The sequence below is a fragment of the Pelodiscus sinensis genome, chromosome 18 (genome assembly GCF_052426305.1).
Source record: "Pelodiscus sinensis isolate ZL-2025 chromosome 18, ASM5242630v1, whole genome shotgun sequence".
Classification (NCBI taxonomy): Eukaryota; Metazoa; Chordata; order Testudines; family Trionychidae; genus Pelodiscus; species Pelodiscus sinensis.
The window spans coordinates 29,740,551-29,883,172 of record NC_143069.1 but is presented as its reverse complement, the minus strand read 5'-3'; the positions used below and the strand labels follow the sequence as shown (position 1 = coordinate 29,883,172).

The window sequence follows — 142,622 nt, the reverse complement described above, 5'->3', positions numbered from 1 at the left end:
GTTGGGGAGATGCCATAGGTCAGTGCAGCACAATAGCCCCCGGAGGTAACTGCCTTTGCCCAGGTAACTCCACCGGCCTCCTTTACTCCCCCCTCCCTGCCCGACAAGCGCTGCCAACGTCCCGTGGGCTGAAAACCAGACCCCAAAGCCCTGCCCCTCCTCTGCCATTGCCAGGCCCTGCCCCCCTTCTCTTCTCCTGCTTCCCTGCACCCACCATCCCTCCCTGCATCCCCACCCTGCTCATTGCTGGATCATCTCCTGCCCCCTGCCCTGCCGGGCTCCCTCTGCTCTGGGGCTGGGACAGGAGCTGCTGCAGCCAGATGCGGAGCCTGCCTGCAGGTAGGAGGCAGCCCCAGCTAAGCAGGGATTGGCTTGGACCGATGACCCGGCACCTCGCTCCTTCCCTCTTCCCTGGTAACTGCACCTTCTGGATCTGGCCAGTTCACCTGGCCCCTTTTCAAACATGATTTGTCCTTTTCATGTGTGTTCATTTTTTTTAAATTGTATCCTTTGGTATATATGGTTGTGACTATTTTCTTCCATTATTTGATCTGAGGAAGTGGGTCTGGCCCACGAAAGCTCATCATCTAATAAACCATCTTGTTAGTCTTTAAAGTGCTACATAGTCCTGTATTTTGTTCCTTTTCAAACAGACATTCCAGATGAAAACCAGGCACCCGGCATTGACACCCCCCAATCTGCAGCCTGCAGCCCTCGGCTCACTGCCAGGCAGGCCAGGGCCACGCCGAGCTCTGTCAGAGCTGAGCCCCGCCACGAACTGCCCCCGCCAGACAGCCCAGCCCAGCGCCTTCCTGCTGCGCTAACAATCCCTCCTGCCGTGGGCTGCATGTTTAGAGCAGGACGAGGCTCCTGGCTAAGGCCCTGCCGAAGGCCACACTTCTGAGAAACTGGGGTTCAATTCCCAGCTCTGCTGCAGAGTCCTTGGGCCTGTCACTTCCTCTTCCTGGGCCTCAGCTCCCATCTGTGAAATGGGACCAAACATTCTGCCTTGTCTCAGAGGTGAGTTGCCAAAGCCACAGAGAGATTGAGGAGCTCAAGGGTGGGACTGTGCTCTGTGCCCGCTGCCTGGTGCTCCTAAGTCCCTCAGGCGCTCTTGAAAGTTCTCCCTGTGTGAACTCTTCTGGCTGGGGACTGTCTCTCCCTGCCAGTTTGTCTGCACAAGGACACTGACCAGCGGAACGACACTCTAAATATTCACTGCAGTTATGGGGGGATAACTCCCCCTGGGGACACCCTCATTCCAGAACTGGAGAGTCTGGGTCAGGGTTCATTCACACCATTTTCACCAGGAGGTAAAAGTGCACAGAGCCCGTCATGCACTGGAGTGAGAGTGTCCCCACAGAGAGTTATCCTGGGGGAGGTTTGCTAGACCAGGAGAGTTCTGCTGGTTGGTTTCCCAGGCAGACACCCAGAGCATGGGGGGTGGATCTGGGCTGCTGTCCAATATATAATCACAGTGAATTGCAGGGGAGGGGGGGCTGGTGGACAGGAGCTAGGAACAGGGTCTCTGTTTCTCATTAACTATTCTGTACTGTGAATAAATTAGAATTCAGTCTCTACGGCGCCAGAGGACCCCTTGTTGTTTTTAAAGTTACAGACTAACACAAGCACCCTCTGAGATTTAGTATCAGGCAGGTTTATTGCTCTAAGCCAACAGTAGCACAGCCCAGGGGAAAGGTTCCACACGACACCTGTCCCCGGGCAGCCCCTCGTGCAGCCTTGTTACACTCCCCTGACACAAAAGCTGGCTCCTCAAGTTACACCTCCAACGCCATCTTTGTATGATGGTCGTCAGGCACAAGGTCGTCTGAGACTAGATTTCATCTCTCGGCTTTCCACCTTGGTTCTCTGCTACCATGGGGTGTCCCTTATCTCTCCATGGCACCAAGGGCTCTGACAATACCTCCTAGGTCTGTATCAGACTGGAACAATCAGAACAACAGTCCTGCCCTCTTCCTTTGTCATTCCCGAATTGACCACCCCCTAGCTGTTGCTGTGATAAAACACTCACCTGACCTGGTCCTGACAGTTTTTCTATTTCAAAGCCAGAGCCTGTTTCAGCAAATGTAAGATGCGCTGGGATACTTAGCACAAGGGAACAGGACTAGCACAAAGGTGGAGGCCAGCTTAGGCTACATAATTGCTGTATATTTCTGTTTAACGAGGCCTACCACACACACACACAAAGACACACACACACATACATACAGAGAGAGAAACAAGAGAATCTACGATAGATTGGAGAGCGTTTGTCCGTCTGTTCAAGAAGTCCTCCTACACGGTAAGAGCTGGAACTTGTTGAGTTCTCACAGGTCGAAGAAGGGCCTGAGGCCGCCTTTGGCTTTCGCAATTCGGAAAGACGGTGAATAAATCCCTCACCCCCTTACTCCTGGGGAGTTTCTCCTCTGTCCCTAGAGACAGGAGTGACTGCACCTCCTGGAGAATGAGTCATTCCTGGGAGGGTGGAAGGGTAGAGGGCACCGAACGGGATGGAATATCCCCTCCCCACTGGACTATCCACTCCCACGCTCTGAGGTGATACGGCACCGTGCCCAGCAGAGAGGGGGCAGTCGGGGCGAGAAGGTCAGGCAGGTGGAACCAGACTGCGGTGCGGTACATTGTCCTCAGCCACTCCTTCAACCGGCCAGTTTGACCCCCAAATGACTTAGGGCGACGCAGGCCCTGGCCGGACGGTTGCCACGCCCGCCTCCTCCCAGTCAGGACCAGGTCCACCTGGGGGACTCGTTTCTGCAGAGTGACTGGCAGAGTGTGGAGCTCTGGCAGCTCTGATCTTGGGGCTGTGTCCTGGGGTTGGCTTCCAAAGAACTTCCCCTTGGACCCCAGTTTACAGAGTGAAACGTGAGCCCCTCTCGGCTCCACCTTCACCAACCCTTATACCACGAATTTACCAACCAATTCTGACAAGATTCTCTAACGAACTCTGCCCCCCCTTCCTTAATTCACACCTAGCGACAGCGATTGCAGAACAGTCAGAACTAATCAAAGAGACAGACCCAAACCATAAAGACAAGTGGAGCCCGGGGATATGGGACAAAGGGGGGGGGAGGTGCTGCTCTTTCAATCAGGCTGCAGACGAAGGCCGTAGGCTTTAGGCCTTGCAATATGGCTACAGCCAACAGACATGGGCACAGTCGTACAGTTCCCAGGGTGCAAGGGGGCTGGGATCCTGTGGGATGAGGACCCAGCTGGGGGCTGGGAGATGGTCCCTGATGGTACTGGGGGATTTAACTACCTAGCCGCCGTTTGGGAAAATGCGAGGTAGGGTGACCTGCTTTGCCCCCCTCCCAGCCCCACTCCCTCTGTTCTGATTGGCTGGGCACTGCAGCCAATGGAAGCTCCTGTGGATGGGCATGTTACTTGGAGCCAAACCCCTCAGTCCATCTGGGGCAGACTAGCCCAACTGGGCCAGGGAGTAAGACACCAGCAACTTCCAGGGACTGATCGCGGGGGAACCCAATGCACCCAGCAGGGAGCAGGGCTTCAATCCTGGGGTGTGTCTGTGAGGTCGGCAGTGGCGGGGGTGGGGCTCTCCAAGGCAGGGGGCTTTGGGGGCAGAGGGGCTTTTTTCCAGCAGTGTCTTGTCCACTGGAGAGATTCTCTTCTCTGCACGGCTGGATCCAGGCTCCTGGGGCACAGAGGGATGGGGGGTTAGTGGGATCCATGTTACCCTGGGGGGCAGCAAGAGGCACAGAAGTGGGGGGGGGGCACCTCACCTACGGCACCCCCCCTTGGGTGGCTGTAATAGTCCTCAGCCAGGATCAGCCCCAGGACGAGCAGGACCACGACGGCCAGTTCCAGGCGGGCGATGTTCCCGTGGGTGAAATCCGGGCGCTCGGGGGCTGTTCCTGCTGGGGGAAGGGAAGAGTCACTTGGCGGCCGGCATGGGGACAGCAACAGCTGGCGCTGCCTTGGGAGCAGAGACAACAACCCCCGTCCGGCAGGTCCGGCCCAGACCCGCTCTGGAGTCTCCCAGGTGCCGCAGCTCTGGGGCTTCTCTGGGCCAGACCCACTGGGGAGAGCATCTCGCTGCCCTGGCTTGCTGGAGGGAGCCGACAGCGCCTTGAGCATCTGCAGAGGCCCCGCCCCCGCTCTGCAGAGGCCCCGCCCCCGCTCTGCAGCCCCGCCCCCGAGCCTCATTCTCGCTAGCGCCCCGCCCCCGGCTGCTGCTGGGCTGCGCATGGCGGTGCCACGGGGGCTGCAGGGAACGGGGGGCGGCGGGACAGGGCAGGAGGGGCTGGGGGAAGAGGGGGGCAGGGCAGGAGGGACTGGGGGAACAGGGGGGCTGGGGGAACAGGGGGACAGGGCAGGGTGGGCTGGGGGAACAGAGGGGCTGGGGGACAGGGAGGCTCGGGGACAGGGCAGGGGGGGCTGGGGAAACAGGGGGGCAGGGGGAAAAGGGGGGCAGGGCAGGAGGGACTGGGGGAACAGGAGGGCTGGGGGAACTGGGGGACAGGGCAGGGTGGGCTAGGGGAACAGAGGGGCTGGGGGACAGGGCAGGGGGGCTGGGGCAACAGGGCGGCTGGGGACAGGGCAGGAGGGGCTGGGGGAACAGAGGGACTGGGGGGCTGGGAGAATGGGGGCTGGGAAAATAGGGCAGGAGGGGCTGAGGGAACAGGGGGGCTGGGGAAGACGGCAGGCAGGGCTGGGGGTATGGCAGCTGGGGGAAAGGGTGGGGAGGCTGGGGGCAGGCAGGTGGGGGATAGGGCAGGAGGCGCTGGGGAAACGGGGGTTGGGGAACAGGTTGGGGGGCTGGGGGAACAGTGGGACTGGGGGATAGGGCAGGAGGGGCTGGAGGAATGGGGGTTGGGGAAACAGGGTAGGGGGAGCGGAGGGAACGGGGGCTGGGGGACAGGGCAGGAGGGTCTGGGGCAACGGCGGCTGGGGGACAGGGCAGTGGAGGCTGGGGGAACGGGCGCTGGGGGACAGGGCAGGAGGGGCTGGGGGAATGGGGGCTGGAGGAACGGGGGTTGGGGGAACTGGGGGACAGGGCAGGAGGAGCCAGGGGAATGGGGGCTGGGGGATAGGGCAGGAGGGTCTGGGGGAACTGGGGGACAGGGCAGGGGGGCTGGGGAAACAGTGGGACTGGGGGACAGGGCCGGGGAGGCTGGGGGAACGAGGGCAGGGGGACAGGGACGCTGGGGGACAGGGCAGGAGGGGCTGGGGGACAGGGCAGGGGGGCTGGGGGAACGGGAGCTGAGGGACAGGGCAGAGGGGCTGGGGGAACGGGGGCTGGGTATCTGGGGGATAGGACAGGGTGGGCTGGGGCATCGTGGCCTGGGGTACAGGGCAGGGGAGCTGGGGGGCTGTGCGCTGGGAAGGGGGGTGAACGGGGGAGCCGGCGGGCTGTTCGCTGGGAAGGGAGGTGAACGGGGGAGCCGGTGGGCTGTGCGCTGGGAAGGGAGGTGCACGGGGGAGGCGGGGGGAGTTGCACTGGGAAGTGGATGCATGGGGGATCTGGGGGGCTGCGCGCTGGGAAGTGGGGTGAACGGGGGAGCCGGTGGGCTGTTCGCTGGGAAGGGAGGTGAACGGGGGAGCCGGCGGGCTGTGCGCTGTGAAGGGGGGGGTGTAGTGGGGAGCTGGTGGGCTGTGCGCTGGGAAGGGGGGTGTAGTGGGGAGCCGGTGGGCTGTGCGCTGGGAAGGGAGGTGCACGGGGGAGGCGGGGGGCTGTGCACTGGGAAGTGGATGCATGGGGGATCTGGGGGGCTGCGCGCTGGGAAGTGGGGTGCATGGGGGAGCCAGGGGACTGTGCACTGGGAAGGCGGGGTGCACGGGGGAGCCAGGAGACTGTGCGCTGGGAAGGCGGGGTGCATGGGGGAGCCGGGGGGCTGTGCGCTGGGAAGGCGGGGTGCATGGGGGAGCCAGTGGGCTGTGCGCTGGGAAGGGCAGTGCACGGGGGAACCGGGGGGCTGTGCGCTGGGAAGGGGGGATGCATTGGTATGGTCTCTTCAAGCGGCCGTCAGCTCCCTGCTCCCAGGGTTCTGCCGGGGCGGGGGTAGCGGCCGGCGAGGGGCAAGCCTCCAACATCCACGACGTCCGCACTAGGCACAGAAAAGTGGCCGTGTTGGGCAGGATAGCTGACAGCCTGGCCACCCAGGAGCAGGTTTGCATGAAAATCAAGGTGGTCGAGTGAGACCCTGACTCTGAGCCCTGATCTTAGAACATAAAAACATAAGAATGGCCATACTGGGTCAGAACAAAGGTCCATCCAGCCCAGTAGCCTGTCTGCCGACAGCAGCCGACACTAGGTACCCTGGAGGGGATGGACCGAAGACAATGACCAAGCCATTTGTCTCGTGCCATCCATCTCCAGCCTTCCACAAACAGAGACCAGGGACACCATTTCTACCCCCTTGCTAATACCACTCCATGGACCCAACCTCCATGACTTTATCTCACTTCTCTTTAAACTCTGTTCTAGTTCTAGCCTTCACAGCCTCCTGCAGCAAGGAGTTCCACAAGTTGACTATTTGCTTTGTGAAGAAGAACTTTCTGTTGTTAGTTTGAAGCCTGCTACCCATTCATTTCATTTGGTGTCCTCTAGTCCTTCTATTATGGGAGCTAATGAAGAACTTTTCTTTATGCACCCTCTCCACCCCACTCATGCTTTTATAGACCTCTATCCTATCCCCCCTCAGTCTCCTCTTTTCTAAGCTGAAAAGTCCCAGTCTCTTTAGCCTCTCTTCATATGGAACCTGTTCCAAACCCCTGATCATTGTAGTTGCCCTCCCCTCTCCCACCCTCTCTCTTCCCCTCTCCCATCTCCTTTTCCCAGTCTGCCCGAGTTTTGTTCAATAAAGAGAGTTTCTATTTTTGAACACACGTGTTCTTTATTTTGTACATCAGGAAGGGGGGCTAGGGAAGGGTAAGTGGAAGGAGGTGACGGAGGAATGGGGTACGAGCCCCCGATGGGGAGGACTGGGCTGGCTCTGCGGGCTCCTCTGGGTGGAAGCTCTCCTGCAGCCCCCCAATTGACGTCCCCCCCGGATGGCAGCCTGCAGCAAGTGCAGCCGGGCTGATGGCCGAGTGCTGTGATGTGCCGAGTGTGGGCACTCAGGGCACTCCAAGCCAGGACTGCTTTGCAAGCGGGGAACCCCTGAGAACTGTCTGTCCAGGGTGGGGGTCGGGTCCCTTTAAGCACAGCCCTCGGCTAGCCTGAGACAGCAGCTCCACGCTCTAAGTCCTCATCTGATGCCCTGCCGGCACTGCTTCCAGCCATCCTTAACCTCGGTTCAGGGTCCACTCAATGTGGACATGCTAGTTCGAATTAGCAAAACGCTAATTTGAACTAGTTTTTTAGTCTGGATGCGTTAGTTCGAACTAGCTTAGTTCGAATTAGCGCTGTAGTGTAGACATACCCTGAGTCTCTCTGTGCTTCATCTGAGAAATAAGCAGGAGCTGCCCTGCCTCTCTGGAGTGTATGAGGAGAAAGCCCACTGATGGCACTGAGGGGCTCAAATACCCCAGTGACAGGGGACGTACCAGGACTGGCAGAGCATTGTTAGGAAGAGCTGTGAATCCTAGAGTCTCACTATACACGGGGAAATTTACCAGGATAATTCAATGGCTCTACACACGAATGCTCCAATGTTCAAGTCAGGGGCTTTGGTAGCTTCATTCATAGACTCAAAGGCCAGAAGGCCTCACTGGGATCATTTAGTCTGACTCCTCCCCCACGGTATAACACAGGCCAGAGAACTGCCCCAGAACTCTTCCGAACTGCCCCAGAAAAGCATCACTGTGACAAAAACATCCACCCTTGATTTTAAAATTGACTAACAGAGAGTCCACCACAGCCCTTGGTAATTTTTCTCATGGTTAATTTAATTCACTTTTAAATGTTTATGCCGCACAGTTTGTGTTGCTTCTAAAACACTATAAGAGAAAGCAGAAAAAGGCACTTACACCAGAGCCAGGTGAGCACAGGGACTGACACTGGTGTAACTGGAGCAGGATAAATTCATCCCCTCGTGATACCAGACAACTTCCCATGAAGCACTATACCGGCAGGGGCTGTGTGGTTCCTGGGGGCAGCTGCCTCTATTGCCACAGCAGGAAATGATCCATGTTCCCCCTACCAGGAAGGCCGGGGAAGCTGAGAACTGTCCTGGCCACTCAGCATCCATGCAGGCTGGCTGTGCAAGAGAAGCTTTCTCACAACATCCCTTCACAGCTGGCTCTGAGCACCCTGGGTTGCGTCTCACCCGAGGGCCAAGGGCAGACTGGTCTCTACAGCTGGTCTCACACTGATTCAACATGTACATCATTGGCACAAGCAATTCTTGCCAAACCTTCCACAATGGCCACGGATTTATAGAGCCCAACATGAGCCATATTAAGGGGTGACAGACAGACAGACTGAGCTGAGCCCCCCCCTGCTGGAAATCAGCCCCTTTCAGGCAGTTTAAATGGAGCCCCATAATCGCTCATCAGCACTGAAAGACTTATGTTCATACATTCTTATGGGTTTCCTCTTCCTCCGTTTTTACCATGCTGGCACCAGGAATGAGAGGGAAATGTGGGGGAGGGGAATGTAAATAAAATATTCCCCACAAATGAATGATGATTTTTTTAAAAACGACAGGGCATATTTCCCCTTTTCCACCCTGTCAGCATCTAGGCTCTGCTTTTAACCAGCAGTGTGAAACTGATCTGCTTACCCTCCTTTGAACTGCACTGGGCATCCCTCCAGCATCTGAACACTCCCGAGCACCCCCCGTCCAGCTGCCTCCACCGGGGGTGAAATGTGCCCAGCCTCCATCCCAGGACAATCCACTTCTGTGCCAGTTGCTCTGCAAAACTGCTCTGCCCTGTGCTCCTGACACATTTGTCTTGAGGCCCTCAGCTGTCTGGCTTCCTGCAGAGGTGCTAACGTCTATTCCCAAGATACCTTTCTTTGGCCTTTTGCTCTGGTTCCCCCACTGACTTAGCAACACCGATTCCAGCTCCCACCTGCTCAGAGGTCACTTCTAGATGCTCTTTCTCAGCTGCCTTGTGTCCTTCCCCGTCTGGCCATGCCTTGGTGCCCATCTCTCTACATCAACAACAGACTCCAAAGGAGCCAGGAATGGGGAGCGGGGCAGTCAAGGCAGAAGTGGCTGGAGCTGGCATTCGAGGATGGGATGGAGAAGACTAAGCAAGCGGGGAAGCCCGTGCAGCCCTGTGGTAACTGGGAGTTTCATTCACCCCTGTGCAGAGGGTCCCACATGAGACCCAGGTCCCATTTATGTGCCCTTAAGCCCAGACAGTGAATTTTCCTCTGGGTGAGCTGGGTCACCAGGGACTGGAGACCAGGGTGGAGGCAAAAGGTTCAGGCTCCTCCAACATCCGAGCCCCACCCCAGTCACCCTTCACCCTGACCCAGCTGTGCCGTAAACCAGGAGCTGTCTCAGACACGGAGATGGGATGGGAGCCATTTCTTCAGTGATATGTTTAGCTGTAAGCATGCAAACCAGGCCTCTTCAGTTCTCAATCCGGCAGCCCTAAATAGAGACGCTGTGGCCAGTGCGGGGAAGGGGGGTGACGTAGGACAGGAAGCGGAGCGGAGCTGAGCGGTGATGAATATCAGACCTGAGAAGGGGACAGAGCAGGTGTCTCTGCTGCCTGAGCCCTACTGACCCAAGGAGGCCTGGGAGCTGAGAGAAAAGCTGGTTGAATATCCAACCTGAAGGAGTGGGGGAGACATGGGCAGACTGGAGCAGAGACCGACACTGGAAGTTCTCTTCTCCTGAAGTCAGACGGGACAGAGGGGGAAGGTGGGATCTGGGTGAAACTGTTAATTGTGCCCTGCTGCTGACACCCATTGGAAGAGACGCTGCTGGGCTGTTTCCATCCCGATTGGTTCTCTCCGCTGACCCGATGCTGCTGTCTCTGTGCCTCTTGCTGCACAGTGAGTACATGGGAATCCGGGGCTAATTCAGAGCAGGGTGGGAGGAAACAGAACCGAGAGCAGTAGCTGGTCCAGACTGTCAGCAACTTCTCTTCAGTGCGAGAAATGGGAACCAGTAGAACTGAGTGTGAGAGCTGCTAGGCCACATCCCCAACTCATATGAACTGGTGTTGCTTCACTGGAGTCAATGCTGATTTGCACCAGAGGATCTGGCCCTCTAGAGAGCTGAAGGGAAAGGCGATCCCAGCTCAGCCGAGGTCTGTGCGCACGAGGGATCTGCCCTGCCCAGATCTAACATCCTGCCTGGTTCGCTTCTTCAGCCACACACAGATCAGGGATTTATTTCTCAATTACAGGCAGGTTTTGTCCCTGAAGAGGGACCTCAGAGAAATGGGGGGGATTTAATCTCCAGCACTAACCACATGGCATTTTCTGTTCCTAGTGCTGAGTCCCAGCAGCCAGGAGATCTGCTCAGCTCCTGGTGAGTCCCTCTGTCTGTCTGTCCTCAGACACACTTACACCAGAGGGGGGGTCTCCACTGATAGAAAGAGGTTCTGGTCCAGGCCCCCAAAGAGCTGACAGTACCCCCCATTACCCAGTTGTGCGGAAATAACAGCCTGCTCCAGACCCCACAGCCCTGGGGGAGTGAGAGCTCCTCCTGCCTTGCCTCACAGAGGGATGTCCGTGCTATGTGCCTGTTTCCCAGCCATCACCCACACAGGGCTGTACATCCCACACTTGTTCACCCCGGCTCAGCACATGCCCTGGTATCCCCCCTCTTGCAGTATTAGCACTTGTCTATCCCTGAGTTCCCTAGCACTGCTCCAGGGGATGGTGGATCATTGCACAGTGATATGAGACAGCAGGCAGATTTGAACCTCAGCTCTCTAGACCTTAGTGGAGGATCCTCTCAGCTTGAGCTATAAAGCCAGCTGCCTCTGTATTTAGGCTGTAGAGCTCCCTGGTCCTCATGTCTCACTGTATGTGATATAAGTGCCACTCCATGGGACAGTGAACCACACTAGGCGTGTGGGTTACAATTGCAGGCACCCAGGAGGATTGTGGGAAAAAAGGCTAAATTCTCCAGACTGTCACAGTCCTCACATGGAACTTCCCAGGCTCCCTGGGGTCTAGCCCATAAACAACATTCCCACTAATCTTGTCCATCCATGTGTGGAATAAATGTCATGTGCACCATGGCATGTGTGAATGTGCACCTCCAGTGGAAACCAAAAACCTAGCTGGGGGCACTCTGCTCATCAGCTGGGCGGCATTTGACTCTCTCCTGAGCAGTCGCTCAAGTGCCCAGGGTAGAGAGCACACTGCCCAGAACTCCTCCATGGCCTAGGAACCACCTAGAAGCTGCAAGCTGCTTCCAGAGCAACCAGCTTTCTTTGGCAAACAGCTGGGCTCCCCCTGAAATAGGCATTGCCGATGGCCCCATGAATGGCTTTGGTTTATTCCCCTTCCCAGGAACTCTTCCTTCGCCTACCATCTACCTTAACCAAACATTGGCCCAGCCAGGGGACTCCGTGCTGCTCCAATGCTCCGTGTTCTCCCAGCTCCTCACCACCCGCATCGTCTTCTGTCGCGATGGGGAGGAGGTTTCATCTCAGAAGGGCTTGGAGGAGAAGATCACCTACGACTATAACCATGTGGTATCCAGGGGCAGCTCCGGGAATTACTCCTGTGGGTACGAGATCAAGGACAGCGACAACCGGGTGAATGGATCCCAGCTCAGCCCTGCCCAGCACCTCAGAGTCACCGGTAAGGGGACTGGAATATGTACAATTGTCCATCCTATAGCAGAGAGAGAATCCAGATGCAGATGGCTGAGAGACAGGGTAAAACCCAACAATTGGTCTGGTAGCACTTTATAGACTAACAAAACACGCAGATGGTATCATGAGCTTTCATGGGCACAGCCCACTTCTTCAGATGACCGGAGTTTTGAGTTTAGGATGACAGGGTGTCAGGCAGAAGAAGCTGGCTCTTGTATTCCATGTAGACCAGACCCTATTTGGAAACATGACACCTGCTTTGTCAGTGGCTCACACACACCACTGATAGTGAAACAACAGAGGGGTGCTGACTTTGAGGACTCCTGGCTTCAATTCCTGGCTCAGGGAACAGATTTTGGTTAGTGTTAGAGACAGCAGAGCCAAGCCCATAAATGCGGCACCTCCCCTCGGAAAGGCAGTGAGGCAAAGTGCATGAGCGAGAGCAGCCTGCTGTACTAGAGCCCTCAGCTCTGTTCCCGGCTGTGCCCCAGGAGACCTGGTGCAACTTTCCACTATCTGTACAAGGGGCCTAGGAGTAGTTTGACTTCTGTCTTTGGGTGGGACATGCCAGCTAGTCCAACAGGTGACTCATGCCCTGAGGGGACACATTCTGTGCCCTCCTGAGGCTTCAAAAGGACACCCATACCAAGGGAAGAATGACAACTGTAACCTAGCTATACCGTCGGCCCATGAGATCTTGTGTGCTAGTGACTGCAGTGCACTGATGCTCAGTGAAGAGCTGGGTATAGAGTGTAGGGTCTCCAGGATCATAGCTGAGCGCTACCCCCAGGCTCCAGAACAGCATGTGGGGGAGTCCAGGGAAGCATGTAATTGGCAGGTCTGAGGAAACCAGAGTGAACCCCTTTGGGGAGGTTCCACCCAGGGCACAGCCCTGACCCATGGGACTGGTGCAGGGCTGGGCTCAGCCATTGCAGCCACGTCTCTCACACACTGAGTATCACCTGGCGGCGCCGATGGGCCCAGATTCCCCTTGCCCCCCTGGCACAGGCAGGCGAGCAGCAGAGCCGAGGAGTCAGACCCCCCCAACTCTGACGGCTCCTGGGACAGACCCTGGGATCCGAGCCTGGCTCTGCTCTTCCTCCAGCTCTCCCCTCGCTGCATAGTGACTCTAGGCCAAATGTGCCCCTGGGGTAACTCCTCTGCCTGCAGCACTGACACCAGGGCAGCCCCATCTCTCTGCGGGGAACGCATCCTGTGCAGAGGGGCAGCCCCAGGGCCAGGTAGCACGTAATTCCCCTGAGCCCTCAGCGCTGGGCGTGAGCAGGGCCTAGGCTTGGTGCTGCCCCAGGCCTAGGGCAGCTGGGGAATGTTGCTCGTGCACACAGACCCATCCCTTAGCCTGAGCCCCAGTCTGTCTCCCCACATTCAGCTCCCTGAGGGGGGTCCACAGACAAGCGCAGCTGAGTGTGGGGGGCAGGGAAATCCTGGCTCAGGGCTGCCTGGGGCATTTACACCTAGTTGAAGCCTTGACCCCAGTGCCAGGTGGCAGGATGAGTGAGATGCCGGGTTGCTCAATGGACAGTGATGTCCTGCCTGGGTCGGCCGTGGGGAAACTGTGTGTGAGACTCAGAGCGAGAGAGTCCAGAGATCAGCTGCTCCACTGGTGTGAAGTAGCAGAGCCCTGTGTACTCCAATGGAGGGAGGCCAATTTATACCCGCTGAGGATGTGGCCCACTGACGCCAATAGTGATGCTGATTTATACCTGTGGATCTAGCCTAGGGCCGGCAGCACCACTCTGTCTGTCGCTGGGAGGCGCGTCCCTGCGGGGGCTGCAGGCGTCTCTCCCACACGGTGCGAATCTCTTTGCCCTTGTCACACAGGCAGCGGTGGGAGCAACAGTGGAGGAGGAGAGGAGCCGACCCACCCAGGTAACAGGCCATTGCTGTCACACCCTGGTTAGCAGAACCCGGCTCTGTGCCCCCAGCCCCAACCCCAGGGCACAAAGTCTGGGCCAAACTCACCCCGGGCAGGTACCTCCTCAGCCTGCTGCTCAGTGACCCCATCTGTGCTGTGCTGTGCTGTTTCTGTTCCCCCATAGCAGACGGCATCACGGCCCCTGGCATCACTAATGTCCCACATCCACCCTCTCCTGAGCACACAGCCGGTGCCAAGGCCACGTGCTGCCCTGTGCCCGGGTAGGGATCACCCTTCAGTGAGCTGCAGCCACTCTGGGGAGGGACAATCGGGTCTAGTTGCCGGGTCTGTCGCTGGCTCCTCTGAGGCCATTACACAGAATCCCGGTGCAACCCGAGCGAACTGGGGGGCGCGTCCCTGCGGGGGCTGCAGGCGTCTCTTCCACACAGTTTGAATCTCTTTGCCCTTGTCACACAGGTGGTGGGAGCAGCAGTGAAGGAGCAGAGGAGCCGACCCGCCCAGGTAACGGGTTATTGCTCAGTCGCACCCTGGTTAGCAGAGCCCGGCTCTGTGCCCCCAGCCCTAGCCCCAGGGCACAAAGTCTGGGCCAAACTCACCCCAAGGCACCTCCTTAGCCTGCAGTACAGTGACGCCAGCTGGGCTGGGCTCTGCCAGTGCTGTTCCCCCCGGGCAGAGGGCAGCATGGCCCCTGGCATTGCTTACATCTCACATCCACCCTCTCCCGAGCACACAGCTGGTGAGATGGCCTCACACTGCCCTCTGCCCAGTGCAGGTTGCCCCCGCGGTGAGCTCTCAGTCACACTGGGGAGGGCAATAGGGACTGGGCTGCTCTGTCACCGGATCATGTGAGGCCTTTGCACAGTCTCAGGAGCAGCCTCAGCAAATTGGGGCAAGAGTGACTCTTCTGGGCAAAGGCAGGAGCCTCCCCAATGGCATCCATCACTTAGGCCTCCCATCAGGGGAACTTTCCCCCACAGAGCCAGGCTTCTGGGAGCTCCCAGAGGGTCCCTGTTACTCAGCAGCTGCTCTATGCCTAGTGCTGTACCACATGCTGCTTTGCACACAGCCATCATCATATCCCTTTATGTTCTGCAGGACCAGCCGTGTCTCTCACTGTCTGGGCTGCCCGCTGCACCCTGGTCCTGCTGCTCCTGGTGTCTGCGCCCATCTTCACCTTCGTGCTGGAGAAACGGGGCCTGCCCCAACCTGCGGGGCTAGAAAAGACGTGTGGGGGGACTGTCAGTGTTTCTGGCAAGGGAGCAAAGGGGGAATCCCCACTGACCAACTGTAAACTGGGGGAACGGGTACGGGCAGGGGAGATACCAGAGCCCAGCTCTGAGCAGGGTGTTGGGGAGATGCCATTGGTCAGTGCTGCACAATAGCCCCCTGTGGCAACTGTCTTTGTCCAGGTAATTCCATCAGCCTCCCTCCCTTCCCCCTCCCTTCCCAGTAGGGGATGCTGTCCTCACTGACTGGGGTTGGCAACTTTCTACTTGTCCCACTCCTTCCCCAGGCTCCGCCTTTTCTCTCCTTCTTCCCCAAAACCCCTCCAGCTAACTGCCTCCTCTCCTGTCTCCCCCACTTTGCTCACTGCTCTTCCCTCCGTCTTCATGGCTGTTGAAAATCCTGCCCAAAACTGTGAACACTTTCAGGCAGGGGCTGTCTCTCAGTGAGGTTTGTCTGTGTGGGCACTTCACCCGCAAAACTTTTATCGTGCAAAAATGACAAAAGTTTTACCGACAAAAAACACCCCTGTGAACAGCACTCCCCTGCCGATGAAGCTGCTGCCATTTGTAGGGGATGGAACTCTCCTGCCAACAAACAGCAGCGAAGAAATTGTCTGCACAAGGAGATCTACTAGTAGAATGGCACTGGTGTAAATAATCCCTGCAGTTGTCTCCGAGTGACTCCCTGTGGCCACATCGTCATTCCAGTATGAGAGAGCCTCCATTTTTACCATGAAGTAAGCATGGCCCCATGGGGAGTTAGCCTGGGACAGCTGTAGTGGATCCAGCTAGACCAGTAGAGTTCTGCTGGTAGGTTTCCCATCCCGACCAGATGTTTCTGCATCACACCCAACACAAAGGGGCCCGACCTTGGCTGGGGTCTCCTGGAGTTGCTTTAACTTATGTCATCATAGTCAGGGGCTCAGTGGGCAGGAGCTAAGGAACCAAGTTTCTGTTTTGATTTGCTGTTCTGCGCTGTGAATAAACTGTAAAGTCAGTGGCTTGATAGCACCCTGGTTCGTTATTAAATGTATTCAAGAGCCCAAATAGCCAATAGCAGTTTAATTGCTCTAAGTCAGCAATAGTTCACTGTATGGAAAAGGTTGCAGACGATACCAGGCTCTGGGAAGCCCTTCCCTGCAGTGTTCTTACATTCCCCTGACAGAAAAGGTGGCTCCCAAGTGACAGCACTGAAGTCATCCTTTATAACCTGCCTGTTGGTAGGTCCAAGGCGCTGTGTACAGCACTTCATCTGAGACTAGATTTAACCAGCCCGCTTCCTACCTTTATGGAACCATGCTGTGCCCCTTATGTCTTTGTGCTGTACACGTGGTACAAAAGGGCATGACAGCACTGCCTACGTCTCTACTAGGGATGCAAACATACAGAACAGTAACTGTAGAAGTGATCCAATTTCCATTGGTGACTCAGTTCGACATTTTACCAGGGACTAGGGGTAGGAAGGGAAGGGCGCTGGAGGAATCGCCCCCAACCCAGGCTCCTGCTTGCTGGCCCTGTGCTGTGGGCTCTTGGCTGCCAACTCTGCACCACAGACTCTGCCCATCTCCTGGCGTGCTGGCAACTGGCCCCATGCCAGAGGCTCTGCCTCCAGTGGGGTCCCCACAGCTGGCCCTCTCCCAAGGTCCTGGGGGGAAGGAGGGTGAGAGGGAGGCTGGACTGGGCTGGGCAGGGCCCCAGAACAAGGATGGCAGGAGGCCTGGCCATGGAGACGTGAGAGGGAGGGGAGCCTGGGGAGCAGCCAGCAGGCAGGAGCCCAGAATGGGGCTGAAAGACCTTGGAGAGTCAGAGAGTGTCCCCCAGTCTGGCGCAGATAACTCAGGGAGCAGAGATGGGGGTAAAGTGGGGGGCCTCCGACCCAGGCAGCTCCTCCCCCATGTCCTCTGTTAGTTCTTGGCACCAGGCTGTGTGGGGCTGTAGGTGTGCAGTGGTGGGATTCTCCCTCCCTCCCCGGGACTCTGGGGCCAAACGTTTGCCTGGGCTGGATCGAGGCGCGTCCCGTCCCACCACTGATTTGGGGAAGCTAGCTAAAGGATTACACAGCCTCCATCGCCATAGCAACTGATCCCCCCATCAGTTAATATCTTTAACCCCTGATGCCCTCTCCCATGAGGCCCAACACCTTCATTGCACTGATGGGAAAGTGAGGCACAGACAGGCTCAATGACTTGCCCAGAGTCGCACAGGGCACCTGCGGAGAAGCAGGGAAGTGAATCCAGGTCTCTGCCTGGTATCCTAACCTGCCTCCTACATCTCCCATAGACATCAGAGAAAAAGCCCCGTGCTGGAAACGGAGCTGGAGTTTCCATTGCTGACGAGTGATTCTGTCAGCTTTGGCATCAGAGCTCGCAATATTGGAAAGAAATGGGTTAAATACACATTTGATTGATATGGCTGCCATTTTGGTTGAATCTCCATCTTGAATTGGCAAAAGGACAACCTGGCCTCCATCTTGGGGCCCCTTCTTCTCCAGACTTTTGGTGCCAAAACAGAGGAAAGGGAGGGAACATGGAGAGTCATGTGACTCTACCCAGCAAGTGGAAAACAGCTAGGGGAGTGTCTGTCACTCTGGCAGGGCTCTGTGTCTCTGGGTGCTCTGTGCTGAGTGAGCAGGCACAGAGACCTCTCACAGGGAGCCAGCCCTGCTAGGAGCCAGGGGAGAGAATGTCTAGAAGGGACCCTTTAACATACATCCCTGCACTAACCCAGACAGGGAGGGTCCGCATGCCACACACAGGGCGGGGTGGGACAGAGGATTGAGGGAAGCCCAACTACCTGTTCCAGAGGTTGCTGGAATCCAGGTCCTGAAATTTCCATAGGATAGTCCTTCCCTATTGTCTTGTTCCACTATTGTAAGCATCTGGGCTTTGGAGTTCATCCCCTAAGATAACATCTGTGCCAAAGTCTGAGCCATTATTGCTCTGTTGCAGGGAGTCCTGGTTTGTTTATTTGTATGATCTAATAAAAATCTTGTTATTTTATCAGACCTGCTGGTGTCTCAGTGGCACTAAACATTGATGACAGATGTAGAGGGTTAGGATGCTGCATACAGCCCGTCTTTTGATCAATAAAATCATAGATCTAAGGCTACGTCTACACTGGCCCTAAATTCTGGAAAAGGGATGCTAAGCAGGTATGTCAGAATAGGGAAATCCTACTTTCAGGTAGGAATAAGAGATCCTCCAGAAAAGGGCTTTATTCCGGAGGATCGTGCCAGTCTAGACGCTTTTTTCCGGCTTTTCCCCTGGGGAGCAGCCCTTTGAAGTGATTTCTGGCCCCACGGCCACTGCCCCCGCTTCTTAGGTGCTGATCATCATAGTATCTGGCCCCCTCCCGAGAGGAGGCAGCCAGGCCCAGCAGCCAGCGAGAAACCGTGTTCTCCCCACAGCACAAGAGACTGTGACCTTCAGTGTGGGCCTTGTGGATCAGGGGCATTAACAGTCCCACCTGGAAGAAGATGCTGCCGTTTCGGCGAGGTGCCAGGAGAGACCCCAGCCCTTCTGCCCACAGCTCACTCCGAGAGGCACAGGCAGGGAGGGGGACTTTCTGGCCCAGGCCAGACCCAGGGCCAATCCCTGCCAGCCCCAGCTGCGCAGTGCGCAAAAGGAGTGCACAGCTCTCAAGGCACACATGCCAACATCTGCCTCCCAGCAGGCACGTTCTGAGCCCTGAGCCCTGCGGCCATCTGGGGACTGAACTTGCCCGCCTCTCTCCAGCCTTGGGGGAGCCGCTGGCTCGGCCAGTGCGGGTGGGAAGCCCCCAGCTTCGGCCTGCGCAAGGGGAACGTGGTCAGTGCAGGTCAGCCATGGCAGCCAGTGCTAACAGCGTGCCTGGGTGGGCGGGGGTCCGCAGCACTTGCCAGAGGGAGGTGGGGCTGAGAGGAGCCCTGGCTTGCCTTCCACTCACCGCTCTCGGATCTGCACTTGCTCAGTGCAGCTGCCGTTCCCAAGGGACGCCTGTGCCCCTGCGCTAGACGGCAGCGCCCGGGACGGCCATGCTGCTGTGTTTCTTTGGGAGCTCTCCATTCCAGAGGCCTGCTGCCCTCAGGGTTTCCCACGCCAGCACCTTCTGCCAGCACAGGACGCCCTCCGCACACCTGGCCCTGGCCCAGGACAGGGCAGGCAGGCCGGCAGCGAGGAGGGGAAGGAGGGGTCCCACTTGGAATTCCACACTGGGGGAGACTGAACGGCCTGAGATTCCCCCAGAGAGCCCACTGGCTTTCAGGCCCCAAAAGTCAGCGCTGTCTGCTGCTTTTCGACAGGCTGAGGCCTGGGCACTGCTCCCCAAGGGCGTCTGCTCTGCAGATGAACAAGGAAGGGGAAAGACAGGCTCCCCCTTGCATTGAGGGCAGAAGCCGCCCACTGCAGGCTCAGATGTGCAGAACCCCACTGGCATGATTCCTGCCTGGCAACTGTCAGTCAAGCGGGCCATGGTCAGTTGCACACTCGCCCCCTGCACCCCGCAGTGTGCGCGCAAACAACCCACCTGCCGGGGGCTGCTTAAAATAGAGCAGGCTGCAGTCCTCACCTTCAGGCTGGCGGTGGCAGCTGGAGCCTTGCAACGGCTGTCCAGCCTGAGTGGATGCAGGCCCCGCACCCTGGCTGCCCAGAGAAGGTTCACACGGTTCCTTTCAGCCCCTTCCCAGGCACTTCGCTTCCCCGCGTCAGGCGCTGACCCAGGACGGCCCCAGGCTTTGTGGGCAATACAGCTGTGCGCTGGTCTCTGGCGTACTCCCTAAGGCAGCCAAGGGACCGGGGCCCCTATAAGGGCCAGGAACGGAGCTTGGCTTGGAACCCTGCAAGCCCCTACTTGCTGCACCACAGCGTGACCTCTCAGGGGCACCCCACAGACACTGAGCAGGGGCATGGATCCCCGCCAGTACCGGCCCAAGCCAGGCAAGCGAACGGCCAGCGGAGGCGTGTGGCGCACACTAAGAAATGGGACAAGGGGGCTGGAGAGAACCTCGCGGAGGCAGGTCCTGTACCAAGACCAGCCAGGAGAGGGGGCTGTCCGACTGCTCTTCTAACCTCCAGGGCTGGGGATCCCAGACCCGCCCTGCTCTGGCGCTTAGCTCCCCTTGTCCTTACAAAGCTTTTCCTAGGAGCTAACCTGGCTGCAGATTAAGCCCATCGCTGATTCTCCTGTCTCCACTGAACAAGGGGAGCAAGTGGGCACCAGCCCCACTCTAACAGCCCTTGGCTGAACCGGAGCCGGATCAGACACAGGCCCCCAGCAGTGCTCCCTGTAACCTGGGCACGTGTGTGGCTGCTCAGCAGAGAGCCCAAGCCACGCAGCTGATCGGCGGGGTGCCCACAGCTCCTTCTGTGTTGCTACTGGCGGTGCACATCCGCACATGCCTCAGGGTAGCAACAATTTATTCCGCACATGGATGGAAAAATTAGAGGGAACATTGCCGCCCAGCCTCCTTTTCTCAAGACTAAAGCGGCAATTTTTTGACCTTTTCCCACAGGTCTGTTTTTCTAACCCTTTCATCGCTGTATTGCTGTGCTGCAGAGCAGAGTCACTTTCCTACCGTGGGGTGCCCAGGACTGGACACAGCACTCCAGCTGAGGCCTCCCCCGTGCTGGGCAGAGACAGTGAACTAACATGAGCTATCTGCTGCAGACAGTTCCCTCCTGGGTCTTACTGTCACACCCCCAGGGACCCAAACAAGAGCTGCTTCCTGACACTTAGCACTCCACCTGCTCAGTCTCTGTAGCCAGAGCACCTGCAAAGTCTCCCTTCCTGCCAGCCTAGACAAACCCCCTGTCTCATCCAGCATGTGGCGGAGTGGCTGTGGGACCCCAGGCCTGCATGCCGAAGCACCGACAGTGTCTGCCTCGGAGTTGTGGTACACGAACAGCAGCCTGCGGGCTTGGGGTATGGGGCAGCCACGATCATCACGGACTCAGCATGCGCATGGCGTCCACAGAAAGCAAATCCGAGCGAGCCATGCGCTGGCCTGGGGGAAGGCCCTGGGCAGCTGCCACCCAGACTTAGCTGGCTCCTCCCTGGTCCTGGGAGGCCGAGGTGACACCTGAGGAGCACGAGGGAACAGGCTGCAGAGAACGGTGTGGAGGAAACTCACCTGTGTTTTCGCTTTTTCTTTCTCGGGGTGGTCTCTGCCTCGCCGTCTTCTGTCACTTGCTCATCCAGATTGATCAGAGACAGCCGGCAGGAGATCACGTTTCCCTCTCGAGCCGCACTGGCTCTTCTGCCCTAGGCACGGCTCCTCTGCCTCGAAAGCTCCCTCCAGGGGCTGGGCAGCCTGCCGCGCCGCCTGACCTCCCCCACCCAGGCTCTTACTGTGTTCATTGGCAGACTCTTCTTCCTCCTCTTCCTCAGTCTCATTCTCCAATTCGCTGCTCCTGGCATGCCTCGCGCGGGGGGGGGGGTCGGGGGTCGTAGCTCCCGTCAGGCCCTGTGCTGAGGGGACAATGCTCCCGGCATGCCCTGTGCGGGAGGGGGGGGGTCGGGGGTCGTAGCTCCTGTCAGGCCCTGTGCTGAGGGGACAATGCTCCCGGCATGCCCTGTGCGGGAGGGGGGGCGGATCAGGCCCTGCGCTGAGGGGACGATGCTCCCGGCATGCCCCGTGCGGGAGGAGGGGCAGATCAGGCCCTGCGCTGAGGGGACGATGCTCTGTCCACCTGCTGACTATATGACCTATTGCAGTGGTCCCCAACTCGGTGCCCACGGGCGCCATGGCGCCTGCCAGGGCATTTGTGTACACCTGCCGACAGCCTGGGCTGGCCCAGCCCCCTGCGCACGGTGCACAGGAGGCGCCGGCCCCAGGTGCGCGACTGACCCGCCCGCTCGGCCACCCGGCTCCAGTCAGCAGCAAACCCGCCTGCTCAGCAGCCCGGCTCTGGTCAGCATCAAACCCGCTCGCCCGTCTCCGGTCAGCAGCAAACCCGCTCTCCCGTCTCTGGTCAGCAGCAAACCCACTCGCCCGTCTCCGGTCAGCAGCAAACCCGCTCGCCCGTCTCCGGTCAGCAGCAAACCCGCTCGCCCGTCTCCGGTCAGCAGCAAACCCACTCGCCCGTCTCTGGTCAGCAGCAAACCCACTCGCCCGTCTCTGGTCAGCAGCAAACCCACTCGCCCGTCTCCGGTCAGCAGCAAACCCACTCGCCCGTCTCTGGTCAGCAGCAAACCCACTCGCCCGTCTCCGGTCAGCAGCAAACCCGCTCGCCCGTCTCCGGTCAGCAGCAAACCCACTCGCCCGTCTCTGGTCAGCAGCAAACCCACTCGCCCGTCTCCGGTCAGCAGCAAACCCGCCTGCTCAGCAGCCCGGCTCTGGTCAGCATCAAACCCGCTCGCCCGTCTCTGGTCAGCAGCAAACCCGCTTGCCCGTCTCCGGTCAGCAGCAAACCCGCCTGCTCAGCAGCCCGGCTCTGGTCAGCATCAAACCCGCTCGCCCGTCTCTGGTCAGCAGCAAACCCGCTCGCCCGTCTCCGGTCAGCAGCAAACCCACTCGCCCGTCTCCGGTCAGCAGCAAACCCGCTCGCCCGTCTCCGGTCAGCAGCAAACCCGCTCGCCCGTCTCCGGTCAGCAGCAAACCCGCTCGCCCGTCTCCGGTCAGCAGCAAACCCGCTCGCCCGTCTCCGGTCAGCAGCAAACCCGCTCGCCCGTCTCCGGTCAGCAGCAAACCCACTCGCCCGTCTCTGGTCAGCAGCAAACCCACTCGCCCGTCTCCGGTCAGCAGCAAACCCGCTCGCCCGTCTCCGGTCAGCAGCAAACCCGCTCGCCCGTCTCTGGTCAGCAGCAAACCCACTCGCCCGTCTCCGGTCAGCAGCAAACCCGCTCGCCCGTCTCCGGTCAGCAGCAAACCCACTCGCCCGTCTCTGGTCAGCAGCAAACCCACTCGCCCGTCTCCGGTCAGCAGCAAACCCGCTCGCCCGTCTCCGGTCAGCAGCAAACCCACTCGCCCGTCTCTGGTCAGCAGCAAACCCACTCGCCCGTCTCTGGTCAGCAGCAAACCCACTCGCCCGTCTCCGGTCAGCAGCAAACCCGCCTGCTCAGCAGCCCGGCTCTGGTCAGCATCAAACCCGCTCGCCCGTCTCTGGTCAGCAGCAAACCCGCTTGCCCGTCTCCGGTCAGCAGCAAACCCGCCTGCTCAGCAGCCCGGCTCTGGTCAGCATCAAACCCGCTCGCCCGTCTCTGGTCAGCAGCAAACCCGCTCGCCCGTCTCCGGTCAGCAGCAAACCCACTCGCCCGTCTCCGGTCAGCAGCAAACCCGCTCGCCCGTCTCCGGTCAGCAGCAAACCCGCTCGCCCGTCTCCGGTCAGCAGCAAACCCGCTCGCCCGTCTCCGGTCAGCAGCAAACCCGCTCGCCCGTCTCCGGTCAGCAGCAAACCCGCTCGCCCGTCTCCGGTCAGCAGCAAACCCGCTCGCCCGTCTCCGGTCAGCAGCAAACCCACTCGCCCGTCTCTGGTCAGCAGCAAACCCACTCGCCCGTCTCCGGTCAGCAGCAAACCCGCTCGCCCGTCTCTGGTCAGCAGCAAACCCGCTCGCCCGTCTCTGGTCAGCAGCAAACCCACTCGCCCGTCTCCGGTCAGCAGCAAACCCGCTCGCCCGTCTCCGGTCAGCAGCAAACCCGCTCGCCCGTCTCCAGTCAGCAGCAAACCCACTCGCCCGTCTCTGGTCAGCAGCAAACCCGCTCGCCCGTCTCCGGTCAGCAGCAAACCCGCTCGCCCGTCTCCAGTCAGCAGCAAACCCACTCGCCCGTCTCTGGTCAGCAGCAAACCCGCTCGCCCGTCTCCGGTCAGCAGCAAACCCGCTCGCCCGTCTCCGGTCAGCAGCAAACCCGCTCGCCCGTCTCCGGTCAGCTGCAAACCCGCTCGCCCGTCTCCGGTCAGCAGCAAACCCGCTCGCCCGTCTCCGGTCAGCAGCAAACACACTCACCCGTCTCTGGTCAGCAGCAAAGCTGCTCGCCCATCTCCGGTCAGCAGCAAACCTGCTCGCCCATCTCTGGTCAGCAGCAAACCCGCTCGCCCATCTCTGGTCAGCAGCAAACCCAGCACCTCAGGGTGTACGGCTGGGAAACAGCCCCATGGGACTAAGCACCCTGACAGGGAGTAAAGGGACTGGGGGAGGAGCAGCCAGAGCAGGAGAGGGAATGAGACCTGAGCTCCCCGGGGTCTGCAGCCCACCCTAGTCCGACTGACGCTACACAGTTACTTGGAAACATCCCTTCTTTACCAGGTTGCTGCTGCTGGGCTCGATGTACCTCGTGGTGGCAAAGCGGGCCAGCCCTTTCTCGTAGACAAAAATCTTCAGGGGGTCACAGGACGTGACCAGGACATAGATGCGCATGTCAAATTTGAAGCCATCAATAAGGAAGACAAGGGCGGCGTGGCTGTGAGCTGCAGACATGTGGCTGGTCGGGGCAGCTTTCGCAGCAGCTCATGGGAGGGAAGAAGGCACGGCAGCCTGGCCCCGCCGCTGGCTGAGCGGTTGCAGAGGGAGCTGGCAGCAGGAGCGCAGGGCACGGCTGGCCAGATGCTCACGCCTTGCCCGGCCCTTGGGTGCCCCATTACCTTGGAGATGTACTGCTGGCAGGTCAGGTGCTCCCCGTGTTTAATCTCCTTGGGGTTGCGGGTGATGAAGATGCCCCTCCCTTGACAGCCGCTGTCCGGCTTGCAGATGTATCTCCTGTTCTTCCGCATGCGCCCGTAGGCCTGGAAGCCCCCATAGCTATGTGACAAGAAATGCTGGTTTCCCGATTTCCGTATTGGAATGGACAGGAGCAAGCACTTGAAGAAGAATGGAAAATTCTGGTGAGTAATCCAGAATTTCCCCAGACCTTCTCGGGCTTATCTGTCACTAAGTTCTTTCATTTCATTTTCAGCACTTGCCACAAAAATGTTCCTTGTCTCGATTTACACGAGACTGTAAAGAGCTCTAACTAGAAAAAGATACATGAGAAAGTCACCAAACCTTGTCTTGTCTTTGCTGCTTTTTAGGTTTTCACATAATAGATTTTCTTTTGAATGTCAAAAAGTAAGAAAGACTCCTTTACGAGTACCCCAGTGATGCACTACCATCATTAGCATGCTGGTTTTCAGGTTAAGTTCTGTGTCATTCCCAGTGCTACTATGAAGCTATTTATAATTATAGCAGTCTGAAAAATGGTAAGTCTGTTTCGCAAAACAGGTGGAATTTTTTGTTTGTTTGTTTTCTTGATTTTCAATGCCACAAACAAAAAGTGAAAAACTAAAACCATTTTTCAGTTCTTTGTTTTCTCCTTTTCTTACCCCTCATCACCATCCCTTTTTTCCCTCTTCCATTTTCTGATTGAAAAGAGGATAAAAAAAGAAATAAACAGGAAAACAACTGAAACCCCCCCCCCCCACCCGTTTAAAAAAAACGAAATATTTTCTGTTTGGGTTGGGGTTGTTTTGTTTTTGGTCGAAAGATAACACAAAATAAAAAGTTTCCATGAAAATGTTTTTGAAAAAAACCCCATATTTCATCAAACAAACATTGCAAATAAAATGATTTGTCCCACTCTGCTAATAATGAATAATTTATAATTAATTCTTTCCCAGCTGATACATTTGGGCTCAGGGATGTATACTAATACATCTGAAAGTCATCCTGTACCTGAAGCAGCATGTGCTCCCACTGTTCGTGGTTCAGAGAATTCTCTGTGCTTCCTATAAAGCAGGAGGCAAAACAACAGTGTAATTTACAACAGCAAGAATAGCTGTCCCCAATATACCCTCTGCAGTCAATCTTCTTAAAACTATCTGAGTTTTCAATCATAAAAGGGACCTATGCCAATGTAACATACCTGGGATTTCAGTGATAAAAGGGACCTATGCCAATGTAACATACCTGGGATTTCAATGATAAAAGGGACCTATGCCAATGTAACATACCTGGGATTTCAATGATAAAAGGGACCTATGCCAATGTAACATACCTGGGATTTCAATGATAAAAGGGACTGATGCCAATGTAACATACCTGGGATTTCAATGATAAAAGGGACCTATGCCAATGTAACATACCTGGGATTTCAATGATAAAAGGGACTGATGCCAATGTAACATACCTGGGATTTCAGTGATAAAAGGGACCTATGCCAATGTAACATACCTGGGATTTCAATGATAAAAGGGACCTATGCCAATGTAACATACCTGGGATTTCAATGATAAAAAGGGACTGATGCCAATGTAACATACCTGGGATTTCAATGATAAAAGGGACCTATGCCAATGTAACATACCTGGGATTTCAATGATAAAAAGGGACTGATGCCAATGTAACATACCTGGGATTTCAATGATAAAAGGGACCTATGCCAATGTAACATACCTGGGATTTCAATGATAAAAGGGACCGATGCCAATGTAACATACCTGGGATTTCAATGATAAAAGGGACCGATGCCAATGTAACATACCTGGGATTTCAATGATAAAAGGGACTGATGCCAATGTAACATACCTGGGATTTCAATGATAAAAGGGACTGATGCCAATGTAACATACCTGGGATTTCAATGATAAAAGGGACTGATGCCAATGTAACATACCTGGGATTTCAATGATAAAAGGAACCTATGCCAATGTAACATACCTGGGATTTCAGTGATAAAAGGGACCTATGCCAATGTAACATACCTGGGATTTCAATGATAAAAGGGACCTATGCCAATGTAACATGCCTGGGATTTCAATGATAAAAGGGACCGATGCCAATGTAACATACCTGGGATTTCAATGATAAAAGGAACCTATGCCAATGTAACATACCTGGGATTTCAGTGATAAAAGGGACCGATGCCAATGTAACATACCTGGGATTTCAATGATAAAAGGGACCGATGCCAATGTAACATACCTGGGATTTCAATGATAAAAGGGACTGATGCCAATGTAACATACCTGGGATTTCAATGATAAAAGGGACTGATGCCAATGTAACATACCTGGGATTTCAATGATAAAAGGGACCGATGCCAATGTAACATACCTGGGATTTCAATCATAAAAGGGACCTATGCCAATGTAACATGCCTGGGATTTCAATGATAAAAGGGACCGATGCCAATGTAACATACCTGGGATTTCAATGATAAAAGGAACCTATGCCAATGTAACATACCTGGGATTTCAGTGATAAAAGGGACCGATGCCAATGTAACATACCTGGGATTTCAATGATAAAAGGGACCGATGCCAATGTAACATACCTGGGATTTCAATGATAAAAGGGACCTATGCCAATGTAACATACCTGGGATTTCAGTGATAAAAGGGACTGATGCCAATGTAACATACCTGGGATTTCAATGATAAAAGGGACCGATGCCAATGTAACATACCTGGGATTTCAGTGATAAAAGGGACCGATGCCAAAGTTCTCTACTGGGCTAAGAAAAAGTATCACGTTATACATTTTTATTCAGAGTCAGTCAACCCACGAGGAGCGAGATGCTGGACACTCCACAGGATACTTTGGGGTTGCCACCCCAGCTCCTACTTTGGGAGAGCCCATGGTGGGCCACCTCAGTTGTCCTATGGATGGGTCCAAGAGAGACCCAGCAGCCTGCACTGCCCTGCCTCACCCTGCCACTCTGCCCTCTCCCAGCCCGCTGTGTGCATTGTATCTGTGGCAGCAGGAAGCAAAGTGCCCTGGTTCCAAGGCAATGAGCTTCCCATGGCCACGGCGATGCTGGGAGAGGGCTGTGGGGCAAGGCGCAGAAAAGCGGGCTGCCGAGCCATTGTCACTCCTGTTGCTTTGGTGATTGCGAAGGCAGGAGCCCATCCTACTGCCATCCTGCACCAGGACCCCCCAGTAATCCCTCAGCTCAGAAGAGGGGGCTTCAGCAGCAGGGCAGAGCAGGGGCAGGAAGGGATAGGGTAGGGCAAAACAGGGGCAGAGTTTGGAGAAAAGGTGAAGCAGAGGCAAGGTGGAGCCTGGGGCTGGTGGGCTGCCCTAAGCCTCGCCCCTGGGGAGTGCCCCAAGCCCCACAACCCCTGACAGCCCTGCTCCTAATTACTTTTGACTTTAATGGGAGCTGAGGGCACTTGGCGTCTCATCAAACTATTTAGCACTAGGGACATTAAATATAGTTTAATCAACTAATCGACTAGTTGATGAATTTTCCATCGACTAGTTGATTAGTCAATAAGCAGGGGAGCCGCAGCAGGGTTAGCTCTCAGTCCTGGCAGCTAACCCTGCTGCAGCTCTACCTTTAAAGTGTATTAAGAGCTGACAGGCTCTTAATACATATAAAAGGCTGAAGCGCGAGCCGGGATACCTGACTGCTGGCTCACGCTAGCTCTCCCCTGCTGAGCTTCTGATTTTTTAATGTATTAAGAGATGGCAGGCTCTTAATACATTTAAAAAGCAGAGTCGCAGCATCTGGGATGGAGCACAAGTCAGGAATAAGCTGATTTCCGGCTCGCATCCAGTACCCGCTACTACCCTGTCTCCTGCGGAGATGGTGCTTGGGGGAAACCAGCTTTTAAGCCGGCTCTCCCCAGCACTGGCTCCTGCTCCCCCCACTTGCTGTCGCTGCTTGAGGCAGCAAGAGGGGGGGAAGCAACTGGTCAAGGAACTAGTCATCTATCCGATAAGCTTTTGCTTATCAGATAGTCAACTAGTTACTTACATTCCTATTTAGAACATCAGAAAACTGGACTTAAATATGCATGCACATTTTTCCTGCATAATACAAGATTCTGACTTGATCCTAAACTGGTGTAGCTTTACTGAAGTCAGTGGAATTATACTGATTTACATCGACTAAGAATCTGGCCCTGTTTCTGAACAGCCAGCTCTAACTTACCCTTCTTTAATGTCTGCAGAACATAGTGCTGTGGACTCTGTACAGAAACAGCAGCAAGGGAAGATACAGCTCTTTTTTTTTTAATAGCAAGCCCACTTGAAAATTGTAGGGTCCAATATATATCAGAAACACATTGGGATTGTGCGTCACTTAGGGTATACCTACACTAACCACTGGATCAACAGGCAGCGATTGATCCAGAAAGGGTCAATTTATTGCCTCTAGTATATATACGATAAATTGACCACCAAGTACTCTCCTGTCAATTCCAGAATTCCACCAGAATGAGGACAGTAGGTAGAGTTGACAGGAAAGCATCTGGTAAGTAGATCTAAGTGTATCGATTTCAGATACATTATTCACATAACTGAAGTTGTGCAACTTAGCTTGCTGGCTCACAGTTACATAGTACAGAGACTATATTGTCCTAGCTTTGTCACTATAACCATATTGACATAACCCTGTAGTATAGACACAACCAACGCTAAGTTTTTTCCCACTGATGTCAATAGTTTCATACGACTGTAAAATTGGTGAAAGACATCAGGCCTACAATACCTAAATTACACATTATACGTAGGGCACCCACTTGGTCAACATAGCTTTGTTGTGACAGGCATGGAGTCTATCGATAATATATGGATTAAGTTTCCTTACAGAAAGAAAAATTATGGGTTTTTAAATTGAACTAATCTTGACAATAAACATAGGCTGCGTCTAGACTGGCAAGTTTTTCTGCAAAATCATCTGCTCTTGCGGAAAAACTTGCCAGCTGTCTACACTGGCCGCTTGAATTTCCGCAAGAACACTGATGATCTCATGTAAGATTGTCAGTGTTCTTGTGGAAATGCTATGCTGCTCCCGTTCAGGCAAAAGCCCTCTTGCGCAAATGCTTTTGCGCAAGAGGGCCAATGTAGACAATGCGGTATTGTTTTGTGCAAAGAAGCCCCGATCACGAAAATGGCGATTGGGGCTTTCATGCGCAAAACCCCATCTGGATTGGCACGAACGCTTTTCTGCAAAAAGTGCTTTTGCGGAAAAGCATCCGTGCCAATCTAGACGCTCTTTTCCGCAAATGCTTTTAATGGAAAAACGTTTCCATTAAAAGCATTTGCGGAAAATCATGCCAGTCTAGACATAGCCCTAGGGTTTAATTTTTCAGAAAAATTCAGTTTGCAAAAATCAGACTGTACTCGTGACCACAAAAACAGTGCATAAGAGTTTCACAAACCTCCAGTTTCATGTGTATTGACCTTCCTAAATAACCACCTAGCTAAGATCAGGAAGATACTGCTGTAAAATGGTCATTCAACTGAAACCTTCCTGGCCTGATTCCATCCTAAGTGGTTGGCCCCCGGTTTGACACTGGAGTTAGCTCTCTGGTTCACAATTGTAGAAAAAGTGAGGTGTCTAGAACCCCAGTTTCAATTCCACACTATTCCCACGTACTGCAACATGGATGGCACCACACATGTCAATAGGAATCTGCATTTTCTGCTTTTTCTTTTATCCTCCATGGACCACGTCACTCCCAACTAGCACTTTACCTTCAAGGTACTGCAGCAGAGCTGGAATCTTTACTCCCCACATCTCACCCACTGCTGCATGGATATTTTGGGGCAAGGCTTTTAGCAGCTGCAAGACAGAATATCCGTGTCCTTCTCTTTCATAAGGAGATGAGGCTACAACCTGTCAACGAGGGAGAAAGCTAAGTTCTGCAGCAAGATACCAGCTTGTTCCTGAAGGAGGAAATATTTCAGATTCTCTCACTGTGGAGACTACACACTGTAGAGCTGCTGCTTCTACTGCAGTGACTTCCTAAAGAAGAAATTATTCTAACTAGCATGAGGGTGTAGAACAGTGTGTCTCTGTCTGATCAGGGGAGGGTGGAGAGAGACCCAATCATACACATTCTTCAGCCTAAAGCATTTAGCTGGAAAACTGATTTTTATACTTAACTGTTCCACTTCACATTTCTCAGAAAACCTGTTCTCCATGGTCTACTTACCAGGAGTCGTGCCAGCAATCCCTGAGGTGTAGGGAGTTTCCCTGGGAAAAGAAATAGAAGATCATTAATTATGCCAGACTTTGGAGAATCCTGCTGATGTTGGTCACCTAGCCATTTCCAATGTGCCCACCAATGTTGCATGCAGCTGATAATATTTGCATTTCCATAGTGTTTTCAGGCAGAGCATCTCAAAAGTGTTTTACAAACATGAGTTAATTCCTCCTCATAGCACCTCTAAGAAACTGGCATTAATTAGTCCTCAATTTCACAAGTGGGAAAGCTGAGAGAGAGCAAGTGATTTCCCCAATGTTACATCAGAATTTTGGTAGTGATCTGGAACCAGAACCCCCAATTTCTAGCTCCCTCCCATTGCCATGTTTTAATCCCAAGACCATCCTGCATTCCTTTTAGTCTCTTGACTGAAGATGAGAGAATTGGAACAGGCTGAATCTGGTCATTTTATAGTGGCTGGTGAGAATAAATGAAAGAGTTTCTGTTATAAACCTTGTCCACTGTAGTCCAGGCAAGCAGCTTCTCCTCCTTCTTGCATCTTTTTCTCAGCCATTTCCTGGAGGCATCTGCAGAGAGGCTTCAAAGTGCCAGTGTACTGAGTTGGCACCACATACGTTAGAAGCCTTGGCCATAACACCTGCACAGAAGAGCAAGACAGTTCAACACTTGGCTATTTTCATTCCCCCACCTCCTACTGGCTGAATCCTTCTGTCATGCACCTTCTCCTTTTAGTCATCACTGACCCTTCCCTATCTCGTTACCTTATCTCTATCTCACTTTCTCCTCCCCTCCGCCATCATCTCACTCTACCTGTCCCAGTGATCCCTCTCTCTACATTTTAAGTACACTGCCTTGTTTGGTGAGCATTAGCAATCTGGTTCTCATCCGGAGATGAATCATCTTTCCCTGCATTATAAAGCTACTTAGACAGCACCATAAATTCATCCTGCACTTTTCAGACATACAGAAGGCACAATCACGACCCCAATAACTGTTTAAATACAGGATCACCAAGTCTACATTTCCAAGGTATTCATGGGGAATCTAAGGAGACGTGCACTCAGGCAATGGTGGTAATTAACAGAAGAACACTGCATTATGGTTCCTTCCAATGAAGTTCCTTTTTATCTTGTCTGTACTGTGAATAGCTTCCTCCATGATACAGAGGTCCCATCATCTCTGACATGAACTTGACATGCTGTACCTCCATTATCCTGACTGGCAAGAAGCTTCCTTATGGAGAGGTACAGTAGATATACGGAAGAATGTCTTTATTTCACGAAGCAGTAGCAACATGTCACTTACTTGGGTCATTCCAGTGACTGATATGTCCAGGCCTTGCAGGATGTGAATGCACATAGTTTGGATAGTGCTTTCTACCTGAACATCCTGGGAGGGAAGTTTTGTCCCCTGCTATGAGATAGATACATAGAATTTACTAGCAAGTGGGAAAACACTGGCTGTAGAATCAGTGTCTATTTCTTACAAAGCCTTTCTGAATATTGACCTATGAGAGCTTTTCCATTGCATTAGGAGTGCACAAATCATAAAATCATGGATTAAGGATGGAAGGGACCTCAGGAGGTCATATAGTCCAACCCCCTGCTCAAAGCAGGGCCAGCCCCAACTAAATTATTCCAGCCATGGCTTTGCCAAGCCTGGCATTAAAAACCTCGAATGATGGAGATTCTTAAGGGAAGAGAATAACAGAAACACCTAACTGGTGGGTCAGAACCCAGGCTTAGGAAAACCCCAGCACAAGGGGACACAAAGAAGATGGAGAGAGGCTGTTCTCAGTAGTGACAGATGACAGAACAAGAAGCAATGTTCTCAAGTTGTGTGTGGGGGGGTGGATCTTAGGAAAAACGATTTCACGAGGAGGGTGGTGAAGCACTGGAATGGGTTACTGAGGGAGGTGGTGAGATCTCCATCCCTAGAGGTTTTTCAGTCCCAGCTTGACAAAGCCCTGGCTGAGATGATTTAGTTGGAATTGGTTCTGCTTTTAGCAGGGGGTTGGACTCGATGACTTCCTGAATTCTCTTCAAGCCCTATCATTCTATGATTCTATAAAAGAGGTCCCTGAACAGTATTCATTTCTTCTTTTGATCTCTGAGGAGAGCCACTCAGACTCTGCCCAGTGGAAATAAATATGCAGAACCTAGAGGGAGCCATTCTGTTTGTTCTGATGCCCCAAGCAGCTTGATCATTCTGTGCATAGTGAATGTGAGTCTATCTATAGGCTAAATTCTGTTCTTCCTTACACCAGACTAAATATTGATCAGCTCTACTGATTTCAGTTTAAATAAGAGCAAATGTGGCCTGATGAGAAAGAGTTGCCTCCTACTTTCTTTGAGATGGGTAGGATGAAAAAGAGGCAGTTGGTGAGTACTGCTATAAGCGCCCACTTCGTAGCTAAAGGGCCAGGCAGAGCTAAGATCCTCAACAGCTTACTGTAAAGTTAATGTATATCATGGATCCCATTATGGAACTCTGTGTCTGGAGTCCATGACTCTGCGCATAGCTGGAAATACCCATTGAAAAGATTTTGAACTAGTACACATAGAACAGAGTATGAAGTGTGCAACAAACTTTTCCAGGTTCTAGACATCTTGATGTAGGCTGCATAACTTCAGTGTTTTGCTAATAGTTTATGTATGCTTCAGCAGCCACAGGATTGGGCACCATTGTGTTCTTTGGAGAGTCTATTTATAAAAAAGATGTGCTTCCTTATACAAGAGCATTTCACTGAAAGATTGTGTTGTCAGAATTTTCACTGACTTGCCCGAGGTCTAAGTAATGTAGGTCGCACTGTCAGATGTAAATATCCAGAATCAGATTCTGGTCTCTGTTACATGTGTGTAAATCCAAAATAATGCCACTGAAGTCAGGGGCATTACCCTGGCTTTACACGAATATCACTTATCAGATTCTAGCTCTAATCCTTCAGTCCAGCTGCATCCTTGAGCATCCAAAGCTCCCACTGAAGTCAAGGGGAACAATCAGCATGCCAGAATGGCAGAACTGAGTCCTAAGTGTTAAGAACTCTCCTTACCAGATTTCTGGTGGACACATTGAACTCGCTGAAAACATATGCGACCATATCCCATGCTGCACAATTCTCCACACTTCCTGAACTGAGCAGCTTCCTGACAAAATGGAGAGCTGCCATCCTCACCTGCAAGGGTAGAGATTATGCACGAGTTATTATTATCCCTTCTGCATGCAATATGAGACAGGATATGAGAGTCCTTTTGCTCATGCGCGGGGCTTTTTGAAGTGTGGGACCCGGGGCGGCCACCCCGCTCGCCCCGCCCTATATCCGCCCCTGTGTTACAGATCCTCTGTGCCCCATTTGCAGAGATGATGAGTATGTTATAGCCCTACCATGCCTGCAAAGCCTTGGTTCTTTAGATCAACCTATAGCAGCTCATGCTTTTAGCTCTGGATGTCCCCAACTCAACCCCCAGCACAATGGCGATGATCGCAGCAGTCACAGTTACTCCTGTGTTACTTACAGTCAGCACCAATAATAGCTGTGAGCAGATTCAGGGATGCCACACGAACAGTCTCATTCTCAATCTTCAGCTGCGAGTGCAGAAATGCTATGAGGTCATCAGGAGAAGAACGGGCTGCAAAGGAAGAAATCACATCCTCACTAACAACTGAAAGCTCATTCTTACCACACCTACAAAAGAAGGAAGTTACAAGGAAACTACTGTGTAATTTGGAGTCTCTTCCCCTACCTAGCAGTAGGATACAATAGAACAGCTCCATATGATTTTCCATGATGAGCTGCTGAGTTTGAGAACAGATCTGTGGGAAGAAGAGAAGTGATCAAAGGAAAACTAATCAGAACAAGCAACTGAAAAGAAGATGCTCAATTAATTTCTAAGCACTCGCTTCCTACCTTTCCAAATAGAGCTCTGAACCCAAAATAAATGGTACTGACTGCACAACAAGAATCAGAAACAATGACCGATACATTGGATAACAGAAGTTCCTGCTTTCAAAGTGTTTTTAGCAGCAGAGCTAATTGAATCAAGACTTGACCCTTGGTAACTGGTTCAAATGGTTAATTATTCCACCATAAAAATGTAGGCCTTATTTCCAGTCTGAATTTGTCCAGCTTCATTTTCTAGTTATTGGCTCACGTTATGCCTTTCTCTGCTAGATTATTACATATGTTTCCCCACATAGATATTATAGACTGCAATTAAGTCACCCTGTCACAGGATAGGTCCTCCCCATTAGGATGGTATCAGTTTTTACTATATAACTCTAACTCCCTCTAATAACTGGCTTATGCTAAAATTGCTTTACAAACTGAGCTGGATTTTAGTTAATAAAATGAGACCACTATCTGCTTATTCTTAAGCCAGCAGAAACCAATAAGGCATAAGAAGGTCTCCGGGCTCTTCACTAGCATTCAAAAGATGTTTATTGTTAATATGCTTCAGATCTGCTGTGCTTAAGCTCAAGTGATACAAGAACAAGTTCCCCTCACCCGGTCGTGCAGAGCACTGCAGATGGCTTGAAATTTCCCTTTAGGTAGAAGGATCTTATATTCACCAGAGACTTCCAAGAGCTGCCTTAGACTCTACAACAGAGGGTGAAAGTTAGAAGGTGGGCGTACAAAGGAGCAATATGCAATGACTGAAGCAGGTTCATGGAATTCATAGATTCCAAGGCCAAAAGGGATGATTGTCATCAACTAGTCAGGCCTTCTGTATGACACAGGCCTTAGAAATTGCCAAAATAATTCCTAAAGCAGAACTTTCAGAAAAAAATCTTGATTTTAAAATGATCCCCTTGACTCTTGGTAAATGGTTTGAATGGCTAATATCCCACCACTGAAAAGGTAGACCTTATTTCCCATCTCAATGTCTCCTGTTTCAGTTTGTAGCCACTGGATCATGTCATGCCTTTCTCTGCTAGGTCATTACATATATTTCCCCATGCAGATATTATAGACTGTAAGTAAGTCACCTGTCACAGGGTAGGTCCACCCTGTTTGGATGGTATCAGGTTGTGGAGGAGTTAAAGAACTAAGGCAGCCCAAGTGGCCTAGTCTCCCCAACCACCATAGCAGGCCTGGTTCTTAGAGCAGCATTGCCTAATAGTCAGGGTCAGTGCAGCAGCCCTTTAATGAGGCTCTTCAGCTCAATGACCCAAGCCCTTCTAGGTATGACCGTGCAACCTAGTGCTCAACCACCCTTTGGGGCAAACCAGTGTTGCCTAGTGGCCAGCCCTTCTCCACCAGGCTCTACCTACTCCACAGGGTCCCAGCCCAGGGCCTTGTCTTGCAGCTCAATGGGGTTTCTTCCAAAACATGCAGAGTCAAAGTCTAATACCTCAACTCAATAATGCTTAGTTCACATAGATTACTTCCCACCATTCTTCTGCAGCAGGTCATCTCAGTAACTCCGTGGTCTCTCCTCCATCTGTGGCATTGGATGATTGTGGGGGGGTCAACTGGAACCACAGGCTGGCTGGTTTCTGCATCCTAGGGCACTGGCAGTCCCTCCACAAAAGCCTGCAAAGCACCTCTGCTCCCTTCAGCTGTCGGCCTAGACAGAACTGAGCTGCTCCCTTTTATATCCTGGTTCCAGTTGGAGCATTCCCAGCAAGTATGAAGGGGCATAGCCCACAGATCATGATTAGCCCCCGCTGAACCATGCATGGTGGGTATCCTCTGTCACAAAAGAGGGTGTCCATTGGTGGACCTTCCTCTTCATCGTCTCCTTCCACTTGGGAGAAGTCTGTGTTTGCATGAGCCTTCCCTGGCCCAGTGTAACATACAGAAGTTATAGGATTGGAGCGGGAAGTACTACCTCATGATTCAGGCACTGGTGTCCTTCATGTTATTAATCCATCTGAGGGCTGCATGGTTGGTGACCAGTTGAAAGGGCTTCCCCAGTACATAATATCCCAGGGTATGTCTACACTACAGCGCTAATTTGAACTAACTTAGTTTGAATTAGTTAATTCGAACTAAGCTAATTCGAACTAACGCATCCAGACTAAAAAACTAGTTCGAATTAGCGTTTTGCTAATTCGAACTAGGATGTCCACATTAAGCTCCATGCGGATGTTAGTCGGCGAGAGCAGGCTGATGCAACCATTTTGTGGTGGTAAGTGCCAGCACTTATTGTAGATGTCCAAAATGGATATCTATCATCTAACAAGTCACTATGTAGACCAGGAAATGCCACTGGTAGCAGCTAGTGCAGTTCACCTATGCGCACACATTGATAGTTATTTTAATAAGTATCTCACCTTGGTGACATGAAAAACATTAACATCCTCTTTATATTGCTCAAGGAGCCATGGGATCTGTTTGAACACCTGATCTTGATGCTCTTCTTTATGCAGGAGGAGGCTCATCATGGGACCAAGGGCTTTGATGATGGCCTGCTTGAGCTACATAGAGACACAGAATTTATGTTCCTACAAAGTCATTCAATTTCATGCAATGGGCCCATCTTTTCTACTTCTGATGAGTGCAATTTCCCTTTTTCCACTGTTGAAACAGCCCTATCTCAATATTTCCTGGTAAAGAATCAAGACTCATGGGCTACATCTACACTGGCATGATTTTCCGAAAATGCTTTTAACGGAAAAGCACTTTTTGCGGAAAAGCGTCCGTGGCCAATCTAGACGCGCTTTTCCGCAAAAAAGCCCCAATCGCCATTTTCGCGATCGGGGCTTTTTTGCTGAAAACACTACTGTGCTGTCTACACTGGCCTTTTTGCGCAAAAGTCTTTTGGAAAAGGACTTTTGCCTGAACGGGAGCAGCATAGTATTTCCGGAAAAGCACTGACGATCTTACATGAGATTGTCAGTGCTTTTCCGGAAATTCAAGCAGCCAGTGTAGACAGCTGGCAAGTTTTTCCAGTCTAGACACAGCTGTGGTGTTGGTTTCTGAATTATATTCTACTGCACCTCACAATTTTCCCAAGTGGGATATTTCCCCAGATTAGTATGCACACTAAACCAACTCATTCCTGCTGTAACTCTACTGGAACTGAATAGACATCTGCCAGGAATGAATTTAGCCCATTCTCCTATATTCATCTGCATGTCAGGTGACAAAACTGGAATCTATGTACACTATGTACAGACAGAATTTCCATGAGATTGTGACATTATAATCTTTTTTAAATGTTTTACATCATACTCCGTTCTATCCCAAAGAACCTGCCATTGAACTCCATCATCACAAAGAGTGCCATACACAGAGAATGTAACAATACAATTTCTCATAAAGGTTTAGAAAGCCTACAATTCTCACCTCCAAATCTTTACATGTGGTCCATTTGCTTGTCACATGACGATAGAGGGGAAGAATTTTATCACAGAATTGAGATTTACCCATTCTGGGAAGTGGGCACTTTTCCCAGTTACTAAAATATACATTTACTGCCCTTGACCATTTTTCCAGAACTGCATGGAAGGAAAAAAGACAGGCAATATGAAAAGGATGCAATAGTAATAAGGATACGTTGCTTTATCAGTGAAGATACCCAGGCTTGTAGTTTATTACAATTCCATGCCCAATTCAGAAACAGCTGATGAAATCCAATAACAGTTTTGAATTATTTCTCTTCCCTCCTTTCCGTTTCTTGTTTCTCAAAAGGCTTTCTTCTCTTTTGTCTCTCTCCATCTCTTTTTAATTCCCATCATTTGAAAACATATTTTTTCTCCCTTGTTACCTCTTAATTAGAGCTGATTGAAAAGGTAGTTTAAATTAAATTAAAAATGTTTACTCTTGTTTTTTTCAAAATTTCAAATTACAAAGATCATTCACATGTTTCAAAAATCAACAAATTTCAGCCACCTTTTTAGCTGCACAAAAACACTGAACACATCCTGATTAAAACTGTCATTGACATTTTTTCAGTTTAATATTCCATCAAATTGGAAAAAAATATGAAAAATGTAATAAAAAAACAAAATATTTTGACCAGCTGTTTTCTGAATGATTCATGTCCTCTGCAGTTATTGCTTATTTAGCCCTAAAACTGTATGATTTCCTATTGGGTTACAGTTTGTCTGAAAGATGTTTAGTGCCCTTAACTCTTATTAGCTATACTGAGATTTGACAGCATTTTGCCCTAAAATTAGATGCACCCGCTGCCCTTGAAAGGAAAATTAAGGCTCAATCCCATGTTCTATGAAGCTGATGGCAAAATTCCCATTTATCTCAAAGGTGCAGGCCTGATCTACACTAAAGGGAAAAGTTGACTTAAGGTACGCAACTCCAGCTATGTTAATTATGTAGCTGGAGTTGACGTATCTTAAATCGTGTTTTCAGACTGTCCACACAGTGGAAGGTTGACAGGAGTGTTATTCCTCATGAGAAGCAGGACTACCGGTGCCAACAGGAGCACCCACTCAGTTCGAATTAGTGGGTCTTCACTAGACCTGCTAATTTGGACCCTGGTGATCAACTGCAGCAGCGTTGATATTCTGCATAGTGTAGACGTGGCCTTACTTGAGCATCACCAAAAAGCAAAGGAAGAGAGAAGTGGAGAAGACCAGAGGACAGAGAAAGAGGGTGAAAGGAGATGATAATTAAGAAACTAAAGAGGAGGAATGGGTGGAGGGGTGGAAAACGGGAAATTTTTAAATGTAATTCAATCTGTTGCCTGCACATTCTCCCCCAGGAGTTTCCTGTACCAAGGCCCCTAAATATCCATTTTGGACATCTACAATAAGTGTTGGCACTTACCACCACAAAATGTTTGCCTCAGCCTGCTCTCGTCGTCTAACATCCGCATGGAGCTCATGCCGTACAGGGTCATTCCCACAAAAGGAATGCACTTGAGTGCTGAAAAGAAGGACCAGAAGAAAAGGAAGACAGACAATTGACTGTTATCTGCCTTCTTACTATCGCATTTAGAAACACCGCTGGGTCGGATGCTATGGGCTCCTAGGTCATTTTGTGCTGCGTACACAAATGATAAGGCAGAAGTAAAACATCAGTGGGGGATTTACCCTGAGGAGGAGCATTCTCCACCAATGTGCAGCTGTGCCAGATGCCCAATCCTCTCCCAGAGTAGGAGAGAGAGCATTGGGGAGGGATGAGAAATGGAATGGAGAAGAGCTCCACTAGACCTGATTTTCCTCAATCCTGTCCTTTAAGAACTTCAAATGGGGCATAAGAGCTTGCTCCTTGGTGTGGATAGCTCATGGTCTAGCAACTAGAACCAGCCACAGCAGTTCATCTCATGCCCCCCAAATAGCACTCTGTGTAGCTGTACAGAGCGTGAACCTCTGTCCTTAAATGGAAGACAATAACTTTGAAACAAAAGATGGAAGTTGACATACGATAGGCTGATGATAGGTTGCCCAGTGTAATCAAAGTGAACTCCTCAGGCAGCTCCAGTGGTTTCAGATGACATTGAAGCTCATACATCACCTCACTGAAATAGCAGCGTGCCAGAGCCACAAATGTGTTGCTCGCTGCCACTTTTAGTTCATTTGTTGCTTCCTTAAAAAATACAAAAAGAGAGAGACTGAAGTGATTAAAGCCAACTACACCAGCCAATGCTGCTCAAATGAATCAAGTTCTTATTTCTGTTTTCCACCCAACTTTCTGTGAACAGACTCATTAGTCATAAATAATCATTGAATCGTTTGGCTAAACACTTGTCAGCCTTTCAGTTGTTTGCAAGCTGCTTAGACTATTCGCTATTAGCTATTTGTGGTGGATGATTGGCTATCATAGTGACATGATATTTTTCCCTCAGAGGAGGTGGGCAGCTTCAAGATATTCAGAGAATTTTCCTGAATAAACTATACCCTAAATCCAAATACTGCTTCTTTTGGAAATAGCTCAGATTCTGTTTTAAGTTTTCATCCTGCTGCTTAACACCATAGTATCAGAGCACCTTCCACACAAAATCAGTATCAATAATGAAATCCCTAGTAGACTTCACAAAAAACTTGCTTGTTAAGAAACGGTAGGCCTCTCTGCATCTGATATATGTCACAATATCCTGACCTTACAAAGCACTTAAGCACATGTGTAACTTGAACAAGATGAAACTAGTCACATGCTGCTTAGGACCTGGGATTTCTGGAGGACGGTGTGGGGATCTGTGGGCCCCTAGCAGTCATTAATCCTGGAGAATACATTTTAGTTTCAGTATATAGTTTACAAAAAATGTTTTAATTAGTTTAAGCTTTCATTCCTGTCATTAGCATATAGGGAAAACTAACTTACCTGAGTATCAGAGGGGTAGCCGTGTTAGTCTGAATCTGCAAAAGCAGTGAAGTGGGTCTTTGACCACGAAAGCTTATGCTCCAACACTTCTGCTAGTCTAACTTACCTGAGTCTCTCTCATGTGGTTTGAGGCAAGTGTTATTATTTTGCTCAGTAGCCTTCTCTCTAGGACCTGGGCATCCTGCTGTAATACTTTCTCCAGGATACAGTATTGTCTACTCTGTTTTTCTGGGGACAAAACATAAAAGAACAATTGGGGAAAATGTTTCCTTGATGACAATATAGTAATGCTATAAGCTAATATAGTAACACAATATAGTAACACTTACGCTAATAAGCTTCTGCCCGAAAGAGTTTACAATCTAAACATGAAACAACTAGCCCAGGCTAAAAGAGCAGATCAATAGCCAGGAAAATAATTCAGGTCTTCTGATTCACTATCTGGAGTCCTCTCCACTAGACCACACTGATTCCACAGCCTGCATACTCACTCAAGTAACCCCTTGTCTTCATTTGTGTAAAACTTGCTATGCCCTCCACAATCACCCCAGCTAGCAGCACTTCAGAAGAAGATGAGCAATTTACAATTTTTTTAATCAGAATAAGGGCCCTGCACTGCCCCCTTATCTAATTTCGTTTATTATTATTATTGTTATTATTGTTGTTGTTATTATTATTAGCATCTTGCCCTTTTTTATCCATTCCAGACAGAATTTGTAAATACAATTATAAAATACCCAACTCCTGCAGTAAATCTTCTGCAGCTTTTAGGGAAAATTAGCTCAGGAGTTACCTCTACATTGACAGTAGCACACTTGAAGGTCTCTTTTATGGGGTCCATCAAAGTTGAAATTCACAGATGATACTAAATATGGAGGAGTTGTAGGTATGAGTTGTGACAGAGAAATAATAAAGAGGGGCACAGAGAAATTAGAAACCTGAGCAGAACAAGACTGATTTCAGAGAACTGCAAACTAGCGCACCTAGAGAGGGGGTCAATATAACTGACATAATGAGAGGGAGAAAAGTGGGAAACAATAAGTGACCTGGAGTGACAGTGAAAAAAAAAGTCAGCCATCTGGGTTGGGTTTGTAACATACAGGAATCTTGCCATAAAGCAGGAAGACAACAGTTTCTCATTGTTCATCTGAGGTGTGACTGCTTCTGGCTTATTTCACTTTTTTGGCACCACATTCCCCAGAAAAGATCAACAGCTTGGAAGTAATTCATGAGAAAATTTTAAAAAGTGCAGGGAGGCCAGCAGAACTGACTTTTAAATAGAGACCTGCAACCTCTATGGGATCTGACCTCATGCATCAGGGTGAGGTTGGGTGGGTGTAGGGGAGCCTGCCTTGACAATAAATGGCCACGTCTCCCTTTAACACGTGCGGATCTCTAACAAGCAAAAGCCAGGCCTGTCTCAAGTCTGGTGCACATAAGCATGCAGGCAAGGTCATGGGAGAAGCTGTGAGAGGAAGGAATGTTTTGCATAACAATGCAGATGAAGCATGGTACCTGAGACCATGTCAAGAACACATGGCAAGCAATCTTGTACAGGTACTTCTGTTTCTGATAACCACAAATTACAGATGCAGCCATACAACTGTCAACTATGCACATAGCAGCAACATCCTGAGTGACAGGATGTACTCCAGATAGGGTATTGGGCATGTTCCATATCCTACACAATACGTAATCAATTGGTAAATATTATTAGAACAACCGAGTCTCGCTTTGCTATAAAATGGGCTTAGTAAGAACAATCAGTGGGAGGGAATGAGCAGGATTGACCCACAGGTCCTGCTCGATGTAACTAGAAGTAAATAGGCCCTTCACACCGGTGATCCAGTGCACGGTGTTCCAATGCATGGGAAGAAAAGGAACCCTGACCTCCTTCCTGCTACTGTAGGTAGCATACGGGTGAAGTGTAAGTGAACTAGTCTTTATTATTGTATTATAGTAGCTCTTTTATTAATTGCTTTTGCATTGCTTTGCACTATATTATTGCTTTAGAATGTATGGCATTTAAGGTTTAAATCGTGTAGTAATTGTTTTTAAGGCTTGTAAAACTTAAACAACTGTCATAACTGCTTAAAGCTTGCAATAAATAAGAAAGTGGTTAAGTATCCCTGGAGTGTCCCGGTTTCTCTTGGATCTAAAATAAATCGAATCACATCACAGTGGGAAAACAACTGGACTCCCCTGGGCTCAGGTCAGGTCAGCTGTCCTCCACAGAGTCAGCACAACCGTGACTGCCTACTCCAGCCAGCCACCACCTCCTTGCTGCATAGCATGCACTGTGGAGTGAGGATGCTTAGGAGTCAGTTTTGATTTTGATCTGAGGAAGTGGGTCTGGCCCACGAAAGCTCATCATCTAATAAACCATCTTGTTAGTCTTTAAAGTGCTACATTGTCCTGCATTTTGCTTCAACTACCCCAGACTAACACGGCTACATTTCTATCACTATTCTAGGAGTCAGTGTTTCTTACCTTCAGCACGTACATTGCACAGCAGGGGGCAGTATCAGAGACCTAAAATTTAGACTTTAACATCAGGAAAAATGCCCCAGCTATAAGACAGCTATCAGGTTATTACATAGTCTTCATTGGAAAGTGGTGGAAACCCAGTCACTGGGAGCTTTTAAAATTGGTTTGGCCCAAAAAAATGAAAAAGGCACTGCTGGGAAATTGGATGATCCAACTAGCCTTTCACATCTGTCTCCTGTGAGTCTATAACTCTGAATTCAGGCAGCTGAAGGTGTGAACTGCCTGCTAAGGTCATAAAGCACTTTGGAATGTTCAAAGCCAATGGTTGGCTACACATTCCAGTGGTTGTGCTTTTAAAGGATGCTGCTGCAAACTGCTATTATTACTGCTCTAGTGGGGAGAGGCTCTGCCTCTTTCCATTCATTTTTAAATGTAAGGAGGATTTTTAATTGAAAATCATAATTGATAACTTATGAATACATGAGCCCCACACTATTCAAGTGAGCCAGAAATGAACTGCTTGTCTTGGCTTCTTGGTACTTGAAACTAAAATGCCTTCTGTGTTGACCCTTAATAGAGAAATGGACTTTGCTGGATGCGAGTATTAATAAAGGAAAAAGGGGTTTGGATTATTTAAGAACCCTTCAAAGCTATATCCCAATCATATGTCATTATAATTAAGAAGTGTTGTCTTGGGTTTAGAACAGAGAGTCAGTTCACATGGGTTTTATTCACCATTCTTCTACTAACTCACTATGTGGTGTTGAGCAAGTTATTTAATTCCCCATGACACAGCCCATCAGTAAATGGGGATGTTTATCACTCTCCCAAAGGTGCTGTAAAACCTAATTCATGAGTAAGTAGGTAAGTGCTTTGAGGTTTTTGGATGAAGATGCTAAAGGAGGACAAAATACAGCTATAACAGATTATAGATACCCCTACAGTGCACTTTTATAATATACAGCCCATGTACTCCAGTATGTACAAAAGGACAGTGCTCCTCTGAGTGTCTCTTTATTATATCATCCTGATCTGTAACAGAATTTTGCATTATGAGTTTTGCATGAAGACAGAAGGGTAAATACTGATTACACTGAAGGTGGGCTGAGCCAAGTTCTGTATTGAATTGCAGGCAGTCCCCGAGTTACGCGGATCTGACTTACGTCGGATCCGCAGTTACGAACGGGGTTCCTCTCCCTGGTCTCCAGCAGACCAGGGAGAGGAAGCAAAGCGGCGGAACACGTGGGCATCGGACAGGGCTGTCCGCTGCCCACGCACTCCGAGGCTTGGCTCTGCTTTGCCCCCCCCCCGTCCCCCTGGTCTGCAGACCAGGGGGACGGGGGGGGGGGGGCAAAGCAGAGCCAAGCCCCGGAGCGCCCGGCCAGCTGACAGCCCAGACGCGTCTGGGCTGTCAGCTGATCGCGCGCTCCGTGGCTTGGCTCTGCTTGGCTCTGCTTTGCCCCCCCCCCGTCCTCCTGGTCAGCAGACCAGGAGGACGGGGGGGGGGGGGGGGAAAGCAGAGCAAAGCCACGGAGCATGCGGGCAGCGGACAGGCTGTCCCGCTGCCCCCGTGCTCCGTGGCTTTGCTCCAGACACCTGTGGTACAGCAGCTGGGGCGCTGCCAGTTGGTCCCGTAGCGCCGCTCTGGGCGCTACTGGACCAACCGGGCAGCACCCCAGCTGTTCTGCCCCAGGCGTCCTGATTCAGCCACTGCTGGTCAGATTCAGCAGCGGCTGAATCAGGATGCCTGGGGCAGAGCAGCTTGGGAGCTGCTGGGTTGGTCCAGTAGCGCCGAGGAGCGGCGGCGCTACTGGACCAACCCAGCAGCACCCCAGCTGCTCTGCCCCAGGCGTCCCCAAGTCAGCCGCTGCTGAAACTGACCAGTGGCTGACTACAGGAAGCCTCTGCCCCGGGCTTCCCGGAATCAGCCGCTGATCAGTTTCAGCAGCAGCTGACTTGGGGATGCCTGGGGTTCTTAAGTTGAATCTGTATGTAAGTCAGAACTGGCGTCCAGATTCAGCCGCTGTTGAAACTGATCAGTTTCAGCAGCGGCTGAATCTGGACGCCAGTTCCGACTTACATACAGATTCAACTTAAGAACAAACCTACAGTCCCTATCTTGTACGTAACCCGGGGACTGCCTGTACTTCCATGAAGTCAAACAGAATTTGGAGTGGAAACATGGAAAACAGATGTGATTTGATGAAACTGCCCTACCTCATCCTGCTGAAGTTTTTCTAGCAGAACAGTCACAACGAAGCCAGTTTGGTCTCAGCTATCTTGACAATCTGAAGGGCAATAGTGGCCTTATCTTGATCGTCCATGTGGTCCAGGAGGAAAACAACCTCGCTGTAAACAGCTGAAATTAAAGGAAAGGATTCTGCTGGTTATCATTGATATTGGGATTCGGTGCTTGTGTCTTTAATTCACTATCTAGTAAAGACTCTGTAGGAGACCAGACATGGTGATAAGTGGACCTGGGAATCATGCAAATCCTTTTCTTCCCTCATGGTGACCATGTCTGTTTGCAGAACTATTGTGGGGGGACGGATTATAATAAGGAAAAGCTGCTCCTTTTAAATAAGATCCCCACATAAAATAATATTTTCCACCTTTACTATTAATTTAGGCATTTTGATAGCACACAGAATAATTTATAGCCAAGATTTTTAAAACTGGGTGCCTAAACTAAAACTCCTAAATCCATATTAACACGCCTACATCCTGATTCAGCAACTTAATCACATGCCTAACTCTATGCCAACAAATAAATCTAAAGTTAAACACATGCTGAAGTGTTTTGCTTAGTCAGGGTGTCATTTCCAAAAGTGCTGAGCACCCAGAATTACCTATGGATAGTGCAAAGAACTTCTAGGGGTTCAGTATCTCTTGAAAATCAAGCCACTTTTTAAAGACCCCACTGTATGAATTTAGAAGTCAAACTTTATGCACTCTGTTTTGAAAAAAGGCTTCAGTTTTATTTTATGGTAATTTAAATACTTGCAGAGAAGACACATGGAATAGGTATTTGTCCAGTTGCCTCTAGAGACCCTAAAAGATTTTCCCCCAGTGCACAACATAAGAACATAAGAACGGCCGTACTGGGTCAGACCAAAGGTCCATCTAGCTCAGCACCCTGTCTGCCGACAGTGGCCAGCACCAGGTGCCCCAGAGAGGGTGGACCGAAGACAATGATCAAGCGATTTATCTCCTGCCATCCCTCTCCAGCCTCTGACAAACAGAGGCCAAGGACACCATTTTATCCCCTGGCTAATAGCCTTTTATGGACCTAACCTCCATGAAATTATCTAGCTAGGTGTTTTCCATGGGTAGGGTGATTGCCCCATACCTTTATGTGAAGCCTCAGAGATTAAGTCTTGGTAAGTCTTGCTCACATAGTCAGGATCAGTGTTACCTGTAAACTGAGCACTTGGGTGGCAGACGTGTGTTTCTAATGGTTGTACACATCCGTACATGCCTCAATGCACATAAAATGTATTCTACACGTAGAATTGGAGAGAACATTGGTCAGGATGCAATTGATCTCCAGATTTGAGGGTGGGGAGGAATTTTCCCTGGGTCAGACTAGCAGGGATTATTGTTTGGGAGGTTGGGAATTTGTCTTCTTCGGGAGTATGGGGCACTGATCAACCACCAGGATCATCAGGGCATTTCTGACCTAATCATTTCTCTACCATTGCAAAGGCCTCAGGCATTGGTAGCATTTCAGTTTCTCCTATCCTCTGTATGCAGCACATAGCATCTTAGTCTCCTAGGCCTTGGGCACATCTACACAGCAGGGCTAAAGCAGAAATAAGCTACACAATTTGAGCTTTCAATTGTGCAGCTTAAGTTGAAATAGTTTATTTCGGCTTTTGGCACTGTCTACACAGCAGGAAGTCGGGGAAAGAGCACTCTTCCTCCTACTTCCCTTACTCCCCATAAAATGCGGGTTATAGGAGTTGGAGAAAGAAGTCCTCCAGCTTGACATTATTTGACATTATGTTGAAATAATGGCTTGCTGTGTAGATGCGGACTATGTTATTTTGCAATAACATCAGTTATTCCAAATTAACACTGCTGTGTTGACATACCCTTCAAGAGTGACAATTTTTAGTCCAAGACAAGTTTTGGTTTCAGCATAGGGTTGCTAGGTGAAACGTAATGGTTTGTGACATACACAAGATTAAAGTACATGATCTAATGACCTACCAGCCTTAAACTCTATGAAACTGTGAAATAGTTGATGTATTAATAAAATCAGGATTTTATCTCCCATGTGTCTCTCAGCAGAAATTCTCCTGGAGACTTAATATTTAACAAGAAATCTGAAATGCCATATTTATCTGTCTCCATCGTAACAGCATTCCAAGGCATGGAGGAGGAATTGATCAGAATTTACCCTTCCCATGAAAGATTGCTCAGGATTAGGCGATTACCCATCCTTACCCTTCGATTCCAACACCCAGATGCAGATGGAATCAGAACTGTAACTTACATTGCCCATACAGTTGCAATAGTAATGGTGTAGGATTAAGAGCACTAGTGTTGCTAAGAAACGCTTTGTTATCCTCCATTTAATATGCTAGCTATCCACTTAATATCTTAAGTAGACAGCAGGTACATCTAGACTGCAGAGTTTTTCCAGGATACTAGAGATATCCCAGAAAAGCTCTGCCACGTCCAAGGAATGCGTCTGCTTTTCCAAAAAAATATTGGAAAAGCAGACATATTTTTTCAGCATCTCTGTAAACCTCCTTCTACGAGGAAGAAGGGATGTTCTGAAAGAGGCTTTTTTTCTGACATTTGGCCCAGTGTAGACGGGCCAACTGTCAGAAAAGCCTTTTTCAGAAGAAAAGTGATAGAACTTTGTAGTCTAGACACAGTCAGCTAGAAGAGAAGTCCTTCTGTGTTTTCTGTTCTAATTTCTCCCATCTCTGATGGCTTGCACCACTAGATTTTGGCTCCAAGGATGCAGAAATCATAAAATAAGGACCCATATTAAACATAAAACAACTGGAGAAAGGAAAGAAGACCTTCCCCATAACATCCAATAGTGACACAGGTTGTCAGGAAAGTTTCCAGGTTCAGAGGCTATAGGCCAGTCCTTCAACTCAAGTCAATTAAAAGGGAAGTCAGTAGAGGCTCACTGGATTTACAGCAGCTAATGATCTGGTCATATAAATGGAGAATATTACACGTTTCGATGCACCCATGCTCTTGAATGTGTATGTGTGGATACAGGTTGGATATAAAAAAATACAATAGTGACCCTTACCTCTATCAATTACCTCCTGTTCACTCACAAATTTATTCATGGTTTAGTCTTTCCTCAACACCTTCTCTCAATCCTTTCTCCAACTAGCTCCAGTACTGAGAGATAGATGGCCTCTCAGTCTGTCAACCAGAACTTCCAGTTAAAATTACACAAGCACTATTGTGACATCCTTGTGACCTAAGCAAATTCCATAAACTGTTGATGACCAGGTAGGCACACAGGGACTCTGTCACTTTGCTGGAGAGAACTATGGTTAAGATGACCTGTCACCTGTCCATGACTTTTACTAAAAATGGCCCTAAATAAATTTTAGGTGCTGGGGAAAGGCAGCGCTCCAGCAGACTCCACCGCTCTGAGAGCAGGCTAGGGTGCCACTACTACTTCCACTCCTGGTGGGGGAACTGCCCAGGGTACCCTGACTGCTCTCCAACCAATGCTCCAGCACAGCATCTGGCCCCAGGGATGCCCTGAGATGTACCACGCCAACTACTGTGGAAGTCACAAAGGTCCCAGAAAGTCACAGAATCCATGATTTCTGTGATAGAAATGTAGCCGTGTTAGTCTCATGTAGCTGAAACAAAAAACAGGACTATGCAGAACTTTAAAGACTAACAAGATGGTTTATTAGGTGATGAGCTTTCGTGGGCCAGACCCACTTCCTCAGATCAAATAGTGGAAGAAAATTGGCACAACCATATATACCAAAGGATACAATCAAAAAAATGAACACATTTTTTTGATTGTATCCTTTGGTATATATGGTTGTGTCAATTTTCTTCCACTATTTGATCTGAGGAAGTGGGTCTGGCCCACGAAAGCTCATCACCTAATAAACCATCTTGTTAGACTTTAAAGTGCTACATAGTCCTGTTTTTTGTTTCATGATTTCTGTGACCTCCATGAATGATTCACAGCCTTATTCATAATCACTTTCACCCAAATAGGCCTCTACCTATAGGTTCACAACCATCTCCTCCCTGTTGGTCAGAATCAATTCTTAAATGCCTATGCCCTGGGTTACTTCCTTCAGTTTCTGAAACGAAGCATTGTCCCCATGACATTCCAAGAACTCATTGGATATTTTGTGTTTTACCATATTACTTTTCCCACTGATGTCTAGGTAGGTAAAGTCCCTCATTACTATAAGGGCCTGTGTTCTGGATATTTGTTTTATTTGTTCTAGAAATGCCTCATCTCCCTCCTCCTCCTGGTTTGGATGTGTTTTCCCCACTTCGTCTTTACCCAGAGACTTTCATCTGGTCTGCCTCTTGCCTCCTTCTGGAACTCAGAACAAGTGTACAATACAACACCACCTCCCTTTTATTCCTACATACTCTTCCTGAACAAGATGTACCCCTCTATGCCAATACTGCAGTTATGAGATTTATCCCATCAAGTATCTGAGATGCCACTTAAGCTCAGTTATGACTTGTCTGTTAGTACTCCCAATTCTGACTGCTTAGTCCTGTTATTCCTTGAATTTGTGAGTAGACGTCTAAAGCAGTGATACTCAAAATGGTCCATGAAACCACTTTGAGAAAACTGCTAACTGGCTACACTGGTGTGTTTATTTACTGGTGCCGCAGCCACAAAGCCTCGTGGCTCCCATTGGATCCGATTTGCTGTTTGCAGCCAAAGGGAGCCATGGGAAGCAGCAGCCACAGCTCCTTTTGCTATGACTGGCTAACCAGAGCCAAAGGGACCTGCAAGGCTCCGTGGCCTCACTGCTGGTAAATAAACACACCGGCGCGGCCAGTTAGCAACTTTCTCAAAGTGGTTTCACGGATCACTTTGAGAAACACTGATCTAAGGTATTGATCAGATTCCCCCCAGGGATTTCCCTCTTGTTGCTCCTGTAATTCTACTCTAATTTTCCATATCTGATTCTCCCCAAAGAACTAGTCCTCTATTAAAGACACCTTTTGAACCTAGTTGCCTTTTGTCACCTGCCCCTACTCAACTTAGTTTAAAGCCCTTCTAATAAGATTGGTGAGTCACTGCATTAAAATGTCCTTCCCTTTTGTGGTCAGATCGACCCCATCTCTTCCCAGCAAACCTCCTTCCTGCAACAGTATGCCATGACTGAGGAAGTCAAAACCTCCCATCCATCCATCTTCATAACACTATTATGTGGACATGCTTACCATTTAGTGTAAAGAGCAGAAAAACCGCTCAGTGCAGGAAACAAGGGGACTCAAACTGAAGCTGTCAAGTTCACATGCTTCCATTTTCAGTAACTGATACATCTGGATCTCTCAAGCTAGTCTGTCCAAGGCAGAAAAATATTTCTGTAGATCAGCATGTGATTATTTGTATTGTGGTACTACCTCATAGTCCCAGTCATAGGCCAGAATCTCATTGCCTTAGGACCTGTACAAACTCAGAATAAGATGGTCCTTAACTGTCATTAAGTAATATTTATTCACAGCACAACAGAGAAGATAATTAAGCAAGAAGATAAGCCTACTTTGACCAGGTACCAACATGAAACTAGTGTAATAATACTACATATTTAGGAAACTTTCTCCCTGATTCAGGGTCTGTTGTGGCTAAGCCCCAGTTCCATACCATTGTGCAAACTGGGGTCTTATACAACTGCGCTAGATAGAAAGTTTACAGCAGTACAGTTCAAGAGTACTCCATATTTAATACATGCACAGGAGGCCACTTCCACAAGAAGCTAAGGGCATGGTCAGCACAGAGAGACTTCCTGTCTCTGCTAGTTTTACGCATCCCTCACTGTCTACACCTGCTCCATAAGTTCAGGCCTTTCAAAAACACAGCATCATGTACAGGTAACTGTAACAATGCTTGTTCGTTGTATCTGTTCACATGAGGGCAAGGCATCCAATATCAGTCCACTATGGGTGGATAAGCAATAGGAATAATGTTTGTGCATGTGACAAATAACCCCAGGACCACAGAACAGATTAAGGACACCAATGTGTGTGGCAAAGTCATCACAAACACTGTGCAGACGTCAGGGAACTCATAAGTTAGCATATAACCTTCATTCCGATCTTGGTGCAATAGTATATCCTCAAAAGGAAACTTTACTTATCAGTTGGTTGTATTTTACTTATCAGTTGGTTGTATTTTACAAGATAAAAAGCTGAATCGTTGAATGTTAGTTTATTTGCCCCAGGGCCAGATTTTTACAAAAACAAGTCATGTGCACATACACAACTAAGAATTCTGCAGCAACGCACACTGTCCTGCAGCAATTAGTAGTGGGATCCTGCCCTTAGCAAGTCCTGGGCTTACAATTCACATGCTTATCTCACTAATGAGTATCAATTGATCAGCCTGTACTGAATATGGCTTGACAATTTGCCATCACTCAAAACACATTACAGTCAGAGAGGATGATAAATATACCATTTATTCACCATTATGTACAAAGTCCAACATGTCTAAGGAGGCAAGAAAACAAAACTGGTGAATACAGAAAAAACATTACAGCCTCTCTCCGAGTTACAGACCAAACACTTGGCTGTAACTCGATCAGTTCGTAACTTGGACCCCATTGAGTTACACGTGACCACGCTGTTTGTAAGCGCGGGTCACATTCGTAACACGGGGACCGCCTTTACGACTGCTCCATGGGAGCTTTGGTCGTAAGTGCGAACGGTCGTAACTCGACCATTCGCAACTCGGGGAGCAGCTGTACTGCAAAAAATAGACTGATAGCAAGAAGCTTTTGTACAATGTGCAGTAAGATGCACACCTTAATCCCGCTCAGTGTTTGACTGACTCTAATTCAACCTAAGTTTTGTCAGAGTAGGGTATGAGGCCCAGATCCTCAAAGGTATTTAGACTAATTTCCATTGAAACCAATGGGAGCCAGGAATCTCAATACCTGGGAGGATCTGAGCAAGGACGGCAGAATTTGATGCAACAACAATATGCATTTCTAGAGAGATTTTCTTTTTTAAATAATTTTACTAACTCTCTGATTCAAATATAAGCCATTATTAGCAAATAATTATCTTTTTTCTATCCCTATTAGAGCACAGACAAATAGGAGAGTGGAAATAACATTATTTATTTAAAAGATTTTAACCAGGTTCTTTCATGGAAAAAAATTAAAGATCAAGCATTGTACAGATCACTCTGCTGAGATGTGAGCCAAATGACTTAAAGCAGAATTCCAATATTGCTTCTCTTTTTTGAAAGTTTTCTCACAAACTCCTCAAAATATCTGCCTCCACCTAGTGGTGTAGGTTTGCATAACTTTTGTTATTTATATTCCCTGTTGTAGAAATACATCAAATTATACTCCGCATGATTCTATGATTCTATCTGTAGGGACAGGGACAGGGACAGGGATAATCCTGGGAAGAGGCTCTTTTTTCCTTCACTACTCTATAGCGGTTCTTATACTGCTTGTTGTCAGCAAGACATGAGAAGTCATTCTTCCGCTCTACTCTGTGTTGGAGTATTGTGTCCAGTTCTGGGCACCGCATTTCAAGAAAGATGTGGAGAAACTGGAGAGGGTCCAGAGAAGAGCAACAAGAATGATTAAAGGTCTAGAGAACATGACCTGTGAAGGAAGGCTGACGGAATTGGGTTTGTTTAGTTTAGAAAAGAGAAGACTGAGGGGGAACATGATAGCAGTTTTCAGGTATCTAAAAGGGTGTCATAAGGAGGAGGGAGAAAACTTGTTCATCTTGGCCTCTGAGGATAGAACAAGAAGCAATGGGCTTAAACTGCAGCAAGGGAGATTTAGGTTGGACATTAGGAAAAAGTTCCTAACTATCAGGGTAGTCAAACACTAGGGCTGTGTCTAGAATGCATCCTTTTTCCGTAAAAGGGATGCAAATTAGACACATCACAATTGCAAATGAAGTGGGGATTTAAATCCCCCCTGCTTCATTTGCATAAACATGGCTGCCGCTTTTTTCCGGCTCGGAGCTTTGCCGGAAGAAAGCGCCAGTCTAGACGCGGATCTTTTGGAAAATAAAGCCTTTTCCAAAAGATCCCTTATACCTCTTAAAAAAAGAAATAAGGGATCTTTTGGAAAAGGCTTTATTTTCCGAAAGATCCCCGTCTAGACTGGCGCTTTTTCCGGCAAAGCTCCGAGCCAGAAAAAAGCGGCAGCCATGTTTATGCAAATGAAGCGGGGGGGATTTAAATCCCTGCTTCATTTGCAATTGCGATGTGTCTAATTTGCATCCCTTTTACGGAAAAAGGATGCAGTCTAGACACAGTCTGGAAGAAATTGCCCAGGGAGGTTGTGGAATCCCCATCTCTGGAGATATTTAAGAGTAGGTTAAATGAATGTCTATCAGGGATGGTCTAGACAGTATTTGGTCTTTCCATGAGGGTAGGGGCCTGGATTCGATGACCTCTCGAGGTCCCTTCCAGTCCTAGTATTCTACGATTCTATGATTCTTTTCATCCATAAACATTTTTACAGACAAAGGGAACATGATGCAATTGACCTGGCCTTGGGATCCCCTCGTGGAGGCCCTATGGTCCGACCATACCCTGCCTAGAGAGACAATAGAAAAGTCCTCCAGGCAGACTGGAGTGGCTGTGGGAGAAGCAACCAATCAGGGCCAGGAAAGTCCTATAAAAGCAGCCGAAAGACCAGATATCAGTCAGTGTCTCTGGAGGCCACAAGGTATGCAGAACCAGGAGACAGGCTGCCTGAGAGAGTGGCAGCACTGCAGACAGCTCCTTGTGAAGAGCTATTGGCCAGTGCTGGACTGTGATGGGACTTTGAAATAAAGCCCTGAGGTAAGGGCAAAAATGCTGTATTTTGGTGGGGTAGCTCTGGGGACCCCACTCTCTTTGAGTGGGGAACAAACTTGAAAGGACATAAGAGAGCTAACCAAGATAGGCTCCGATTAGATGTGTACCCTGGAAGGGGTTTTGATGAGCACACACAATGAGTGAGACTCGGCCAGAGACTGTGTCACCGAAGTCAGACAAGAGAGTGCAGGCACATGTGCTTAGCCAGAAGGGGTACTCAAGAGAGGTGAATGCTGCTCTGTTACAGAGAGCAGTCCAATATCGTCATTAATTCCTGTTCATGGCTTGTTCCTTCATTAAAACCAGTTGTGTCTCTGCATATGATGTCCTTTGTGGACCCCGGGTGAGGGGAAGGGACATGGCTTCGCGCATAAGGGGTGTGGCACTCCCTCCCTCCGAGCTACCCAAAGTGTGTGGTGCTCCAGCAGCAATTTATAGGGTCTTGGGCTCTGGCTGCTGCTGCATTAGCAGCAGCCCTTATTGGAAAACTTGAGAGCCCCAAGCCCTCTCTATCCCTTCCCCCAAATCCCACTCCTGCTTCACCCCACTGGGTACTGAGACTAGGGCCAGGACACTCTGCTTCCCGGCCACCACCATAGTGAAGTAGAACAACCCAGCTGGGAGATGGTGGAGCACAGTAGGCTGTTGGCTGTTCCAGTTCCCACCACTGTGGTGTGTGCTTGGGGGCATGACCCCCTCTGACCGCCCTGTGCTAGATTTCCCCAGATAATTCCCTGGGCACTATGGGTCCCATCCATCAGATGGCTGAGGCATCCACTGTGGGGCCTGGACAGCTCGGAGAGGCCTATATAACCGTGTCTCGCATGGGCCAATACAAACTGCCTCCTGTGTTGCATCATTTAATGAAGCGTCTCTTGTAAACAGGCAAGACTAGGAAGAGCTGACAATTAGGCTTACCATTTTTCCCAACTGGATGGACTGGACGCCATTTACAGCAATGGTGTCCCATCCCTCTGGTCAGGAAAGATGATAACCCTAAGCTGACTCAATGCAATGGTAGCCACGTCAGGTGACAGAACAGTAGCACAAAAGAGTGGCAGGGGAAACTCAAAACAATATTTTTTTTTTAAAAAAGAGAAAATTGAAAGTTTCAGCAACAAGACAAAAAACAGGAGAAAATGACTCAAGTGGAGAATTAGGTGGGAGTGAGGGAGTGTCATGTCTTTCTTAGTATACCTGCGGGGCAGGAAACCCTATTCAGACCTAAAGCGCAGACACCAAGTCGAAGGGCCTTATGCCCAGAACCTCAGAGGTATTTCGGCTCTTAGGGTATGTCTACACTGCAGTGTTTTTCCAGAATAACTGCCGTTAGTCCAGAAAAAAATACGTGCGTCCATACTGCTATTGCATTCTTTTGACAAAAAGTTGAAAGAACCAAGGGGTTCTTTCACGAGGAAGACGTCTTTGTCTGAAAGAGCAGAAGAGGGAGTTCTTTTGAAAGAAGAGGCCTCCAGGAAATAGCACAGGTGCCCTGGTGGCCACTCCGTCCAAACTAATCAGAACTCTATAGTCCCTGTCTCCGGCCAGCTCTTAAAGCTGCAGGCACCTGGGACAACACTTGTGGCAGGGGGCTGGCCCAGAGAGCTGCACCTCACTGCGTGGCTGTGACTGCCACACTAATTGGGACCCATGGCCCAGCCACAAGCCTCCTGAGACCTCTCTGGCCCTCACAGGGAGCATGACCAGGGCTCCCAGGACTTAGCCAGAGGCCCGAAGAGGTTTGTGCCATCGTGGTCCGGGGCAGAGATCCTGGCCTTCCTGTAGGTGTGGGGTGAGCAGGAGACCCTGCAGGATCTCGGCTCCCAGTGGCACAACGCCGACATATACGGTCGGATGGCCGAGGCTCTGGCCACAAGAGGCCACCACTTCCAGAACCTCATACAAGTATGGAGCAAAGTGAAGGAGCTCTGCCAGGGCCATGCGAGGGCAAGGGAGCACAGCTCTCTCTCTGGGGCAGGACCCCACTCCTAGCCCTACTACGCTGAGCTCCACCACATCCTGGGGGGTGGTTCAGCCCCTTCCTCACCCCTGGTGGTGGACTTGGGGCTGGAGACGCTCATCTTTGCCAACCCAGGGCACCCAGGCCAGGAGGAGGAGGAATCCGACTACGAGCTGGAGGAGGAGGAGGAGACGGCCAGCATAGTCACCCTCCCCCTCAAGCCCGTACCCCAGGGCCTGGATGTCTTACACGCATTCTCCCAGGGTGCTCGGCGCATGCGCGAGCTGGTCACGGCCACTGGCGCGCAGCACATGCGCTGCCCAGCCTGGCCCGGCCAGCGCTGCTGGCACGCACGCTGGGCCGTGCAGGGCCCCGCAGCCATGGGTGGAAGGGTGCTGTTGGCCAGCGCCGCGGGGCCGGCACTATGGGATCTGGGCACATGGCTCCTGATGGCAGCTGTAAGGGACGCCATGCACCCCTTACAGCTGCCATCAGGCGCCCCTCATCAGTTGGAGCCTTGGGCAGCTGCCCGGCTCACCCATGCCTCCATCCGGCCCTGTCCCCAGGGTCCTGTTCACGGGCTCTGGGGAGGCCACACACACATCTGACCCCTGGGGGAGATGCCCTCCCACCACTAACCACTGCTGGAAGCAGGCTGGGGACAAGGGCACACACATGGCTGCACACAGACTTAGGAGTGCCGCACACGACACACGGGAATGCCTGCACACTTGAGGCACCACCCACTTCCACGGACAGCGCTCCAGGCCCCTCTCCTGCCCATGGCATCCCACTGTGGCCGACCACTTCCCTTGCCCTGCCTGTCTGTGGGATGAGGATGGGGGGGAGCAAGAAGCATGGTCCCCTGGGCACCTCAGGGCCTCTGTGAGGCAGGGCCGATGTCCAGGCCACACATAGCCTTGCTCCTGGAACATCCCTGCCCTCTAGCCTGAGGACTCATGTTCTCAGCTCACAGAGGAGGGCACGGACTCAGGGACAGTGTCTGCATGGATGACTGACCGCCTCTTCCTCTTTATTCTCCACAGCCGGACTAGCATCACTAATGGGCGATCACCGCCAGCTGAGGCAGCCGCCTGACCCTGGGGGAGCCACAAGTGCAGGAGGGTCCAGGGGGACCTGATGAGACAGCACGTGGTCATCCTCCAAGGCATGCAACGGATCCTGGCCCAGAAGGACCAGGAGGACGCTCAGGGGCTGTCTCTACATTTGCAAGATTTTGCGCAAAAACTTGCCGCCTGTCTACACTGGCCGCGAGTTCTTGCGCAAGAACTATGATGCGCCCGCTCAGGAATAAGCCCTCTTGAAGAAGTGTTCTTGCGCAAGAGGCCAGTGTAGACAGGCAACATGAATTTCTTGTGCAAGAAAGCTCGATGGCTAAAATGGCCATCGGAGCTTTCTTGCGCAAGAGAGCGTCTACACCGGCATGGATGCTTTTGCGCAAAAGCACATCTCTTGCACAAAAGTACATGCCAGTGTAGACGCTCTCTTGCACAAATACATTAACGCAAAAACTCTTGCGTTAAAAGTATTTGTGCAAAATCTTGCCAATGTAGATGTAGCCAGGGTGTGTCTAGACTACAGGGTTTTTTCAAAAAAAGTGGCCTTTTTTTGAATAAACTTCCCCTGCATCTAAACTGCTGCCATGTTCTTTTGAAAGTAAATCGAAAGACCATGGCTGGTTTTTTAACTATGGAAAACCTCGTTTTACGAGGAATAACGCCTTTTTTCAAAAGTGCTCTTTCAAAAAAAGGCACTATGTATTGCACACTGTGCTTTTTCGAAAGAGAGCTTCCAGACTGTCTCGGTGCTCTCTTTTGAAAAAGTGGCTTGCATTTTCCAAAGTACCGGTTGTAGTCTAGATGCTCTTTCGAAAGAGGCTTGCAGTCTAGATGGGACCCAAATATGGGCTCAGATGGTGCAGCAGAGCCAAAATATGTGTGCTACCATATACGAAATGATGGCACACCCTGCTCCTGTCCCTGTCCCTGACCCCGCTGCCCCCACTGCCCTCCCTGCTCCTGCTTCTCCTGTAGTCCCAGGCCCCACCCACCCCCCGAGGTTGCCGAGGTCCTGAGACCTGAGGTGGCACTTCCAGCTGCACCACGCACCACTCCCAGCCCTGAGTCCCCCTCCTCCTTGGCCCTATCCAGGGAAGAAAAGGAGGAGTTGCACTATATGTAAGAGAGCACTATGACTGCTCTGAACTCCAGTATAAAGAGGGAGAAAAACCTGTTGAGAGTCTATGGGTTAAGTTTAAAGGAGCAAACAACAGCAGTGATGTTGTGGTTGGTGTCTGCTACAAGCCTCCGAATCAGGTGGATGAGGTAGATGAGGCTTTCTTCGGACACCTAAGAGAAGCTTCCAGATCGCAGGCCCTGGTTCTTGTGGGGGACTTTAATCACCCTGACATCTGCTGGGAAACCAATATGGCAGTACACAGGCAATCCAGGACATTTTTGGAGAATATTGGGGATAGCTTCTTGACACAAGTGCTGAAGGATCCAACCAGGGGCCATGCGCAGCTTGACCGTCTGCTCACAAACAGGGAGGAACTAATAGGGGAAGTGGAGGTGGGTGACAACCTTGGAGGCAGTGATCATGAGATGGTAGATTTCAGGATCCTGACCAAAGGAAGAAAAGAGAGTAGTAAAATACACACCTTGGACTTCAAAAAAGCAGAGTTCGACTCCCTCAGAGACCTGATGGGCAGAATCCCCTGGGATGTTAACATGAAGGGGAAAGGAGTCCAGGACAGCTGGCAGTATTTTAAAGAAGCCTTATTGAAGGCACAGAAAGTAACCATCCCGACACGTAGCAAGAGAGGCAAACATGGTAGGAGACCGGATTGGCTTACAGGGGAAATCCTTGGTAAACTTAAGCACAAAAAGGAAGCTTACAAAAAGTGGAAACTTGGACAAATGACCAGAGAGAGCTATAAATGTATAGCTCAAGAATGCCGGGGGGTTATCAGGAAGGCGAAAGCGCAAATGGAATTGCGATTGGCTAAGGATGTGAAGGATAACAAGAAAGGTTTCTACAGGCATGTTAATAATAAGAAAGTGATCAGACAGGGTGTGCGGCCCCTACTGGATGAAGGAGGTAACCTAGTGACATGATGTGGGGAAAGCTGAAGTACTCAATGCTTTCTTTGCCTCTGTATTCACGGACAAGGTGGGCTCCCGGACTAATGCGCTAAATGACACAAGATGGGATGAAGATGGACAGCCCTTGGTGGGTAAAGAACAGGTTAGGAACTATTTAGAAAAGCTAAACGTACACAAATCCATGGGTCCAGACTTAATGCATCCGAGGGTACCGAAGGAGTTGGCAAATGTCATTGAGGAGCCTTTGGCCATTATCTTTGAAAAGTCGTGGAGGTCGGGAGAAATCCCGGATGATTGGAAAAAGGCAAATATAGTGCCCATCTTCAAAAAAGGGAAGAAGGACGATCCAGGGAACTATAGGCCGGTCAGTCTTACCTCGGTTCCTGGAAAAATCATGGAAGGGATCCTTAAGGAATCCATTTTGAGATACTTGGAAGAGAGGAAACTGATTAGGAATAGTCAGCATGGATTCACAAAGGGCAAGTCATGCCTGACCAATCTGATTAGCTTCTATGATGAGGTAACTGACTCTGTGGACGTGGGAAAGTCAGTGGATGTGATATACTTGACTTTAGCAAGGCTTTTGATACTGTCTCCGACAATATTCTTGCCAGCAAGTTAAGGGAATGTGGATTGGATAAATGGATGGTAAGATGGATAGAAAGCTGGCTAGAAGGCCGGGCCCAGCGGGTAGAGATCAATGGCTCGATGTCAGGATGGTGGTTGGTTTCTAGCGGAGTGCCCCAAGGTTTGGTTCTAGGACCGGTTTTGTTCAATATCCTTATTAATGACCTGGATGAGGGGATGGATTGCACCCTCAGCAAGTTTGCAGATGATACTAAGCTAGGGGGAGAAGTAGATACGCTTGAGGGCAGAGATAGGGTCCAGAGTGACTTAGACAAATTGGAGGATTGGGCCACAAGAAATCTGATGAGGTTCAACAAGACGGAAGAATCCCAAGCATAGTTACAAGCTGGGGACCAACCAGTTAAGTAGTAGTTCTGCAGAAAAGGACCTGGGGGTTACAGTGGATAAGAAGCTGGATATGAGTCAACAGTGTTCCCTTGTAGCCAAGAAGGCTAACGGCATATTAGGATGCATTAAGAGGAGCATTGCCAGCAGATCCAGAGATGTCATTATTCCCCTTTATTCGGCTTTGGTGAGGCCACATCTGGAGTACTGTGTCCAATTCTGGGCACCCCACTACAAAAAGGATGTGGACGCATTGGAGAGAGTCCAGCAGAGGGCAACCAAAATGATTAGGGGGCTGGAGCATATGACTTATGAGGAGAGGCTGAGGGAGTTGGGTCTGTTTAGTCTGCAGAAGAGAGGAGTGAAGGGGGATTTGATAGCAGCCTTCAACTTCCTGAAGGGAGGTTCCAGAGAAGATGGAGACAGGCTGTTCTCAGTAGTAACAGATGGCAGAACAAGGAGCAATGGTCTCAAGTTGTGGTGGGAGAGGTCCAGGTTGGATATTAGGAAAAACTATTTCACTAGGAGGGCAGTGAAGCACTGGAATGGGTTATCTAGGGAAGTAGTGGAGTCTCCATCCCTAGAGGTGTTTAAGTCTCGGCTTGACAAAGCCCTGGCCGGGTCGATTTAGTTGGGATTGGTCCTGCCTAGAGCAGGGGGCTGGACTTGATGACCTCCTGAGGTCTTTTCCAGCTCTATGGTTCTGATTCTATGATTCTAGGTTCTGAATCCTGCTCCTCCCTAGTTACTTTTATTATGGACAAAATACAAAGTTCTTGGTTTTCAACACAAAGCTGGTATCTGTATTGATACCAAGGAAGGGGGGAAGGGAAAGATTGTTGTGGGAAAGGCAGAGAGGGGCAAGGCACAGGCCTCTAGTGGGGGGGTCGTGGGGAGAGTTGGTGGGGTCTTTCAAAGAAACTCTCCCTCAGAGCTTCCCAGGTGTGCACCCTCATTTGATGGGCCTGGTGGATGGCAGCTGTGCACGGCGCATTCCACATGGATACAGGCCCTGTTTAGGTGGGTACTAAATTGGTTCCTGCTGAGGTCCAGGTGGCAGGTGTATAGCTTCATCAGCCATGGCATGAGGAGTAGGCCACATCCCCCATGATGCACAGTGGCATCTGCACATCCCCAACCTGACAGTCACGCTGGGGGAAGAATGTGCCAACCTCCAGCTAGTGGTAGAGGCTGGAATTCCTGAAAATGTGTGCATCGTGAGCTCTGCCCAACCACCCAACAAAAATGTCCATGAACTGTCCATGGTGGTAGACCAGGGCCTGCAGCACCATGCAGAAATAGCTCTTGCAGTTGATGTATTGGGCGGCTCGATGCTGTGGTGCATGCATGGGAATATGGGTTCCATCTATGGCCCCACCGCAGGTGGGGAAGCCCAGGGTGGCAAATCTGGCCATGATGGGGTCAAGGTCTCCCAAGTAGATGACCCTGTATAGCAGGATGGAGTTAGGCCTTCACCACCTGCAGAAGGAGACAAAGAAATACAGAAAACAGAGAATGAGAGGGGGTGCCTGAGCCCTTGGGAGGTTCCGGAGTCCCTCTTCCTCCTTTCCCCCTCAAACACCACAGGAGCCACCCCCTATGAGTCGTCCCCCACCCTCTGCAGGGCTGTGTGAGGGCGGGATGGCACATCCCCCCCAGGGATGGGACTTTCCCTCCACTCCCAGCCCACCCCCCCAGCCTCGCACCCCTTTCCCTAGGGTCCCCTTTTCCAAGACTTCCCCTCCCCCTCCAGAGATTCTGAGAACACCTTACTTCCATGAGGAGGGCCTGGACAGTGGACTTTCCCATGCCAAACTACTTGCCCATAGACCACTAACTGTCTGGGGTGGCGAGCTTCCAGACAGCGATGGTGACCCACTTGTCCAGGGGGATGGCGGGTCGTATCTGGGTATCCCGTCAATGGAGGGCAGGGGCAAGCCAGGCACACAGCTCCATGAAGGTGGCCTTCCTCATACGAAAGTTATGGAGCCATTGCTGGTTGTCCCACCACTCCATGACCAGCTGGTCGCCCCAGTCGGAACTGGTGTCCAGCCTCCAAAACCGTCTCTTCACTGTGGGATGCAGTTGCCAGGGCCTTGCTCCGCACACAGGGAGAGGGTCTCAATGATGAGCTCGGTGTCGAGCTCATGCAGGGCCAGGAAGCAGCCTGCACAAACAGAAGCTGCAGCAGTGTGGGGCCATCGCATGCCCACAGGCAGCTTCGGCTCCATGGCAAAGAGTATGCTGTGGTGTCCAAAAGCTGGGCAAGCAGAGCACACGCTGCAAAAGCTTTGCTGTCCCTCGGAGAGGTAGGCAAGCAAGCAGCGGGGTCCCTTTAAGCACATGTCTCAGCTAGCCTTAGGCAACAGCACCCAGAAGCAACTACTGGTAAACCTCATTGCAGGAGGAATAACAGCTAATTCAATTTAGGGCTTTAATTTGGAATCCCGTTTCACTGCTGCGTGTAGACGCGGGCAGTTACTTCGGCCTAGTCAATTTCTAAAATGGCGACTGGCCGGGAACATGCTAATGAAACGCGGGATATTTAAATCCTGCGCTTCATTTGCAATTTCGGTCACCCTCATTAGCCTCCCTAGATCGAACTAGGGGGCTAGTGTAGACATACCCTTCCAGAAAAGCTTATTCCAAAAGAAGCTTGCAGTCTAGACGTAGCCCTAAAGTCCATTGCTTTCAATGGATGTTAGAAGGCTAAATACCTTTATGGATCTGGGCCCTACTCCTACAAAATGATCCACACAGATAGATCTGTGTGTCTGCATTCATGTCAATGGTACTCTACACAGACACAATGAAAGATTAAGGAGTAAAGGATATTTATTTGTGATATATCTCTTCAGACACGCACATACATGCCTGCATACACAGTAGCCCAACAGTTAGTTTGTTCTTTTAAAGAAATGATGTGACACACATAAGGCTGACTCAAAGGCAGGGACTCATAAAAACGTGTAGTGATATATGCCTGTCAACTTGTACAACTATAATCATTAGGAAATACAACTTAAACCCGTTTTATTTCCTAACATGCAGAGCACATGTAGGCAGGGAATAGCAAGCACTTTGAAATGTATCCACACAGTTGCTGAGCTGTATATGGAGAGCGACAGTCTACATCCATAAACTCCAAGGCTGGCATGTCGGATCCAAAGCAATGAGCAAAAGTCTTAGTGTCATCAACTTCCACAGATGTCAGTGGGAGCTGCAGATACTGAGAGCTTCTCAGCACAGTATGATTATCTATGTGTGTGGCCAACTTTAGCAGGATTTTGTTTTGTTTAGTTTTGTTTTTCCTCCAAGCCCTAGCTCTTGGAGTCATGATTATGTACAACTCAGTTTTTGCCTTCAAAAAGTAAGTTTCTATCCGTCATGATTACAGAGAAGTTTAAAATATGACATGAGTTCACCCAAATGACTCAGAATCCAGAAAACAGTCCAAAAATAATATTTTTTTTTAAAACCTCATGATTTTTAAGCCAAATGAATGACTTTTTTCAGGCCTGACCTGAGATATTTGTTATGCTTGGGTTTAGAAATATTAATAACATGTTAGAAGTAATTTATATGCTGGGCTCTTGCAGTGCATTAGAAAGCCTGATGAGTGCTAGCCCACGAGAAGTACTGTTTTCCAACTGAACAGGGGAGAGGATCTGTGGGATCACGTGAGGATTACTTGTATTCCCTCCCTCTGGGGTATCTGGTGTTGGCCACTGTTGGCAGACAAGATACTGGGTTAGATGCACCTTTGGCCATTCTTATGTTCGTATCAAGCACCCATGCTGAGTGAGAATGTGAATGGAGCAGACAGGGTATGTCTACTAGGGATGTTAAAAGTTGATTAAATAGGTAACTATGTGACCACTGAAAATCTCATGGGCAACATGCTGCATGCTCTTAAATAAGCATTATATTGCTGAGCCCACAGGGATGCCTCCCTGAGAGCAGGCCTGTCAGCCCCTGCTGGCCTGGCTCCCAGGGAAGTGGTTTCCCTGCCACAGTGAAGCTACATCCCTGGGAACTGCCTAAGTTTAACCGACAAGCATCAACTTATCCGTTAAACGGTTAGCTGGTTACACTCTAACATCTCTAATGTCTTCACCAGTGGCCTCCAACCTTTTTATGTACAAGAACATTTTTTAAGTATTAGGGCAACTCCCACCCTACCCCTGAGGCTCCACAGACTTCATTCCCCGCTCTCTCCATCACTTGCTCTCCCCACACACACACTTTCATTAGGCTGGGACAGGGGGTGCAGGCTCCAGGCTGGTACCAAGAGTTCTGGGAGCAGGAGGGGGAAAGAGATGCAAGCTCTGGGAGGGAAACTGGGTGCAGGAAAGGGGCTCTAGGCTGGAGCACAGTGTTAGGGTGCAGGTGAGGTATAGGGTACTGAGCAAACACCCAGGCCAAGGAGAAAGTCTCTGAATGCTTATGGGAAGCAAGGCTTTGCATTTCCCCCCTCAGTGACCCCTAGCATGCAGGACAGCTGCCTCCCAGGCTGGAGGCCCAAGGAAAAAGCCTGTGTGGGTGGGCGCACAACAGGGCTTGGTGCAGTAATTTGCTTGACCACAAGCCCTCTAATGGGGTGGTCTCGGCTACTGCCTAACTCCATCTGCACTGCTAGCCAAGGCAGCACCTTCTCCTCAGTGCTCACAGGCTCCAGCCTCAACTCCCCTGGGCAGCTGGATAGCCAATCTGTTATAATCTCCACTCCCTCCCCATCCTATCATTCCAGACTCCCTGCTGAATGCACAGGGGCAATCCCATCCCCTGAGTCTGTGGCGGCCGTTCTCAGACAAACACCTTCCTGCTGGCCAGATCCACCATATGCCACAGCAGCTGGATCAGCTCTTATCAGATCCCAATCTAGACCCCCCAGCATCAGCAGTCTTCCTGGACAAGATCACAGAGTAGTTAGGAGGGGAGGAGGGAGAAGCCTGTGGTAATAGCAGCAGCAGAAGGCAGCAAATTGACGGTGGAGACAGCTAAAAGTGGGAGAAAGCACCAGCAAATGGGTGAAAGGGCAGGAGCAGAGGTGGCAGCAGCAGGAAGGATGAAAATTAGATGGGTCCCAAGAGAAGGGGGAGGAAAGAAATAGCAAAAGAGAGGGATAAATGGATGAGAGGCAGCAGGAGACAGAGGAGCCAATAGCATGGGGAAGGGCCAGCAGTACTGTGTAGGAGAAGGCACTTCTAGCAAATGGCAAAGTCAGAAGCCTAATCCGAACTATCTAGTCCGTGCCGCGTGTAGCCGCGCGGCACGGGGTGCGCACTAGCCGGCTTTTAAAAATGGCAGCGCCGGCTTTATGCTAATGAAGCCCGGGAAATTCAAATCCCGGGCTTCATTAGCAAGTTCGGTATGCATACATTACCCCCCTAGTTCGAACTAGGGGGGTAGTGTAGACATACCCTAAGTGAATAGCAGCACTTGGCTGACAATGGACCACAGAAGAAGCTGGAGTGTCTAACGGGATTTGCTTGTGTGACTCCTTGTTGGCCAGGGTGGCAAACAGAAGTGCTCTGTGTGACTGGTTTGGTGCCTTACAGGGGAGGACCCCCCGCTTGGACTGTAAGTAGCCCTGTCTCTAGGCAATTTGCCCTGATTTGACCCGCTCAGTGGTTCCCCAGAACCTGTCATGTTACAGTGGCGTGGTCGGCAGGATCCACAGAACCAGGTCGGTGAAGCTTTGGATCAGAACCTCACGCTATTCTAAATTTAAATCTTGGAACTGAGGGTTAGGCTGGTTAAAGAGCAGTTGCAATGAGTGAGCTACAGTGTGAGGGTGTTTGCAAAAAAGACCTGGAAGATTTGTGCTCAGAAAAAGGGCTCATTTTTAGAAACAAAGCCACAAACCGAGAACTGAGATCTCTGCTAATGAGCAGTGACCAGCAGGCAGGAGTACAGCCCCCACCTAAAGCCACAGATGCTGCAGCAGCCAATAGAGCGTAGGAGGCATTGAAGAAAGTGGAGCTTGAACATGAACAAAAACAACAAATAGTCTAGCAGCACCTTAAAGACAAACAAAAGATGTAGATAATATCATGAGCTTTCGTGGGTACACCCCAATTCTGGTTAGCACACTGCCTTTTAGGATGTTTAAGTTATGGAAGGTAGTGTGCTAGCCAGAAGTGGGTTGTACCCACAAATGCTCATGATCCCATCTACATGTTTTGTTTGTCTTTAAGGGTGTGTCTAGACTACAGGGTTTTTCTTTTAAATAGCCTTTTTTCAAAAAAACTTCATTTGCGTCTAGACTGTAGCCACATTCTTTTGAAAGTAAATCAAAAGAACCCAGCAGTTTTTTCGATCGCAGTGAACCTCATTTTACAAGGAATAATGCTATTGAATGCAAACTGTACTTTTTTGAAAGAGAGTGTCTAGACTCTCTTTTGAAAAAGTGGCTCACTTTAAAAAAAAATCTGCTTTTAGTCTAGATGCTCTCTTTCGAAAGAGGCTTGTAGTCTAGATGTAGCCTAAGATGTTACTAGACTATTTGTTGTTTTTTAAGTTTTTCCAGTTATAGACTAACTTGGCCACCCCTCTGAAGTTTATGAACAAAAACGTGCAGAGATGCGTTGAAAGGAGAAGCAGCCAATGGATGAACTGGCGAGAGAAGGGGCTGAAAGAGAGAACGAAGTCCAGGGAAGGTGAGGGGAGCGACTGGCAGCAGAAGAGCGACTCAGACAAGCTGAGGAGAGAGTTGCCAGACTTAAACTCCAGATCGAGGTCGATTATGGTGTGGCCAATGTGTTTAATCTGGTTAATGTCATAACCCAGCCCCAGAGCAAGTATGAAGGCGCTTCCCAAAATGGAGCTTGTCACATGAGCAAGTTACTTGTCCATGTCCATGTCTTTTTTAGGCAAGTGGCCATGGCCTACTTGCTGGTTCACTGGGAAATTCCTTGGATGTGGATTGGCACCACTTAGGGTCCATTATCAGTCAAGTGCTGCCATTCACTAGAGCAGTGGTTTCCAACCTTTTAAACCACAAGATCACTTTTTCAATTTATGTACCCAGCCAGCAGACCCTGCACCTGGCATGGCTCGAGCCAGCCACCCGCTGCCACCCAGCCCTCCGCCTCTTTCCGGGACCAGGCTGGCGGCTCCCGGGAGCCTGCCTGGGTCCACAAGAGGTGGGCGCCTGCCTGGTCTAGTGCGGACGTCGTGGACCTCATCCACGACCTCCGCACTAGGCACAGGAAAGTGGCCGTCTAGGGCAGGATAGCTGCCAGTCTGACCACCCAGGAGCAAGTGTGCATGAAAATCAGGGTGGTCCAGTGAGACCCCCGACCCTGAGTCCTGAGCTTAGAATGGCCGTACTGGGTCAGACCAAAGGTCCATCTCTCCCAATAGCCTGTCTGCCGACAGTGGCCAATACTAGGGACCCTGGAGGGGATGGACCGAAACAATGACCAAGCCATTTGTCTCGTGCCATCCATCTCCAGCCTTCCACAAACAGAGGCCAGGGACACCATTTCTACCCCGTGGCTAATAGCACTCCATGGACCCAGCCTCCATGACTTTATCTCTTTTCTCTTTAAACTCTGTTCTAGTTCTAGCCTTCATAGCCTCCTGCAGCAAGGAGTTCCACAGGTTGACTATTTGCTTTGTGAAGAACAACTTTCTGTTATTAGTTTGAAGCCTGCTACCCATTCATTTCATTTGGTGTCCTCTAGTCCTTCTATTATGGGAACTAATGAAGAACTTTTCTTTATGCACGCTCTCTAAACCACTCATGCTTTTATAGACCTCTATCATATCCCCCCTCAGTCTCCTCTTTTCTAAGCTGAAAAGTCCCAGTCTCTTTAGCCTCTCTTCATATGGGACCTGTTCCAAACCCCTGATCATTTTATTTGCCCTCCCCTCTCCCACCCTCTCTCTTCCCCCTCCCACCTCCTTTTCCCAGTCTCCCCCAGTTTTGTTCAATAAAGAGAGTTTCTATTTTTGAACTCACGTGTCCTTTATTTTGTACATCAGGAAGGGGGGCTAGGGAGGGGTAAGTGGAAGGTGGTGAGGGAGGAATGGGGCACGAGCCCCCGATGGGGAGGACTGGGGTGGCTCTGTGGGCTCCTCGGGGTGGAAGCTCTCCTGCAGCCCCCCGATTACCTCCCCCTGGATGGCAGCCTGCGGCAAGTGCATCCGGGCTGATGGCCAAGTGCTGTGATGTGCCGAGTATGGGCACTCAGGGCACTCCAACCTAGGACTGCTTTGCAAGCGGGGAACCCCTGAGAACTGTCTGTCCGGGGTGGGAGTCAGGTCCCTTTAAACACAGCCCTCGGCTAGCCTAGCTCCATGCTCTAAGTCCTACTCTGATGCCCTGCCGGCACTGCTTCCAGCCATCCTTAACCTCGGTTCAGGGTGCACTCAGTGTGGACATGCTAGTCTGAATTAGCAAAACGCTAATGCGAACTAGTTTTTAAGTCTAGATGCGCTAATTTGAATTAGCTTAGTTCGAATTAGCGCTGTAGTGTAGACATACCCTTTGGCTCTTCAGGCTGCTTTGCCTGCAGGATTAAATGCTGCCTTCTATCAGGGAAGTCTTCATCTTCTCTGATAGCACGTAGGGTCAATACTTGGGCCTCAAGTCCTGTAATTTTTTCTTTCACAATGGCGACCAGCTTGCACTTAGTGCAAATGAAATCCCTTCTTTCTGCTGGGAGAAAGACAAACACAGCACATGCTGAGCAAGTAACAACAGCAGACCTATCACCATCCATACCTGCCTTCCTTCTGCGAGATTCCTCAGTTGTTATTAAATGCGTTCTTGAAGGGCAGAAGTGAAAAGATTTTAAAGCATAGCGAGTGTATCTCACCTCCTTCCCAACTCCCTCTCCAAACTCCCTGTTAACAGCCCCTGTTTGCAAGCTCCTTGGTCGCTGGCTCACTCCTTTATAAAGCGCTGGACTGCCTTATAGCCCCTCCCCCTGATAAAGGCTCAACCAATGAGTAGAGGCTTCTAGATTTCAAACCCTGATTAGAAGCTCACAGCTTCCACCTGCCAGCCACAGTACTCACTCCGTGGGGGAGGGGAGTGGTGGGAGGGCATGAGGATGGAGAGAGGGTACGTCTACATTTACTCCCTAGTTCGGAATAGGGATGAAAATATAGTGTACTGAAATAGCTAATGAAATGGGGATTTAAATATCCCACGCTTCATTAGCAAGATCTCGTCAAAACATGAGGAGTTACGTTAGTTTGAACCAAGGGCTTTGGTTCAAACTACCGCGTCCTGGCGTGCACTTCCTGGTTCGAATCAGCTGTGATACGAACTAACGCGCCAGGCGAGTTCTTGCTAGCGAAGCATGGGATATTTAAATCCCCACTTCATTAGCTATTTCGGTTCACTACATTTGCATCCCTAGTCCGAACTCAGGAGCAAATGTAGACTTACCCAGAAGGGGAAGGGGTGATGAAGCCCTTGTGCTATTTTGTTCCCTTAGCTCCTCTCCTGTTCTGCCCCATCCCATCCCATGTCCCCTCACATCCCAGCCCCTCCCCCTTCCTCTCCCATCGTGTGTTCCCTCACATCGCTGCCCCTTCCCCAGGGATCTTTGTTTGTCAGCCTCTCACTCCAGCTGAGCTGGAGCGACCCCCGCCCACCCCCTCTTTAATTGATTTAACACTACATTTAACCAGTTAACTAATTAAACGGGATTTTTACATCCCTAATGAAAATTCTGTGTGGCTGTGCCAACCTGCCTTCCAGCGTAAGGCACAGGCTTAGCCTGGCAGATACAGCCCAAATCAGACAGCCTAGCAGTGTGAGCATGTCTCAGGGTGCTGATGAATCTCACGCCTCCCCATGGAGACATTTCCAGCTGCTGGCAGAGAAGGGTTTAACGATCTGACCCAGTAACACGGGAAGGAAATGACCGTCTGTCATTGCTCTGGGGCTGGGCATGAGGAGTTTGGGATGCAGGCTGGGCTGGGAAGAGAGGACTAACCCAGCCCATTCCCACTACAGCAGCTTAGGTGAGAAGCGCCTCTCCGTGGCTGCTGCAGCTTCAATGGGCACATCGGGGGGAGGGGGATATCCCCTGGTTGGGGCAGGTCCAGGTTCATCTGCCCCCTGTGCTCCCCAGCCAGTGTGAGGGATGCAGCAAACTGAGCACTTTCCCCTGGCTCCCTGAAAAAGGGGAGCAGCCAGCAATGGCCCTATATGAATGGGGAGGAACTTCAGACCCTGCACTGCTCTCCGTACAGGGTGTTTGGGGGTGGGAGGCTTGAGGCTAGTGCAGTCCTACATGGGAAGGGGCAGCCAGCCCTTTCCATCTGCCTGGTGATTTTGTCTTTTTTCTGTATAGTTTGATGGGATCTCATTCCAGGCACGTCCCATTGTCCAGACACAACCGACTCCTGACTTGCTTTAAGTTATGATCAGAGGAAGCTGCCTCCTGAACTTGGTGGTCCTAGCTCTTACTGTTTGGGAGGAGTCCTGGAACAAATGGACAGACAGACTCACAGACAGACAAACTCTCCTCCCAAGTCTACAACAGGAAACTGCTTCTTCAAATGAAAAGTTTTGGAGGGCTTACAGTTAAATTCCATTTGTAAACCCAGAGGGGACCTTGAGGGTACGTCTAGACTACAGGCTTTTCTCGACAGAGGCTTTGTTGACAGATAGGGTGTGTCTAGACTACATGCCTCTGTCGAGGGAGCCATGTAGATTAGACAGATCGGCAAAGGGAAATGAAGCTGCTATTTAAATAATAGCGGCTTCATTTAAATTTAAATGGCTGCCCCGCTCTGCCGATCAGCTGTTTGTCGGCAGATTGGGGCAGTCTGGATGCGCCGCGATTGACAAGGAAGTCTTTGTCGATCGGCGCAGGTATGCCTCGTGAAACCAGGTTTACCTGCGCCAGTCGACAAAGGCTTCCTTGTCGACCGCGGCGCGTCCAGACTGCCCCGATCTGCTGACAAACAGCTGATCAGCTGTTTGTCGGCTCAGCGTGGCAGCCATTTAAATTTAAATGAAGCGGCGATTATTTAAATCGCCACTTCATTTCCCTTTTTCGAATAAACTTATCTACATGCCTCCGTCGACGGAGGCATGTAGTTTAGACGTACCCTTACTGTCGACAAAGCTTCTGTCAACAAAGATCATCTAGACTACAGCCTGTTCTGTCACAAAGCAATAGTGTGGGGGTATGTCTATACTACCCCGCTAGTTCGAACTAGCGGGGTAATGTAGGCATACCGCACTTGCAAATGAAGCCCGGGATTTGAATTTCCCGGGCTTCATTTGCATAAGCGGGGAGCTGCCATTTTTAAAACCCCGCTGGTTCGAACCCCGTGCAGCGCGGCTACACGGGGCTCGAACTAGGTAGTTCGAACTAGGATTCCTATTCCGAACTACCGGTTCGAACCAGCGGGGTTTTAAAAATGGCGGCTCCCCGCTTATGCAAATGAAGCCCGGGAAATTCAAATCCCGGGCTTCATTTGCAAGTGCGGTATGCCTACATTACCCTCCTAGTTCGAACTAGGAGGGTAGTGTAGACATACCCTGGGATAGTGTAGATGCAATAACGCCTTCTGTTGACAGAACTCAATCGACAAAAGGCGTTATTCCTTGTAGAATGAGGTTTACCACCGTCGACAAAACTGCCAAGTTCTGTCGATGTTATGTCAACAGAACTCAGCGGTAGTGTAGATGCAGGTATAGTTTTGTTCACAAAAGTCCACTTTTGTCGACAAAACCCTTTAGTCTAGACATACCCTGAGTTCTGAGCTCTGTTTTACTTCTCCAGCAAAACACAGCAATGAGCGGAATTCAAAGCATGAGTCTACTGAATACTTTTATTCCTCCCCAACCTTCTGTCCTCCAAACTCAATCCTGATATTTACCCAGAAAATTAATTATTTTTCCCACCGAAAAAATAAATTAAAACAAAACAAAAGGTCCTGAACCTTTTGTTAGGGTTAGATGGAGGGAATGAGGTGTAACAGTTAATCCGACCTAAGGACTTAGTTCAGATTAATTTTAAACTGTCGCCTGTAGCCACGGGCAGTTTGTTCGGTCTATGGGGGATTTAAAAATGGTGGCCGGATGAGAACATGCAAATAAAGCCCGGGATATTTAAATCCCGGGCTTCATTTGCATCTCTGGTAGCCTGATTTGCTTACCTAGCTCGAATTAATGAGCTAGTGTAGACATACCCCATGAATGTATCTAGTTCTCTTTTAAATGCTGTTATAGTCCTAGCTTTCACAACCTCCTCAGGCAAGGAGTTCCAAAGCTTGACTATGAGCTGTGTGAACAAGAACTTTCTTTTATTTGTTTTAAACCTGTTGCCCATTAGTTTCATTTGGTGGCCCCTAGTTCTTATATTATGGTGTGACGGAGCAGGTCGGCCCCCCCCCCCCGGGAGGCGAGCCCGCCCCGTACTAAACCTGCGGTCGCCCTGACCGTCCTCGGGGTGACTCAAACCCCGGGGGGAACGTGCGCCGTGTGCTCAGCCACCGCCGCTCAGCTGAGCGGTGGCACCAGGGATTCCCCGTTGGCCACAAGCTGGGGAAAGGGGAAGGAGGAGGAGCCCGGGTACGTGGCGTGCGATGTCACCATGCCCACGCGCCGGAGGCGGGCCCTTCAAAATGCCAGCTGTCGCCGGCAAAGGGAAGGAGAGGCAGCGGGCAGAGCAGGGCATAGGGGAGCAGAGCGGAGCAGGAGAGCAGGGGAGAACGGGGCGTAGCAGGGCAGGCGCTGGGAGGCCCGGACACCCCCAGATGAACCGGAGACTGGGAGCGTGGGAGCAGGGGGCGCCGAGGGTTAGGCAGGGAGACCCGCAGGAGAGAGATAGGAAGTAGCACAGGGAAGGGCAAGGAGCCGGCGTGCTGGTGAGTTGCGGGCCAGCACCCCCCCCAGCAGGGCAGGATTAATTGATCCTGACCCTAGGGCCCTGGGCTGGGGTCCAGGAGAGAGGGAGGGCCCGCACCCCCCTATCTCCCCGGTCAGTACGGTAGATTGGAACCGCAGCTACCCCCGTGCAGCAGCGACAGCGGGGAACTTTAAGAGCTGAACGGAGGTGGCGGGGCACCACTCCGTCACATATGGGAACAAGTAAATAACTTTTCCTTATTCACTTTCTCCACACCACTCATGATTTTATAGACCTCTATCATATCCCCCCTTAGTTTCCTCTTTTTTAAACTGAAAAGTCCCAGTCTCTTTAATCTTTCCTTATATAGTACCCATTCTAAACCCCTAATCATTTTAGTTGCCCTTCTCTGAATCTTTTCTAATGTTAGTGTATCTTTTTTGAGATGAGAAGACCGCATCTGTACACAGATTTCAAGATGTGGGTGTACCATGGATTTATATGAAGACAATAAGGGTATGTCTACACTACAGCATTAATGCGAACTAACTTAATTCGAATTAGTTAATTCGAACTAAGCTAATTCGAACGAGTGCATCTAGACCTAAAAACTAGTTCGAATTAGCGTTTTGCTAATTCAAACTAGCATGTCCACATTGAGTGGACCCTGAACCGAGGATAAGGATGGCTGGAAGCAGTGCCGGCAGGGCATTATGTTAGGACTTAGAGCATGGAGCTGCTGTCTCAGGCTAGCCGAGGGCTGTGCTTAAAGAGACCCGACCCCCACCCCCACCCCGGACAGACAGTTCTCAGGGGTTCCCCGCTGGCAAAGCAGTCCTGGCTTGGAGTGCCCTAAGTGCCCACGCTCGGCACATCACAGCACACGGCCATCAGCCCAGCTGCACTTGCCGCAGGCCGCCATCCGGGGGCGGGGTAATCGGGGGGCTGCAGGAGAGCTTCCACCCCCAGAAGCCCGCAGAGCCAGCCCAGTCCTCCCCATCGGGGGCTCGTACCCCATTCCTCCCTCACCTCCTTCCACTTATCCCTCCCTAGAATAATAGAATCATAGAGCTACAATAGACCACAGAAGGTCATCAAAATTCCTAACTGTCAGAAAAAATTCCTAACTGTCAGGGTGGTCAAATATTGGAATAAATTGCCAAGGGAGGTGGTGGAATCTCCCTCTCTGGAGATATTTAAGAACAGGTTAGATAGACATCTGTCAGGGATGGTGTAGACGGAGCTTGGTCCTGCCTTGAGGGCGGGGGGCTGGACTCGATGACCTCTTGAGGTCCCTTCCAGTCCTATTATTCTATGATTCTATGATCAAATCCAGCCTCCTGCCCAAGGCAGGGCCAATCCCAACTAAATCAACCCAGCCAGGGCTTTGTCCAGACTAGACTTAAAAACCTCTAGGGATGAACATAAGAACGGCCATACTGGGTCAGACCAAAGGTCCATCCAGCTCAGTACCCTGTCTTCTGACAGTGGCCAATGCCAGGTGTCCCAGAGGGAGTGAATCGAACAGGTAATGATCAAGCGATCTCTCTCCCGCCATCCATCTCCACCCTCTGACAAGGGGAGGCTAGGGACACCATTCCTTACCCATGCTGGCTAATAGCCATAAATGGATTTAACCTCTGTGAATTTATCTAGCTCTCTTTTAAACCCTGTTACAGTCCTAGCCTTCACAACCTCCTCAGGCAAGGAGTTCCAAGGAGTAAATAACTTTTCCTTATTCACTTTCTCCACATCACTCATGTTTTTATAGACCTCTATCATATCCTCCCTTAGGCTCCTCTTTTCCAAGCTGAAAAGTCCCTGTTTCTTTAATCTCTCCTCGTATGGGACTTGTTCCAAACCCCTAATCATTTTAGTTGCCCTTCTCTGAACCTTTTCTAATGCCAGTATATCTTTTTTGAGATGAGGAGACCACATCTGTATGCAGTATTCAAGATGTGGGCGTGTCATGGGTTTATATATAGGCAATAAGATATTCTCTGTCTCATTCTCTATCCCTTTTTAAATCTCTTTTAGGCTGTAGCACTTCCCCTGCAATCAGCATCAAAGGGTATGTCTACACTACAGCACTAATTTGAACTAACTTAGTTAATTCGAACTAAGCTAATTCGAATTAAGCTAATTCGAATTAGAGTATCTAGACTTAAAAACTAGTTCGAATAAGCGTTTTGCTAATTCGAACTAGCATGTCCACACTGAGTGGACCCTGAACCGAGGTGAAGGATGGCCGGAAGCAGTGCCGGCAGGGCATCAGATTAGGACTTAGAGTGTAGAGCTGCTGTCTCAGGCTAGCCGAGGTCTGTGCTTAAAGGGACCCGACCTAAACCCCGGACAGACAGTTCTCAGGGGTTCCCCGCTTGCAAAGCAGTCCTGTCTTGGAGTGCCCTGAGTGCCCACACTCGGCACATCACAGCACTCGGCCATCAGCCCTGCTGCACTTGCCGCAGGCTGCCATCCGGAGGGGGGCTCAATCGAGGGGCTTCAGGAGAGCTTCCACCCCGAAGAGCCTGCAGAGCCACCCCAGTCCTCCCCATCGGGGGCTCGTACCCCATTCCTCCCTCACCTCCTTCCACTTACCCCTCCCTAGCCCCCCTTCCTGATATACAAAATAAAGGACACATGTGGTCAAAAATAGAAACTCTCTTTATTGAACAAAACTCGGGGAGACTAGGAAAAGGAGGTGGGAGAGGGGAAGAGAGAGGGTGGGAGAGGGGAGGGCAACTAAAATGATCAGGGGTTTGGAACAGGTCCCATATGAAGAGAGGCTAAAGAGACTGGGACTTTTCAGCTTAGAAAAGAGGAGACTGAGGGGGGATATGATAGAGGTCTATAAAAGCATGAGTGGGGTGGAGAGGGTGCATAAAGAAAAGTTCTTCATTAGTTTCCGTAATAGAAGGACTAGAGGACACCAAATGAAATGAATGGGTAGCAGGCTTAAAACTAATAACAGACAGTTCTTCTTCACAAAGCAAATAGTCAACCTGTGGAACGTCTTGCTGCAGGAGGCTGTGAAGGCTAGAACTAGAACAGAGTTTAAAGAGAAGTGAGATCAAGTCATGGAGGTTTGGTCCATGGAGTGGTATTAGCCAGGGGGTAGAAATGGTGTCCCTGGCCTCTGTTTGTGGAAGGCTGGAGATGGATGGCACGAGACAAATGGCTTGGTCATTGTCTTCGGTCCATCCCCTCCAGGGTACCTAGTGTTGGCCGCTGTCGACAGACAGGCTACTGGGCTAGATGGACCTTTGGTCTGACCCAGTACGGCCATTCTAAGCTCAGGACTCAGGGTCGGGGGTCTCAGTGGACCACCTTCATTTTCATGCCAATCTGCTCCTGGGTGGCCAGGCTGGCAGCTATCCTTCCCTAGATGGCCACTTTTCTGTGCCTAGTGCGGAAGTCGTGGGTGAGGTCCACGATGTCTGCACTAGACCAGGCGGGCGCCCGCCTCTTGAAGACCTGGGCAGGCTCCCGGGAGCTGCCAGCCTGGTCCCGGGAAGAGGCGGAGGGCTGGGTGGCAGCGGGTGGCCGGCTCGAGCTGTGCCAGGTGTAGGGTCTGCTGGCTGGGTGCTGGCAGGCTTGCATCTGGCATGGGCACCGTAGCCAGACCATGCCCCTTTAAGGGCTCCGTTGCCGGGAGGGGGTCAGAAGAGTTTCCCAGATTTACTAAACACTGTGGAAGGGATATTCAGCTTCAGGGTTTTCCAACAGCGTCTTCCAGGGGAAATATTTGGGAGTATGGCTCTTGGCTGTGGAGGTCAGACTGGTCGACCACCTTGGTTCCATCTGGCTGAGGTGGATGTGAAATTAGTCATCTCTCTAAATGCCATTCTTTGGGTATGTCTACACTACAAAGTTAATTCGAACTAACAGACGTTAGTTCGAATTAACTTTGATAGGCGCTACACATGCAAACCGCTAGTTCAAACTTAATTCGAACTAGCGGTGCGCTTAATTCCAACTAGGTAAACCTCATTCTACGAGGACTAACGCCTAGTTCGAATTAAGTAGTTCGAATTAAGGGCTGTGTAGCCACTTTATTCGAACTAGTGGGAGGCTAGCCCTCCCCAGCTTTCCCTGGTGGCCACTCTGGGCACAACCAGGGAAACTCTTCTGCCCCCCTCCCGGCCCTGGAGCCCTTAAAGGGGCATGGTCTGGCTACGGTGCCTGTGCTAGGTGCAAGCCTGCTGGCACCCAGCCAGCAGACCCTGCACCTGGCACTGCACGAGCCAGCCACCCGCTGCCACCCAGCCCTCCGCCTCTTCCCGAGACCAGGCTGGCGGCTCCCAGGAGCCTGCCCAGGTCTGCCAGAGGCGGGCGCCCGCCTGGTCTAGTGCGGACATCGTGGACCTCATTGAGGTTTGGGGGGAAGCCTCCAACGTCCACGACCTCCGCACTAGGCACAGGAAAGTGTCTGTCTAGGGCAGGATAGCTGCCAGCCTGGCCACCCAGGAGCAGGTTTGCATGAAAATCAGGGTGGTCCAGTGAGACCCCCGACCCTGAGCCCTGAGCTTAGAAGATAAGAACATAAGAATGGCAGTACTGGGTTAGACCAAAGGTCCATCTAGCCCAGTAGCCTGTCTGCCGACAGCGACCAACAGTAGGTACCCTGGAGGGGATGGACCGAAGACAATGACCAAGCCATTTGTCTTGTGCCATCCCATCTGCAGCCTTCCACAAACAGAGGCCAGGGACACCATTTCTACCCCCTGGCTAATAGCACTCCATGGACCCAACCTCCATGAATTTATCTAACTTCTCTTTAAACTCTGTTCTAGTTCTAGCCTTCACAGCCTCCTGCAGCTGGGCTCCCTCTGCCTTTATACCTGGCCTCTGCTGGGAGCATGCCCAGCAGGGCCGGAAGGGCGGGGCCCTCTCAGCCAGCTGGGCCTGGGCTACTCCCAGCCCTGCAGTGCGGGGCCTGTTCGCCCCGTCACAGCCCCGATGGCGAAAATGGCGATCGGGGCTTTCTTGCGGAAAAGAGCATCTAGATTGGCATGGACGCTTTTCCGCAAAAAGTGCTTTTGTGCAAAAGCGTCCGTGCCAATCTAGACGCTCTTTTCCGCAAATGCTTTTAACGGAAAAACTTTTCCGTTAAAAGCATTTGCGGAAAATCATGCCAGTCTAGACGTAGCCAATGTGTGTGACATTAACTCAGGGGCAGAGAGGCTGGGGGAAGTGTTCCCTCTAAGAGTTTCCTCCCATGAGCAGAATGAATTTTGTGTTGTACTGAGTTCATGTGGCTTGTTTGGCTGTGCCACTGTCATTAATAAATATCTTATAAACCGCTACCTTTTCCTTCTGCTGCCAAATCTCCCCTTGCTCCATCAGCTCCCCTCGTGCCTGCTGCCCCCCTACCTCTCACCCTCCTCTGCTGTCCTGACTACTTCCCTTCTCACTGTTCTCAGCCTTCCTGAGACCTGCCCTCCTCCACCAGCCTTTCTCTCTCCCCTGTGCCCACTCCTTCAGTAGCCCCACTCTGATCACGTGAGCTACCCCTTCTCATCCCCTTTCCTAACACCCCCTCTACACACCTGCCCTGCCTCTCTCCTCTGGTGCTGGTCCCTCCCCTGCAGGTGTCTGCCCTTCTGCTTCACCCCCAGAATCCCCTGGCACCTGCAACTTCCCTTAACCCTGCACCCTCCTGGTGCTCCCCCTTCCCTCACTGCCTCTTCCCCCTTTGCCCTCTTTTTCCCTGATGCCCATCCCCTCACCACCCCCGGCCCCTGTTCCCCTCATGCCCCTGTGCCCTCACACGTCTTGCTCCATCCCTGCCTTCCTCATGCCCACCCCTTCTTTCAAGCCTTCTCCCAGCACCTCCCCCTCAAATCCCCAATGCCCTTCCCCTCTCCTCTCCTCTCCCAGCATCACACTGTCCCCCCTCCCACTGACACCTCCCCTCCTGCTCTTTTCCTCATTGTCTCCACTTGGCCCCCTGGCATTTGTCTCTCCTCCATCCTGTTCCTTGGTGCTTTCCCCTTTCTTCTCCTGACCTGCCCCCCTCCCCTCAGCACAGACCTCTTCCTCTCCCACCCCTGCCTATTTCCCCCTCTCCCTTTCCCTTACTTTAGGCTAAGCCGGATTCTGCCTTCCAGCTTGCCGGGCTGGAGTTAGAGCCAGCCCAAGCTACAGGCCGTCCGGGCCCTAGCCTGGGGTGCCTCACTTTAAGGGGCACCACGTGGGGTTGCTGGGCTGGGCGGGGCCAAGGACGAGGCCCCGGGTGCAGAATGGGTGCCGCGCAGTGCTGCTGGGATTGGCGGGGCCAGGGCTGGGGCCGTGGCCCCAGGGGCAGAAAGAGCACCGCGCATTGCTGCCGGGCTGGGGCCGCAGCCAAAGCTGAGGATGGGGCCAGGGCTGGGGTTGGGGCTGCAGCCTCAGGGCCAGAAGGGACACCGTGTGGTGCTGCTGGGCCAGAGCCGAGGCTGGAGCTGGAACCCCGGTCCCGGATGCAGAAGGGGTGCTGTGTAGTGCCTCCGGGCTGGGCGGGGGCGCCCTCAGCTGCAGAAAGGGTGCCACGCAGTGCTGCAGGGCAGGACTCGGGGTGTAAAAATGGCTCGGGCTGACATCTTTGGTCCGGCCCCAGCTGTTTCCGCCATGCATACACGCTCTCTTCCTCAAAGTGCCCCGTAGATGGCCACGGGGAAAGTGACGGGCTGTGTTACCTCGTCTCAAATCTCCCTCCTCCTCCAGCAGCTGCTAGCCAGCCCAAGACATTAGGGTGTGCCTGGGCACACCCGGCACACCCTGTGCACATGCCTATGTCCATCAATGGCTATTAGGCAGGATGGGTCGGAATGGTGTCCCTAGCATCTGTTTCTCTGGAAGTGGGTGACAGGGGAGGGATCACTTGAGGATTACCTTTTGTGTCCCCTCCCTCTGGGGCATCTGGCATTGGCCACTATCAGCAGACAAGATACTGGGCTGGATGGACCGTTGGTCTGACCCAGCATGGCTGTTCTTATGTTCTTATGCATCGACTATTCGATGAGTCAATTACTTGCAATTTAACATCCCTAGTCTGGGCTGACGTAATTATCTCTGGCAGTAGTCTCCAACCTTTTAAAGCATGAGATCCCCTTTATGAATTGAAGTGCAATCCAGGATCTATGTCAAACCCAAACCCAGTTGCCCCACCTCTTTCCCGCCCCTTCTCCGAGGCCTCGCCTCTGTTCACTCCATCCTCCCACATTCTCACTCAGTTTTATCAGTCTGGGGGCAAAGGGTTGGAGTGTGGGGGAGGGGATGCAGGCTCTGGTCTTGGGCTAAAGGATTTGGAGTGTGGGAGGGGCTCTGAGCTGAGCCTGGGGCGGGGAGTTGAGGTGCAGGACAGGGTTCAGGGTGTAGGCTGTGGGAGGGAGTTTGGGTGCAGAGGTACTCAGGGCAGAGGTTTGGGGGGCAGGAGGGGTTCAGAACTGGACCTGGAGTTCAGAATATAGGTGGCTGAGCACTGCTTACCACAGGTGGCTACTGGGTGGTGGTGCAGGGGGCTAAGGCTGGCTGGCTCACCCCTCCCCTGGCCCTGCACCACTCCCAAAAGCAGCCAGCAAACTCTTGGCATCCCTGCCACTCTGTGTAGATGGGGTACAGGATGGGGGGAAAGGCACCCTGACAACAGCACCCCCTCCTTTTCTTCCCGTGCCCTGCACATCAGGCAGGAGTCTCCTGGGGGAGGAAGGGCAGATCCAAGGCAGAGGGCGGGAGCAGCATGGCAGTGCTGAGAGGAGCAGATGAAGTACCGGCACTTGATAACATACCAAACCTGTCAGGATCAGCTGTCATAGGTTCCATGATCTACCAGTAGATCCTGATCTACTGCTTGGTGACCACTGATCTATGGGACCTTCCTTTCTCTTGTGGAAGCTGAGGGCTTCCTGTGCTAGGTTCCAGGTGACTACTAAACCCGAATGAGTTGTCTGTGTCTCATTCTGTCCCACTTGAACATGATGGGCAGAGCCCAAAGCAGGAAGCTAGAGGGCTGGAGACCAGAGGTTCACTCCTGAGAGGTGGTGAGGCTCTGGAGCCTGCCCTGAAGGACAACCAAGCCCCCCTCCTGGTGGGAAGCTCACACCTTGTCAAGACACATCAGTACGGTGAGCCACCCAGACAGGTTATACTTGGGCACGTATAATAGGCTAACAGGGACAGTTGGATTTCTGGGCTTGAAAGAGAAATGAGTCACTGTGGCATTGCACTGTTCAGATTCCTTCAGATTGGTCAATGGGAAACCATTGCAGGCCAGTGACTATATGTTCTGGCTGGGCCCAGAAGAACCCGGATCCGGGTGTTTGACCTTCAGGGGAAGAGGCAACTTGGCTTTCTTAGCTAGGGCAGTAACTATTGCAAAGGCCATCCTGGTGAACCGGAATCCTCCTTATGTCTTGCAACCATTCTTTCTTGGTGCTTGTGAAAAACCCCTCAGTTCTTCCTTATATGAGCCATCTGTACTCTTGTTAGGAGGGCTCATGGATGGGGTTCAAGAATGTGTGGAGGGGGAGTTAAGTGAAATGGGTAAACTGAGGCGCACTGCCCCTTTTGGGAGGGGAAGATGTGGAATGCCTGTGAATTGCCAGAGTATGGGGATTGGACAGCACAGGGGAGAGATTTAGGGGACTTGGCGACTGGCTGCTTATGATGGTCCACGAGGAGACATGATGACAGCAATCCATGGATCTCAGAGATCCCCTGCGCCCAGAGCCATGGGACGGCTCAGTTGAGCGCTAATGAATGTTTTCTTAGTCAAAGTCCCCCAGGGGTTAATTAAGGCCGGCTCTGCTGCCTCTGGGGACTGGTTTCTGTGGTTCATCTTCACACAGGGGTAGCTATTCCTCTGCAGATGCTGAGGGCAGGAAGGAGCCAAGCGTGCTTGTCCAAGGTGAGGCTTGGTATCAGGGAGTGTGTTGGGGGTACCGCAGGGGAGAGGCTGGGATGGCAATGCCGTCTGGATGGGGCCATGTAGGGGCAGGGCCCAGCACAGCTGGGGAAGCAGGACAGCAGGCAAAAACCCCACATCTCCTGTGCTCCTCTGTCCCTCTGGTATCTGGCTCTGAACAGAAAGTCGCTCCCCACCCACGATCACCTCAGACAGTCCCTCACCCAGCCTGTCTCCACCATCTGCAGCCTCATGTGTTGCTTGTCTAGCCAGGTGCTTTGACAGTGCCTGGAGAAGGGCCCCAGGCACCAGTGGGTCCCCACTCAGACTAAATTCTGTCTCCACTCTTCATCCTTTGTGGGAATGGGGATCTCCGGACTATCAGCGTCTGTCTCCCTTCCACAGGAGCTTCAATTTCCAGTGGAGACCAGTTCTCCACAGTGTCAGGGGCTCTAACCGAGAGCTCGCAGTGCGGACGTGTGTTGTGCCCAGCCCCCTGAAAAAGACCCTACAAAATGGAGCATTTTTCTCCAACATTTCCCGGATTTGTCATGGAGAGAAGGGGCCATTTCCTGCTATATCCTCTGGCAACTGTATTGAATTCTGGTGAATTCTCTTTGGGGTCCTTCGCATTCACTGCAAAGGTTCCGGATTACTGGGGTCTGGGATGACATGGAAGGTTTCCAAGGGGGCCAGTGGGATGGATTGCATTATAGCCAGATGTTGAAGACAGACAAAATTGGCATGGAAACAAAGGCATAAATTTATAACCAGGGACCTAATTAGTGACAGTCACAATCTACCAATGGGTGTGGTAGATTCACCACCCCTGACTTTTCTCAGCCAAGACGGTGTGTTTGCTTAAAAGAGCTGTTCCAGAAATGAAATGAGGGAAGAGCTCTAGTTTTGGCTCCCAGCCTTTCCGGATTACTGGACCCCTTTCAGGAGTCTGATTTGTTTTGCCTCCTTGTGTAAGTTTCCCCTCACTTCCCAATGACTTGCTTAGGAAATCCCAAGGAATGATACGAAGATGTCTCCTTTGTACCAAATAACTATAAAATGAACCATTTGAAATGTGACTGTCACACTAACACATCAGGGCATGGCAAGTAAAGCCACAAGCCCCATGTCAGTATGAAATGTCAGTCTGGACTGACTTTCCTAGTGCATTGTATGGAGCGTATGGTATGAGGCTTTAAATATCTCACCTGGTGGGGAACTTCTGACTTGTACAGGTAGAAATTTGTTTGAAGGAAAGATGGAGTTGGAGGAGGAAAATCTCGGCCCAGTGTTGGTCATCAAAGATGTCTCATGAACTATGTGTGAGTGTTTGAGTGTGAGTTGAAAGGAGGGTCTCTGGTGTAGAAATGGCCAGACTGGGTCAAAACAACTCTCCCCCCCAATTCAGAATCCATTTCTGAGCTGAGCAAATGCCACAATGTTTAAGAACCTGCAGAAGCAGGTGGGGATCTGCCCTCTCCCCATTGCAATTTCTTACTGACCATTAGTGATTCATAACAGCCCGTATCATGAGGTTTAATATCCTTCCCCCAACCATTTCTTTGTTTGAGTGATATTCCTCATATCTTTGGAAATGTCCATTCCCTCATTTAATATTGATAAGTTTTAGCCTGGACATCTTCCTGAGGCAAAGAGTTCCCCAGTTCCTGAATGTGTGACTATGTCTTTGGTTCATTTTTGAATGTAATGTCATGGGCTGTTCGCTTGTTGCTATGCCAGGTGACAGGGAGGACAGAATCCCCCAAGCTTTTTTCTCTGTCCCATTTTCATCACATCATACTCCGTCTTACACTTTATAGACCACTCAGCTCTCTATCCTCTCTGCACAGGAGACTTTTCTGGAGGACAACATGTTCCCGAGCCCCTGCTCAGGCCACATTTCCCATGAGGCGTTGTGGAGGGGCAGGGCTGCAGGCAGGACCCAGATGCTGACGAAGGGCTGTGAGTGTGTTTCCAAACTGGTACCAAGTCCCCTCTTAGCTGGCTGTTCAATGAACTGAGCAAACCAAGCTCCTCTGGTCTCTCAGGTAGGTTTTTCAGACGTCCTGCATCTCTGCTGTCACAGCCACTGTGTCTAGCTGCCGTTTCCAGCCACTGCCTCAGGTCAGACCATTCTCTGCTAGACCCAAGAGTCACTGTGTAATTTTGTTCCCCATGTTGGTACCTCTAGCCTGGGATCGAGTCGCCCTTTCACTTTCTCTTTGTCCCACTAATTAGCTTGAGTGCCTGGCATTTCTCATGATCAGACAGGTTTTCTGATCCTTCAGGCATTGCTGGGGCTCTGGTATGAATCCTCTCCACTTGACCAACCCCTCACTGCCCACTCCTTTCTCTTCCCCACTCAGGAGCTGCCACGGCCCCTTGCCATGGATGAGGGCAACTGGACATCCATCTCTGAGTTTGTACTCCTGGGTCTGTCCGAAGAGCAGGACCTGCTGATCATCGTGGTGCTCCTGGTCACATATCTGGTGAGCCTGGCCGGCAACTCCCTGCTGCTGGGGCTGGTGGTGACTGACCCCCAGCTCTGCAGCCCCATGTATTTTCTCCTCGGCCACCTGGCTGTGGTGGACATGAGCTTCACTTCCATCTCCCTGCCTCAGGCCCTGGTGCACGCTCTGACCCAGCACCGGGCCATCTCCTTCACCAGCTGCATGGCCCAGCTCTTCATGTACTTCTCTGTGGGCAACATGGAGAACTACCTGCTGGCTGCCATGGCCTATGACCGCTACGTGGCCGTCTGCGACCCGCTGCGCTACGCCGCTGTGGTGACGCGGTCCTTGTGCCTCAAGATTGTGGCTGCTTCATGGGCCGTGGTGATTCCACATGCCCTGCTGCACACTGTCATGGCTGCCAATCTGCGCTACTGCAGCAACCGCCTGCAGCATTTCTTCTGTGACCTGCCACCCCTCCTGCTCCTCTCCTGCACCCGGCCCCTCACCATTGAGCTGGTGATCTCCACTGAGGGTGTCTTGGTGGCACTGGGCCCTTTTGCCTTCATCCTGGCCTCCTATGTCCGCATTGGGGTTGCTGTGGCCCGCCTGCGCTCTGCCCAAGGCCTGCGCAAGGCCCTCTCCACCTGCGGCTCCCACCTGACCATGGTATTGCTCACGTTCAGCATCATAATCTGGCTCTATTTCCGCCCAGACTCCAGTGACACTGAGGGGCATGACCAGCAAGTGACCTTCTTGGACACTGCGTTGGTGCCCACCCTGAACCCCATCGTCTACAGTCTTAGAAACAGGGATGTGGCCGCAGCCCTGAGAAGGGCAGGGAGGAAGGTTCTGGCTTGGGGCATATGAGTCCAGCCATGGCTCCATCGCTTTACTGGGCATGGACTTTCTACCCAAGATGTGTCTGAAGAACCTTTCTCCTTAGCTTCTCCTGGACACCTGGGTTCTTTTCCCCTCAGACAGGAGGCTGATGAAACTAACACGTCGGTAGGGTCACGCCCACGTACACACACACACAAGTACACACAGCTGAAGTCTTTCCATGGAAAAAGAGATACATTCAGACATGTTCTCAAGGGCATGGCCATGTGGGATCAGCCCCAAGGCCTGTTGTATAATTGTTCTTAGTACACATTGGCCTGAACACTCAACGATCTGAAATAAGAGCGGTTAGACTGGGTCAGTCCAATGGACCCCCTCCCAGGATCCTGTCCACTGAAGCTGGCCAATACCAGGTGCCCCCTAGGGAATGAACAGAATAGGGAATCATCAAGTGATCCATCCTTTATTGCCTGTTCCCAACTTCCGGCAAATAGACGCTAGTGACACCATCCCTGCCCATCCTGGCTAAGGACCATTGATGGACCTGTCCTCCATGAACATATCTAGTTTGTTTTTGAACCCTGTAATGATCTTGACTTTCAGAACGTCCTCTAACAAGGAATTCCACAAGCTGACTCTGTGTTGGGTGTCCAGGACAGACAGGATCACTTACTGGAGGAAGGTTCAGTAAGGCAAGGCAAAGCATGTCAGAAAGCCCGTAGAGAGCAATTCCACTTTTGCCACCACATTCCTAGGTATCATCTGGAAGCAATGGGCAGTGTGTAACCACATTTTATTAAGTTTACTAATTCTGGGACCATGTTGTGTATTTTCTAACTATATATTTTAGATACGTGCACCTGTCTGTCTATAGTGCTGTATTTTGTGACTCTGACAATTTGTGCTTTAATGGCTATTAGGCTATAGCCTTTTGAATCAAAATGTCGAGTGTCGTTAAGAAACAACTGTCTGACTCTTCCATAATTTCTTGCAACTGTGAAAGTGTAAATAAATGAAATAATTAAAAAATGTGCAAACCCCCACATTTTTGCAAGTGAGTGAAAATTCAACAGGGCTTAGAACCTTTTAAAATGATTCCCACTGATTTTGTATGTTTGGTAATGTAACTGGAGAGAGGTTAACTCTGGGGGCCAGAGAATGAGATGGGGCCTCTCCCTTCTGGGGGAAATTGGCTCTAATTTGGCCCCAGAGCATGGACTTGCTGACTCAGGAAGGCGAGACATGGGCCACAGCTTGGAGAGGTCATTGGGTGAATGTCTGGTTAATTACCCCAAACTTCCACTCCAACCCATCAACCAGTTAGAGGAGGGATCTGGGGGCAAAATTGGCAGGGGGCAGGCTTCCGTTCAGGGCTGAGAGGCAGACCCAATTATCCAGCAGGGGTATGGGCCACTGCAGGGACAATGGGAGCCCCCCATGGAATATAGATCCACTTCCTTATGAAGAGGGGTTGAGTGAACCCATGAGTCCTGGCTCCCAGCCCTTCTCTGCTCTAACTCACTATTCCCCTCTTTCCTCTCAGTTCTGTGAATAGAATCAGAAGTCCTGCCTCCCAGCCCGTTAACTCACTAGCTCCCACAGACCCAGCTAGATCCCAGAAGTCTCACTCCCCCACCACAAGTCTCCTGCTCAGCCACTGGGTATTAACCCTACCCCTAGGCAATGAGGCTCTATCTAGCTGTTTTCAGGGTCCCTCTAAGACCAGAGAAATCATCCTGGGTATGTCTACACTACCCCGCTAGTTCGAACTAGCGGGGTAATGTAGGCATACTGCACTTGCAAATGAAGCCCGGGATTTGAATTTCCCAGGCTTCATTTGCATAAACCGGGCGCCGCCATTTTTAAATCCCGGCTAGTTCGAACCCTGTGCCGCGTGGCTACACGCAGCACGGAGTAGCTAGTTCGGATTAGGCTTCCTAATTCCACGAGGAGTACAGCTAGTTCGGATTAGAAGCCTAATCCGAACTAGTTACTCCGTGCCGCGTGTAGCCGTGCAGCACAGGGTTCAAACTAGCCGGGATTTAAAAATGGCGGTGCCCGGCTTATGCAAATGAAGCCCGGGAAATTCAAATCCTGGGCTTCATTTGCAAGTGCGGTATGCCTACATTACCCTCCTAGTTCGAATTAGGAGGGTAGTGTAGACATACCCCCTCTAACCTACTTGAAAACCAGGCTTGCAGAGGGGAGTGGAGAATGAGGGGTCAACGTTGGAGTGGAGGAGCTGGGAGCGAGGACTCCTGGGTTCTTTCCCCAGTCCTCTGAGGGGTGTGGGGTCCCAAGAAGCACAGGTGCCCAGCTTCAGAAGCCCCAGGGGTGGTGTCACCCTCACACAGTGCTAGGTGGAAATGGCCGACACCCCCAGTGCCACCTTGAGGCCAAGCACTTGGCAACGGGGCAGAGTGAGAGGGTATGAGAAAGGTCTAGAGTCTTGGTCCTAGGTCTATTGGTATGAGCGAGGTTCATTTCTCCTTCCTTTCCTTAGGTTTAGTTTAGCTTAGTTTAGTAGCTAGATAGATTAGTGTTTTGTTGTCGTGTCTGTTCGTCAGGCTCACGTCAGTCTATGCATGTCGACCGTCGTCGAGACTGTTCGTCGGGCGCGTCGCGAATTAGTTAAGGTTTTTATTTTAGGTTAAGCTTAGAATAGGATTAGAATAGACAGTCTAGCTTCCATCGCCGTCCAGATTCTCCGAAGCGCAGGAAGAAGGACAAGGACCGTGCGGAAGGCCAGTCGTCGCACCCTATTCCGTCTTCATCCAGGGATGCCTGGTTGTTCCTCTCCAAAGGTCTGGAAGGACCTGAGGATCGAGGTCGCCAGCATCGGCTCCGTCAACCAAGGGACTCCTGGCAGGTCCTCTCCTGAGGCTTTAAATTAGCCAGAGCAGTGGTCCCCAACCATTTGAAGTTGCTGGGCGCCAGGGGGCGTGGCTGTTCACCCGCCTGGTGCCAGAGGGTGGGGACACTTGCGTGCCCGGGGGCGGGGCCCCCCATAGCCGCGTGCCCGGGGGTAGGGCCCCCCCCACAGCCACGTGCCCGGGGGCGGGGCCCCCTCCTGCGCCGCGCGCTCGGGGCGGTGCCACTTCCAGGGTCCGCACTCCTGGAGCTGGTGCTCCCCCCCCAAGCACGGCATGCTTGGGGCCAGCGCCCCTCCCAAGCGCCGCGCTCCCGGGGCCGGCACTCCCCCCATGCGCTGCGCGCCCAGAGCGTGGGCGGCCAATCCGCAGCGCTCCCGTGGCCGGCACTCACCGTGCACTATGCGCCCGGGGCCGGCTCCGGCACCACGCATGCGCCACATGCTCGGGGCCAGGCCAGCCCCGAACACTTGGCAGGTGCACACAAATGCCCGCGGGCACCGTGTTGGGAATGAGGAGTAACGGTAGTTCGGACTAGGATGCCTAGTCCGAACTACCTAGTCCGTGCCGCGTGTAGCCGCGCGGCACGGAGTCTGCACTAGCGGACATTTAAAAATGGCGGCGCCCGGCTTATGCAAATGAAGCCCGGGAAATTCAAATCCCGGGCTTCATTTGCAAGTGCAGTATGCCTACATTACCACCCTAGTTCGAACTAGGGTGGTAGTGTAGACATACCCTCAGTGATTTGGGGTACAGAAGTAACATACAAGTCAGTCAAACAACAAAGAAAATTGTGTTACAGAAATTCATCGTGTGGGCTTAAAACCAAGACCCAGCTGGGTAAATCCTGGCCACATCGGATAAGTCAAGGTAAGGAGAGAAAGGATCCAAAGATCTGATGGTGACTGCTGCTTGAAAGGTGCTCAGGACCTGCAACCTGTGGGCCCCACAGCGCCTTTGGGGAGGACAGCTGAGGAGTCCTTCTATGTTATTCAGGGAGAGAAGAGAGCTGCAGATAGTTCAGGGAGCTAGATGAGCTGATGGGGAAGGGTGGGGTGTCTGTTCCTTTACCCTCACAGGTGCTGTTGGGGAGGAGTTTCAGAGGAGACCCGCACTCTTGCTGCCTCTGGGGCTGACAGCCAAGTCTGGCGTCGCTCACGGGCTTATATGGGCTTTTTGGCGGGAAACCTGAGGGGAGTGGAACTCTCGCCAAGGGGGGAAAATCTGGTTGGAACCGGTTCCCCAACAGCCTTGGAATGTTCCAGAGCGAGAGGGCAAAGCCCAAGATAGAACCCAGGGTGTCAAAAGGGACCAACTCCATTTCCTTTTACATAAAAATCACTGTTTTAATATTAAGATAGTTAACATATAGTCATAAGCACTCAACACGATTTTATATATATATTCTAAATTAGCATTCCAAATTAACTAACAGAGGGAGGCAGGTTAAGGTCACTGGGAAGGTCCAGGTGTTGTGCAAATTGCTCCTCCCCATTCCCTAGGGCTAGGACCTGGTGCTGAGGGGGAATATCTGACTCAGGGAGAACAGAACTTGCGAACAGGCTTGGTGCCCCCAAGACAATGTGTGTCCTGCAGGTCACAAGCTTGTCACTGTCTCTCCAGCTTGGGACCATTTTCCATGTTGGACTGGTCCCATCCTCTCAGAGCCCCTGATCTAGGCAAAGCTCAGCAGGAAGGGCAGAGACCCCGCACCCTCTCTCGAACGTCTTTGGTGGGAAGCAGGAGGTGACTGCAAGGACCGCCACCCCAAGTATCTCAGTGCCCATAGCAAGGGCCGAGTCGTTGGTCAGCCTCCTGTTTCTCTAGGAAGGGGCCAGAGACTCATCTCTGCTATGTTTACACTACAGAGTTTTTTCAGAAAAACTTATACTTTTTTTTAAAGAATAGCGTACTGTATAAAAAAGGTTGAAAAACACTGGTCTACAGCATTAACCTACAAGCTTTTGCTTATTAGTTAACCGGTTAATCGACTGCACTACTACATCCCTCGTCCAGGGGGCAGAGTGTGGATTTGAGGTCTGTAGGATTTCGTTGCTCTGCGCTCTGGCCCCTAACGACCTGTCTCCTCTCCAGGCTGTCGGGTAGCCGGGTGGATCAGGGTGCCGGGATGTGAGTATCTGTGAAGAACGGGGCAGCTGGGGAATTTCCACATTAAGGACGAGGGATGTGGATGGGGGCAAGGGGCACAGATCTCCCCAGGGATGATCCTACCAGACCTTGGCTGCCTCCCACATTTGGAAGCTGAGACCTCGCTCCACTCATTGCAGGGATGGGCACCACAACAAGTGAATTAACCTGCACCCAAACCTCTGCCCCCAGGAAACACAGAGATCCTGCCCCCATGTCACTTTTTCCCTGGAGGACCTGCTCCCGGGCCACCTTTTCCCACCAGGGCCCTACCCTCCACTCACTGCTCTCCATACCCTCTTCCCCACTAACTGCTGGTAAAACATGGGGAGTCCCATGGTTTCCAGCCCTCCTGTTCTGCTGCCCTGGGACAGAGAGAGATGAGAGGGGATAGATTAGCTAGAAGAGGGGATGGGCTGTATTCTGTAGGGTGCCCAATGTCCCCTTTCCACTTCTGAAGTTGACACCCCTCCTCCCTTTCTCTCCCCAGATTATACCCGGGGGAACATCATCCATCTGGTCCTGGGCACCAGGGTCCTGCTGGCCCTGATCTTGGCCGAGGTTGCCCACAGCTGGAGGAGAGAGAGACACTAAGTGAGGTGACTCCCCTCCAGGCCTCTGCCCTCAAACCTGGACACACCTAAAGAATGAGGGCTGACACCTAAGGGCTGCCAGCAGGGAGCACAGGGATAGGCTGCTGGCCAGGTGACCTGCTGCAGCCAAGAAGAGACCAGGAAGGATGTATAAAGAGGCCATGTGGCGGACTCCATCTTGGTACTCAGCTCAGCACTTCATCCCAGAGGCAGCAGTGCAGGGATCGAAGGGCCGGAAAGAACTGTGGACCCATCCTGATCCTAGGATGTGCAACAAGGACTTTTAAGCTAGCAGCTGTAACATCTCTGCTAGAGCCTGCATCGAGAACTGGGAGATTCAATGCATGTAATGTACTATCCTTTAAAAACCTTACTCTCATGCTTTTCTTTCTTGTGGTAATAAACCTTTAGATGGTAGATTCTAAAGGATTGGCTCAGCGTGATTTGTGGGTAAGGTCCAGAGGGTGAATTGACCAGGGATCTGTGGCTGGTTTCTTGGAACCGGACAGAATTTGTTCGGGGTAGGTGGGATTGGGTGCTAAGACTCCCCACCTGTGTATGAGGCCCGGGGCCATCTGGGGCACGGATATTGCTGGGGTGTCGGAGGGGTTTTGCTTGTGAGGCTTCAGGCAGGCTGCTGAAGGCCCTGTGGGACTGGTTTGTGGCCTGTTTGGAGAGGTCACCAGTCCAGGGGCTGTAAGGAGCCCCGAAGTTGATCAATTTGCCCTGAGCGGATGCCCTCAGCTGTGCCCAGACATGGCCCGGGCTGTCACACATGGCTGTGGGATTTCCTGTCCCACTGAGGCTCACCCCTCCTGACCTGTGAGAGTGTGACCAAGTGGGAACTTTTGTAATGGGTTTCATAGGATGCCCAAGTATGCCTTAGTTTCCCCTTTTCCATCCAGTGTGTGTGTGTGTGTGCGTGAGACAGGACTGAGTTTGCTTTTCAGACAGGTGGTGAGCTGGCAGAGTGCACTCATGTCAGAGAGAAGAGGAGAGCCATGATAGGGTCCATCTACATAGCAGGGTTAGTGCAGGGATAGTGCAAGTGGAATGAGGAGATGTTGGGTTTCTTACTGCAGGGTTTGAGCGTCTACGCTCTTTGGTAATCCCAGGAATTCTAGGATGCTGGATCCCAATTGGCAGTGCCAGCATCCACGCTGCATTGCAACCGCCTGCATCCAATCAGCTTTAATACAGGTTTCCAGCCCCCTCGCAAAACTGACCTGCTCCTGGACTCCATGGGCCAGTGAGTTCCACTGGTTAACAGTGTTTCCACACAGTCATAAGTGCTGGCACAAGACACGTCACTTCATGCAGGTGCTACTCCTGGCTACCAATGATGACAAAGTTTACAGTTCCCATGGCAGAGTGTCGGGAAAGACTCTATTCCCTGAGGAAAAGTCCTTGGTGAGGGGGCTTTTGTGAAAATTTGAATCCTGGTTCTTGAGGACCCAGTGAGCTCCACAAGAACCAGGTTCCAATGGTTTGATCTTGGGGAGAAGAGAGAAACTGTCTTAATTAGCCAGGGCAGAATCTATTGAGAAGGCAAGGTTTGTGATCTGTGGTTCTCCTTCTAGCTTGTAACTGCTCATTTTGTTGCTCATGGAAACCCCTCATACTTTCTTTAATGAGGCACCTTTGGTTTCATCAGAAGTGCTCACAGATGGTATCCAGGAGATGGATTGTTTAAGGGCAAACTGGTAAACTGAGGCGCACTAGGCCTTTGAGAGGGAGGAGACCTGGAATTTCTGAGTAGTCAGCATGCACAGACTAGATAGACTCCTTGTGGTTTCTACCACATGGTTACACCCTCTGAGGGTATGTCTACACTACAAAGTTAATTCGAAATAACAGCAGTTATTTTGAATGAACTTTAATAGCGTCTACACAGGCAAACAGCTATTTCAAAATAAATTCGAAATAGTGGAGCCCTTATTTCGAATTTAGTAAACCTCATTCTACAAGGAGTAACACCAAATTTGAAATATCTATTTTGAATTAAGTGCTGTGTAGACACCTCATTCGAAATAGGGGTCCTCCAGCCCTTCCCAGGGAGCCCTGGTGGCCACTCTGGGCACAACCAGGAAAACTTACTCTCCTCTACCCCAGCCCTGGAGCCATTAAAGGGGTAGACCCTGGCCACACTGCCTGTGCCAGCTCCAAGCCTGTCAGCCCAATGCCAGCAGTGGCTACCGGGACCCCTGACCCAGTGGCCACAAAACATGAGCCAGCAAGGCACTGGCAGCTAGCCCTCCACCACTCCACAGGAGCAGTCTGCTAGCTCCCAGAAGCCTGATAGGGACTGGAGAAGGCGGGTGCCTTCCTGGTCCAGGGTGGAGATCATGGACCTTATTCAGGTTTGGGGGGGGATGCCCCCAATGTCCATGATCTCTGCACTAGAAGGAGGAATGTGGCCGTCTGTGGCAGGATAGCTGCCAGCCTGGCCACCAAAGGCCACATGCGAACCCAGGAGCAGGTTAGCATGGAAGTCAAGATGGTCTGACGAGACGCCCAACCCTGAGACCAGAGCTTCCCCTTCCCCTTCTTCCCCCTTCCAGCTCCCTCCTCCCAGGTTTCCCCCTCCCCTCTCCCATGCTTTCTCTTCCCCTCTCCCACCTCCTTTTCCCAGTCTCCCCAGAGGTTCATCTGCCCCCAGTTTTGTTCAATAAACCCAGTTTCTATTTTTGAACATATGTGTCTTTTATTTGACATCAGGAAGGGGGGGTTAGAGAGAGGTAAGTGGAAGGACATGAGGGAAGAATGGGGCACGAGCCCCCAGTGGGGAGGACCAGGAAGCCTCTGAGGGCTTCTCGGGGTGGACGCTTTCCCTCAGGGCCTCCTGGATCCTGACAGCCCCCCGATGGACCCTCCGGATGGCAGCCTGCAGCAAGTGCAGCCGGTCTGATGGCAACCACACCACAAGATGCACCAGCGTGCCCAGGGGCAGCTCTGGCTCCATGTGGCCAAGTGCTATGGTGTCCCGAGTGTGGGTACTCAGGGCACTCCAAGACAGGACTGCTTTGCTGTCCCTCATCGAGGTAGACAAGCAAGCATGGAACCCTGAGAACTGTCTGTCTGGGGTGGGGTTAGGGTCCCTTAAAGCACGGCGCTCAGATAGCCTCAGGCAGCAGCGCCACAAACTAAGTCCTAACCTGATGACCTGCCGGCACTGCTTCTGGCCAGCCTTAACTTTGGTTCAGGGTCCACTCAATGTGGATGTGCTATTTTAAAATAGCAAAATGCTATTTCTAAATAGTTTTTGTGTATAGATGCGCTAATTAAGTTAATTTGAAATAGTGCTGTAGTGTAGACATACCCTGAGACTGGAGTCAGTAACTGGCCTCCAGATGATGGTCTGTGTGAGACCTCTCAAGATGACAGAAGTTCATGTCCCTTGGAGACCCCCATATCTCCTAGCTTTGGGGTGTCTCAGTTAAGTGCTAATGAATGCTTTCTCAGTCACAGTCTCTTGGGTTGTAATTAAGGCCGTCTCTGTTGTCCCTGGGTCCTGCTTTCTGCTTTGTGTCCCATCTGATTTGGAAACTCCTTCTGGATGGGTGGTGTGGAGGGTTCCAAAGTTCAGAACATTTTTTAAGCTATAATGCAGAACTTACATACTGTGTTATAGCCTGGAATACCAAGGGTATGTCTACACTACAGCGCTAATTCGAACTAATTTAGCTCGAATTAGTTAATTTGAACTAAAAGAATTCTAACTAACGCATCTAGACCTAAAAACTAATTTGAATTAGCGGTTTGCTAATTCTAACTAGCATGGCCACATTGAGTGGACCCTGAACCGAAGTTAAGGCTGGCCGGAACCAGTGCCAGAAGGGCATCAGGTTAGGGCTTAGAGCGTGGAGCTGCTGCCTCAGGCTAGCCGAGGGCTGTGCTTAAAGGCACCTGACCCCCACCCCAGACAGACGGTTCTCAGGGTTCCCCGCTTGTTTGTATATCTCGATGAGGGACAGCAAAGCAGTCCTGTCTTGGAGTGCCCTAAGTGCCCATACTCAGCACATCACAGTACTCGGCCATCAGCCCGGCTGCACTTGCCACAGGCTGCCATCCGGGGATGTCAATTGGGGGGCTGTCAGGATCCAGGAGGCCCTGCAAGAGAGCTTCCACCCCGAAGAGCCCGCAGAGCCACCCCAGTCCTCCCCATCGGAGGTTCGTGCCCCATTCCTCCCTCACCTCCTTCTACTTACCCCTATCTAGCCCCCCTTCCTGATGTAAAAAATAAAGGACACGTGTGTTCAAAAATAGAAACTCTCTTTACTTAACAAACAAAGGGGGAGGATTAACCTCTAGGGAGACTGGAAAAAGGAGGTGGAAGAGGGGAAGAGAGAGGGTGGGAGAGGGGAGGGGGAAACCTGGGAGGAAGGAACTGGAAGGGGGAAGCCAGGGGAAGAAGGAGGAGGGGAAGTATAAAACTGTGGTATGCCATATCTTCAGTACTGTGTGCAGATGTGGTCTCCTCACCTCAAAAAAGATGTTTTGGCTTTGGAAAGGGTTCAGAAAAGGGCAACTAAAATGATTAGGGGTTTGGAACAGGTCCTATATGAAGAGAGGCTAAAGAGACTGTTACTTTTCAGCTAAGATAAGAGGAGACTGAGGGGGGATATGATAGAGGTCTATAGAATCATGAGTGCTGTGGAGAGGGTGCATAAAGAAAAGTTCTTCATTAGTTCCCATAATAGAAGGAGTAGAGGACACCAAATGAAATTAATGGGTAGCAGGCTTCAAACTAATAAAAGAAAGTTCTTCTTCACAAAGCAAATAGTCAACCTGTGGAACTCCTTGCCACAGGAGGCTGTGAAGGTGAGAACTATAAAAGAGTTTAAAGAGAAGTTAGATAAATTCATGGAGATTGGGTCCATGGAGTGCTATTAGCCAGGGGGTAGGAATGGTGTCCCTGGCCTCCCTGGCCTCCGGTTGTGGAAGGCTAGAGATGGATGGCACGAGAGAAATGGCTTGGTCATTGTTTTTGGTTCATCCCCTCCTGGGTATCTGGTGTTGGCCATTGTCGGCAGACAGGCTACTGGGCTAGATGGACCTTTGGTCTGACCCAGTACGGCCGTTCTTATGTTCTTATGGTCTAAGCTCAGGGCTCAGGGTCCGGGGTCTCACTGGACCAATTTGATTTTCATGCAGACCTGCTCCTGGGTTCACATGTGGCCTTTGGTGGCCATGCTGGCACCTATCCTGCTCTAGACGGCCACTTTCCTGTGACTAGAGCGGAGATTGTGGACATTGGAGGCCCAAACTTCGATGAGGTCCACGATCTCCGCACCAGACCACATGGGCACCCGCCTCTTGTGGCCCCGGGCAGGCTCCTGGGAGCTGCCAGCCTGGTCCTGGGAAGAGGTGGAGGGCTGGGTGGCAGTGGGTGGCTGGCTCATGCCATGCCAGGTGCAGGGTCTGCTGGCTCGGTGCTGACAGGCTTACACCTGGCACAGGCACCGTACCAGACCTTTAAGGGCTCCGGGGCCAGGAGGGGGTCAGAAGAGTTTTCCTGGCTTGTCTCAGAGTGGCCACCAGGGCAAGCTGGGAAGGGCTAGCCTCCAACTAGTTTGAATTAAGTGGCTACACAGCCCTTAATTCGAACTACTTAATTCGAACTAGGCATTAGTCCTCAAAGAATGAGGTTTACCTAATTCGAATTAAGCGCTCCGCTAGTTCTATTTAAATTCGCACTAGTGGTTTGCATTTGTAAAGCCTATGAAAATTAATTCAAACTAACGGCTGTAAGTTCAAATTAACTTCGTAGTGTAGGCATACCCCAACATAGTAAGCAGCATAAACGCAGACTAAACGCATTCCTCCAAGACTTATCCCTGTTTTGAGGAAAACTGCCCTGTAGGTGGGCTGCTCTGGCCTCCAGCTATGGGTTTATCAGTTCCTAATTTTGCCGACAGTAGGCAAAACTTTATAGAGAACTTATATGGTAGACAAATGAAGACTGAAGGCAGGGTCTGGAGGCAGAAGCTAGACAAATACAGTGGAGAGATAAGGTGTGCATTTTTACCAGTGAAGGCCAGTAAACAGTACCAGAAATGAGTGAGGGTTTGCTGGAGTCTCTAACGAGCAACAGATTTAAATCAACATCTGTAGAGCTCTTGCATAATACATCAGCATGTTACATGACTGCCAACACCTTTCTCCTCCCCACTTAGGTGCTGCTGTGGCCCCTTGTGATGGACGAGGCCAACTGGACGTCCGTCTCTGAGTTCGTGTTCTCGGGTGTGTCTGACCGCCAGGAACTGCAGCCTCTGATCTTTGCAGGGCTGTTGGCCACCTATCTGGTAAATGTATTTGGCAACTCCATGCTGCTGGGGCTGATGTGGACCAACCCCCTGCTACGCACCTCCATGTATTTCCTCCTCAGCCAGCTGGCCATAGCAGACATGTGCATGGTGTCTGTCATCGTGCCTCAGGCCTTGGTGCACATCCTGACCCAGCATGGGGCCATCTCCTTCACTGGCTGCATGGTTCAGCTCTTCATCTGTGTGGCTATGGGAAACATGGGGGGCTACCTGCTGGCTGCAATGGCCTACGACCGCTACGTAGCCGTCTGTGACCCGCTGCGTTACGCTGCTGTGGTGACGCGGTCTCTGTGTCTCAAGATGGAGGCTGCTTCGTGGGCTGTGGTGATTCCACATGCCCTGTTGGATACCATCATGATCGCCGAGCTGCACTACTGTGGCAACCGCCTGCAGCATTTCTTCTGTGACCTGCCGCCCCTTCTGCTCCTCTCCTGTACCCGCCCCATCACCATCGAGCTAGTGATCTACACTGAGGGCTTCCTGGTGGTGCTGACCCCTTTTGCCTTCATCCTGGCCTCCTATGTCCGCATCGGGGTGGCTGTGGCCCGCCTGCGCTCTGCCCAAGGCCTGTGCAAGGCCTTCGTCACCTGCGGCTCCCACCTGACCGTGGTGATACTTTTCTATGCCACTACGACTTCACCCTACATCTACCCAGACTTCAGTGACACCCAGGAGAAGGACCGGGTGGCGGCCGTCTTCTACACTATTGTGGCGCCTTCTTTGAATCCCCTCATCTACAGCCTGAGGAATAAGGACGTGGCTGCAGCCCTGAGGAGGACAGGGAGGAAGGTCCTGGCTTGAGGCAAATGATACCAGCCTGCGGCTCCATGGCTGCACAGACAGCATTGCACACATTGGTCCCTTGGGCATGGACTTTCCACCCAAGAGGTGCCTGAGGAACCTTCTCACGTAGGGTATGTCTACACTACCCCGCTAGTTCGAACTACCTAGTTCGTGCCCTGTGTAGCCGCGCTGCACGGGGTTCGAACCAGCGGAGTTTTAAAAATGGCGGCTCCCCGCTTATGCAAATGAAGCCCGGGAAATTCAAATCCTGGGCTTCATTTGCAAGTGCGGTATGCCTACATTACCCTCCTAGTTTGAACTAGGAGGGTCGTGTAGACATACCCTTAGCTCTACCAGGATACCTGGGTTCTTTTCTCCTCAGGGATGGGGCTGGTGAAACTAACACATATGCAGAGCAGAAGGGACACCCACAACTACACACACCTGAGTCTTTTCTTCCTCTACACTAGTCATGAGTTGATAAACTTCTCTCTTCTCCCCTTAATTGTCTATTTTCCAAGCAGAAAGGTCGTAGTCTTCACTTCATATGGAAGCTGTTCCATACCGCTAGTCACTTTGTTGCCCTTTTCTTTATCTTTAACAATTTCAATGTATCATCCTTGGGATGGGGCGACCTCACCTGCACACCGTGTTAAAGATGTGGCGTATCACTGATTTAAAGAGGCAACATGATATTTTCTCTCATATTGCTTTATTGACAAAGGGATTAGGGGTCTTGGGATGCTTTTGATGGACTCCTCAGTGGGAGTGGTGTGCAATTTGCGTAGCTTTATTGGACAGAAAGGGGCAGTGTAGACCTAGCCTGAGTGTGTGACTATGTCTTTTGTCCATTTTTTAATGTAATGTCATGGGCTGTTCCTTTGTTGCTGCACCAGGCAACAGGGAGGGCAGAATCCCCCAAGCTATTTTCTCTGTCCCATTTTCATCTCATCACAGGAGACTTTTCCAGAGTCCATTCAAGTGGGAGGGAGTTGTCCCCTCTGCCTGGTTGACCAGAGACATAACATGGTTCTCTGCCTTGCCACATCCCTAACTTAGCACAACTGCGACAGCTTAGCTATTCCAGTCCTCTGGTGGGTCTCATTCAAGGCTCCATGTGTTCAGGATAGACATGATCAGCTATCAGTGAGGCAAGGCAAAGCCTGCCAGAAAGCCCTTGGGAGAGCAATCCCACTTTTGCCACCACCCTCCAAGATGTCCTCTGGAAGCAATGGGCAGTGTGTAATAGCATTTTGTTGAGTTTACTAATTTTGGGATCATGCTGTGTATTTTCTAACTATATATTTTAGAAATGTGCATCTGTCTGTCTGTGTATAGCACTGTACTTCATGTCTCTGACAATTTGTGCTTTAATGGCTATTAGGCTATCGGCTTTTGAATCACAATGTTGTGTCATTAAGAAATGACTGTCTGACTCTTTCATAATTTCTTGCAACTGTGAATGTGTAAATAAATGAAACAATTTAAAAATGTGCAAACCTCCATATTTTTGCAAGTGAGTGAAAATGCAAACCAGGGCTTAGAAGCTTTTCAAAATATCCCCAGTGGCTTTGTCTGTGCAGTAATGTAACTAGAGAGAGGCTAGTTCTGGGGGTCAGAGAATGGGATGAGGCGTTTCCCTTCTCAGGGGAACTGGCTCTAATTTGGCCCCAGAACAGGGACCAGCAACGCTCACAGGCTTATATGGGCCTCTTGGTGCCACACCTGAGGGGAGCGGAACTCTCGCCAAGGCGGGAAAATCTGGTCGGAACCGGTTCCCCAACGGCCTCTGAATGTTCCAAAGGGGGAGGGCAAGGCCCAAGATGGAGCCCAGAGTGTCAAAGGGACCGACTCCATTTTCTTTTACATAAAATCACTTTTTTAACATTAAAGTAGTTAACATAGTTATAAACATGCAACACGATTATATATATATATTCTAAATTAGTATACCAAATTAACTATTAAGAGAGGGAGGCAGGTCAAAGTCACTGGGCTGTGCAAATGGCCCCTCCCCATCCCCTGGGCTTGGGACATGGTGCTGAGGAGGAATATCTGAGTCAGGGAGCACAGAGCTTGTGAAGGGGCTTGGTGCCCCCAGGACAATGTGTGTCCTGCAGGTCACAGCTTGTCACTGTCTCTCCAGCTTGGGACCATTTTCCATGTCGGGGCTGGTCCTATCCTCCCAGACTCCCTGATCAAGGCAAAGCTCATCAGGAAGGGGACAGATCCCTTGTCCCTCCCCACTCTAATGTCCTTGGTGGGGAGCAGTGTGTGGCTGTGAGGACCACCCCCTCCCTCCCAGGTATCTCAGTGCCCATAGCAGAGAACGGGCTGAGTCCTTGGGCAGCCTCCTGTTGCTGTAGGAAGGGACCAGAGACTCTCGGAAACATCTTCTGGCTTCCATAGTGGGGGGTGGGTTATGGGTCTCTCTCTCTCTCCATGCCTGCCTGGGGTCTGTGGTCAGCACCCAACTGAGTCAGGCAGAGCTCTGGCTCCATGTCTCAGCTCCTTCCTTTGGCCCTGGAGGAAGAAAAGCCCCTGGTTTTTCTTGCCTGGAGTGGCCTGACAGAGGAGGGCCTGAGGAAAGGCCCAACATTGCTTGGCACTCACTGCCCTGGTCAAGGAGGGCCCAGTGGGATCCCACCTGGGGACACAGGATGGAAAATGGATCTTCCCATTTCCCTTTCCCAGAGTCCAGGAAAAATTGCCTCTCACCCTCCTTGTCAGGCTCACCACTGAGCTGTATTGGCACCTGTCGGTGTCTGAGTATCCTGCCAGCAGGTCTCAGCCTGGCAGCCAGGAGGTTTGCCAAACCCTTGTGAAGGGAAAGCCAGGGTCCAGGGGCTCTACCTTCCACAGGACAGTGAGGAGTGTGAAGCCCTGAGGAAACCCTAAACATGCCCCCCGGGCTCTCTCTCACACCCCACTGCGGGCTTTGTCCTCACACATTACTTGATTCTCTGCCTTAGAGATTTGAGCACATTTCAGATGCCTTGGCGCTCAGAACCATGAAATGGCCCTTTCTCCTCCACACAGAGTTTTATGCCCATTCTGTGCCCTGACTCACTTCTGCTAGGAGTCACACAAGTGTCTCTCCTCCCACTGGGCAGCTTAGGGTCCTGAGTCGCAGAGACGGGAAATGCCCAAGCCCAGGATGCAGGGTGAGGACAGAGCTAGTGAGAAAAGCCAGTTGGTCTCATTCTTGCCCTAACCAGCAGACAAGAAATCTTCCCAGCAGGGACAGACTGAGCAATTGAGATGGTGGGAAATGTTGACTGGAAACAGTTGGTTGGAAAATCCCATGAACGTGAAACAAGTTTGATTTGTGAAATCAGAAAAATTCATCCATTGGGATGAAAATTATTTACAAAAATATATTTTTCCAAAGCCAAAACATCTCCCTTTTGTCACTCACCATCCCAGTGTCTCCTCGCACACAGATACCGGATCAGTTGGGACAAAGGGATGGGACGGGGGGCAGATTCAGATGTGCTGGACTGAAGGGAGCCAGGCCTGCAGGGCTGAGGGTTCCTGTGCTGGGTTCAAAGCTCAATAAACCCTCCTGTTTGACATTGCTGAGAGTCGCTCTGGGCTGGACAAGAGGGCTGTACTATTCCTTCTAGGAATGGGGTCCCTGAACGTGCCCACATCATAGACAGGCTGGGGCCTCAGAGAGGTGCCGGGCCAGGAGGTGAAGGGCCTCAAGCCCTGAGAGAAAGTGGACCCCCCCCAAAAGGGGCTGTCACGCTGGTGACCCTTTGAGGACCTTGGCTGGAATTCCTCCTGCTCTGATTTTCCTTTGAACGTGGTTTATTTAATTCACAGGCTGAGAGAAGACCCTTAGAACCAGGCATTATGCTGTAAAGGCACCAACACTGGTCAGCTGTGGCACAAGGAGCAGCAAAGTTCCTTATTGCTCGGTGCAGGGCTCATGTCGCATGTGGGCAGCTGGAACCCTCCAGAACCAGGAAATGCCACATACTGTTTTCCAAACAACCTTAACTCTGCCCCCTCACTAACAGGCCTCATGACACCTTCCTTTAATGGCATGATCATGTACCAATTTTATTTACATGAGTGATCAGCTGCATGATCCTGGAAAGAAAGAAAGGGGGAGGGGAATCTTCATGGAAATAATGGTCAGTCAAAGACTGAATCTCTGACCTTGTAGTCACCTGGCTCCCGCCTGGTGCACCCTCCACAAGGCTGCAGGGCACATGCAGAGAGAACTCCCTCCCTTCCCACAGAGACATGGACAAGCTGGAGCTACATGCTGATGGTTTCAGGATTTCCTTGGTTTTGCAGTGATCTCTGATTACTGTGACCGCACGAGATGTCACCTGCAGATTAGTGACAAGGCGTGATGGATGCAAGAAGAGCTGAAATATTATTGGCTTCTTGTAGCTGAAGCCACCCACTCAGATCTTTATTTGGGGCTGGGTGGAGCTGGGCACTGGAGTGTTGGTGAGAGCACTATGGAGCCCATCATGGCCTCTGCTCTCTCCATCTTCTTCTATGGTGGGTATCTTACACAGCCAGGCTATGTCTACACTGACGGGTTCTTGCGCAAGAACACGTCCACACAGCCATGTGCTTTTGTGCAAGAGCATGCATGGCAGTGTGGATGTTCTCTTGAACAAGAAAGCTCTGATAGCCTGCTGCTCGTCTTGAGGAAGAGCTCTTGCGCAAGAAGCCCTGTCTCTTGACACTGTACTGTAAATCTTGCGCAAGAGCAGGCTGGCAGTGTGGATACTCTGCGGGTTCTTGCACAAGAACAGCTGTACTTGCCCAAGAACTCACCAGTGTAGACAGAGCCCCAGAGTGTGTGCCCATGGGGTTGGATCTGAGACCAAGATGTATGACCCAGGGACGGGGGAGGGAAGGGTGGGCTGAGACAGGGGAACGTGCCTATGGAGAGGGAGGGGAGGGAGCTGATATAGTTGGGATGGAGGAGTTGGATCTGAGATGTGTAGGATTCAATTGCTCTGGGCTCTGGCCTCTAACAACCTGTCTCCTTTTCCGGCCACTGGCCAGGGAGAGTGGGGTGCAGGGATGTGAGTATTTTTGGGGAATGGGGCAGCTGGGGAATTTCCACATTAAGGACGAGGGACGCGGGTGGGAGTGAGGGGCGCAGATACCCCCGGAGATGATCCTACCAGAACTGGGCTGCCTCCCACATCTGAAAGCTCAGATCTTGCCCCTCTCATTACAGGGGTGGGCACCACAATGGGTGAATTCATCTGCACCCAAACCTCTGCAGAGTCAGGGCACCCAGCACCCTGCAGTGCTCCCCCATCCTGGCCCATGGGCACATGCCCTGGTCCCAGATCCACCCCCCAGCACATGGGCCCACACTCTTGCTGTCTCTGATACACACTGAGGAAGAGGACGGTGAGAGTAGATGCTATGATGGTCATCAGTGTTTTCCCCAGGAATTGAAATTGGGGGAGGGTGTTCGAATATACGGGGGCGGGAGGGGGGTCAGGGCCGATGAGGGGTGAGACCGTGAGGGTGAAGGTGGGCTGTATGGCATCACAGTAAAAACTGAAACATTTTTCATGACCTTTTTCTTAGATGTTTTAAAAGCACACAAATTAAAGTTGGCTACTCAAGCCTTCTATGAAGTACTACGTCTACATCCTTCTTGGTTTCTTGTTATAATTTTGCACAACTCTGTTAATGAACTTCTCGAATGCAATGCGTTCATCTTCGGTGGCTTCTCGTGTGCCTGGTACTTCCATTCCCTCAACTGATATGCTCTGTAATATTTTGAAAGATACCTCTGTTTGCCTCAGTTTTCCCAATGGGTTGCACTGTGTGATGGGCACCAGTCTCGCAGTCTGGGTCAATGACTCCCTCATGCCCAATCTCTGTGTATGTGAGTTTGGAGGGTCTTAACAATGCCAGGCATTTCACCAAGCTCAGCGATCACACTGGATTGCGGAGGTGAATCTATGAACGGATTCCCTCGTGTGGGACAAACATCCTGTTAATTACCCCAAACTCCCCATGCAACCCCCCAGTCCCTCCTCCTCCCCCCTCGGCTCCTCTCCCCAATGGCCCCGGCTGCTAACGAGGCCCAGAGGGGCATGGAACCTTTGCTGGTAATTAATACGTTGGGGATGGATCAAAGAGGGGAGCAGAGGTGTAGCCCAGGGGAGGGTCATGCTGCCTTCCTGTCTCTGTCTGCTCCCACCAGACCCATGCCTGGCACTTTAACTTTCCCCTGTTCCCTTAGGCCAACATGCTTTGGCCAAAAGTCCTTAGAACAAGCCAACCCGACCCTCAGACCTAACAAACTCACTGCACCACGTCTGGTAGGATGTTCCTATAAGGACATGTGAAACTGTGAACAAATGGAGGCTTTCATAATGGGTTTCATAGGACGCCCAAGTTTGCCTTTGTTTCCCCTTTTCTATCCAGCGTGTGTGTGTGTGGGAGACAGGACTGAGTTTGCTTTTTGGACAGGTGGCAGGCCGGCAGGGTGCACTCATGTCAGAGAGAAGAGGAGACCCATGACAGTGTCTGTCTACATGGCAGGATAGTGCAGGGTTAGTAGAAAGGGTTTGAGGAGACGCTGGGTTTATTATTTCAGAGCTTGAGAGTCTACACTCATTGGTCATCCCAGGAATTGTGGGATGCCGAATCCCAATAAGTGCTGCCGGCATCCACGCTGTATTATACCCTCAAGCATCCAAACAGTCTTAATCCAGTCAGAGTTGGATACGAAGAAATAAAAGGTACAAAACACAAACTGACGGATGTAAATGTCTCTCACTCATACATTTCTTCCTGCCAACCAACGGTCACTTACCAGGTGATTACATTGACACCTAGCTGAAGCATCCGTTTGTCTTTTGTCTCTCAGGAAACAGTTTGAGTTGTTCTTTCTAAATATAGAACATGACTCAGCAATGACTTAAAGTAGAATCCTATAACTTTAAATATGATGTTTACACATTTTTAAGAGGACTTTAATGTTCAGCAAATTATGAGTTTTTGAATGATATTGCACTGGGCAAACTTGGTACAACTATTGTCATAATCTCGAAAAAGGGATGAACAGAACGGTCCACACTGTCACACTGAATGCAACTTGTAGACAAAAAGCGGCTAGGTTGTCCCTAATTAGACATTCCCTAATAAATGGAGAGAATCCAATCTGGTCCAACAAGGCAAGTAGACCTGTGATGTTCAGCTTGTGGTTGATGGACCCCTACTGTATCACAGCTTATGTCCAGGATTTCCAAAGGGGGCTGCACCTCCATTTGAAATTTTGTAGGTGTCCACAGATGAAAAAAGGTTGAAGAACCACTGGGCTAGACAGACAATGTCATCTCCAGTGATGCATAGATCAGCCACCAACCAGGCCACACAGTGCCCAGCTCCCACCACGACTGATCCTGCTGCCCCAGGCCAATACCAGGGACAGGCCAGCAGGTGGGCATACCTCGCTCCCCCACCAGTTCTTGGGAGAAGCTGGCGGGCAGGCTTCATGGCCACCACCATGCTGGGCTGGCCCCAGGAAGAAGATGCCAGCCACCCCCATTCCCTGCTCTGAGCACCCTACCCATGCTCTGACTCCTGCACTCTCATCCCCTGTCCTGAGTCCCTCCTCACCCCCAACCCTGAGTCCTGCAACCTTCCTGTACCCCCCCAGCCTCCTTCACTTAGACCCTCCTCAACCCCTAACCCTGATTCCTGCACCCCCACGCTCCCAGTCTCCTTCCCTGACCTTCCACAGCCCCATCTCCCTGTCCTGGAGAATCTGAGCAACAGTTGGTAAGTCTTCTAGAGGATTAATTTTGACAGTCCCATCCTGGTTAATACAAATTACTGGACTTATCCCCCAGGAATATCTCTTTTCTGTTTTGAGCTGGGTTCTAGTCCTGAGTTCCACAACATACCCTGGAAGTGAGTTCCACAGGTTAACTTCATGTCCAAAAGTGCTGGGACAAGGCACATCACAGCAGGCAGATGCTATTCCTGACTACCAATGATGACAAGGGTATATGATTAGCAAGGCAGAGTGTCGGGAAAGGCTCCGTTCCCTGAGGAAAAGTCGTTGGTGAGTGGGCTTTCATGCACATTTGGATCCTGGTTCTTGAGGACCCAGTAGGCTCCACAAAAACCAGTTTCCAATGATTTGATCTTTGGGAGAAGAGGGAAACCGTCTTTATTAGCCAGGGTAGAAACTACTGAGAAGGCGAGGTTTGTGATCTGGGGTTCTCTTTTTCGCTTGTAACTTCTCACTTTTGCTGCTTATGGAAATCCTTGTGCTTTGGTCTTGTAAGAAGGGCTTCTGGGTGTTGTGCAGGACATGGAAATTTTAAGAGCAAACTGGTAAATTGAGGCACACTAGACCTTTGAGAAGGAGGAGACCTGGAATTTCTGAGTTTTATCAGCATGTGCAGACTAGATGGATTCCTCATTGTTTCTGCAGACACAGGTTAACATTGTTACCCCTCTGAGATTGGAGTCAGTGACTGGCCACCGGACGATGGTCTGTGGGAGAACTCCTAGCTTTGAGGCTGCTCAGCTGAGTGATAATGAATGTTTTCTCACAGTCTCCTGGGTTCTAATTAAGGCCGGCTCTGCTGCCCCTGAGGGCTGCTTTCTGGGGTTCATCTTTGCACAGAAGCGGCCATTCCTCCTCAGATGCTGGGGGAAGGTGAACATCTTGTGTCCATCTCCAAACTGAGGCTGGGTATCAGGGTGGGTATTGAGTAAACAGCAGAGGAGCAGTTGGTAGAGCAATGCCAACTGGATGGGAGGATGAGTGGGGAAGCTGGTAGAAAAGGCCTGGGAAAATGGGGGAACAGGATAGTATGGAGAAAACCCGACATCCTCTGCAGCCGACTGTTCCTCTACCTCCCAGGGTCTGGCTCTGATGAGAAAGATGTTCCCCACTTACAATCACATCTGACAGTCCCTGACTCACATCCGCCCACCCCATCTCCAGCATCATGTGTTGTCCTATCTAGCCAGGTGCTTTGATGGTGCCGGGGTCCCCGCTCAGCATGGTGAACAGAGCGCTGTCTCCATGCTCTTTCATTCCTAGGTGCACAGGATCAGGGCTCTTCGGACATTTGGGGCTTTGTCCATCTCATCATTTTCTGCAAGAGCATCAATGGCTGGGAGAGACCACATCTTCAGTTCCCAGGAGAGACCTCATGTGAAGCTATGGGATCAAAATGAGAGCTCAGAGTGGGGACATGTTTTATGCCCAACCCACTGAAAAGGTCAGTGAAAAACAGAGCCTTTTCCTCAAATGTTTTGCAGGCTTTTCGTGGTCAGATGGGCTTATTTCCCTCAATACCCTTCGGCAACCGTATTTGATGCATTGAATACTCTTTGGAGCCTTTGGATTCATTGCAAAATTCTGCATGGTCGTGGCCTTATTGAGGGACCCATCTGGTGGGCAATTTCTGACTTTTCCAGACGGGGATTTTCCAAGGGAAAGGTTGGGTTCGAGAAAGGAAACTCAGAGCCCTTAGCTGGCCATTGGCGATTTCTCATGAGTGATGGTACAGTACTTCTGTGTGGATGACAAGGAAGTTTTCTAAAGGGGTAGGTAGAGGAGACACCCTCCAGCTGTAAGCAGAAGCCAGACAATCAGCCTGGGGATAAAGACATACATTTATAACCCTGAATGTAATTAACAAACAGGCACAATCAACCAATGGGTGCGGTAGATCACACCTAATGATTTTTCAGACGAGTGAGGAGGCATGTCTAAAAGAGCTGTGCTAGAAAGGAAAGGAGGGACAAGCTCTAGACTTGGCTCTCAGCCTTTCCAGGTGAGCGTACCTCTTTCAGGAGGGCCATTTGTATTGCCTCTGCCTGAAGTTTCACCTCATTTAAATACTTTTTGCATATGAAACTAGATGTACAAATTACAAACGTGCCACATGTATCTGTACTGAAAAATTGCGGAAGTTCTCATTTTTATCAGACAATTATAAAATCAATCAGGTGGAATATAAGCATCACGCTTGCCTTTGAGAGCCTCGTGTGTAGAGCAGCATAAACAGATGCTTTAAGAAATGTTAGTTTTCACTGATTTCTCTAGGGCTTTTCATGGAGCCTGTTGTAAAACCAGGTCGGTATCTAGATGGGTTGATGTACCCCCAGAGAGGCACAGCCTCCTGGTCTAAGGGCTAGAGTCTATGAATCTATGAGAGAAGATTTCAAAAGACCAAATGGTAAAATTAACCAGACAAGAACAGACTCACAACCCAGCAGTGTCATGGGGTATCTCTATGGGAATGAAGGCAAATTCTGGTTATGCAAAGCAAAGAAAGTCCCCAGCCTTCTGAAGTGTGCCCTGCTTATAGATCTGTCGTTGTCGTCTGTAATGAACTTCATAAATCTGAAGGACAGACTCTGAGCAAAGCCCTAGGGTGATCTCTGGGAAGCTTCGTAGTGTGCGTTCTTTGCTTTAAGATATTTTTCCTGATTTCATCTTACAATGAGAATCACAGAAATATAGGGCTGGAAGGGCACTCAATCTATCCAGTGTGCTGAGGCAGAGCTAAATATTATCTAGATCCCCCAAGAAGATTTTTCTAAGCTGTTCTTAAAATCCTCTGATGACAAAGATTCCACAACCTCCCTTGGTCTTTTGCCCCAGCACTTTGTTATCCTGACAGTCAGAGAGTGTCTTGTAATGTCTAAGCTAAACCTTTTTCACAGCAATGTGATAAAGGTGTTGGCTGCCTTCGAGCGGTGTGCTTATTTTTACATGTGAGCAACTCTGCTGTTAGCAGCTCTTGGAAAGAAAACACAACCTCCCTGAGAACCCAACGATGCTTTTCCTCTGGTTTTGCCTTAAAACATCTCTCAAACTGAGAAAAACATTAGTAGGTTTAAAGGCAAAACTGGGGATATTTCCCATGTTGTTGAAAAAATAAACACTTTTCTACCTGGAGACAGGGATGGAGGAATCCATCTGATGGGAAATTTTTGACTTTTCCAGGTGGGAATTTTCCAAAGGAAGGATTGGGTATGAGAAGTCAAACTCAGAGCCCTTAGCTGGACATTGGCGGTTTCTCATGAATGATGATGCTTGTGTGTGAATTGAAAGGGAGGGTCTGGTGGAGTGAGATGTCTGGTGGTGGACCAGAAGGGGTAAGAACAACCCATTGAGAATCCATCCCCAACCCAGGTCAGTACCACATGCTGGGGAGGCAGGTATAAGAACCTGATGGCACAGGGGCATCTGCCCCTAGCAATATTCCTTCCTGACTCTCAGAGCAAGAGATTTCATACAACCCTGAAGCTGAATATCCCTTCTTCAGTGTTTAGTAAATCTGAGTGGGTCTAACTCTGAATCTTCCTTTTACCCATGGAAATGTCCAGTCTCTCTTTGGACCTTACTAGGTTTTAGCCTCATAGCCATCCTGTGGCAATGAGTTCCACAGTACCTGAGTGTGTGAGTCTCTATTTGAATATCCCACTGTTGTTTCATGGGCTGCCTCCCTGTTGCTGTGCCATGTGACAGAGAGGACAGAACCCCCTTCTTTAACCAACCCTAATCTTTCCTTTCTTTACAGGAGAGTTGAATGTGTTTTCAAACTGGTACTGAGTCCCCTCTTCACCAGCTCGACAATGAACTAAGCACACTGAGGCCCTCTGAGGTAGGTTTTCCAGATACACTGTGTAGCCGCGGTGCCTGCCATGAGATATGCAGCGCTTGCCACACTGTGACTCTCAGGATCTTTACTCTGAGAAAAGAACAATCTGCACATTTGTTTCGAGCTGCTATAACAAGGACGGGACTCGATTGTTCTCCGGGTCCATCTGCAGCAAGGGAAGATTAGGTCAGAGGTTAGGAAAAGCTTTCTAATTCTGATGCTAGTTGAACTTCAAAGCCAGGTTCCAATGGAGGTTGTGGGATGTCTAGTGAGTGGAGGTTTCTAAGGAGAAGCTGGACAAACAGCTGTTGAGGATGGTCCTGCCACCGTGCCATCAGTGGGAGTGGATAATGTCTCAAGGACTATAGTGAGTTCCATCACAGACCTGCCCCATTCAGGTTGCTTCCTGTCTCATACGATTTGGAAACTCCTTCTGAATGAGTGGCGTGGAGGGTTCCTAAGTTCAGGGCGAACATTTTCTAAGGTATAAAGCAGAACTAATATATTGTCTTATAGCCTGGAATGCCAACATTGTAAGAGACAGTAATGCAGGCTAAGTGCATTCCTCCAAGATTTATCCCTGTTTCGAAGAAAACTGCCTTACAGGTGAGCTGCTCTGGCCTATGAGTTTGCTAGTTCTTCATTTTGCCTGCAGTCCTGACAATAATGGATGCTTGGTTTACGTGTAGAGTGTTAATAAGGTAGATTAAGGATTACTCAGGGTAGGTTTGGGCAGAAGCTAGACAAATACAGAGGAGACAGAAGGCCAATAAACACTACCAGAAATGAGTGAGGTTTGGAAAGAGTCTCTAACGTGGGACAGATTTAAATCAAAATCCACAGAACGCTGGCATAATCCATTAGTATGTTACGTCACTGCCGACATTTTTCTCCTCCCCACTTAGGTGCTGTTGCAGCCCCTCACCATGGATGAGGTCAACTGGACGTCCATCTCTGAGTTCGTGTTCTCGGATGTGTCCGACCAGCAGGACTTGCAGCTGCTGATCTTTGCAGGGTTGTTGGCCACGTATCTGGTGAATATTGTTGGGAACTCCATGCTGTTTGTGCTGATGTGGGCCAACCCCCAGCTCCGCACCCCCATGTATTTTCTCCTCAGCCAGCTGGCCTTGGTGGACATGGGCACGGTCTCTGCCATCCTGCCCCAGGCCCTGGTGCACATGCTGACTCAGCACCGGGCCATCTCTTTCACCAGCTGCATGGTCCAGCTCTTCATCTGGCTGTCTATGGGAAACATGGGGAGCTACCTGCTGGCTGCCATGGCCTATGACCGCTATGTGGCTGTATGCAACCCGCTGCGCTATGCCACTGTGGTGACTTGGTCCCTGTGCCTCAAGATGGTGGCTGGCTCCTGGGTCGTGGTGCTTCTTCATGCTCTGCTGGACACCGTCATGGCTGCCCGGCTGCGCTACTGTGGCAACCGCCTGCAGCTTTTCTTCTGTGACCTGCCGCCCCTCCTGCTCCTCTCCTGCGCCCGGCCCATCACTATCGAGATGGTGATCTTCACCGAAGGCGTCCTGGTGATGCTGACCCCTATTGCCTTCATCGTGGCCTCCTACGTCCGCATCGGGGTCGCTGTGGCCCGCCTGCGCTCTGCCCAAGGCCTGCGCAAGGCCCTTGTTACCTGCGGCTCCCACCTGACTGTGCTGATACTTTTCTATTCCACTGCGACTTCCCCTTACATCTACCCAGACTCCAGTGACACCAAGGAGAAGGACCGGGTGGCCGCCGTCTTCTACACCGCTGTGGCGCCTGCCCTGAATCCCCTCATCTACAGCCTGAGGAACAAGGATGTTGCTGCGGCCCTGAGGAGAACAGGGAGGAAGATCCTGGCTTGGGGTCAATGAGACTAGCCTGTGGCTCCACAGCTGCACAGACAACATTCCACGCATTGCTCCTTTGGGCATGGACTTTCCACCCAAGAGGTGCCTGGGGAGCCTTCCCACTTAGCTCTTCCAGGACACCTGGGTTCTTTTCTCCTCAGAGATGTGTCTGGTGGAACTAACACATGTGCAGAGCAGCATGAATACCCACAACTACACACACCTGAGACTTTTCTTATGAAAGGGGGTCAATGAAACCATGTTTTCAAGGGCATGGCCATGCCTGATCAGCCCCAAGGCCTATTGCAATAATTTATATAGACTCTCTGGGTGTAAAGAGTTAACGGTGTTGATAAAAGAACAGTCAGACTGGGTCAGACCTAAGGTTCACCTAGCTCAGCATCCTGTCCGCCAAGAGTGGATAGTACCAAGTGCTTCAGAGGGAATGAACAGAACAGGGATGCATCCCCTGCTATCCATTCCCAGCTTCTTGTCCATCCTAGCTAATGGTCATTGAGAGACCTGTCCTTCAGGAACTTATCTAGTTCCTGTTTGTATCCTTTTATAATCTTGGCCTTCACAACATGCTCCAGCAAGGAGTTCCAGAGGTTGGCTGTGAGCTGTCTGGAAAAAAATACTTCATTTTAAACCTACTACCTGTTAACTTCATTTTGTGACTCCAGTTCATGTTGTGAGAAATAAAGAAACCTTCCTTATTGACTTCCTCCACACTAGCCATGTTTTGATCAGCTTCTCTCTTATCTCCCCTTTTCCAAGCAGAAAAGTCCTAGTCTTCACATCATATGGAAGCTGTTCCATAGCTCTAGTCATTTTTGTTGCCATTTTCTTTACCTTTAACAATTTCAGTATTTCATCCTTGGGATGGGGTGACCACACCTGCACACCATATTCACAATGTCTGACTTCCAGGGCCTTGCCCCCAAATAATTGACAGAGCAGATTTTATAGGAAAACCTCTCAGTGTGTCTTTAAAAAGGCCCAGGATGAAGCTTCCCTGCCCATTTGGGTGACTGTTTGGTAGTTAATTTGCCATGGGGGTGGGGAGAGGATAATTAAAAGTTTCCACCGTGAGTCCCAGCCCGAATGTTTGTCCCACTTTAACACCTCTTCCCCGTCTGTCCAAGGAGGTATGGTAAGTGTCCCTGCTCCGCCATATGAGGGACAATGCTAGGCCAGAGTTGGAATCGGTTGTAATATTTTGTAAGAAGGTTTTGCATCCTTCAATTTCCCACATGGGCTGCACTGTCACTGGGGGGCAGAAGAAAGGACGGTAGAATCAGAAATCCAGAGATGGAGGTAGGAAGGGCCCTGGTCTCACAGTCCGGGTCAATGACTCCCCCACATTCAATCTCTGTGCACGGGAGTTTGGAGGGTCTTAACGATGCCAGGCTCCAAGCTGGATTTTTTTTCACTGAGCTCAGTGTTCACACTGGGTTGGGGAGGTGAATCTAGGAATGGATTCCCTAGCATGGGACAAACATCCTGTTAATTACCCCAAACTCCTACTGTAACCCTCCAGCTGCTCCTCCTCCACCCCCAGCTCCTCTCCCCAAGAGCCCTGGTTGCTAACACTACCCAGAGGGGCATGGAACCATTGCAAGTAATTAATACACTGTGGATGGATCAAAGAGGGGAGCAGGGGTGTATCCAGAGGAGGGCCATGCTGCCTTCCCGCCTCTGTCTGCTCCCACCAGACCTATGCCCAGTGCTTTAGCTTCCCCCTGCTCTCCTAGGCCAACATGCCTTGGCCAAAAGTCCTTGGAAGAAGTCAAGCTGACCTCAAAGATGGGCCCGTTCCTCACAGACCTGACAAACTCATTGCACAGCATCTGACAGGCTGTTCCTGTGAGGACCTGTGAGTGTGTGACCAAGTGGGGACTTTCATAATGGGTTTTGTGCAGCGCCCACATATGCCTCAGTTTCCCCCTTTTCTCTTGTGCTACCCAGTGTGTGTGTGAGGCAGGACTGAGTTTGCTCTTGGGACAGGCAGTGAGCCAGCAGGGTGCACTCGTGTTTCCAGGCTGTGGAGGGTGGAACGAGCCATGACAAGGTCTGTCTACATGGCAGGGTTAATAGAAGTGGAGTGAGCAGATGCTGGATTTGTTACTCCAGGGCTAGATTGTCTGTACTCATTGGTAAGCCCAGGAATTGTGGGACACCAGATCCCAATCGGCAGCGCCAGCATCGATGCTGCATTACACCCACCCGCATCCAACTATCAATAATGCAGGTTTCCATCCCCCTCCCAGAACGGACCCTCTTCCAGACTCCATGGGCCCCGGGACAAAGGGATTCGAGGTCTTGGGATGCTTTTGATGGACTCCCCAGTGGGGCCATGTCTACATGGCCAAGCAATGGGGTTGGAGTCCTGGCTCCTGACTTGACTCACTGCACCCATGGGGCCAGTGACAGTGGGTTCATAGACAGCGGTGTCCCCTCAGCTGTCCTGCTGATGGTGCCTTTCACACCGCTCTGCTGTGCCAGCCACGGTGCCTGGTCTGCTCACATGCAGCCACAAGTGTGTAAATCCTTCCCCCCTCCCTCCGCTACAGTACTCCAGCCACCCAGGAATGACACTCCAGAGGAATGACACTGGGAAATGTCCATTACACCAGCACTGTGTCTTTTATATTAGAGCGCACTCCCGGCCCACACTGGCTCACCAAAAGCCCATCATGCCATTAAGAGAAGACAAGCAGCACAAGGAGTATCCCAAACCCTTCCATCCATCCAGACACTCGCCGGTCTAGTTAAGACAAACGCAGTTTATCAACTCCCGGCTGATAGATTTTTCAGGAGATTACAAGTAAGGAGACATAAATGTCAGAGTTGGTTACAAAAAAATAAAAAGTACAAAACACAAACCGATCGTTAACTTAACAAATGACAGAAGATTGAAGCAAAAGGGTCTCTCTCAGTTCATGGTGTTTTCTAGGCTTACTGGCGGGATCTATTAGCCAGGATCTCTCTCCAATCCAATGTCTTCCAAGATGATACCATGAGCAGAGATGAAGGGAGAGAGAATTTGTGGCCCCTGTTCCCCACTTGTCTCCTTTTCCTCCTTAAGAATCATTGGCAACCGATCATAAGCAGAATCTCTGGGACAAGGACTTCCAGCTGTCTCACTCATAGATATCATCCTGAAAAATGGCCACTTCATAAGGTGATGGCCTATTTGATTATGCTGACACCTGGCCAAGGCATCAGTTTCCTTTTGTCTCTAAGGAAGCTCTTTGTGGCTAGGTCTACACTACACCTTTTCCCACTTTTTTTCAGAAGAGGCTTTTCCTAAATGTGGCCTGTCTACACTGGGCCAAATTTCAGAAAATCCCCCTCTTTCAGAACATCCCTTCTTCCTCATAGAACAAGGAAGACAGGGCTTCTGAGAGAGCATGTTTGCTCTTTCGCAAAAAAACCCTGAAGAGCAAATGTGTTCCCTGGATGTGGCAGAGTTTTTCTTTCTGGGATACCGGAGGTATCCTGGAAAACCCCCACAGTCTAGACATACCTGGAATTAGATTAGCTAAATACAAAACATGACTCAGCAAGGTCATATAGTAGTGTCATTTACCTTTACGTACAATGTTGTTATATATAGTTTACCATGACACTAATGTTCAGCAGATAATGAGTTTTCAAAGGCTTTGTATAAAAGGTGTCATAATCTTGAGAAAAAGATGATGAACATCACAGTGCAGATTGTCATACTGCAAATTATTTGTTTGTGGACAGAAGGGGGTTAGGCACAGGATGCGACTTTGATCCCTGGCCTTTCCCTGCAGTGTAGATGTTCCATAAGGAACTTATTGAAACCAACACAGACCAAGTCGGTACCTAGTTCAGTAGTTTCAGACTTGTGGTTGGCAGACTCCTGGTAGTCTGCAGAGTAGACCAAAGATTTTCAAAGGGGTGTAGACATCCATTCAAAAATTGAAGGGGATCAGCAACGGTTGAAAACCAATGGCCTAGACCAGGGGTCTCCAAACTTTTCAGCCCGAGGGCCGCATTAACTATCAAACAGCAGTTCGGGGGCCGACTACACACTTGAGGTCCAAATAAAAAACAATCAAAACATGGATGTTGTTTTTAATTATTTATTTAATATTATTTTATTCAGTTATTATTTAATAACACATTGATACACTACACATGAACACCTGTATTAGTGTGAATGGTGAAATTGTTTCCTGGATGCCAAAATAGCAGACATTTCTGGCTTTAGATTTGTTGTCCCTAACATCAACAGTGACCTGAGATTATTATCGGACAAGTTTGTTCTCAAATTGTTCTTCACGTATTTCATTCTTGAAAATGTTTGTTCACACAGGTATGTTGTTCCAAAGATTGAAAGGTACCTTGATGCAAAAGTTTTGACATTAGGAAAGTCTTCCTTGGGCAAAAACTGGTAAAAACCCACCAGTCCTATTTTGAACTTGTCTACGGAAGTAGAAAAAGTAAGCAGCAAATAAGGTTTTGCAATGTAATGATCGGTTGGAAAACATAACGCACTACTGCGTGCCTCTATTTTAATTCGGTAAAAACATAACGTCCACGTAAGCGGCGGCTGATCTTGGCAGGATACACGTAAATTGCCGTAATTTTTTTTCCGTAGACAAAAAGGTCTCCACGGGCCGGATGAGAGGGCCTCGCGGGCCGCATCCGGCCCACGGGCCGTAGTTTGGAGACCCCTGGCCTAGACAGATGACTCCAGGTCCAACAACTCATGGATTGACATGTTTATTGGAGAGGATCTCAGGCAAGACCTGAAAAGGGAGTTTCACAGTGGTTTGGCTGGGATCCAGGCTATGGATGTGAAGGACAAGTCAACTAATCACTTCCTCCCCACTTGCTGCTTTTATCAGAAAAAGGTCGGGGGAGGAGAGGGTACTTCAAAGTAGCAGCACCACGTGGAGCCTGGGGCCAGAATCTGGGCTCCATGAAGTGCTGCTGCTTTGAAATGCCACGTGCAGCCCACGGTCAGCTGGGGTGTCCCCAGGCTGCATGAGGCTTTTTAAAGTGGCAGCTTGGAAATAGTGACCATAATGTAATAAAATTTAACATCCCTGTGGTGGGAAAAACACCTTAGCAGCACAACACTGTGGCATTTAATTTCTGAAAGGGGAATTACACAAAAAAGAGGAAGGCAGTTAAACATAAATTAAAAGGTACAGTGACAAAAGTAAAATCTCTGCAAGCTGCATGGAAACTTTTCAAAGACACTATAATAGAGGCCCAACTTAAATGTGTACCCTAAATTAAAACACACAGTAAGAGAACCAAAAAAGTGCCACTGTGGCTTAAGAGCCACATAAAAGAAGCAGTGAGAGATAAAATGGCATCTTATTAAAAGTGGAAGTCAAATCCCAGTGAAAACATCCACTCAGTGTGCAGCAGCAGTCAGAAAAGCAAATAGATTCTTAGGAATCATTAAAAAAGGGATAGAGAATAAGACAGAAAATATCTTATTGCCTCTATATAAAACCATGGTACACACATGTGTTGAATACTGCATACAGATGTGGTTGCCACATCTCAAAAAAGATATATTGGCATTGGAAAAGGTCCAGAAAAAAAGCAACATTCTATGGGTTCAGAATGGGTCCCATATGAAGAAAGATGAAAAAGACTTGGACTTTTCAGCTTAGAAGGGGATATGATTGAAATCTATAAAACCATGACTGGTGTGGAAAAAGTGAATAAGGAAAGTTATTTACCTATTCTCACAATATAAGAACTAGGGGTCACCAAATGAAATGAATAGGCAGAAGGTTTAAAACAAACGGAAGGAAGTTTTTCTTCACTCAGTGCACAGTCATCCTGTGGAACTCCTTCCCAGAGGATGTGGTGAAGGCTAAGACTTCAACAGAATTCAAAAAAGAGCTAGATATATTCATGGAGGTTAAGTCCATCAATGGCTATTAGCCAACATGGGTAGTAATGGTGTGCCTAGCCTGTTTCTCTGGAGGTGGGTGACAGGGGAGGGATCGCATGAGGATTATTTCTTGTGTTCCCTCCCTCTGGGGCATCTGGTATTGGTCACTGTCAGCATACAGAACACTGTCTGGATGGACCATTGGTCTGACCCAGTATGTTTGTTCTTACGTTCTTATACATCGACTATTTTATTAGTCAATTACTTGCAATTTAACGTCCCTAGTCTGGGCTGACATAATGATCTCTAAGCTTGAGGGGGTGGGTGAGTTAGTCTGTACAGGATAAACTTAAAACACAACAAAGGGTCTGGTAGCACTTTAAAGACTAACAAAATGTGTAGATCGTATCATGAGCTTTTGTGGGCACGGTCCACTTCTTCAGATGACCAGAGTGTTGGATGTCCAGAAGTAAACAAATAGGGGAGAAAGGAGCGTGGAGAAGGGGAGGAGAAACAAGAAGAGGCAATGGGTATACAAATATCAAGGGGAAAGCGGAGCTGGAATGTAACAGGAAAAACAATCGTCACAAGGACCTAACGACTGGATAGTCAAAAGAGGCAGCTAAGAACCGTTAGTAGGCAACAGAGAAGAAGAGTAATAACAGTAGATACTAATACAGACAACATCATTGACACCTTCATTGTTTGGTAGGTTGATAATGTCCCTGCCATCCAGTATCTTTATTTAATCCGTTATCATGAACATAATCTACTAGTGGGTGACTATTGATCTATGGGATCTTCCTTTCTCATGTTGTGTCCGTGTCTCATTCTGTCCCACTTGGACATGCTCGACAGAGCCCATGGCAGGAAGCGAGAGGGCTGGAGACCAGAGGTTCACTCCCGACAGGTGGAGAGGCTCTGGGGCCTGCCCTGAAGGACGACTGAGTCCCGCTCCTGGTGGGAAGCTCACACCTTCTCGAGACGCTCTTTGTGACCCACGCAGACAGGTTATACTAGGGCAGGTAGCACGGGTTAACAGGACTGTGGGATTTCTGGGCTTGGAGGAGAAATGAGTCACTGTGGCAGATTCCTTCAGATCAGTCAATGGGAAACCATTGCAAGCCAGCGACTGTATGTGCTGGCAAGAACCTGGATCCGGGTGTTTGACTGTAAGGGAAACGGCAATTTGGCTTTCTTAGCTAGAGCAATAACTATTGCAAAGGCCGGCCCGGCGAGCTGGGATCCACCTGATGTCTTGCAGCTGTTCTTTCTTGGGACTTGTGAATCCCTCAGTTCTTCCATACAGGAGCCATCAGTGCTCTTGTTAGGAGTATTCATGGATGGGGTCCAGGAGTGTGTGGAGGGGGAATTAAGGGAAACTGGTAAACTGAGGCATGCTGCCCCTTTTGAGTGGGAGGAAGTGGAATGCCTGTGAGTTGCCACATATGGGGATTGGACAGCACAGGGGAGAGATTTAGGGGACTTGGCGACTGGCTGCTTATGATGGTCCATGAGGAGACATGATGACAGCAATCCATGCATCTCAGAGATCGCCTGTGCCCAGAGCCATGTGATGGCTCAGTTGAGCGCTAATGAATGTTTTCTTAGTCCAAGTCCTCCAGGGTCTAATTAAGTTCGGTTCTGCTGCCACTGGGGACTTGTTTCGGGGGTTCATCTTCACACGTGGGCAGCCATTCCTCTGCAGATGCTGAAGGCAACCTGGTGCCAAGCGTCTTTATCCAAGGTGAGGCTGGGTATCAGGCTGTGTGCTGGGGGCAATGCAGGGGACAGACTGGGATGGCAATGTCGGCTGGATGGGGGCAGGTAGGGGCAGGGCCCAGTAAAGCTTGGGAAGCAGGACAGCAGGGAAAAACCGCACATCTCCTGTGTTCCTCTGTCGCTCTGGTATCTGGCACTGAACAGAAAGATGTTCCCCACCCACAATCGCCGTGGACTGTCCCTCACCGAGCCTGTCCTCTCCACCTGCAGTCTCATGTGTCTCTCTTTCTAGTCAGGTGCTTTGACAGTGCCTGGAACAGAACCCCAGGCACCGGTGGGTCCCCACTCAGAATAAATTCTGTCTCCATTCTGCATCCTTCGCTCACATGTGGGAGAAGGGATCTCTGGACAACCAGCATCTGTCTCTCTTGTGACCTTCCACAGGAGCATCGATTTCCAGAGGAGACCTGTTCTCTACAGTGTCAGGGGCTCTAACCGAGAGCTCGCAGGGTGGTCGTTTTTTGTGCCCAGCCTCCTGAAAAAGACCCTGCAAAATGGAACATTTTTCTCCAACATTTCCCAAGCTTATCATGGAGAAAAGGGGCCATTTCCCGCTACAGCCTCCGGCAACCGTATTTAATTCTGCTGACTTCTCTGTGGAGTCCTTTGCATTCCCTGCAAAGTTTCTGTGTTACTGGGATCTGGGATGACATGGAAGGTTTGTAAGGGGGCCGGTAGGATAGCATGCATTATGGCAGGATGCTGAAGACAGACAAAATCAGTTGGAAACAAAGGCTGATTTTATAACCAGGAGCCTAATTAGTGAGGGACACAATCTACCAATGTGTGCGGTAGATTCACCACCCCTGCCTTTTCTCAGCCAAGACGGGGTGCTTGTTTAAAAGAGTCGTGCTGGAAATGAAATGCAGGGAGAGCTCTAGTTTTGGCTCCCAGCCTTTTCAGACAAAAGGACCCTTTCAGGACGCTGATTTGTTTTGCCTCCCCGCCTACATTTCCCCTCATTTCTCAAGGACTTGCTTAGGAAATCCCAAGGAACGATAGGAAGGCATCACATTCGCTGTTATTGATGTTCTTGTTTGTACCAGATAATTATAAAATGAACCATTTGAAATGTGACTGTTGCCTTGACACATCTGTGCATGGTACGTAGAGCTGCATAAGCAAGCCCCTGTGAGTAAGAAATGTCAATCCGGACTGACTTCCCTAGTGCTTTTTATGGAGCCCGTGTTAAGAGGCGGCAAATATCTCAACTTGTGGGGACCTTCTGACTTGTGCAGGTAGAAATGTGTTGAGGGAAAGGTGGGGTTGGAGGAGGAAAATCACAGCCCTTTGTTGAACATCTAAGATGTCTCATGGAGGATGTCTGAGTGCTTGTGTGTGAGTTGGAAGGAGGGTCTCTGGTGTAGAAATGGCCAGACTGGGTCAAAACAAACCCCCCTCCAATTCAGAATCCATCTCCGAGCTGAGCAAATGCCACAAGGTGTACAAACCAGGAGAAGTAGGTGGGGATCAGCCCTACTCCCATTGCAATTACTTCCTGACCATTAGCCTGGACACCATCCTGCGGCGATGAGTTCCCTAGTTCCTGATTGTGTGACTACGTCTTTGGTCTATTTTTGAATGTAATGTCATGGGCTGTTCCCTTGTTGCTCCACCAGGCGACAGGGAGGACAGAATCCCTCAAGCTCTTTTCTCTGGCCCATTTTCATGGTCCCTCCAGCACTTTATACATCACTCAGCTCTCTATCCTCTCGCCGTAGCACTTGGCTGACTTCTGCGCTGCTCAGCAAGGCTGCTGCGTGTAAGCAAGTGGCGCAAGCGAACATTTGAGCTCTGCGCTCACCATGCAGCACGGGGAGCACGGAGCCCAAACAGCCATTTGGGCTCCTTTGTCCCCCGAGTGAGAGGCCGGAGGGGGAGGAGAAGAGAAAGAGAGAGACAGAGAGAGAGGCAGGAGGCGAAGGAGAGCTGAGAGAGAGAGGGGGAGGCAGTAGGAGGAACACAGAGAGAGAGAGAGAGACGGAGCGAGAGACCAGAGGCTCAGGAGAGAAGACCAATGTGGAGGAGAGACCTGAAAATCCTGTTTTATGACGGGCTAATTGGCTAGTATAATAAGAAAAGCCAAAAAGGATTATGAAGAACAGTTAGCAAAAACTCAAAAGGTAATAAAAAATGTTTTTTAAGTACATCAGAAGCAAGAAGCCCGCTAAACAACCAGTGGGGCCCCTGGACAATCGAGATACAAAAGAAGCACTTAAAGATGATAAAGTCATTGTAAAGAAACTAAAAGAATTCTTTGCTTCAGTCTTCACGGCTGAGGATGTTAGGGGAATTCCCAAACCTGACCCGTTCTTTGTAGGTGACAAATCTGAGGACTTGTGTACAGTGTACTTAGATCCCCAGAAAGCCTTTGACAATGTCCCTCACCAAAGGCTCTTGAACAAAGTAAGTTATCGTGAGATAAGAGGGAAGGTCCTTTCATGGACTGATAACTCATTTAAAGACAGTAAACAAAGGCTTGAAATAAATAGTAAGTTTTCCAAGTAGAGAGAGGTAACTAGTGGGGATCCGCAAGGGTCAGTCCTAGAACCAACTTGTGGAGACCTTCTGACTTGTGCAGGTGGAAATTCGTTGAGTGAACATTGGCGTTGGAGGAGGAAAATCACGGCCCTTTGTTGGGCATGAAAGATGTCTCATGAACAATGTGTGTGTGTTTGTGTGTGAATTGGAAAGAGGGTCTCTAGCATTGAAATCGCCAGACTGGGTCAAAAGAAACCCCCCTCCAATTCAGAATCCATCTCTGAGCTGAGCAAATGCCACAAGGTGTACAAACCAGGAGAAGTAGGTGGGGATCAGCCCTACTCCCATTGCAATTACTTCCTGACCATTAGTGGTTTTGTAACACCCCGAATCATGGGGTTTAATATCCCTCCCAGAATTGTTTGTTTGTTTGAGTGATATTCCTCATAGCTTTGGAAATGTCCATTCCCTCTTTTAATTTTGACAAGTTTCAGCCTGGACACCATCCTGCGGCGATGAGTTGCTACTTCCTGAATGTGTGACTATGTCTTTGGTTCATATTTGAATGCAATGTCATGGGCTTTCTCTTTGTTGCTATGCCAGGTGACAGGGAGGACAGAATCCCTCAAACTCTTTTCTCTGTCCCATTTTCATTGCATCATGCTCCTGCTTGCACTTTATACACCACTCAGCTCTCTATTCTCTCTGCACAGGAGACTTTTCTGGAGTCCTACATGTTCCCGAGCCCCTGCTGAGGCCACATTTCCCATGAGGCGTTGTGGAGGGGCAGGGCTGCAGGCAGGGCCCAGATGCAGATAAAGGGCTGTGAGCGTGTTTCCAAACTGGTACCAAGTCCCCTCTTCTCCGGCTCTTCAATGAACTGAGCAAACCAAGCCCCTCTGGTCTCTCAGGTAGGTTTTTCAGACGTCCTGCATCCCTGCTGTCACAGCCGCTGTGTCTAGCTGCTGTTTCTAGCCACTGGCTCGGGTCAGACCATTCTCTGCTGGACCCAAGAGCCGCTGTGCAATTTTTTCCCCATGTTGGTACGGCTAGCATGGGATCGAGTCGCCCTTTCACATTCTCTTTGTTCCACTAACTAGCTTGAGCGCCTGGCATGTCTCACAATCAAACAGGTTTTCTGATCCTTCAGGCATTTCTGGGGCTCTGGTGTGAACTCCCTCCACTTGACCAAGCCTTCCCGCCCCCTTCATGCCAGTTCCATTGTTTCCCAAGCGGATGGTTATTTCAGCACCTTCCATCTCACTTTAGACTTCATCTGTGACTTTTTCATCCCTATATGTGCCCTGCTGAGAACACGATTACCTGCATTTCCTTTGGTGCCTCTGTCACATTTGGAGCAGCTCGATAGTACAACAGTGACTAGAAATCAGTGTCATGCTTTAGGGATTTACTTGGATGCCCCTTTGGCAATTTGGAGGCACAGTCTGAATTCAACGAGGCAGAACTGAAAAAAAGACAAGGTTGAAATACTTCACTTAGAATCATAGAATCATTGAACACTAGGACTGAAAGGGACCTCGAGAGGTCATCGAGTCCAGTCCCTGCCCCCATCGTAGGATTAGATACTGTCTATACCATCCCGGATAGACATTTGCCTAATCTACTCTTAAATATCTCCAGAGATGGGGATTCCGCAGCATCCCTGGGCAATTTATTTCTGACAGTTAGGAACTTTTTCCTAATGTCCAGCCTAAACCTCCCTTGCTGCAGTTTAAGCCCATTGCTTCTCGTTCTATCCTCAGAGGCCAAGATGAACAAGTTTTCTCCCTCCTTCTTATGACACCCTTTTAGATCCCTGAAAAAGTCCTTAGTGAGGGAATGTTCAGGACATAGCTGCAAACTGGGGACTAACTGGGCAGGGAACAGCACAGTTGACAGGCTTCTGAGGGTGACAGCTCAGAGTGACTGTGAGTGAAGCAGCTCTGACAATACTGTGCTCACAGGCTGGGGTGGGAACAGGAGCGTCGTGGGTTTGATATGGAAGGGGAGGGTCCCGCTCTGCTTGGCGCTGGTGAGCTCTCACGTGGACCAGTGTGTCCAGACAAGCTGTGGGCAAATGGGAGAGAGTTTGGGGAGAACGGACAAAGGGGAAAAGTTTAGAAATCCTTCTCCGGCAGGTTAGAAAAATGGGGCAGGATTGGCCTAGACAAAAGAAGACAGAGGAGAACCTGAGGACTGGCCTCTTGCACTCAAAAGGCTGCTGGCTGGCCAAAGCTAGGGTGTCAGTCTGGCAGGCAGAGGAACATCAAATTTAGAGTCTATGAGTCCCAGCGACGCACGGTCAGACCAGAGGGACGCTGCATGTTTACACAGTGACGGTCTGTGCCCATGAGCAGAACGGAGCCAGGGTTGAATAGGTGTCTCCACTGTGGGACAGTTTAAATCGAGATAGAGCTGTTAAACCGTTCCCCAAAGACAACCGAACAGGACTTGGCTCCCAACAAGCAACAGGCGGAATGTGTCAGCGCGTCACCTCACTGTCAACTCCCTTCTCTTCCCCATCAGGTGCTGCCTCGGCCCCCACCATGGATGAGGGCAACTGGACGTCCGTCTCCGAGTTTGTGCTCCTGGGTCTCTCCAAAGAGCAGGACCTGCTGATCATCGTGGTGCTCCTGGTCACCTATTTGGTGAACCTGGCCGGCAACTCCCTGCTGCTGGGGCTGGTGGTGACTGACCCCCAGCTCTGCAGCCCCATGTATTTTCTTCTCAGCCACCTGGCTGTGGTGGACATGAGCTTTGCTTCCATCTCCCTGCCCCAGGCCCTGGTGCACGCCCTGACCCAGCACCGGACCGTCTCCTTCACCAGCTGCATGGCCCAGCTCTTCATGTACTTCTCCGTGGGCAACATGGAAAACTACCTGCTGGCTGCCATGGCCTACGACCGCTACGTGGCCGTCTGCGACCCGCTGCGCTATGCCGCCGTGGTGACACGGTCCCTGTGCCTCAAGATGGTGGCTGCTTCATGGGCCGTGGTGATTCCACACGCCCTGCTGTACACTGTCATGGCTGCCAGTCTGCACTACTGTGGCAACCACTTGCAGCATTTCTTCTGTGACCTGCCGCCCCTCCTGCTCCTCTCCTGCACCCAACCCCTCACCATTGAGCTGGTTATCTACACTGAAGGTATCTTGATGGCGCTGGTCATTTTCGCCTTGATCCTGGCCTCCTATGTCCGCATTGGGCTTGCTGTGGCCCGTCTGCGCTCTGCCCAAGGCCTGCGCAAGGCCCTCTCCACCTGCGGCTCCCACCTGACCATGGTGTTGCTCACATTCAGTATCGTGATGTGGCTCTATTTCCGCCCAGAGTCCAGCGACACCCAGGGGCACGACCAGCAAGTGAGCTTCTTGGACAAAGCGTTGGTGCCCACCCTAAACCCCATCGTCTATAGTCTGAGGAACAAAGATGTGGCTGCGGCCCTGAGGAGAGCAGGGAGGAAGGTTCTGGCTTGGGGCATGTGAGTCCAGCCCATGGCTCCATCTCTTTTCTGGGCATGGACTTTCTACCCAAGATGTGTGTGTCCCCTTAGCTTCTCTTGGACACCAGAGTTTTTTTCCCCTCAGACATGAGGCTGGTGAAACTAACATATAGGTAGGGTCATGCCCACCTACACTCACTCAAGTACACACAGCCCGAATCTTTCCATGGAAAAGGAGTAAATTAAGGCATATTCTCACGGGCATGGCCATGTGGGATCATCCCTAAGGCCTGTTGTGCAAATGTTCTTAGTACCCATCAGCTCAAACACTCAATGATCTGAACATAAGAGCGGTTAGACTGGGTCAATCAAATGACTCCATCCCTCCCAGGAATAAAGTTTTTCTGTTGAAAGTCTGTGTTATGGTTTTGCTTGGAGTGACAATGCCACATTGGTGTACCATGTCCTAGTGATGGCCTCTTTCAGTGGGAGGGTGTTGTTCCCTCTGCCTGGTTAGCCGTGGACAAAACACAGTTCTCAGCCTTGCCATATCCCTAACCTAGCAGAAGTACAACAGCTTAGGCTGTGCCAGCCCTCTGGAGGGTGTGAGTGAAGGCTCTATGAGTCCAGACCAGACATGATCAACTACTGGAGGAAGGTTCGGTGAGGCAAGGCAAAGCCTGCCAGAAAGCCCTTGGAGAGCAATCCTACTCTGCCATCACACTCTTAGGTGTCCTCTGGAAGCAGTGAGCCATGTGTAGTAGCATTTTGTCGAGTTTACTAATTTTGTGACCATGCTGTGTATTTTCTAAGTTTATATGGGGGAAAGCCGATCAATGCAGAGGAACACATGGATTGGACAGAGATGTCTCTTAGAGTAGAGTCTATTGACAGAAATTCGCTAGGTTTGAGTCAGGAGGAGAGGATGGAAGAGGATAAAATATGGGCCAGTTCAGACAAAAAACATTCCCATAAAAAAGAATCTGACACATCAGAAAAGGGCAGACAAACATTGTCAAGTTTTTAAAGTGCTTGTACACAAATGCTAGAAGTTTAAATAATAAGATGGGTGAACTAGAGTGCCTCGTGTTAAAGGAGCATACTGATATAATAGGCCTCACAAAAACATGGTGGAGCGAGGACAATGATTGGTACACAATCATTCCGGGGTACAAAATCTATCCAAAGGACAGAACAGGTCATGCAGGTGGGAGGGTGGCACTATATGTAAAAGAAAATGTGGAATCAAATGAAGTAAAAATCTTAAATGAATGAAGATGTTCAATGGAATCTCTATGGATAGTACTTCCATGCTCTAATAAGAATGTAACAGTAGGGATTTATTATCGACCACCTGACTGGGATAGCGATACTGACATTGAAATGCTGAGGGAGATTACAGAGGCTACCAAAATAAAGAACTCTATAATAATGGGGGATTTTAATTTTCCCTATATTGACTGCATACCTGTCACTTCAGGAAGAGAAGTAGAGATAAAATTTCTCAATGGCTTAAATGACTGCTTCTTGGAGCAGCTGGTACAGGAACCCATAAGGGGAGAGGTAATTCTCGATTTAGTCCTGAGTGGAGCGCAGGATCAGGTCCAGGAGATAACCATTAAAGGACCGCTTGAGAAGTGTGACCGTAATATAATAACATTTAACATTCCTGTGGTGGGAAGAACACCTCAGCAGTCCAGAACTGGCATTTAATTTCAGAAAGGGCAATTACACAAAAATGAGGAGGTTAGTTAAACAGAAATTAAAAGGCACAGTGACTAGAGCCAAATCCCTGCAAGTTGCATGAAAACTTTTTAAAGACACCATAATAGAGGCAGAACTTAAATGTATACCCCAAATTAAAAAACATAGCAAGAGACCTAAAAAAGAGTCACCGTGGCTTAACCACCATGTAAAAGAAGCAGTAAGGGACAAAAAGGCATCTTTTAAAAAGTGGAAGTCCAATCCTAGCGCGATAAATAGAAAGGAACATAAATACTGTCAAATCAAGTGTAAAACTGTAATAAGAAAAGCAAAAAAAGATTTTGAGGAACAGCTAGCCAAAAACTCAAAAAGAAATAACAAAATATTTTTTAAGTACATTAGAAGCAGGAAGCCTGCTAAAAAATCTGTGGGTCCCCTGGACGATCGAGATATAAAAGGAGCAATCAAGGACGATAAAGCCATTGCGGAGAAACTAAATGATTTCTTTGCTTTAGTCTTCACGGCTGAGGACGTTGGGGAGATTCCCGAATCTGCACCATCCTTTGCGGGTGATGAATCTGAGGAACTGTCCCCGATTGAAGTGTCATTAGAGGAGGTTTTGGAACAAATAGAAAAACGTAATGTCAACAATCTCCGGGACCAGATGGCATTCATCCAAGGGTTCTAAAAGAACTCAAATGGGAAATTGCTGAACTATTATCTGTGGCTTGTAACCTATCCTTTAAATCGGCTTCCGTACCTAATGACTGGAAGGTAGCCAACGTGACACCAATATTTAAAAAGGGCACTAGAGGCGATCCTGGCAATTACAGACCGGTAAGTATAACTTCAGTACCAGGCGAATTAGTCAAAACAATAGTAAAGAATAAAATTGTGAGGCACGTAGAAAAACATAATTTGCTGGACAAAAGTCAACATGGTTTCTGTAAAGGGAAATCATGTCTTACTAATCTATTAGGGTATGTCTACACTAGCCACCCTAGTTCGAATTAGGGTGGCTAATGTAGTCATTCAAACTTGCAAATGAAGCCCGGGATTAAAATATCCTGGGCTTTATTTGCATGTTCCCGGGCGCCGCCATTTTTCAAAGCCTGGTAGTTTGGACTCCCTGCCCGCGGCTACACGTGACATGGGCTAGGTAGTTCTAACTAAAGCATGATTCAGACTACCGTTACTCCTCCTGCAATGAGGAGTTAACAAACAAGGGGTTAACAAATATGCAGACAAGGGGGATCCAGTAGATATAGTATCCTTAGATTTTCAGAAAGCCATTGACAAGGTCCCTCACCAAAACCTCTTGTGTAAATTACATGGCCATCAAATAAGAGGGAAGGTCCTTTCTTGGATTGAGAACTGGTTAAAAGACAGGAAACAAAGGGTAGGAATAAATGGTAAATTTTCAGAATGGAGAGGGGTAACTAGTGGTGTCCCCCAATGGTCAGTCCTAGGACCAATCCTGTTAACTTATTCATAAATGATCTGGAGAAAGGGGTAAGCAGTGAGGTGGTAAAGTTTGCGGATGATACAAAACTGTTTAGGATAGTCAAGACAGAAGCAGACTGTGAGGGACTCCAAAAAGATCTCACCAAATTGAGTGATTGGGCAATAAAATTGAAAATGAAATTTAATGTGGATAAGTGTAAAGTAATGCACATTGGGAAAAATAACCCCAACTATACGTATAGTATGATGGGCGCTAATTTGGCTACGACAAATCAGGAAAGAGATCTTGGAGTTATCGTGGATAGTTCCCTGAAAACTTCCACACAGTGTGCAGCGGCGGTCAAAAAGGCAAATAGGATGCTAGGAATTATTAAGAAAGGGATAGAAAATAAGACACAGAATATCTTACTGCCCCTGTATAAAACTATGGTATGCCTGCATCTTGAATACTGTGTACAAATGTGGTCTCCTTACCTCAAAAAAAGATACTTTGGCCTTGGAAAGGGTTTAGAAAAGGGCAACTAAAACGATTAGGGATTTGGAATGGGTCCCACATGAAGAGAGTTTAAAACGACTGGGACTTTTCAGTTTAGAAACAAGGAGACTGAGGGGGGATATGATAGAGGTCTATAAAATCATGAGTGGTGTGGAGAGGGCGAAGAAAGAAAAGTTATTTATTAGTTCCCATTACAGGAGAACTAGAGGACACCAAATGAACTTAATGGGTAGCAGGTTTAAAACTAATAAAAGAAAGTTCTTCTTCACACAGCGTGTAGTCAACCTGTGGAACTCCTTGCCAGAGGAGGCTGTGAAGGCTAGGACTATAACAGAGCTTAAAGAGAAGCTAGATAATTTCATGGAGGTTAGGTCCTTAAAAGGCTATTAGCCAGGGGACAGAAATGGTATCCCTGGCCTCTGTTTGTCAGAGGCTGGAGAAGGATGGTAGGAGACAAATCGCTTGATCATTGTCTTCGGTCCACCCTCTCTGGGGCACCTGGTGCTGGCCACTGTTGGCAGACAGGATACTGGGCTAGATGGACCTTTGGTCTGACCCAGTACGGCTGTTCTTATGATCTTAATGACTGGAAGATAGCTAATGTAATGCCAATATTTGAAAAGGGCTCTAGAGGTGATCCCAGCAATTACAGACCGGTAAGTCTAACATCAGTACCAGTCAAATTAGTTGAAACAATAGTAAAGAATAAAATTGTCAGACACATAGAAGAACATAATTTGCTGGGTAAAAGTCAACATGGTTTCAGTAAAGGGAAATCATGTCTTACTACTCCATTAGGGTACGTCTACACTACAGCGCTAATTCGAACTAACTTAGTTTGAATTAGTTAATTCGAACTAAGCGAATTCGAACTAGCGCATCTAGAACTAAAAACTAGTTTGAATTAGCGTTTTGCTAATTCGAACTAGCGCGTCCACACTGATTGGACGCAGGGGGGCATTTAAGGGCGGCTGAAACCGGTTCTGGCAGGGCATCAGGTCAGTAGTTGCTTTGTGTGGCTGCTGTCTGAGGCTATCTGAGGCTCGAGCTTAAAGGGACCCCCCTGGACAGCCGGTTCTCAGCTTTTCCTGCTTGCTTGCCAACCTCGCCGAGGGACAGCAAAGCGTTGGTCTCTGTGCCCGTCTGTGTCGGTGCTTCCCTTCGGGGGGGCCGCCGCAGGTGGCAACATGGAGCCACAGCTCGCCCTGCACCTTCTGGTGCACTTTCTGGACTTGCTGCTGCAAGCCTGCCAGCAATGGCTCGAGGCTGCCTGGCACCACCTGGTGAACGTCAGCCCCCTGCCTCTCCGCCTGGCCGCCCTGGGGGCTGTGGAGGAGCCGCGGCGGCGCCCCGGCACCGGCGTGCCCCGCCGCATCTGGCGTCTGGACACCAGCACCGACTGGTGGGACCGCATCGTCCTGGAGCGCTGGGAGGACCGACAGTGGACCCAGAACTTCAGGATGAGGAGGGACACCTTCCTGGAGCTCTGCGAGTGGCTCGCCCCTGCCCTGCGCAGAAGGGACACTCGCATGAGACCCGCCATCCCCCTCCAGAAGCGGGTGGCCATCACCCTCTGAAAGCTCTCCACGCCGGACAGCTACCGATCCGTCGGGAACCAGTTCGGCGTGGGGAGATCCACCGTCGGAGCGGTGCTCATGCAGGTATGGCACTCGTCGGCCACCGCGCCGGGGAGAGGGGGGCTGCGAGGAGGGGATGGGCCGCCCCAGGGACAAAGGGGGGCGGGAGGAGGCGAAAGCGCCCCGCACCGGAGGGGTCGGGCTGTCCCGGCCGTACTACACGATGCCAGGGGGGTTGCTTCCGGGAGTGGGGCGTGGGGCACTGCCAGGGCACGAACGCTCCCAGCCACCCGGGCGCCCCACAGATTGGCGCTTTGCTGTGTCTCTCTCAGCAGGTGGTCAAGGCCATCAACCGGGTGCTGCTCCGCAGGGTGGTCCGCCTCGCCGACCCGGACGCCATCATCCGGGGATTCGGCTCCCTCGGCTTCCCCAACTGCGGGGGGGCCATCGACGGGACGCACATCCCCATCCGTGCCCCGGAACACCAGGCATCCCGGTACGTCAACCGCAAGGGGTACTTCTCCGTGATCCTCCAGGCCGTGTGTGACCACCGGGGCCAGTTCACGGACATTAATGTGGGCTGGTCTGGCAAAGCACATGACGCAAGGGTGTACCGCAACTCCTCCGTGTGCCAGAGGCTGCAGGACGGGACCTTCTTCCCCGACCGCCAAATCAGGGTCGGGGACGTGGACATGCCCGTGTGCCTGGTGGGGGATGCCGCCTACCCACTGCAGCCGTAGCTGATGAAGCCGTACACGGGGCACCTCAATCCCTCCCGCCAGGCCTTCAATGCCAGGCTGACCAGGGCCCGCATCGTGGTGGAGGGGGCCTTCGGGCGACTGAAAGCCCGCTTTCGATGCCTCCTCACCCGTCTGGACCTGGCCGAGCACAACATCCCTCCCGTGGTGGCGGCATGTTGTGTGCTCCACAATTTGTGTGAGCGAAACGGGGAGGCTTTCCTGCCAGCCTGGATGGCTGAGGCTGACCGCATGGCTGGACACTACGGTCAGCCCCGCACCGCCGCCGTCCGGGAAGCCCAGCGGGGGGCCATCCAGATCCGGGAAGCCCTGCGGGAGAGCTTCCTGGTGGAAGAGGAGGAGGACTGACCTCTCCCTGCATGCCCCACTGGGGCCTTCTTCCACCCGACCCCCCTTCCCCTTTCCCCTCCCTATCTACTGTAAAATAAAGACACCTGTTTTTGAAACAAAAACGTCTGTTTATTTAACATAACTGGGTGCGGAAAGGGAGGAATGAGGGTTGGAGAGGGGAGGGGGAAACCTGGGACGAGGGAGCTGGAAGGGGAGGGAAGGGAGGAAGGGAAAGGAAAGCTCAGGGGTGGGAGTCCGGCTGCCTCTCCCGTCTCACCACACTGCGGGTCCGGGGGCGTCGGTGGGAAATGGTTGTGGAGGGGGGGGCAGGAGGGACAGGGGGTGTGGAGAAAGCAGGAGTGGAAGCAGGAGCAGGAGCAGGAGGGGGAGCAGGAGGAGCAGGGGAGCAGGGGGAGCAGGGGGAGCAAGAGGAGGAGCAGGGGGAGCAGCAGGAGGAGGAAATGGGAAGCGGTCCAGCAGGCTCTGGAGGTGGCCTCGCAGGGCACGGCCCTGCTCCTCCAGGGCCTCCAGACTCCTCCGGCGCAGCCTCAGGTCCTCCTGGATTCAGTGGTCCTGGAGACGGAGCTGTCGATCCAGGAACCGGAGGTGCCGCCTCTGGTACTCCTCCTGGTTCCTGGCTGTCCTGCTTGCCCGGGCGTGGGCGGCTGCTGCAGGCGAGGTGGTGCGCCCTGCAGTCCCAGGTGCTGCGGCTGTGGTGCAAGAAGACCAGTGGTCAATTACCCCAGGGGCCCAGGTGTGTGAAACCCAGCTCCCCTCTGCAAGGCCAGGGCCCCTGCAGGATCCCCAGCTGCTGCTCCGTGGTGGGCAAGGCCCAGGCGCACGGTCCCGGGGCTCCCTCTCGCCCCCGCCCCCCATACACATAAGGGGAACACGATGGTACTCACAGGTGGATGCCTCCCCGGCCTCAGATGACGCAGGCGAGCGGCTCTGTGGGGTGCCTCGGGGGTCCCGGGTCCCGGGCAGGCTGGCGGCAGGCTCCTGGCTCTCAGAGCCCTCCTCCTCCTCCTCCGTCTCCAGGAGCGAGCCCTCTGCCCCGGGGTTAATCACATCCCGGGGGGCAGGGACGGCATGAGCCCCCAGGAGGTGGTCCAGGGCGTGGAAGTGGGGGCAGGCCTCTGGGTCAGCCCCTGGCTGGCAGGCCCGGGAGTAGGACTGCCGCAGGTCTTTGACCTTGCAGCGGACCTGCTCCCGGCTGCGCTGGTGGCCCCTGGCCGCCAGGCTGGCAGCCATGCGTCCGTAGACGGCCGCGTTCCGGTGGCTAGTGCGGAGATCGTGGACATTGGAGGCTTCCCCCCAAACCTCGATGAGGTCCACGATCTCCGCACTTGACCAAGCGGGTGCCCGCCTTTTGCGCCCCCGGGCAGGCTCCCGGGAGCCGCCAGGCTGGTCCTGGGAAGCAGTGGAGGGCTGGGTGTCCTCGGGTGGCTGGCTCATCCTGTGGCACGTGCAGGTTGTGCTGGCACGGGTGCTGGCAGCCTTGCAACTGGCACAAACTGTGTAGCCAGCCCGTGGCCCTTTAAAGGCTCCGGGGCCGGGAGGGGGGCAATAGAGTTTCCCTGGTGTTGGCCAGAGTGGCCACCAGGGAAACCTGGGAAGCCTTAGCCTCCCACTAGTTCGAATTAAGGGGCTACACACCCCTTAATTCAAACTAGCTAGTTCGAACTAGGCTTAATCCTCGTAAAATGAGGTTTACCTAGTTCGAACTAAGCGCTCCGTTAGTTCGAATTAAGTTCGAACTAACGGAGCGCTAGTGTAGTGCCTAGGAAAGTTAGTTCGAACTAACGTCCGTTAGTTCGAACTAACTTTGTAGTGTAGACATACCCATAATGACTCCCAGCATTACGGGTGTCTGGTGATGCCAACGGCCTTGAAGGATGGCAGGGAATCGACCAGTGGAGATATGCCTCGATTGTCCCAGCCAGCTCAAGAAGATGGAAAAACCCGGCTTCCCAGGCCATTTATCTTTAAACTGAGGCAAGTCAATACTGAGGACAGAAATAGGGCCTTCAGTTAGACCTTCAGACAGGGCCTCTCTTAAATATCTCAAAGTTCCCATAAGAGGAGAGTGCAGGGGGCAAAACAAACCCCAAAATTCATCTGGGCCTTTGTGCATCTGAGGGGTGCTGGAAAACCTCCCTGACCTGCTCCCTGAAGCATGAGAGTGTATAGGAAAGGGACAGAGCGGAATAGGGGCACTTACTAGATTTACAGGTGCCAATGTCGGACAGTTCCCCATGATCACCCCCACCATTGCTAGGGTATAGCCCATCCCCCATTATTGGCATAAAAAGGTGGATTTTAGAAAGGCGTCTAATTTCACAGCTGCCCCGGCCAGATTAAAACATGGTGGTCGGCCAGTGTGATTTCCAGGACCTTGCCCCCAAACAATTGACAGAGCAGATTTTGTAGGAAAACCTCTCAGTGTGGCTTTAAAAAGGCCCAGGATGCAGCTTCCCTGCCCCTTTGGGTGACTGTTTGGTGCTTAATTCGCCAGGAGGATGTGGAGAGGTTAGTTAAAAGTTTCCACTGCAAGTCCCAGCTCGAATGTTTGTCCCACATTAACTCCCCTTCCCCATCTGTCCAAGGAAGCAGGGCGAGTGTCCCTGCTCCACCGTGTGTGGGAGCAACGCTGGGCCAGAGTGGGAATCGGCTGTACTATTTTGTAAGAAGCCTGTGTGTGCCTCAATTTCCCCCAAGAGCTGCACAATCTCTGGGGGGCAGGGTTATTGCTACACTTTAAAGGTGGAGGCGCCCTATCGAGTAATTGAATATTCAGTGCAAAATGGGGGAGTGGCACTATATGTGAAAGAAAATGTGGAATCAAATGAAGTAAAAATTGTAAATGACCCTAAACGTTCCATAGAATTTCTATGGATAGTAATTCCATGCTCCAATAATAAGAATATAGCCGTAGGGATATATTATCAACCACCTAATCAGTACAGTGATAGTGACTGTGAGATGCTAAGGGAGATTAGAGAGGCTATTCAATAAAAAAACTCAATATTAGTGGGGGATTTCAACTATCCCCATACTGACTGGGTACATGTCACCAAAGGACAGGACGCAGAGGTAAAATTCCCTGATATCTTAAATGACTGCTTCTCTCACTAGTTAGTTCTGGAACCCATAAAGGGAGAGGCTATTCCTGATTTAGTGCTAAGTGGAGCACAGGATCTGGTTCAAGAGGTAAATATAACCGTGACCGCTTGAAAATAGTGACCACGATGTAATAAAATTTAACACCCCTGTTGTGGGAAAAACACCTCAGCAGCTCAACACAGTAGCATTTAATTTCTGAAAGGGGAACTACATAAAAATGAGGAAGACAGTTAAACATAAATTAAAAGGTACAGTGACAAAAGTAAAACCTCTGCAAGCTGCATGGAAACTTTTCAAAGGTACCATAATAGAGATCCAACTTAAATGTGTACCTCAAATTAAAAACCATAGTAAGTGAACCAAAAAAGTGCCACCATGGCTTAACAACCAAGTAAAAGAAGCAGTAAGAGATAAAATGGCATCTTTTTAAAAGCGGAAGTCAAATCCTACAGAAGAAAATAGAAAGGCGCATAAAGTTTGTCAAATGAAGTGTAAAAATATAATAAGAAAAACCAAAAAGGATTTTGAAGAACAGCTAGTCAAAAACTGAAAAGGTAATAGCAAAATGTTTTTAAGTTCATCAGAAGCAGCAAAATGTTTTTAAGTTCATCATAAACAACCAGTGGGGCCCTTGGACGATCGAGATGTCAAAGGAGCACTCAGTGATGATAGTCATTGTAGAGAAGCTAAATGAATTCACAGCTGAGGAAATTGGGGTGATTCCCAAACGTGAGCCATTCATTTCAGGTGACAAATCAGAGGAGTTGTTCTAGAATGAGGTGTCATTAGACGAGGTTTTGTCTGACTCAATATGGCTGCTCTTATATTCTTATGCATCGATTATTCAGTTAGTCAATTACTTGCAATTTAACATCCCTCGTCTAGGCTGACATAATGATCTCCAAGCTTCAGCCGGTGGGCGAGTTAGTCTGTACAGGATAAACTTAAAAAACAATAAATAGTCTGGTAGCACTTTAAAGACTAACAAACATGTAGATGGTATCATGAGCTGTCATGGGCACAGCCCATTTCTTCAGATGACCAGAGTGTTAGATGTCCAGAACTAAAACAAATAAGAGAGAAGGGAGCGGGATGGGGGGAATGGGAGGGAGGAAAACAAGAAGAAGCAGTGGGTATAAAAATATCAAGGGGAAAGCGGAGCTGGAATGTAACAGGAAAAACAAATCGTCATAAGGACCTAAAGACTGGATAGTCAAAAGAGGCAGATAAGAACCATGAGTAGGCAACAGAGAAGAAGAGAACTAACAGCAGATACTATACAGACAAAGAGTCATTGGCACCTTCATTGTTTGGTAGGCTGATAATGTCCCAGCCATCCAGTATCTTTATTTAATCCATTAGCATGAGCATAATCTACTAGTGGGTGACCACTGATCTATGGGACCTTCCTTTCTCTTGGGAAGCTGAGGGCTTCCTGTGCTAGGCTCCAGGTGATGACTAAATGAGACTGAGTTGTATTCGTGTCTCAACCTGTCCTGCTTGGACATGCTGGGCAGAACCCATGGCAGGAAGCGAGAGGGCTGGTGAGCCGAGGTTCACTCTCAAGAGGTAGAGAGGCTCTGGGCTTTGCCCTGAAGGACAACTGAGTCCTACTCCTGGTGGGAAGCTCACACCTTCTCGAGACACACGAGCTTTGTGAGCCAGCCAGGTATGTTATACTACGGCAGGTATAATGGGGTAACAGGGACTGTTGGATTACTGAGTTTGGAGGAGAAATGAGTCGCTGTGGCATTGCACCGTGCAGATTCCTTCAGATCGGTCAATGGAAAACCATCGCAGGCCAGTGACTGTATGTGCTGGCCGGACCCAGAAGAACCCAGATCCAGGCATTTGACCTTCAGGGGAAAAGGCAACTTGGCTTTCTTAGCTAGGGCAATAACTATTGCAGAGGCCGGCCTGGCAAGCCGGGATCCTCCTGATGTCTTGCAACTGTTCTTTTTTGGTGCTTCTGAAACCCTCAGTTCTTCCTTATATGAGCCATCTGTGCTCTTGTTAGGAGTGCTCAAGGACGGGGTCCAAGAGTGTGTGGAGGGGGACTTAAGGGAAACTGGTAAACTGAGGCACTCTGCCTCTTTTGAGGGGGAGAAAGTGGAATGCCTGAGTTACCATGTATGGGGATTGGACAGTACAAGGGAGAGATGTAGAGGACTTGGCGAGTGGCTGCTTATCATGGTCCATGAGGAGACATGATGACAGCAATCCATGGATCTCAGAGATCCCCTGCGCCCCCAGCCATGGGAAGGCTCAGATGAGCGCTAATGAATGTTTTCTTAGTCAAAGTCTCCCAGGGGCTAATTAAGGCTGGTTCTGTTGCCCCTGGGAACTGGTTTCTGGTGTTCATCTTCACACAGGAGCAGCCCGTTCCTCTGCAGATGCTGAGGGCAGGCAGGTGCCAAGCGTCCTTGTCTGAGGTGAGGCTGGGTATCAGTGTGTGTGTTGGGGCAGGGGAGAGGCTGGGATGGCAATGCCGTCTGGATGGAGGCATGCAGGGGTAGGTCCCAGCACAGCAGGGAAAACCCCCACGTCTCTTGTGTTCCTCTATCCCTCTGGCACAGAGATGTTCCCCACCCACAGTCATCTTGAACAGTCCTCACCCAGCCCCTCCCCTCTTTGGGCAGTCTCACCAGTCTCTCTGTCTAGACAGGTGTTTTGACGGTTCTTGGAACAGGGCCCTAGGCACCGGTGGGTCCCCACTCAGACTAAATTCTGTCTCCATTCTGCATCCTTCCCTCACATGGGGGGTGGGTGGGGATCTTTGGACAACCAGCGTCTGCCTCTCTTGTGACCTTCCACAGGTGTATTGATTTCCAGAGGAGACCAGTTCTCCACAGTGTCAGGGGCTCTAACCGAGAGCTCGCAGTGCGGACGTGTGTTGTGCCCAGCCCCCTGAAAAAGACCCTGCAAAATGGAGCATTTTCCCCGAACGTTTCCAAGGCTTGTCATGGAGAAAAGGGGCCATTTCCTGCTATATTCTCCGGCAACCGTATTGAATTCTGTTGAGTTCTCTGTGGGGTCCTTTGCATTCCCTGCAAATGTTCCGTGTTACTGGGGTCTGGGATGACATGGAAGGTTTCTAAGGGGGCCAGTGGGATGGGATGCGTTATGGCCGGACACTGAAGCCAGACAAAATCTGCCTGCAAACAAAGGCTGATTATATAACTAGGAGCCTAATTAGTGAGTGACACAATCTGCCAGTGGGTGCAGTGGATTCACCACGCCTGCCTGTTCTCAGCCGAAATGGGGTGCTTGTTTAAAAGAGTCGTGCTGGAAATGAAATGCAGGGAGAGCTCTAGTTTTGGCTCCAAGCCCTTCCAGACAACTGCATCCCTTTCAGGACACTGATTTATTTTGCCTCCCCACCTACGTTTCCCCTCACTTCTCAAGGACTTGCTTAGGAAAATTCCAAGGAACGATACGAAGGCGTCACACTCGTTGTTATTGACGTTCTCCTTTGTACCAGATAATTATAAAATGAACCATTTGAAATGTGGCCGTTGCACTGACACATCTGTGCATGGTTCGCAGAACAGCATAAACAAGCCCGTCAGTATGAAATGTCAGTCTGGACTGACTTCCCTAATGCTTTTTATGGAGCCTGTGGTAAGAGGGGGCAAATATCTCACCTGGTGGGGAACTTCTGACTTGTGCAGGTGGAAATTTGTTGAGGGAAAGATGGGGTTGGCGGAGGAAGATCACGGCCCAGTGTTGGTCATCAAAGATGTCTCATGAAGGATGTCTGAGTGCTTGTGTGTGAGTTGGAAGGAGGTCTCTGGTGCAGAAATGGCCAGACTGGGTCAAAACAAACCCCCTTCCCATTCAGAATCCATCTCTGAGTTGAGCAAATGGCACAAGGTTTAAAAACCTGCAGAGGCAGGTGGGGATCAGCCCTTCACCTATTGCCATTACTTCCTGATAATTAGTGTTTTCATAACACCCAGCATCATGAGGTTTAATATCCCTCCCACAACCGTTTGTTTGTTTGAGTGATATTCCTCATAGCTTTGGAAATGTCCATTCCCTCTTTTCATTTTGATAAGTTTCAGCCTGGATACCATCCTGTAGCGATGAGTTCCCTAGTTCCTGAATGTGTGACTATGTCTTTGGTCCATTTTTGAATGTAATGTCATGGGCTGTCTCCTTGTTGCTAGGCCAGGAGACAGGGAGGGCAGAATCCCTCAAGCTCTTTTCTCTGTCCCATTTTCATTGCATCATGGTCCCGCTTGCACTTTATACACCACTCAGCTCTCTATCCTCTCTGCACAGGAGACTTTTCTGGAGTCCGACATGTTCCCGAGCCCCTGCTCAGGCCACATTTCCCATAACGCGTTGTGGAGGGGCAGGGCTGCAGGCAGGACCCAGATGCAGACAAAGTGCTCTGAGTGTGTTTCTAAACTTGTACCAAGTCCCCTCTTCACTGGCTTTTGGATGAACTGAGCAAACCAAGCCCCTCTGGTCTCTCAGGTAGGTTTTTCAGAAATCCTACATCCCTGCTGTCACAGCCGCTGTGTCTAGCTGCCATTTCCAGTCACTGGCTCAGGTCAGACCGTTCTCTGCTAGGCCGAAGAACCGCTGTGCAATTTTCTTTCCCGCGTTGGTAGTACAGCTGACCCCATCCTGGGAGGAGTTGCAGGGAGTTTGGAGGACAGGATGTAAGCACAAGATGGAAATTTGATGCCCCTTTGGCTAATTGGATGCTCAGTCTGAATTCAACAAGGCAGAACTGAGAAAAAGAAAAGGTTGAAATACTTCACTTAGGGTGGGCAAGTCCAGGATGTAGCTGCAAACTGGGAACTAACTGGGAAAGGTATAGCACAGTTGACAGGTGTCTGGGGGAATGGCTCAGGTTGACTGTGAGTGAAGCAGCTCTGACAATACTGTGCTCACAGGCTGAGGTGGGAACAGGAGCGTCGTGGGTTTGATATGGAAAGGGAGTGTCCCGCTCTGCTTGGCGCTGGTGAGCTCTCACATGGACCAGTGTGTCCAGACAAGCAGATGGGAGAGAGTCTGGGGAGAACGGACAAAGGGGAAAAGTTTAGAAATCCTGCTCTGGCAGGTTAGAAAAATGGGGCATGTTTGGCCTAGACAAAAGAAGACAGAGGGGAACCTGATAACTGGCCTCTCGCACTCAAAAGGCTGCTGGTTGGCCAGAGCTAGGGTGTCAGTCTGGCAGGTGGAGGAACCCCACATTCAGAATCTATGAGTCCCAGTGACCCACAGTCAGAACACAGGAATGCTGCACGTTTATACAGGGACAGTCTGTGACTATGAGCAGAACGGAGCCAGGGTTGAATGGGTGTCTCCATTGTGGGACAGTTTAAATCGAGATCGAGCTGTTAAACTGTTCCCCAAAGACGACCGGACAGGACTTGGCTCCCAATAAGCGACAGGCGGAATGTGTCAGTGCGTCACCTGACTGTCAACCCCCTTCTCTTCCCCATCAGGTGCAGCCTCGGCCCCCACCATGGATGAGGGCAACTGGACGTCCGTCTCTGAGTTTGTGCTTCTGGGCCTGTCTGAACAGCAGGACCTGCTGATCATCGCGGTGCTTCTGGTCACCTATCTGGTGAACTTGGCAGGCAACTCCCTGCTGCTGGGGCTGGTGGTGACTGACCCCCAGCTCTGCAGTCCCATGTATTTTCTCCTCAGCCACCTGGCAGTGGTGGACATGAGCTTTGCTTCCATCTCCCTGCCCCAGACCCTGGTGCACGCTCTGACCCAGCACCGGGCCGTCTCCTTCACCAGCTGCATGGCCCAGCTCTTCATGTTCTTCTCTGTGGGCAACATGGAGAACTGCCTGCTGGCTGCCATGGCCTACGACCGCTACGTGGCCGTCTGTGACCCGCTGCGCTACGCCGCCGTGGTGACACGGTCCCTGTGCCTCAAGATGGTGGCTGCTTCATGGGCTGTGGTGATTGCACACGCCCTGCTGCACACTCTCATGGCTGCCAATCTGCGCTACTGCAGCAATCGCCTGCAGCATTTCTTCTGTGACATACGGCCCCTCCTGCTCCTCTCCTGCGCCCGGCCCCTCACCACTGAGTTGGTGACCTACACTGTGGGTTTCTCGGTGTGGCTGAGTCCTTTTGTCTTCATCCTGGCCTCCTATGTCCGCATTGGGGTTGCTGTGGCCCGTCTGCGCTCTGCCCAAGGCCTGCGCAAGGCCCTCTCCACCTGCGGCTCCCACCTGACCATGGTGTTGCTCACATTCAGCATTGTGATGTGGCTCAATTTTCACCCAGACTCCAGTGACACCCAGGGGCATGACCTGAAAGTGACCTTCTTGGACAAAGTATTGGTGCCCACCCTAAACCCCATCGTCTACAGTCTGAGAAACAAGGATGTGGCCTCGGCCCTGAGGAGGGCAGGGAGGAAGGTTCTGGCTTGGGGCATGTGAGTCGAGCTCCATCGCATCTCTGGGCCTGGACTTTCTACCCAAGATGTGTCTGTCCCCTTAGTTTCTCCTGGACATCTGGGTTCTTTTCCTCTCAGACGTGAGGCTCATGATGCTAACACATAGGTAGGGTCACGCCCATCTACAGACACACACACAAATACACACGGCCCAAATCTTTCCATGGAAAAGGAGATAAATTCAGACATGTTTTCAAGGGCATGGCCATGCAGGATCAGCCCCAAGGCCTGTTGTAATGTTCTTAGTACCCATCGGTCCGAACACTCAACGATCTGAACATAAGAGCGTTTAGACTGCGTCAGTCCAATGGTCCATCCCTCCCAGGATCCTGTCCGCTGTAGGTGCCCAATACCAGGTGTTCCAGAGGGAATGAACAGAACATGGAATCATCAAGTGATCCATCCTCTATTGCCTGTTTCCAGCTTCCGTTAAACAGAGTCTAGTGACACCATCCCTGCCCTTCCTGGCTAAGGACCATTGATGGATCTGTCCTCCATGAACATATCTAGTTTGTTTTTGAACCCTATAATGGTCTTCACCTTCAGAACGTCCTCTAACAAGGCCTTTCACAGGCTGACCCTGTGCTGGGTGGAGAAACACTGCCTTCGGGTTGTTTCAAATGGGCTGCCTACTACTTTTGTTGGGTCACTCTTAGTTCTTGTGTTATGAGACGATGGAACCGGCATTTCCTTATTCACTTTCTCTGCAGCAGTCATGCTTTCTGCTTGGAACGCAACCCCTCTGAGTTGTTGCTTTCCAAGCAGAAAAGTCCTGGTCTTATAAATCTGCCCTCATAGAGAATTTTTTTCATGCTACTAATCTAATTTTGTTTTATTTCTCTGCAGCTTTTCCAATTCCAATATGTCTGTTTGAAGGTGGGCAATCATGTCTGTTCGCACTAGTCAAGGTGTGGTCGTGCCATGGATTCATTCAGAGGTCATGGGGTATTATCAGTCTCTTTCCTAATGACTCCCAACACTGTGCTGGCTTTGGGGGCTGCTGCTACACATGGAGGGGAGATGGGTTTATCTCACAGATCTGTGCTAGGAATTTTTGGGGGCTGTTCTCTTGCCTGGGCGATGACTGAGTTCAGGGCAGATTCTCCCAATAGCCTGAGAATGTATAAAAAAGCCATGGACCCAGGAGAGAATTGTAACTAGGACCTTGCGTTATCACTGCAGGGTTTGGTACAGCCTCATCTAACCCTATTGGCATCTAAGCCACTGGGCAGGAAGCCGTGAGGGACGTAAGGATCCCCAAGTGTTTGCAGCTCAGTCCTGACAAAATCATTCTGGCAAATATCCCTTTTATGGGATATTTAGCCATGGAAAGGAACCTGGGAGGGATCTGTTGGAAGCCTGTTAATCGGGCCGTCTAGTTTGTGCTGGAGGAATAAAGTTTTTCTATTAAACGTCTGCATTATGGTTTTGGTTGGAATGACAATGCCACACTGGGGT

General features: G+C 50.5%; 5 protein-coding genes across 5 annotated transcripts; all 5 read left to right on the top strand.

Annotated features, from left to right (window-relative positions):
* Window positions 1-84,582: 84,582 nt before the first annotated feature.
* On the top strand, window positions 84,583-85,515 carry LOC102451723 (olfactory receptor 1f45-like). The gene has a single exon (XM_025181425.3). It carries the CDS (start codon window positions 84,583-84,585, stop codon window positions 85,513-85,515), a length of 933 nt encoding a protein of 310 aa, XP_025037210.3.
* Window positions 85,516-97,296: 11,781 nt separating this feature from the next.
* Window positions 97,297-98,226, top strand: LOC102462893 (olfactory receptor 1f45-like). The gene has a single exon (XM_006117274.3). The coding sequence runs from the start codon at window positions 97,297-97,299 to the stop codon at window positions 98,224-98,226; it is 930 nt and encodes a 309-aa protein (XP_006117336.3).
* A 12,547-nt stretch (window positions 98,227-110,773) lies between these two features.
* LOC142823761 (olfactory receptor 2D2-like) lies at window positions 110,774-111,712 on the top strand. The gene has a single exon (XM_075915083.2). It carries the CDS (start codon window positions 110,774-110,776, stop codon window positions 111,710-111,712), a length of 939 nt encoding a protein of 312 aa, XP_075771198.1.
* A 12,678-nt stretch (window positions 111,713-124,390) lies between these two features.
* On the top strand, window positions 124,391-125,323 carry LOC102448210 (olfactory receptor 1f45-like). The gene is made up of 2 exons (XM_089770434.1): window positions 124,391-124,528; window positions 124,625-125,323. Exons 1-2 carry the CDS (start codon window positions 124,391-124,393, stop codon window positions 125,321-125,323), a joined length of 837 nt encoding a protein of 278 aa, XP_089626560.1.
* A 10,053-nt stretch (window positions 125,324-135,376) lies between these two features.
* Window positions 135,377-141,147, top strand: LOC106732716 (olfactory receptor 1f45-like). The gene is made up of 2 exons (XM_089770433.1): window positions 135,377-135,461; window positions 140,195-141,147. Exons 1-2 carry the CDS (start codon window positions 135,377-135,379, stop codon window positions 141,145-141,147), a joined length of 1,038 nt encoding a protein of 345 aa, XP_089626559.1.
* Window positions 141,148-142,622: the final 1,475 nt, after the last annotated feature.

Bases quoted from the DNA above. Each gene is read 5' to 3' on its own strand.
- LOC102462893 (XM_006117274.3), top strand. From the start codon at position 97,297: ATGGACGAGGCCAACTGGACGTCCGTCTCTGAGTTCGTGTTCTCGGGT.
- LOC142823761 (XM_075915083.2), top strand. From the start codon at position 110,774: ATGGATGAGGTCAACTGGACGTCCATCTCTGAGTTCGTGTTCTCGGAT.
- LOC106732716 (XM_089770433.1), top strand. From the start codon at position 135,377: ATGTCAAAGGAGCACTCAGTGATGATAGTCATTGTAGAGAAGCTAAAT. The intron at 135,462-140,194 runs GTGAGCCATTCA...CTTCCCCATCAG, and splicing joins AATTGGGGTGATTCCCAAAC to GTGCAGCCTCGGCCCCCACC.
- LOC102451723 (XM_025181425.3), top strand. From the start codon at position 84,583: ATGGATGAGGGCAACTGGACATCCATCTCTGAGTTTGTACTCCTGGGT.
- LOC102448210 (XM_089770434.1), top strand. From the start codon at position 124,391: ATGGATGAGGGCAACTGGACGTCCGTCTCCGAGTTTGTGCTCCTGGGT. The intron at 124,529-124,624 runs GTGGTGACTGAC...TCCCTGCCCCAG, and splicing joins ACTCCCTGCTGCTGGGGCTG to GCCCTGGTGCACGCCCTGAC.